We start from the raw sequence: 137,427 nt of genomic DNA, 5'->3' as shown, positions 1-137,427 counted from the left end.
AGAGAGAGATCAGGCAAAGGCCAGAGCAACTCTGGGTATTAGCTTATGCGATTGATGCAGCGGGGCACAGGTTCTATGCAGCGGCATAGCTAGAACAGGAAGCAGGGCTAGCCATCCATGGGGATGGGGCAAGTCACTCACCGGCCGGGGAGAGCCGGGGCAGGGGCCGTCCGCCTCCCGCTCAGCTGGAGGGCGGCTGAGATGGAGCTAACTGTTCCGGCACCTGGAGCGACGCACATGCTGTGCACCCAGGGGTAGGGCTAGCCACCTGTGGGCCGGGGCTAGTGTCCCAGAGGGTGGGATGGCGATGTCACCTCCCCAGGGATGACACCCGGGGCAGACTGCACCCACCGCACCCCCCTTTCTCCACCAATGTGGCTGCAGCCAGGAAGGAGAGGGCAGCTGGAGCACGCTGCAGGCCGCGCGCCACACACATCCCATGCTGCATTTTCAGGCAGCACTGGGCCCATCCACTGGAGGGCGCCCTGTAGCTGCAGTGCTGCCTGTGGCCCCCGCCACCCCTTTTCTCCGCAACTGGTTTTAAGGATGCTTCGCTCCATTCTCCTGAACTTGGTGTATGGATCAGATTGTTCTTAGATGATATGGACAAGTTCTGTACTATTTACCTCAAGGTGAGCTGTTCTAGACAACAAAACATGCACCCATTTCCACAGAGGTGCTCTAAGAAGGCCCATGCGGTGCTTGTCTGAGACCCAGGTGGGAGTTTTGTTAGAATAAAGTTATAAACTCAAACCAAAAAGTAGCTGGTCCCTGACAGCTCCCCGCCCCACACTGGCCAGCTTAGCCCTCTAAGGATTGGGGCAAGTGTACTTGGCTGTCCCCCCGTGCCTGCCCCCTACCTTTGCACAAGCCTGGCCCTAAGTGTGTAAGTTGGAAGGTGGTGGACTCTCCTTCCTTAAGCAGAGACTGGATAGTCATCTGTGATGCTTGCATCGCAGGGAGTTAGACCAGAAGACCCTTGAGGTCCTTTCCAACCCTACAGTTCTGTGATTCTCAGTTCATTCTGGAAAATGGTGTTCAGAATGCCCAGATCCTATTAGCAAAGACATTCCATTCCATTCCCAAATCAGTCGGGCAGCTCTGTGCCAGCTAAAATAGGCAGAGAGGTCAGGAACAACCCAGCAGTAGGCTCTGTTTCCGATTCTCCTGACTAAAGCCTGACCCTGGAGGAAGGTTCAGGATCCGGTGGCCGCACAGCAGCTCCTCTCCCCCTTCTTGGCAGCCTGGCCAGTGCTGTGCAGGAGGGCCTCAGCCCCACGCCAGCCCAGCGCGCGTCACTGGCTCAGGGCATCCCTTCCTTCTGACGACAGTTGGCAAGCAGCTGCATAGATGGGATGGTTGCTGCTTCCGTCCACCCGAGGCCTCCTGGCCAGAGTTCAGCTCTCCCGTCCTGGAATGCAGCTGGAACACGGAGTGCATTCAGCTGGGGCTGGGCAGGGCGCTGCACTTCACCCAGATGTGCAGCAGGCAGGCGATGCCCCCCTGACTGTTCCAGAAAGGAGAGAGGCTCCCAAAGCGATCCCACGCACAGGGCTAGCCAGATGGGTGGCATTTGCCTGTCTGCATCTGGCAAACACAGCTGTCCCTGTGCCAAGGGCAGTGGGCACATTTCAGCAGCCCACTTTAACTACTATTTATTTATTTCATAAAATCTATACGCCACTTGATTGGGGGGGGGGGGGACCAACAATCTCAAAGCGGTTTACAAAAAGGATAAAATTACACAATCACCACTAAGAAGAATTAATAACAATTTATTTGGAAAACCGTTAAAAGGATATGCAATGAAATTCAACCAAGGGGAAGCGAGGAAGTCACTTAACAATATTAATAAGTGTAATTTTCAATAAGGTTATGATTTATGTTTGTTTGTCTTATGTGTTTGTTTGTTTATAATGTTGTGAAAACCAATTTAAAAATTTGGGGGGGGGGAATTAATAACAATTTAAGACTTTCAAAAAGTTAAAATAACAATAGAGTAAAAAGAGATTAAAACTCGCATCCACTTTCTGAATCTGTGAGTAGGCTTGTCTAAGCAAGGATCCTTTTAGCAGGCGTCAAAAAGAGTACAGTGAAGGCACCCGCCTGATATCAATAGACAGGGAGTTCCAAAATGCCAGAGAACCTTTTGGCAGCCATGAACCCTGTGATGGCCTGGACTGAAGGGACCCCTCTTGCCTGGTCCTTCATGCTCCCACCACCTGATGTGGGATGTGACATCACTGTAGCAGTCAAATACACCATTTGCTGTTTGCCCAGAGTGCAGAGTGGACACACAGGGGGATGTTACTCCAGCCAGGAGGACTTCCTGTCACACCTGTCTGGAGCATCCTCCCCCTGCATGTGACCAGGTAGATGGGCATGACCCTGGGAGACCCCATAAAAGGGCTGGTCACGCAGCCATCTTCCCTTCTCCTTTCGCTGTTTCACCTTGTTCCACCTTGTTGTTCTTTTGCTGTCTGCTGGCTCTCAGCCAGCAGCACATGGGCTTAGTCCCCATATGGGATGAACCCACACTCTCTTCTGTAACTGCAAGCTAAAGCCTGCCTTCAGGATCACACTGTGAACTGAATGTAAGTAAACTTCTTATTACTTTTAAGAGAACACTGCTGTGTCTTTATTCTTTTTAAGAGGGAATCAAAGGGGAATTTACCAGGAATAAATCCAATCTGGACAAGCCAGACTGGATTGCTTAACTCAAGAGATTCTAACAAATCTACCAACTAGCTTCTTGCGATATACAGGGGAATGTGCTCTGCTACCAGCTCACTAGCGAGAGTGAGGAAAGATAATATTTAATCAAGATATCCTCTCCTACTATCCTCAACATTCCCACACCTGTCACCCTGATGGGATCTAGGCCAGGCAACTCTGTTAACAAGGCCCTCCATGATCCCAAAGCGGAACACTCTGCCCCTGACCTAGGCAGAAAAAGGGGTGGGGATGTGACTTTTCCAAGAGATGGGAGTGATGGGGTTCTGGCACACCTTGAAGCCCTTTCGAAAGGGTACTTGGCACATGCTCAGAAGCCTCTTTTGGGAAGCAGGTGTTTCCTTTTCAGAGGAGAGCTGCATCCTTTGATCTGGACACTTTGTGCAGGGGGGCTTATTGACTGCTTGAGGGGTGCTGCTGTGCCTGGCTGCTGAGCTGCGCTGCATCCTGCCCTCTGTCATTTCCGGGGGGGGGGGGTGGACTTTCTTATTTTGATCTTCCCTTTCCCATTGACTTCTCTTACTTCAGCCCCAAATGGCCCAAACAGTGCCAGGCCCACAGCCCTCCCCTACTGTTGCCTGCTCTGCTGCAGGAGCTTCTGCCCTCATGGAGCTTCTGCCAGCCATCCCAGGGGAGCTCCACCAGCCCAGCAGCTCATCCCCGCATAGGAACATCGGAAGCTGCCTTATCCATCTTGCTCAGTATTGTCTACATTGAGTGGCTCTCAGTGATTTCAGGTGAAAGTCTCTCCCAAGCCTACCTGGTGATACTGGGGATTGAACCTGGGACCTTCTGTATGCAAGGCAAATGCTCTACCACTGAACCTATGTGATTCCTTGGAGTGGTGGGTTGCAGCCTGATCCAAGAGCAGTTGCAACAGAATAAAAGATTAAGAAACGAGTCCCCCAAATGCATGGTTGGGTTAAAAGTGGATCCTGAATCTGAAAAGGCTGGATATACCTGCTCTATGGGATTGTACCCTGAGTTTGTGGTAATTGGGCCCCTTTAAAATCAAGTTTGCATAGGAAATGAATGGAGCCAGCCCAAGATTCATGGGCAGCAGTGATGAGAGTTTTCACCTTTGGGGGTCGAGACTATGCTCCCAAGAGAGCAAGCGAAAGGCCTGACGCAGGCAGCCACCTCCCTTTGTGTGCATTTATATTATTATATGCATCAAATAGAACATTCTTGCCCAGAAGATGCCCGGGGAGGGGCCAAGCGGCCGCCTGAGCTCCCTTTGTGCAGCCTCAGCCTGCGTGGGCTGAGCCACGGATTGGGGTCCCTCCATGCAGCGAGCACAAGGGCCACCCTGTGAGCAGAGCGGGCCTGGGAGGGTGCCAACAATCCTCGGAAGAATCAAGGCTTGTTTTGGAAGGTCAACCCCCTGGCCCTCATGTAGGTGGGCAGCAGTAGATAAGAAGGAAACATTATCTCTCACCACGCAGGTCTGCAAGGCCCATTTCGCAAGGCTGGCACAGGCCACAGAGCCCTCAAGCCCCCGGGGAACAAAGTCCCCAGTGTGGGCATTCAGCAAAGCCTTTTCTTCTGGGGGGAGGAGCGGAGGGGTCTCAGCATACACTCAGCAAAAGCACACACTGCTGACAAGTCCCCTACAAAGGGCACTTGAGCCTCTGGCAGAGCCCCTCATAAGCACACAATTGTCCGCCTGCTGGGACATTTATTTGCTCGGGCAGCAGAGACACCACTCCAAAAATGTGACTCCTGGAACCACAGTGTTTCCCACCCCCAAGCAGTGGGAGGCTAGAGCCACCTTAGAGGAGGGGGCCGGTCACTTGAGGACATGCACATGCCTCCCACCCACCCCCAACACATTCCTTGGGACTCCACCCAAGGAGTTGAGCGATTAGGAAAGACTTGGGGGCATAAACACAAGCAGGGCTCAATCTGGGCTTCTTCAATGCACTGAACCCCTGCCTGCCAGCCACCCACCCACCATGTGCAGCTGTGTAGACTCCTGTCTCTCTGTTCTGCTGTGGTGGGATAGCCAGCTGGAGCTGGTGACCAGCTGCTGCTGCTGCTGGTGGTGGTGGTCCTCTTTGAGCCAAGGCAACCTTCTGATTTCCCTGTATGGCCAGTAAAACCGTATTCTGTCTTTCACAGGCAGACAGACTCTTTAGATGAGGTGGTGGGCTGGGTGATGACTTCTTCTTCTTCTTCTTCTTCTGAAGTTGGTAGCTCAGTCACCACTGCTACCCCACCAGGCCTTTTACAATGGAAACCCCCAATCCCCCAGATAAATGATGATGCAGAGTTATTTCTGATGCAAGGGGCCTTATTCAGGAGGTGGGGGAGGATTGCTACCCTATGGGCATTGGTGCTACAAACTCCTTGGAAGTAGGGCATAGGTAGGCCTTTTGAGTTACAGTTTCCTGTCTATGGAATACTCTCCCCAGAGAGGTCCGTCTGGCACCTTCATTTACCTCCCTGTCCTAAATGAGATTCCATACCCTGGAAGGTTGAGGTCCACAGTTTAGGAGCACTCTTGGATGTTCAGGGGGCAGCTGTGGCTCCAAGTGGTTTTGCCCAATTTCCAAAATGCATCAATTCCACCTTTCCCTGGAAAAAGAGGTGGCCATTGTCATGCATGCTACCATCCTATCAAGATTAATGCCTGAAAAATGCTCTTTGTGGGGCTGCCTTTGAAACACGTCTGGAAATCAAGAGGCAGTTGCCAGAACTTCACCCAGGCTGTTTCCAGAGTTGTACAATCTGCAAAGACTGCCATTTCATTTCTGGGCCCGATTCAACGCCCTAACAGTTTGAGGCTGGGATTTGTGAAGGGCCATATTACAAGAACTTACTGATATAACATGAACCTGCTGATATCACACTGTGTTTGCCTTGCTCCAGGTCACGTTTCCATTAGAGGTGCACTCAGCTGGGATACAGGAGGCGAGAGTCGTCTTTGCAGTTGCAGTACCCAGGAAACCAAAGGAGCCCATTCATTTAAGACCCTTTGGGCAAACTGTAAAAACATGTTTATTTCACCAAGCCTTGAGTGTTTTCCTCCCTTCCACTGCATTTATTTTAGTTAGCTCCAATTTAACATTTTAAAAAATGTGTAACAAGTTCTGCATTTTATTTTTTACCGATACATTTTTAAAGACTGCAAGCCACCATAGGGCCCATTTGGACCAAAAGAAAGGGAAAGAAAATCCCTGGAGGCTGTGCCTGGAGATGGTGCTGTGCTTGCAGAAGGATGAATCCCTGGAAGTGGAGCTGCCAACAAATAGTGGTCAACATCAAAACAGCTCCCCACCTCCCTGCTTGACTCCCACACCTTTACACACCTCTGCCTCATTTTATCTTCTGTCCCGCTCCCCTGTGACCAGGCCAGGCCTGTCCTGTGCCACTGCAGATGAACTAGATCTCACAGTGGGGTCTCTGAGGAAGCTTCCTTGCTGTGCAGAGGAACCAATGCAGTTTGGAAGGAGGGGGGTGTAGGTTTCCTTCACTGACCATCTTCTCCTCTGCCTCCCTGCAACAGCATGGCATGGATCAGCCACCGCTCTGGGTCCAAACTGGTGAGAAGGTGCTCCTGCTATGCATGGAGGTTAAAACTCACTCAGGTAGTGGGGCAGGCAAGATTCCCTTTGGTCCTCCTTCTCACCTAATTACTACAACAACCCTGTAAGGTAGGTTAGGCTGAGAAGCACTGACTGGCTGCCAAGGTCATCCAAGTGAGTTTCACGACTCAGGTGGGGATTTGAACCCTGGTCTCCCAGATCCTAGTCTAACACTCTAAGCACTACACCACAGTGGCTCTCCAAAGAATATCCTGGTCTTGGTGGACTGGGAGTTTCTTTCAGTCAGAGGCTGGAGAAAGAGCCAGGCCTTGTGGGAGCTCCCCCAAAAGGGCATGGAGGGACTACTTAGACAGTAGGGAGATATTTGGGCAGCTGGGGTGGATGGGTATAGACATTGCATGTACCAGCAGGGCTCAGAGGGTGGGCTGCATGAGGCCAGGAGCATGGAGTGCGTGCTGGGTTTTATGAATGACTGAGAGGGAAGGAGCCTGGGTGCATCTCTCTGATTCTCTCTCTGGACTCAGGTTTGCACGCAGGGTGGGTGTTTGTTTGTTTGCTTGCCTGCCTGCCTTTGCACCTTGGCAAGGCTGCGTCTGTGTCTGTCAAGGGGGCTGGGAGTGGGAGAGCCACGCCTGGAGCTGGGAAGGAAGGAGGCTCCCTCCCTCCGTGTCTTGGCGATAAACTGCCCGCCGTTGCCAAAAATAAATGTTCACGTTCCAAAGGCGCGCTCAGATCGCACCAGCAGCAGCTCATTAGAGATGCATATCGCTTGGCGGAGGTCCCACACCTTCCAGCTCATTATAAATATGCAGTTGCTGCTGGCTCTACCCCAATCATCTCTGCAATCAGAGCTTTTAATTAGGTTAATTAAATTGTATCAAACCTCGCAGGGACACAGTTCCCTGATGCTGATGAGCAGCCAAAACAGACCTCGGCTCCAGCTCTGACTAAGAAGAAAGCCTGCCTGTCCCCCTGCCCCCAGCTCATGACAATGCATGAGGAAACTGCTCGCCCCTCCCAGAAGAGCTGCGGAGAGGGCTGACTGGGGGCTGGAGGGGGGCTCCTGGCAGGGTGTCCAGGGCAGCCCATCCATGGGGCTTTCAAGTGCAGGTGTGTGTGTGTGACTGGTTTGACTGCTTGGTCCTCTCCACCAGCAAAATTATTTCCCCAGAGGGGACCCCATGCCACTTCTTTGGGCTGCTCATTCATTCTGCCCTGAAACTCCACAGAAGCCCCCAGGCTGGATTTGGCTGACCCGTCCTCCTTCTCGCAGCACACAAGTTAAACTATGGAACTCGCTCCCACAGGAGGCAGTGATCGCCACCAACCTGAATGGCTTTAAAAGATTATAGACAAATTCATGGAGGAGGTTATCAATGACTACTAGCTGCAATGGCTATGCTCTGCCTCCACAGTTAGGAGAGGCAGAAATGCTTCTGAATACCAGCTGCTGGAAACCTCAAGAGGGGAGAAACTGCCCTTGTGCTCAGAGTCCTGTTTGCTGGTTTCCCTTTGGGGCATCTGGTTAAGAACCGTGAGAACAGGATGCTGGCCTAGATGGGCCACTGGCCTGATTCAGCAGGCTCTTATGTTCTCCTCCTGCTCCATGCCAGGGACTGGCTTTCAAAGCAGCTGGGGCTGGAAGGGGCTGCAGCAGTGGTTCAAGAGAAGCCTTGTCAATATGTTCCTGGCACACTGTGGCAGCTGTTATTAACTGCCCTGACCCGCCTGGGAAAGAAGCAGAGGCTACCTTGAACCACCTCCTTCTCTGAGGACTCCTCAAGCACAACAAGGCACCAAAGGCCCCTCGCCAAGGACCCAGCGTGGAGCTCCAACCATGCCAATGCTATGACTTCCTGGGACGGAGTGACAGCCCATGTTCAAGCCATGGGAGGCCTCATGTTGACAGCTGTGCCCAAGATGTAGGGCTAGCTGCTCCTAGCAGTGGCAATGGATACGAAAGTGCAATTGGGTTGCTCTTTGTCAGAAGCCACGCTGGAATATATCAAACTACATGCAAAAAGTCCCAAGTTCAAACCCTGACCTCTCCCCTTGCTTTCAGCAAGACACTGCCTGAAACCATGGAGATGCGCAGCCAGCCCCAGTGAAAGCAAGGCTGAGTGAGATGGGCTGGCATGGTGGTCTAGGACAGCTCCCTACGCTATGCAGGGTACAGGCAGGGAGGAAAGCTTCAGCCTGAATGAGCCCAGTGGGATTGCAGCCAAGGTGCTCAGTTGCCTCCTATCTGACAGAGAGAAGGCTGCTGTTGCTGCTCTGGAACAAACTCTTGATCAATCTGCAGGCTTGCAAAGAGATTTAAAAAGAAGCCTGCAGGGCTCTCTTCTCCACAAACACACCTATCCTCACACACCTCTGAGGGAGGCCAAGTTCAGAGAGCAGGGATAGGCAAACACTCTTGGCTTCCCCCGATCAGCCACCCAGAAGCCCAGGCAAGTGGCCCCCAAGCAGCCCGGGCTCAGGGCAGCAAGCGGACAGCTGGCTTTCTGCCCAGCTGTGGCACAAGCAAGTAGGTTATTTCCCAAGAGGGCTCCACCACCCTTTGCCACACACTGAGTCACCTGGAGCCCAGATGCACCATCACCCAGCAAGGAGACGGGGAGGAGGGAGGAAGGAGCTTCCAGCTCCCAGAAACCTGCCTGTTCAGTTCCTGTTACTATAATTATCCCCAGCTGCTTCTCTCCCCCACAGATCCCTCCAGGCAGGCGCTGGGGGCTCAGAGACCCCACCCCATGCTTCCCACTCCAGACTTCACCAGGGTTGAGAAATACAGGAAAGTCCTGCAGCAAAAGAGCTGTATGGGTGCCTCAGCAGTCAGTGGGGCTGAGCATTGTCCCAGGGACACTGGAAGAGAAGAGAGATCTGTACAGCGGCCCTGGTTGCCAAACTAGGCACTTTTCTGGGATTCTGTCTGCAGCGGGAAGGGCCAGGAGGACCTTATGGAAGCCTTTTCCACATTTCAAGCATGAATGATGCCAGAGCTGACCAAGATGACCCCAAATCCAAAGAAACTGGGTTGGGGGGGCTGAGCACCTCTTTTGACGAGGTAAGGAGAACCTGGCCACAAGCCTCCAGCAACCCCTTGGCTCAGGAAGGTCCATGCTGACCTGCTAGAGACAGAGGCATGAGAATCACCTTCCTACAAATGGCTCTTGCAATGCCTACTCAGGGAGGAGGACGTTACCAAATGCTACTGCTCACACTGGCTGCATCATCTCCAGGCTCAGAGATGGGAGCATGTTTCTGAATGCCAATTATTGGGGGGATCAGAAAAGGCAGGGAAGTGCTCTTGCACTCAGCTCCTGCTTGTGGGCTCATTTGGGCCTTGTAAAATAAGAGTGCAAGACTAGACGGGCAGCCTTTGGTTAGATCCAGCCACCAGGCTCTTCTCATGCTCCTCCGCAGCCTTTCACCCTCACAAAACCCTGTAGGGATTGGATGAGGTTGCAGGAAACAATACTGCCCCAGGTGTGAGATGAGCAGGGTGACTCTCTGCAAGATTGAGGGCCGAAAGAGGAAAGGAGGGGCCGACCTTAGCAAAGATTTTGCATGCCTTGTCTAGGAAGCAAACCTCCCTGCACCTAATCCTGGGTTGCTGAGCTACAGCGTTCTTGCTGTAGGTGGGATTGAACACCTGCCACAAGTGGGCAGGCACACTTCCAGGACAGAGTCTGCTGGGATGTCTGCCCCAAAATGCATTTCAGATCCTTCCTTTCCACTTCTGCTTATATGTGGAAGAATGCAGGAGATTCTGATGGTGTGCATCATACCAAGTAAACAGGGCTCTGCGGGATCATCAGCCTGGATCACCAAAGCCTACTGCCTAACATACAACCATCAGGAGCCCAGAGGAAACCAGCAGTGGCCCATCTTGAAAAAATACAGGATGCCCCTCACTCTCTTGCCTCCTCATATGGTTGGAGAACATGGGGGGGGGGGACAACCAGAGGGGCACTCATCGAGGTGAGAGCCTGCAGCCTGTGGTGAGGGTGTCCCAACTGGGCTTCCCTCTCCTGGCTGCAGAAACCCATTTGCAAAGGTCCACCTCAAGAATGCAATTCAGCCACACACATTAAGAACAAAAGTAAACAGAAACCCCAATTGATCTTGCTGGAGATAAAGACCTGAGCCACACCACAGGGGTCTGCATGCTGAAAGCAGCATCAGCATCAACTTCATCAAACAACATTGGCTCAGTTCTTTGGTATATCAGACGGGGGTCAAGGCAAGCAACCTCTGGCTGAGTGGTTAGGAGCACTCCAGCAGCTCCCTTTCTGCTCTGGCTGGGTTTCCCCCAACCAGCACAGTCCTCTGCAGCCACAGAGCAGCACTGCCACCTGCTGGGCATTCCACACTAAGCCTCCACTGCTAGGCAAATCCAAGAAGCTCAGATGGGCAATGCCAGCTGGCTGCTCCTCTGGAAGGCTCTCCCTGCTGCCCTATCAGAGTGGCACAATATATTGTACCTGCGGAGAGCAGAAGGTGGGCAGAATTTTACCCTCTCCACATCCCAGGCGGGGCTCAGCCAAACCCCTTCAGAATCCTTCAGAAGCAAAGCAGCCTACGGCAGGCTAGTCAATCAGCACAGCTCACCGAGTGGGGGAATCTGGGGCTGCCATGACTCCCAGCCAATCCTTCCCCATAGCTCTCTGCCTACACAAGAGGAAACCAAAGTAAGCCCCATCCCAGACAGGGAAAGTCAATATTCTTGTAATCTCAACTGCCAAATAACTTAATACATGGAGTGAAGAAAAGAAGTACCTTCTTTATGCAAGTCTCACTGCTCATTTTGGTTTGAATTTATTATTATTCACCCACTTGCATTACATACCCAGGTGTTCCAGTGCAGAAGTTCAAAATCTGGAGAGGAAGAGACATTTTCTTGCCAGTTCTGATTAGTTGACAAGGCCACCTTAGGGCCCCATCTCTGCATGTTCAATGAGCCCCTTCACACAAGCAATAGAAATCAGAATTGCACCCACTGGATTTGTTTGAAAAGAAGGTATACAAGACAACATTTATTCTGAAAACGAGAAAATAAATTTGTGCAATGAGACGGCTCCACCAAGAAAGGCCACTTGCCGGGGTGGGGGAACCTCCTCTAAGTTATCGTGGAATAAGATGTCCTTCATCATACCCAGCACAGCACACGGCAGTCAGCGCTTCCGCCTGAACTGGAATTTGTAAATAGCTGGCTGGTTGACGGTCTCTTTCTTCAGCTTCACTTTGTGGGCTTTGTCCTGAAATTGGGGAAGAAGAAAGTGGGGCTTCTTAAAGCAACATACCCTTCTCATAAGGCTCAAGAGAGAAAAGCGAGGCATAGGGTTGGGGGCTGGGAAGCAGCAAGGAGTCAAGCAACCCATCTTAGATGTCTCTCAAACTGGTTGTTGAACTGCCCACATAACCCTTGGGAAGCAGGAAGGGCTGACTGATCCTCTCTGAAGACACACATTGACCCCCCCCCCCATGTTCCCTGGAAAAGAAGCAGGAGAAGCCACTGTAAGGCATTAGCAAGATACTGCCACCTCAGCCAAGAGCAAAGGGAAGCAATGGTAGGTGGAAGGCAGAGACACAGTCTGCTCCCTCACCAAAAGGTCCTTCCGGGTCTGGAGCTTCTGAGCGATGACAAACATCTTCCGCTCCCTCTCAATGCGCTGCTTCAGGAGGCTGTACTGACTCTTCCTCTGGCGGGCTAATTTCTTAAGACAAAGAGAGAGAGAGAGAGAGAGAGAGAGAGAGAGAGAGAGAGAGAGAGAGAGAGAGAGAGAGAGAGATTTATTGCTTTTGGCAATGGACAGAAACAAGTCCTCCCTGAAACGCCACGTGTCTCCAACCGATCTTAAGGAGAAGACACCATGCCCAAGGCTGCCTCCAATTCTTTCTCGGTGGGTTAAGTGAAAGTTCCCAGCATGCCCCACTTTCAACCCTGCAGGCAAACCTTCCCTATTCCAATAATCTCCAGATGTTGTTGGACCACAATTCCCATCATCATCCTTGACAAGAAGTCATGCTGGCTGCTGTGAGTTGTAACTGAGGAAGGGCACCTTCACCAGAGCCCATCTCATAGCTAAACATTAAACATGTGAAGAAGCAGGATAATAAGTAGCCTCCTGCAGCCAGATTATTATTATTATTATTAAGAGAAGCCACAGACACCCTGCAGTCAAACTTCTCCCCTGGACTCTCAAAGGGACTTTCCCAAAGGAGCATCTTCCTTTCAACCCAACCCTTCCTAACGATTCACAGCAACAGGCCATGGAAGGACATAAAACATATACCGGGCCAGTGGGATGGGGTGGGTTGACAAAAGCAGGCAGGCTGCTCTGGGAACACTGGAGGTCTCACATTTCACCAGAGCAGGTACAGAGGGAGCTTGGGCCTCTCCTGTGGGCCTGGCTCAATGCCATTTCCAGGGAGCATGTTGCCGATCCCCACGGCACCCAGGCCTCAGGCTGCCAGACCCAGCTTTCCCGAGCAAGGCCATCTCACGGCAGGTGTGAGCTAATTAGCACCATTGAGGACGACGGATCCAGACTTGTCGCACCTTCAGAAGGTGACTCAGTTCTCCTGTAAGAGGAGAGAGCCCACCAGTCTGAACTAGCACAGTGACTTCAGCAATATGCCAACAGGAGGGTGGGGACCTTATCTCCCATCTCCCGCCACAGCTGTCTCTGCCTCAGCAGTTCTGGATGGCCTCTGCATTCCTCTCAGGCTGCCGGGTATTGCCCAATGTTTCTGCTCCTCTAGGCTTCCTCCTCCTCCGTATCCCAGGCAGGAGTCATGTGACCTTCTGCAGAGCTTCCTGATAGGCTGGAGCCACTCAAACTGAAAGGGGAGGAAGAAAGGGGGAATCCCCTTCCCCCACTCTCAAACACACTGAGCAGACGTCTGGCTCCCTCTGGCCCATTTCCCAAATCATGCAATCCTGAGGGCTATAAATAAAATCAGCAGCCGCCAACCCCGGGCTGAGAAATACTTTCCTTCTTATCCGCCTACCTAGATTAACACGTCACCCCTGTATCTGCAGGGAGCTGAGAGAACTCCAGCACCTCTCCGCTAGTCCTCGTGGCACTTGGGGCGATATTTAGCAAAGTACCCAGAGTAAACCCCTTGAAATTAATAGCTGAGATCCATTCATTTAAGTGGGTCCACACGAGCAGAACTCAGCTGGCTACAAGCCGAAGTATGCAACCATGGCTCAGGACGAGAACGTGGGTCCTCCCACTTCGACACTCTCAGTTTAGCTCCCAAGCAGAAGCCTCTGGGGAGCTGATAAGCAGCAGCTGCACAGACCTTCAACTGGGCCTGGGTGGTGGCCCCCCGAACAGCTTCCTTCCGCAGAGTTTCAAGGGTCGGCCGGTTGTACACTCTGCCCACCAGCTCCGGTGCAGTGTTCAGATGGGTGGCAATGTCAAATCGTTGCACTGGAAAAAAGAGGAGACCCTGGGGTTGGCAAAGTCAGCCAAGAAACACCACTCATCCGACACTCAAGAGCCCTAAGGAAGGGTCATGCAGAACAGGAAGCAGCCTGGGGACTTCTGAATACCAGGTGCTGGAGGGCACAGGAGGAGGGAGGCCTCTTGTGCTCAAATCCTGCACTCGCAGGTTTCCCCTAATGGGCATATTGTTGGCCATTGTGAGAGCAAAATGCTGGACTAGATGGGCCCCCTTTGGCATGATCCAGCAGGCTCTTATGCCTCTGGCAGCTCCCTCCCTTTCCCTCTTCCAACTTCCATCCCACAACATTCTTCAGCACAAGCGCATTAGAGTCAAAGGAGAAAGATGAGAAGGAAGGTTCCTCTGAAGGAAAAGTAAACAAGAAAGAGGAAGGTGGGGGGAGAGCAGCCAAGTGCCCCCCACATCCGCCATACATGCCCCCCTTACCTTCCTTCTTTGTGTCAAAAAAGAATGTGTGTTTGTTCGGCTGCTTGCCCTCAGCTTCCAGCAGGTGGAGCTCCGACTTCAGCCTTTCAATTTTCTGAGGGAGAAAAGTGACTCAAGTCTTCATCTTTGAGAGCACAGGCCTTGCACGCAGACTGTGAAAAGCACATTCCCCAACACCTCTGCCTGACAAGCAGAGGCCTTCCTCTGCCTGGGATGAGTTACCACCAGCCAGAGTAAGCAACAGAGAACCAGTGGGACCAATAGGCTGGCCTGATAGAAAGGAGGGTCCCCTGAGGCCATCTGTCTACGGCAGCCTCCCAGCACAAGGCATGACCATCCAGCTGCCAGGCAGCTCTCCATGATCATTCATCCACAAAAACCAGACCAGGGTGCCTCACACAAAACAGAAGCACCTTGGAAAGCTTGACACATGGCTCTTGCAAGCAAGCCAAGCGACATATAGGACAGCCAAACACAAACACTACTCCTTCCCAACTCCACACGTAGTAGACCAGGGAGCAGCATTTACAGGGGTGACTGTTAACCCTTCAATAAGTGCCAGGGAGTAAATTCCATTTAAATCCAGTGGGAATCCCAGAGGGTGAAGGGAATGTGTTCTAACCTTGACTTCAGCTACCCGCTTCATCTCAATGTATTTCAGGTCCTGTGTCTTCATCAGCTTCCGCTGCTCCAGCGTGGTTTCTTCTTCCTGCTTTTTAATTATGTGAACTCCATCCTGCCAGTAAGAAAACATACATACTTTCTGGTCAGACACAGTCAGTGGTGCCATAAGATCTTAGATTGGGCTGGGGCAACAGAAACATAAAATGACAACAGTCTCTGCAACAGATCTGACTGGTTAGACACTGTAGAACAAGCCAGTAACCCCCCTTTTCCCTTTGGCAAACAAACAAGCAAACAGAACAGGAAAATTAAACAGGTATACTCCAAAGACAAAAATAGCAAGGATGGGGTTTCTTGTGCTCCACAAGATGTAGGAAAGATGAAGCGGACAAATATACAGATGCAAACAAGGGCATTTATCCCTACCACCACCCAGTCAGTCAAGCCATGAAGGTCAACAGTAGAATCTACACTGCAACTGTCTCTCCCCCAATGCAGCCCCACATAAGAAGAGCCTGTCCATCTGGATGAGTCCAAAGACTTATCTAATTCTCTTCTTACAGTGGCCAACTAAATGCCCAACAGCAAGCCAATAAGGAGGACTTGAATGCAACAGCACTCTCCCCACTTTTAGTCTGCAGTAACTGGTATTCAGAATCAGACTGTTTCTGACAGTGGAGGTAAAATAGAGCATAATCCTCTATGCATTTGTCTAATCTCTTTTAAAGCTATTCAGAACAGACACACACACACTTCAAAAATAGTCCCATCCTATTCTCTACTCAGGCTAATAAGACTATTTGATCCGCTCTCTGCTTCTTGGAGAAAAAAGCAGGAAACCATGCCCCCCCCCTTATGCAGGGCTGTTTCCCAAGGCAGACTCTCACCTGGAGCTGCACACGGGTCATTTTGTAATAGAATTCATCCGGGTTCTTCTCCTCGGCCTTCCTGCGAAGCGCCTGGAGCGCATTCCGCTTCTTATGGTAGTCACTGAAAGGCAACAAAACATCCACATTAGCACAGCCTTTTCACACAAAGAGTTTCCTCCACAGAGAGGCTACGAGTGAGCTAGAAAAGGGGGACAGGGAAGAGTTGCTCCTTCCTTTACGCTTCTGAATATCAGCTGCCAGGCATCACAAATAAGGAAAGTGCAGTTGCACTCACTTCCTGCTTGGACTCTTCCCACAGGGATTTGTTTTTCCACTATGAGACTAGGATGCTGGACTAAAGAGGCCTTTGGTTTGGTCCAGTGGCAGGGCTTTTCTATTTCATCAGGAATTAATGCAAGCCTCTGCCATGAACACACAAAGTACTACAGATGATTAGGGGAATGTTTTACCCTCCAAATGTTCCAGATTAGTTTACTGTAACACACTCCACATGGTGCTGCTCATGAAGACAACTCAAACCTCAATTCGTTCAAGATGCAGCAGTCACACTGAAGCCTGGAGCTCCATTTAGATGGCACACAACCCATATTTTAAAACAACTACATTGGTTGCCAATTCATTCTTGGGCCCAATTCTAGCTGCTCACAAGAATTGGGCCCAATAAAATTTATTGAATTGATCAATAATAATCAATAAAAATACTTAACTGAGGTTCTGCTCCCCCAACAAAAGCCTAACTCCCAACAAAAAAACCTGCCTACACCCATGGCAGAGACCCCATTTCCTTGCCTGCTGCAAGAAAAGCCTTCCTGTTCATCAACTGTTGAGCAGGGAAGTGCAATAGCAGAGAGCTCCTGCACACCATTTTGGGGTCAGCACATTTAAGGGTCAGACAAACTTGACACAGCCACATTAGTGTGGTGCAGTGGCTAGAGTGCTGGACTAGGGACCTCGGAGACCAGGGGTTGAATCCCCACTTGGCCATGACACTCACTGGGTGACCTTGGGCCAGTCACCGCCTCTAAGCCTAATCTACCTCACAGGATTGTTGTGTAGATAAAATGAGGAGGGGTGGGTATTAAATGAAGAGTGAGAAGAACCATGTACACCACTTGGAGCTCCTTGGAGGAAAAGGTGAGATATAACTACATTAATGATGATGATGATAATCACATTGCTGCAGTGCAAGATACTGGCAGGTCCTAGTGAGCAGCTGCAGGAGGCATATTGTGAGAGTGAGGGACATTACTCACTTGGCACGGAGCTTGTAGTCCTTCTTCTTTTCAAGGATTCCAAGATTCTTTCGGGAAGCTGGCTGGGGGATGGGGAGCAGGGAGAGAGAAAAACAACACACATGGGGACAAGTGCTCAATAAACATATATGTGCAAGGTGCCTTATTTAAAACAAACAAACAAACAAACAGACAGACAGACAGACAGACAGACTACTGAAGTTTAAGCTTGTTTTATAGCACATTTATTAATACCAGGGGAAAGGCCTGTTAGCTCAGCAGCAGGGTGCCTGGTTTCCATGCAGCAGGCCCCAGGTCCAATCCTTGCTAGCATCTCCAGTTAGGCCTGGGAAAGGACCCTGGAGACTGGCCACTACTGCCAGTCAGTGCAGACCATACTGAGCGAACTGGGCCCGGTTGTCTGACACCCAGCTACCTCGGAAGGTGCCGAACTCTCCTCCACTGGAGGTTTTTAAACAGAGGACGGAAGGCCATCTCTCAGCGAGGATTTTGCTGTGATCCCTGCATTGCAGGGGGTTGGAGTAAATGAACCCTTGGGGTGGGGTCCCTTCCAACCGGGCATTTCTACTGAACAACTGGACCGTCCGCAACGACCCAGAGGGCAAAGGGGCCTTTCCGTAGGGGAAGAGGGAGGAAACCTTCGGGTACTTTCCTAATGCAGCTCCTCTTACAACAGGGAGGCGTCGGAAGCGACACCCCCCCAAAGGCGGAGAGAGGAGCTCCAGAGACGCCTCGGCTCTAGAGGGGCAGCCCTGGCCACGACCTCTAACCTCTTCCCCACCCAGCCAGGGCGCAGGGCAGCGGCCTCTAAGCCAGGCGAGGCCCCTGCGGGGGTCACTGGCCCCTCTGCTGCAGGCAGAGCCCAAACCTGGAAGCGACACCAGAGGCGGGCGGGGAGGGGAGGGAGGGAGAAGCCGCCACCGGAGACCGTCCGCCCGTCCCGCTCCCCGCGGCGCCTCTGCCTAGTCCACCCACCTGGCTCCGCTCGCGGTGCTCCCGCTGGCGGGACTTGCCCGCCTTCTTGAACGCCGCCGACATGCTTTCGAGAGCCAGGCACTTCCGCGCCGTCGACTTCCGGTCTCCATCTGGCCCACTTCCGCTCGGCGGAGAGCCGAAGAACTAGGAACGTGCAGAGGAGAGCGCGTGCACGGATAGAAGGAGAAGCGACGCCTCCCGTTGGGATGGAACGAGGGAGAAGCGTCAGCCGCGGGGCGAGCTCAGGAGGCTTCGCCAGAATTCCTTACTCGAGCTCGCCCTGATCCCCGGCGAGGAAATACAGCTGCCTCCTCCCATTCACCCCATACCCTGGATTAGGAATCTCCAACCTTACAAGACCCAGGACCCACTTTTTAATAGAATCATTGAGGCATAGCTGTCAACTTTTCCCTTTTCTTGCGAGGAATAAGGGAAATTCCCTTTAAAAAGGGAAACGTTGACAGCTATGCCTGTAGGGGTCATATAGGGTCCCTAAATACGTAGGTCATCTGGTCCAACCCCCTACAATGCAAACCCAAGCAGGCATTTGGGGACCCATTTTTTACTCTTTTATCATATATTTGCATGATGGAGTGCTCTTCTCGCAAACCACCTTGGATCAGAACCCATTAGTGAGTCCTGACTCCCGACCCATCCAGTGCCCTCCTGGGGGATCCTGTGAGGTTTAAATGTGGCACAAGTCCTGCTGCCACTGAGTTCAGATGTGAGGGAGGAGGGTGTAAGATGAGCCCCCACCCCCAGTTCCTCATTCTCTTCTCATTTGTGGTGCAACAAAGCATATTTGAAGGGTGTTGCTCCCCTGCCCTAGTTTCTTATTCTTTATTTTATATTTCGGCTATAAAGGAAATTTTTATAATAATTACATTCTGTTGTGTTGTATTCGCATTACTGAAATACCCTCAAATGCAAGATTTTAACCTAAATGTTCCGAATGTAGATGCAGGGGCTCAGGAGAGAAGCGCTCTAGGAGACAGGCACACAGTAGCAAGCAGTGGTCAGTGCCTGGAGCGCTAGCAGAGACCTGAGGGCACAGGAGAGGTTTGTAAGGGGCAGAGGGAGGAGAGGGGATGGGTGTCCCCTGAGTACTTGTACCTCAGCCTGGGAGGACCATAGTGCCTTCCCTGGAGGTTTTTAAGCAGAGATTGGATGGTTGGATGGCCATCTGCCAGGGATTATCTGCCAGGTTGGATGGCCATCTGGCAGGGATTATTGAGCAGTGCTTCCTGCATTGTAGGGGGTTGGACTAGATGACCCTGGAGTCCCTTCCAGCTCTACCATTATATTCTATTGCTAAGGCCATGCTTACTCTTTTCCCTGCTCTCTACATCCAGGTTGTGATTCCCAGAGTGATTCTAGGCCTTTGCAAATAGAAAGCTTAACTCCATGTTTGTGCTGAATACTTCCCTTGGATGTGGGGTTAGGGTAGGGTTAGGCTGCTCCCTGCCGTAAGGGAGGAAGCGTCTTACAGCAGTGCAGTGTAGAAAAGTGGTGCAGGGGAGAAAAAGAAGACCTTTAGCAGCAGTTGCACTTTGTAGAAAGCCAGTGTAGTACAGTAGCTAGTGTGTCAGGCCACTACTTGGCCATGAAGCTCACCTTGGGCCGGTCACTGCCTCTCAGTGATGCAGTCCAGAATTCTGCCACCTTCACTTTGCTTTTGAGGTGTAGATCAGCTCTCCGTTTCTGGGTGGCAGTGGCGAGAAAGATGGCAGTGGAGAGGCAGCCCCACAATGGAGCAGAACGTCCCCTCAGCCGAGGAAGAACTCACTGCAGCTGGGGACCCCCCTCCTCACCCATCTATCCCTTCTCCCGTTGACCTGAAACAGCTGCTTCTGGCACTGGCTGGATGAGGAAGCTGCCTAGAAGAGGACCAGGGATGTAGGGACAGGGAATAGAGTCCACTGTTTAGGAAATGCCCTCCACCGCTGCCACCCCGACTTGTGCTGGGACAGCAGAGAGGCCTGTACTGCTGCTGTGGGACATGTGTGTGACGGGGAGGCTGTGTCTATGGGAAAGGCAAGGCTAGCTGCTAGTTTACCATGGGCAGCCATTACAGCAGTGGGAGAGCTGGGAAGCAGAGCTCACTCCATTATCAGTTATGCTGGGACAGGCCAGTCCCATCAGGTCTCTTTTCCCTTCCATGTCATCCTGGGGACAGCCATTGCATCAGTGGCAGAGATGGGAAGCAGAAGGCTCATTTTATCAGCTTTGCTAGAGGGCTAGCTCCATCAGGCACCTCCTGCCCCTGAACTGAGCCAGCTGGCCAATATAGAAACTGTTCAGAAATTGGTGCCTGAATTTGGAATTTGGTTTTCCTCTTCCCTGCCTGTCTCTTTTCCCTTGTGTGTCATGTTTTGAGTTTTCTTTAGATTGTCAGCCTGTGGGTAGGGACTGTCTTGTCTTGATTGTACCTAGGCTGCCCTGAGCCCTTCTTTCCAAATGCTCTAAATAAAATTAATAATAACATGGGCCTGGGGATCTTTGCTCTTGGAACTAGTGAACCAAACCACTGTGGTCTCCGCAACAGCCCCACAGTTGCCACTTAGGCTCCACCTTCCCTGGCTCTTCCTTTGTGCAGACTTGCTGTTGCTGACCTCCTGCGTGCCCATATCCCAAGCGCTTGCCTGTAGCTCCTTGAGCAAGGTGATGGGAGGCCGGCTCTGTTCTAGAGAGCCTTCCCCTGGAGGCTCTGAGCTGAGGCCGTGTTGTGGTTGGGAGGAGATGGCTGAGTCCACCAGGTGGCATGTCAGGGGTTAGAGAATTCAACTCACAGCCTTGGGTCAGGTTGACCCATGAGCTCATCAGTGCCTAGGCCACATACCTTAGGCCAGCACCCACCTTCAGGTTGGGCAGGCTAACCGAGCCCCTTTTGGGAAGAAGCAAAGCCCTTGTTCCTCTTGCTGGGGGTTCCCAGCAGACAGGCAGAATGTGATGCGTGTCTCTATAACTCAGCACACCTTGATTTGCACATCTCTCTACAATCTTGCCATGCTTCCTGTCTCAGCAGAGCCACCTGTGGGGCACAAACCTTAAGCTGTCCATGTTTCCCCTTCCCAACATCAATAGCCTCCTCACAGTGGGAGGCAATTGAGGAGGCACCATGGCTGGCACCCCTGGGTGGAGGCAGTTGCTATTTGCACTCGAGTCCTGCTTGTGGACTTCCAATAGAGGAACATGGTTAGCCATGGTGAGAATGCTGGACCAGATGGGCCCCCTCTGGCCTGATCCAGGAAGCTCTTTTCCCAACACTACAGAATTTATAAGTCCCAGGGCCCAGTTGAGCTCCTTGGAAGTATGACAGTTTTCCCCTCATGGAGAAGGCAGTGGGGTGGGTTTTGCAAGCAGCCCTTGGGGAGAGTCCTAGCCCACCTCCCTCTGAAACTAGATACTGTCCCAGGGAAGACCAGGCTGCTGCTGGTGGGGACTGAGGACCTCAAGCCATAGTCCTGCCCAGGGTGCAAGTGGCTGAACCAGAGGCAGGAGCATAGGAAAACTGCTCTTCCTGTTGTGACATGGGAGAGTGCCAGTGGAAACTGATTTGAGTCTCTGCCCTGGACAGCACTAAAGGGGCATTTTTGGAAAGGAAAGGCATGCAGACTTAGATAAACAGGGCCAGGTGCCGAGGGAGGGAGGGAGCAGGCAATTGCATAGCTGATAAAGGCACATGGGTATGTGTAAGATTCTCCCCCTTTCACTGTTCAAAAGCATTTTCTCACTCCAAGACTGTGAAGCTGGCAAAAGGAAGGGGCCCAAGGAGGAGTGGCTACCCCCCCCCCTGTCCCAGCACGCACAGGTGAAAACAGGTCCAAACAAGCCAGCAAGTGACCAGCTCATCTCTCCTGGAGAGACTTCCCTGGACAGAACAGGCGGTGGGCATCTAGAACTAACCAGCCCAGTGAAGCAAGCCCAGCATGGCCCACAGGGGGCAGCTTCTGCTTGGCAGCACAGGCCTTTGCCTGATCCAGCAAGGCACTTTTTCCAAGGCTTTAAGAACTGCTGAGCATGCACTTTTGCTTTGCAACTTAAACCCTTCAGTGGCCCACACTGGGGTTCCAGGGAAGGAAATGTCAAAGTCAGCATTGAGGAGTGCGCTGCAACTCCTAAAAATGAATGGGTGGGGGAGAGGCACATCTAAGAGCAAAGCAAAGGTCTCAGGCCTCACAGACCTCCTTGCAAACCCTCCTTCCCTGCCTGAGCCACAACGCACGCCCCCCCCCCCATGTCAGCCAGCCCAGCAGTTTCCCTCCCTGTGGTTCCCCAGCCAGAGGAGCCTCCTGCATCCAAGGCCATTTCCACCCCCACCGTCGCCTTCCAGCCTTGCCCCATTACCTCACCACCCTCCCACTCCCTCCCCACAAATAAATCAGGCAGGCAAAGCAAGTCGTGACCCATTCATGTTGGGATGGGATCCAGATGTTGCCGGCCACAGGCAGCTGGGCCATTTCCTTTTTTGGAGAGGAACGCCAGGCCGAGGGGGATCCCAGGGGCCCAGAGGTAACAAAAGCCTGGTAGCTGGATCTGTGGGGGAGGGGGAGGCTTGAGCACCCCCCCTCTCCTGCACTCAGAGCTGGATGGGGGAAGCTGCTTTCAGAAGAAAAAAGACTCTTCCAGAGATGCACAACAGTTCATTGCCCAAGTTTGCAAGAGCGGGAGCGGTTCCACTGCATCAGCCCAGAGATCATCTGCCCTGGGTCCATGTCCCAGCAAGTCCAGGGAGCGGGACAGGGCTGCAATTTCAAGAATATTTTGTCTTCTGTTTACAAGAGTCCAAGGAGCCCCCACCCTGCTGCAAAGAAGGCTGTATGCAGACAGATTTGGATCCCAAAATGTGTGTGTGACCGTCCTTCTGACAAACACAGAAGGGGTGGAATTATCCAATTTTCCTTCCAAGCAGCCACAGGGCAAAGTTTTGCATCTTCTCAGCCTGCTCTGAAAGCCACAAATGGGAGGTGAGGTGGGGGGAGGAGAGACAGGCACCGATTGCCCTGCCGCCTCCCCTCCCCCCCAATGTGAGAAAATCATTGAGAAAATCAAGTGCAAATTCCTGATTGGACAAATGCAATATTTCCCCCCTCCCTCCCACAAGTTGCTAAGAACGACATCCATGGTCCAGTAACATGGTTTATTATATAAAGCCAGAAAGTGGGGGCGGGGGGGGCAGACACTGGCCAGATATGGGCAAGGCTAGGAGGAGTCCCCACCACCACCACCTCCGACAGGCAGAGAGAGGAAAAAACACACACACACACACTGACTCCCCCACTGCAAAATATCCATGGAACTGGCTACACAGTACATGAACAGGATGGGGGCAAAATATTCCCTGGAAGAGGGGAGAGAGAAGGAGCCAGGAAGAAAGTTTAGGATATAGAGAATAGGGGCCGGAAGTGGCTTCCTGCAGCTGGAGAAGATGGGGGGTCACTTTGGTATCATTCTGGAGATCCTGCTAGGCAGAGCAGCTGGCACTGAGCAGGCCACAAAGTCATTGTGGGTGGAGAGAGTGCCAAGGCCCACCCAAAGGGTTGTGAGCACCCTCAGCGCCCACCCTGCAAGGGAGACCCACTGCTGAAGCCTTGCCTGTTTTGACAAGTTTGCTCCTGGGTCCACTCACCCTCCCTGCCTACCACTGCAGACAACACTTGGGGGGGAGAAAGATGGGGGGGCAGGACCCCTGGGGGGCAGGGAGGAGCAGCACCCTCCCTCAGAGGCTCGTAAGAGGTGGATGGGGCGGTGCCCTCCCTCCAGCCTCTGCTTCCACCTCCCTCACTTCAAAAGCAGGGAGAAGGGGGGACTCTTGGCAGGGGGGGAGAGCTTGGAGCTGCTAGGCCCAGAAACTGGAGGCTCAGGGCAGGGGTTGGTGGGAGGTTGGAGAGGCTGCAACCAGTTCAGACATACATCCCCCCTGCATCCCATGCTGGGATGACCTTGCATAGACAGGCTTTGCTGGGCTGCAATAGCAGGAAACAGGGGACAGAGGGAGGGAGCGGTCTCCCACTTCGCAGCACAACCTCTGGGGACAAAGTTATGGGGGCGTGTGGATCCAGCCCCCGAGGCCCAGCCACAGAGAGGCAGGGAAAGGGAAGCAGGGAGGGAGAATCCTCTCTGCCCCACTGTTGCTGCTGCTTCAGGATGCAGGAAGCCTGGAGGACAACCGGCACCAGGCCTGGCCTCAGAGGTCGCTAGCGCAGTCGCGGCAGAGGATCTCCTCGTTCTCCGGGATGAAGCCCTTACCCACGAGGGAGGCGGCACAGCGGGAGCAGCTGAAGCAGTTGTGGTGCCAGTGGCGGTCCTCAAAGGAGACATATTTGCCCCCTCCAAAGCCTGGGGGGAGAAAGAGAGGAGGATGGAGAGTGGGATGTGGGCACGGCTGGGACTTGCAACAGGGCACCCCTCCCTGGCCCCTATCCTCAGGGACCGCAAAAGGCCTCCGTATCTCCACCCACCTCCCAATCTCACCTGTGATGGGCTTGGTGCAGGCACTGCACTTCTTGGCGTAGAGGCTCCCAAAGCACTTGACACAGTAGGGCTGGTCTTCCTGAGAGGTGAACTGCTGCCCGGCCAGGGGGGTCTGGCAGCTCGTGCAGACGAAGCACTCCTTGTGCCAGGGCTCGTCCCGGTAGGTCACGCCTCCCTTGGTCAGCGACTGAGCAGGAGAAGAGAAGAAGAGTCTGGGTGCTGGATTGGGCCAAGGGTTGCCCCTCCAGTCCAGCATCTTGCCCTCACACTGGCCAGTCGGATGCCTCCAGTGCAATGGCAGGAAAACAACAACTACCAGTAATGAAGTTTGGGTCACAACTGTTAGCTTCTTCAATAGGGTTGTCCCAACACCTTTACAATGTCTGTGCTGCTGACTGTCAAACTTTGGGATTGTTGAAATATAGGTAAAGGGACCCCTGACCAATAGGTCCTGTCATGACTGATTCTGGGGTTGTGGCACTCATCTTGCTTTCTTGGCCGAGGGAGCCGGCTTTTGTCCGCAGACTGCTTCCAGGTCATGTGGCCAGCATGACTAAGCTGCTTCTGGCGAACCAGAGCAGCACACGGAAACGCCGTTTACCTTCCCGCCTGAGCAGTACCTATTTATCTACTTGCACTTTGATGTTCTTTCGAACTGCTATGTTGGCAGGAGCAGGGACCAAGCAACGGGAGCTCACCCCAATTTGCATTGTGCCACTCCAGTTGGGTCTACTAGACCCAAAATTGTTAAACAATGTGGACTAAATTGCTTCTGGGGTCCCTCTGGGATTAGGGGCCGTGAAGCTTCAGCTTAATTAGTTTCATAGTAGATCTGCCCCTGCTCCAATGGGAAACCGGCAAGCACAATTCGAGCCTGAGAGCAGCACTCTCTCTTCCAGCTACTGATATCCAGAAGCATTGCTGCCTCTGACTGCACAGGCGAAAGAACAGGAGTAATATGCACAGAGCCCCCTGTCCACCCACCCAACCCAAGCCTGCAGGGTCTGAGATGCCCCCTGCCCAGCTGTCCCCCTCCCCCCGCACACCAATTAAAAAAGCAGGCGGGGCCCCACCTTCTTGCAGTGGGTGCAGCGGGGGGCGAACTTGCTCTCGTAGCACGGGACGCAGTAGTAGTCCTTCTGCTCAGGGATGAAGGAGCGAGCCCCGATGGGCTGCTGGCAGCCGCTGCAGAGGAAGCAGTGCTCGTGCCACGTCTGGCCGTTGTACTCCAACTTCCGGGAGCCTGTGGTGGGGCATTGCAGGGGGTTGGAATGGATGACCTCTGGGGTACCCCCAAATCAACAGCACTATGATTCTAGGGAACCCATGCTAGCCGTGGTGACCCTGGCTACAGAGGTGGCTCCCCTTGCCCCCCTCCCTCGTGGCCATGGGGGGAAGGGGCAAAGCAGCCCACCTGGCATGACCACCTGCTGGCAGGCCACACACTGGGAGGAGAACTCCCGGCAATAGCAGTCGTTGCAGAGCAGCTCCTGGCCCTGGCAGGTGAAGGGCTCGTCGGCTAGGGAGCGGTCGCACCGGAAGCAGCGGAAGCAGCCCTCGTGGTAATGCCGGTCCTCGTAGTAGAGCTCCTGGAGTTGGAACGGAGGAGAGGAGAGGTCAGGGGGCAATTGCAGTGAGAGGCAGCGGGAGGGGGCTTGTCTGAGAAAACAATGCCCTTATGCTATACTCATGGGGGGGAGGGAAGAGGCAAACGCACACCTTTGAGGAGGAGGAATTCGGAGCCCTCTCTTACCTATCTTTCTGTGGAAGAGGCTCTAGGGGTCCAAGAAGCAAAGCGCTGCTGCATCACAGGGGGCTGGACTAAATGGGCCCTGGGGTCCCTCCCAATTCTATGATTCCCCAAAGGTCACCGGTGAGCAAATACAGAAGCAGCCCTAAGCGTGGGCCCATTTCCTCCCATTTTGGGGGTGCAGTCAGGCCAAAGTGGGTCTACCTGCCCCAGCAGCCTCTTCTCAAGATACCCCAATGGGAAGCCCTAAGCAGGGCAGAGGCAGTGGCCCCCCTTTCCCATGCTGCCGGGCAGTCAAAGAGAGCCATTTCCCTTCCCCACGGAGGTCTTGTTCAGCTCACCCTGCTGGCTAGCAAGCGGGGGTGGGGGGGTGGAAGGTCATCTCATTATCCACCGAGCAAAAGGTCCTCCTTTCCTAGCCTGTCCTTTCCTTGTATCACAGCTGGTCCCTTTCAGGAGGCTGCACAGACACCTCCCCCCCCCCTTACTCATGAGCTAGAGAACTTGCTTTAGTTGCCAGAAGGGCCTACCAAGAGGGGACCCCCCCCCATTCCCCTTAGGGGTGCTGCCTGTTGGATCCATTTAGCACATGCTTGGAAAGGGGAGGAAGATCAGCTTCATCAATGGGACTGGTTGTTACTTCTAAAGGTGCCTGACATACAGGAGGGGCGCTGCAAAAATCCCCTGTGCTTGGAGGATCCCAGCTCGTGCCAAAGGCACTAGCAAGACAAGGAGCAGCCACCGCCCCCCAGGGTCAGTTGAGCAGAGGCCTCCCCCCGCCTTGCCCCCTTACCCTGCAGTCGTGCCCGATGGGCTCCTTGCACTCGTCACAGGTGTTGGCAAAGTGGGTATCATAGCAGGGGATGCAGAAGGGCCCCTCGTCCACCTGGATGTATTTGCGCCCGTAGAGGGACTCCTTGCAGCTGGCGCAGTCAAAGCCTTCAGTCATCCTGCTGCGGGCTGGGACTCTGCACAAGGGTCCTGGGGGAAGAGGGAAGAGAGTGGCTGTTAGCCTCCTTGCCCAGGCAGAAAAGGGGGGGGGTAGGAGAGGACTGCTGCCTTGCTGGCTGGCAGACTAGCAAGGTCACCCAAACGCTTGCAGGCAAGACCGAGAGAGACTCAACTCGTTTCTTCCAACCCCTTGTTGCTTTGGGGTGCTGGTACAAAGGACAATTCCAAAAGTACTGAATTGCATGCACCCAAATTTCCAGTGCAGCTCCACACACCTCCCTCAGCAGCTCCTAACCCTGACAAGGGTTAAGTCCCAGTTGGCAGTGACAGAAAGCTGAGCCAAGGCTGTTCCTGAGCATGTGTTCAGCTGGTGGGGAGGGATGGGGAAGCCACTCAACCCTGTAGCAAAGGAGAGTGCTAAGTCCCACTCTGGCTTCACAGATCCAGTCACACCTCTCTCTCTCTCTCTCTCTCTCTCTCTCTCTCTCTCTCTCTCTCTCTCTCTCTCTCTCACACACACACACACACACACACACACACACACACACACACTCTCACACTCTCACACACACCAAAATCTGTAATTTAGGGCCCGCTTATAGCTGCCCCTTTCTAGAAGCAGCAAACGTTCCAGGAGCCCTGGGTTGATACGCTGCAGATCAGGCGCTTAGGAGGACCGAGGTTGCCTCTCCAGCTTTTTGCAGTGGGGGGGCGGGCTCTGCTAACCCTCTTGGCAAAGAGGAGCAAAGTCCCCTTCCGAGGAATCACTGCATTCCCCCAGCCCCGCAACCTGCAGCCCCTTCCTGCTTGTTCCCTGTGCTAGCAAAGAGGTCAAGGAACCTTTGGAAGGCAGGCATCTGCTGCTCTCCAGATTGGAGCTCCTGCCGCCGCGTGCCTGGACTAGCTGGCCTGGAACCAGAGGAGGGTGAGCCATAGTCCTGGCCTCCAGGAAATTCCAACATTTCAATCCTTTCGAAACAAACCAAAGACAAAGGGGAGGAGGAGGAGGAGGAGGAGGAGGAGGAGGCAAATCTCACCGCCCCCCTGCAATGCTGCTTTGAAATGGGAGTCCCTGCCTGAGCTCCCTTCGGGGTGTGGAACGGGGTAGAGGGCAGGGCACACAATGGTTGGTGGTGCAATCCTATGTGAGAGTAAGTGGTGTTCACTTTTTGAGTAAAATACGCATGATTGTGTTAGTACTCGCAACAGATGATTCTATGTAGTGACAGTCTATCATTCTTGTAGAGAAGCCAGCAAGTATTATCTTCGGGGAAAGGGTTACTTGACCACATCTGGCCCAATCCAATGCTGCACGCCCATGAATGCAGCAGGACTTGCTCTCCAGTAAAAGTAGACTGCAATCTTGGATCCTCAACTTCTCCTTTCAGTTTTATTCTATTTGTTTTGTAAAAAAAATTATATACTGCTTGCAGTGAAGAACTTTGGGCTCTCAAATTTCTCAAGACCGCTTCTGCCACTTGATTGTAGAAAAACCTCAAAGCTGTTTACAAAAAAAAAAAATTGGTTCTATTAGCTGCGCCTCTTAATGGCCGCCTGACATGCATAAATTCACCAGGTGAAGCTCTTCATGACATGGCTAGACCAGTGGTGGGAAAAGCAGGTTCCAGCCAGAGATTCTGCACATGTCCTTAGAAGTAAAATGCTTCCCTTCTTAGAGTGGAAACAGCCCAGAACAGGGCAAGAGAACAATGCAAGGCTTTGATCACGGCAAGCTGGGTGACTATTCCCTTCCTGCAATAATACCTGGCATGTATCAACCCAGGTCAGAGAAGCCACGCTGAAGCTTGTGTGCATAGATTGGACATGACTCCTGGGAGGTTGTCTCAAATTTGCCCTAACGTCTTTATGTCGGAAGGACTGCACAGAACCTGGCAATTACTGCTTTAGGTGGTGGTTCTGCCTGCAGCCTCGGCCGTTTTGGAACCTGGTTTTTGGAGAAAAATTACACACCTCCCCACAAACAGGACCCTGCCATTGACTCACGTGAACCTCTTCACAAACCAAAATCTGAGCAAAGCTTTCATGAACTGTCTTCTGATGGCAGCCGCCTGGCTCTGGCAAAGCTCAGGGAAGACCAAAAGGGGTGTATTATCATCGCTAGAGTATTATTGGTATTGTAATTAAGGGCCTCTAGCAGCAATGATTGAGAAATTAATTAATGCAAAAGCTCAAGGTACTAAAAGGCCTCTCAAAATCAGACAAGCTTACTAAAGTGTTTTTATTAGATGTATTAATTAATGCAAAATAGCTTTTTTATAGCATATGATTTTGCACTAACTTTCCTTTAGAGAAATTATCAGACCTATGCATTTATATCTCTTTATCCAAGCCCCACCCCCACCCCCTTTGCAGGGAGATTTGTATGCTTTTCTGTTATTGGTTATCTTTCTGTCTTTATGGTATCTGTCTGAAAATGAAAAATGAAAAACAGTAACTTTTCTTTTTCAAACAAATGCACTCCTGGCCATACATAAAAGTCAAAGAGCACAAATTCTGACATGCTGCTTTAGGAAGCTTCTTGCCCTGGGGCCCTGCCCCAAAGCCAGCCACAATTTTCAAAGAATGGGGAGGAGGAAGAGAATTGACTTCCTGGATACGGGATACAGGAGGAGCAATTCTGTGCCAGAGGAGGCCAGTCCCTTTGCCAGCTGAAACTCTCTCTCTGTAACTGCCAAGGCAACATTAAGCCCAGCCCAGGCAACACCACCGATCTACCTTCCTTTCTGATTTTAGAAGAGCCCCGTCTGTCTCCTCTTGCTCACCTAAGAGGGTTGCCAGTGCTACCCCAAGGCGATCTGCGCAACCAAGGCCCACACTCCGGCTTGTATCAGCTGGACAACTTTGCTTCGGAAACCCCTGAAGTTCAGCTGAGCTCCAGGGTTCAGAATTCCTGCAGGACTTGCGTTTGGCCACCCAAGAAGCAAGAGGCATTGTGGGAAGTGGCCTTTCAGGACAAGGGGAAAGAACAGGACACAAGCTGCAAGGCATTTTACAGAAGGCACAACACAGAAACGGGGGCTTCTCAGGGTCCTGAAGCTCGCTGCCCACAAAGCAACAGAGCCCTCCCAGGGAAACAGAGCCACCCTGTCTCAGCCTTGCACAAAGGGGGAGACACCAGCGGTTGGGTGCTCCCCCAGTAGGCAGGTCTCTCTAGCAAGGGCTCTGCTGCGTTTACTAAGCACCCAAAGGGGAATTGAGTGCCACAACTGTCCCTCGCTGAGCTTCCATCTTTGAGGATCTCCCCCAGGACAGGGCGGCATCCTGCTGCTGCTGCTGCTGCTGTAGGAGCAGCAGAGTTTCCCTGGTGGCAGAAGAGGGGGGGCCGGCAGAGGCAACAGGCTGATATTGCTCAACGACTCAAGGAAAGTTTTCTCCAAATTTGGTCAAAACAGTCCCTCTCGCTGTGGCTCTTTGTTTGGAGAGCTGCAGCTTAGGAGGGAGTTATTTCCAGCGGGAGGGACATAAATCAGGTATCCAAAAGTGAAGGCACAGTGGCAGCTCTTGGGCTGCAGCACAGCCAGCTTTCCCACATTTGTCCTCTTGCGCCCGATATCGCAGCAGTGAGAGTTCAAGGGAAGCCATGGCAGGGAGGGGGAGAGAGTGTGCAGCCGAGACCAATCCTGATCCGTTTTCCAGGCTATTAGACAACCATAGTCCTCCCCCTGCCCCCACCCCCCCAGGCAAACCCTTCAAAATCTGGAATAGCACCAGACCCTAATGAGCAGGAAGTCACTCAGTTTACCATCCCTCATGCAGGCATAGGAATCCAGGCCATCTGCCGTGGGCAGAGATGCAAATGGCAGCCCTTTGGGGATGGGAAAGGGGTCTCCAAGAGTGTGACTTGGGGGGCGGGTGATGCTGCAGGCAGGAGAGGAACACGGAGCACCTTTTCCTCTTCCCCCATCAGAGCAGAGGTGGATTGAATTTCCATCTGCACAGCTGAGATTTTCCAGACCTGGTGAGAGTGGGCGCGCGCACACACATCATCTGGTATCAATTACAGTCCCAGCACAAGCCGGAGCTAACTGCAAATCCGTCTCTGCCATTGCAAAATCTCCCCATGGGGACCAGGGCTCCTTCCTTGCCAACTCCTTCCTCTGAGCAGCCTGCAAAAGGAAAGCAGCTCACAGCTCCAGGCTCTGCTGGCCAGGGCACCAGGTGGTATTAAGGGATCTTGGAGCTGGGAGCAGAGTGTTCTTTCAACAACAGGCACTTCGACTTTTTGGTGCCACAACAAACCGTTGCTTGCTCCGAGATGCCAATTTGAAGCAAAACATTCCATCCTCTTGGGAGATGTCTGGAGGTGCTATGGGATACCTGGCCGCCTTGAGTCCATCCATTTGCTGCCTGTGGAAAACAGCAGGCTCTTGCCCACAAAACCAACTGGACAAGACTGCAGAGAGCAAAAGTCTGGCTTTTCTCGGCCTGAAGGGTCAAGGCTGAGGGAATTCCCTCTGCTTTCTTAGGAGGAGAGTTCAGAAAGTCCAGAAACTGGTGGAAATAGCCTAGAAAAGACAAGATCCCTCCGTGAGGAAGGCTTCCAGAAAAGACAAGCCACCCAGTGGCTGGCCCTCACTGCCTTAAAAAGATGATCCAGAGTTTGCCTTCCCCAGCCGAGGCACGAGAGGGGAAAAGCTACTTTTGCACACCTGACACCCCAAAGCATCCACCTTATCAGCTTGGCCCCCTTTGGGGTTTCTCGTCTGCATTAGTCAAACAGGCCCAGCTTCCTCCCTGGCTTTTTCAAAACCCTGTGAGGATTTCTGCCAAGTTACAGAGCCGGATGGGATCTTGTGCCCCTAAAATGGGCAAGGGTTTCTTGAACTGAGGACCACTGAACACATAAAGAGCCTGGCTGCTGGATCAGGCCAAAGGGGGCCTGTCTAGTCCAGCACTCTGTTCTCACAGGGGCCAGACAGATGCCTCTCTTCTGGAAAGCCACCAAGCAGGTCAATGGCAGGGCTATCCCCACCTGTTAGTCCAAGCAGCCCATGGTACTCAAAGGCCTCCTACCTCTGGCAGGGCAGGTAAGACCATGGCCTGGAGCAACCTGTTCCATCTTCCCACATGAGGGGTAACAAGAAGGTGCAACCCTTCCACCAAAGCCCTGCTTACTGGGATCGTGTAGTGGCAGCTTCTGGCGAGATCCCACATGATCTCTGTAAGATCTTACAGAAAGCCGCCACCACTTCTCCTCACTTCTCTGGTGGTGGCGATGGCGGGCAGGCCCTGACCCTAGCCATCGTGAGCCTGATCACCCTCCATGAACTTGTCCAATTCTCTTTTAAAGCCATCCAGGTCAGCAGCAGGTGGCCATCACTACCTCATGGAGGCCTTCTTCCACTGGAAAAGGGAACGTTTGCTTACAGGCAGGTTAATCTTGGTGGAAAAGGAAGGCTGACACATGCAACACAGAATCTTCCACCCAAGCTCCATGTGTGACATTTTGGGTAGGGTGTGCAATTGATGGAGGCAGATACTGTGAAAGGGCTGACGGAAACAATTGCTAGCAACAGGCAGGTAAGGTAAAAATTCCACCACACACCCACAGGAAGAGCTACAGGGGTGTGGTGGGCATGATCCAAGAGCCTATAAGGGGCCCCCACCCTGCAGTGCCATGAACCAAAGGGCCTACATTCTGCACAGGGGCCTCACAGGCCAGGTGGGTCGAAGAGGCTGGAGGTGAGTCGCTTTGCCTCACCCACCTGCAGAGAGACAAGCCAACGACTGTTTACTCAACTGAGAGGAAACACACACTCAGAGCAGTGGCATCTCCAACCCACCCACACAGGCACAGCTTGCAACACTGGAAGGAAGACGTTTGTCTTCCTACATGCTAAGCTGTTTGGTCACAATTTCCATTCGCTGCGCACACAAGCACTTTTTCTGGCCTGCCAAGGTTAGGCAAATCAGAAGGCCCTGTAAAAATGAAAATAACTGAAAAGGACATGTCGCCCGCTGGCTTCAAAGAGGGCTTCCTTGCTTCCTCCCTAGCGGATGCCCTACTTTTTGCACCAGGTGTTAAGAGGACACAGCACTGGCACCAGCCCTTTTCACAGCACACACAAGCCCCTCGACATGCCCTTGTCACAAGGGCAATGTGGAAGGAGGCATTCCCTGTTGGGGCCCATTGCCAGTGGGGATGGTATTTCCCCTGGGCAACTCAACCCTCCTTTTCTCAAGAGCACTCAATGACACCCCAGACACAGGCAACATCCAAATGGCAGTCAAGCTCATAATAGCGGTGTCTGCTTTCCACTGGAAGGCCTTGACCTTCGCTGTTCCTCTGGCCCACGCAGCTATCAGAAGCAACTTCTCTCCAACTGGAAAGGAGCTCCCGTATTTGGGAGGCAACCCGAGTCAAGCACAGACTCCTGACAGTTGGTGAGTCATTTTCTGGGTTTCCTCTAGCACCTCTCCGAGCAGAAGGCTGAAGCATGAGCCGAGGTCCCTTCGGACTCCCAGCCAAGGAGTCGCTGGCTCACAGTCTCCGCGGCGCTCGAGAAGCTACGAAATTACCCCTTTGCGGAGGCTCTGTAACCTCTGCCGTGGTGCGGTTCAAACAGATACCACCAGCAATTCCTCCCAGCGCAGAAAGTTCAGACAGTTTTCATTTTCTGAGTAACAGAGCATTTTTGTCGGGTGAGGTAAGCATCCTCCAGCTGCCAGGTCCTGCTCTCCGCTAGGATTGCTTAAGAGCATTGCTGCAGGAGGTTTGGGTGGTGCTAGTGAGAGACAGACACACACACACACACACACACACACACACACACACACACAGCAGGCGAGAGGCGGCAGGCAGCAGCCCAAAGCAGAAGCAGAAGAAGCAGAAGCTCCATGCAGCTGGGCAGGAGGACTCCCTGGGGCCTGGATTTCCCCTTTGGCACACAAACAAGGCAAAGCCCATTGTTTTGGGGGAGGGAGACAAGGAGGGACAAGGAACATGGCCCACCCTCTCCAAATGCACGTTCTGAATGCCTTCTCACCTAAACATAAGAAGAGTCTGCTGCTGGATCAGACCAATGGCCCATCTAGTCCAGCATCCTCCTCTCACAGTAGCCAACTAGATGCCCTACTGGAAAACCCACAAACAGGATGTAAGCACAAGAACTCACAGGGCTCCTTTGGTTTCCAGCAAATGGTATTTGGAAGCATGGCTGCCTCCAACTGTGAAGGGAGAGTAGCCATTGTGGCTAGTAGCCATGGATGGCCTTCTCCTCCATGAATCAGCCGAATCCTCTTTTAAAGCCTTGCAAGTTGGTGGCCATCATTGCCTCCTGCAGGAGCAAGTTCCATAATTTTAACTACGCCCTGCTTGAAGGAGGACTTCCTTCTATGTGCCCTGGAAGCCAAGCTAGGGTGTGTGTGTGTGTGCGCGCATGCATGTCTGCATGTGCACACAGTCCCAAGTGTGAACATGTTTGTTTTCCACGGTTTGTTGCTTTTAAGTTATATGCAGCAGGCAATGGGGGAAGCATCAGTCCCACTCATGTATCTTTCCAAGTGCTGAAAAATATGCCCAAGTGCCCTTTGCTGCAGACGGCATTCATATCCAGTAAGTGATGAGATTCAGGCCATCTGAAAACAAAAGGCACTATAAGAAACCCATGAAAAAGGGTCCTGATGGGTTTGTCAAGGGGGAGGTTGCTGCGCCAGAGAATGGTCATCCAGGTAGACAATGTCAGCAGCTCAGCAGGTGAGCAAGCAGCGCCTGAGAGGTACAGGTGACACATCACAAACAAAGCTGGGGGCCAAAGACACCCCCCCACTCCAGAATGGGGTCCCTTGCCTCTCTAACTGTGGCTGAGCCCTACATCAGACCAAACAGAGATGGTCTCCCCCCCACACACCACCCATTTCTCCTGGAGTTTGGCCCCTCATGTCTCCAGACACCATGCAGAGACCTCGGGGCTGGCAGGAGGGGCCTGAAGGTTGACAAGGAAGGCAGATGTGAAAATCCTCCGGTCTATTTTTTGCCCCTGCACGATCCAGGCTCAAAAAAGAATAGGGAGGCATCTCCCGAGGATGGTGAAAGCAGCAGGTGGGAAAGGGCAGGCTCTTAAATTGGGAACGCACCAAGACAGAGGGGGTCAGCTGCCTCTGACATTTTGTGCGGCCACGTGATGGGGCACAAGGGGGACCCCTGTTCAAGAGCTGCCTCTATTCTGGAGTTGTATTTTTAGTCTGGGAGATGCCAAACATTCAATGAAAGTGTGTGTGTGGTGGGGGTGGTGGAGAGAGATTAGAGACCTGGAGGCAGCAACTGCTCTTGGCTCAAGGCTGTAGCTAGAAAGCAGAGTGGCAGGGAGGGTGTCCTGGGAGGGCTAATGCCACCAACACCCACCTGCCAGGCTGCGAAGGTGCTGAGATGGATCAGTCGCCCCAGATAAATGTGGAGCTTGCAGGAGGTGCTGCAGCCCCAGAAGGTTAAGCCACCCAGTTGGGAGGCCAGAAAACTTTCTTTCCTGGGCAGCTTTAGAAGGATGGAGCCCCCAAAAAGCAGCTGCCGACACATTACACTCAAGCTGCATAGAGGCACCCTCTGTGCAGTGGAGAAGCCTCCATTTCTCACCGCAAACCTTCCCATGACATGCTGAGAAATGGGTGCAGAAGACACAGGTCCGAAACGGTATCCGGGCAGGGGTGCTGGGTTGGGTGAAGGAGCCCAAGGGACCAATGCAATGAAAAAGGTCCCTTGAACCTCTCAGTCCAAACATCCAGAAACACTTTGTCAAGAGCAGCATGAAGGTTTTCCAAGCTATACAGAGGTTTTTCCTCTCTTTTTCAGAAGTACAGATTTGGATCTCTTTGAAGCCTCTTAAAACTTTCCTTCTGGGGATACCCAGTTCTACAGAGAGGCTGGAGATTGAGTAAAAACATTCCCAGCACCCTCACACAGCTATGATTCCCAGGGGCTGCTGTGAGAGTCAAAAAGGGTTTTCATGAGATTCAACTCTGTTCTGCAGACATGTGCGCACAAACACTAAAGGGTGTGTCTGATGTCACACGCAGAGAGAAAGAGCACGCCTCACCCAGGGCATCCAGCAGGCCCCTCTGTTGCACAGCATGGAAAACGCCTGGAACAAGTCCAAATTCCAGGCAGGGCCGAACCCCAATTGCCATCAGGGGACCAGGCAATAAAGGCTGGGAGCAGCCCAGAGAGCTATTTGGACTTCCACCGCCAAATCTCTCATGAAGGGGCTCTCTCAGGGGCTTAGGAGCTTCCAAAACTGATGGATGGGTAGAATGGCCTATAGAAACAGGGCAGAGGGCAATGCTTGCAGCTCCTGGCTTGGCTGGAAAAACCCCAAAGCAGCCCCCGTTTCCGGGAGAAAAACAGAGCAGCAACAGCCTTGCTGTACCAGGAAACCCTCTGGGGCCAGATGGGGACCTCCCAACGAGGAACTTTCTTTGGATGAAAGATGCCCCATCCCTGTGAACCCAGGATGTCTCCTGGGAGGAAGGAGGAGTGATGGTTCCCTGGAGGAGAGCTGGAGAAGGAACATTCCAGGCTGCTGAGTCAAACTGCGGGGGGAGAAAGGGGTGGATGTTGTGGCTGCCTCACTAGCCTGAATAATTGCCAGCCAAAGATAACCTAGGGGTCTCAGAGCGGGCCTTGGCATGCACTGGGTGAAGCCAGGAGGGGCTCCCCAAGGGCCATGGGCCTGAGGCTAGGGCCAGCTTGAGGAGCTGTCCAGGGTCACAGACGCTCCAAGCTTTTCAGGCCCTGCAAGAAATCCTGGCCACTATTCCTCTTAGGGACACTGTGAACCCTCCATATGAAATTCAATGGCCAAATAGGAACACTGAAGTCATTTCCCAAAGTGGCTGTTTCAACCCTGAACATAAATTCAGGCAGCCCTTCAGGAGGCACCTTTGACCTTCCCAGGTGCAGAGAAAAACCAGCCAGCATGGCCCCTTACATGACCTCCAGATTGCAGCAGAGCCGCCCATCACTTTGAAAGGCGAGCACAGGGGAGATCCAGCCCCAGTCACCTTACGGAGCCTTGTTCCCCAAAGATAGCAGTATTCTGGGGCAGCACAGCAGACCCGGACAATCCTGAGCTGCCCCAACACGCCCTTTTTCCTCCAGAAGGAGCTGCTCTCAACAGAAGAGCTTCTACCGAAACACACCAGAAGCAGAAACAGAGCCTGTCCTCAGCAAGACTCCTATGGCTCCATCATCACTCAGGTGCAGGCAGGGTGAGCCCAGCCAGACACGTAGCTCCAGAGAGGAAACCCCCCCTCCTGGATCCACCTTCGTTAATGATTTCCTAGTGCTCAGAGACATTTAACCCTTTCGGATGTCTCCCCAATCAGTTACACAAGGAAGGCACCTTCTTCCCACCAAGGCAGGAGCAGCCAATAAAGAAGGAAAGAGCTGCTTTTCTGCCATGGTCAGACCACCCCCTGGAGGCCTGTGTCCATTTCTGGGCACCACAAGGATATTGACAAGGTGGAGTGTTTGCAGAGAGGGCAACCAAGATAATCAAGGGTTTGGAAATAAAGCCTGAAGACGAACAGTTGAGGGAGTTGGGACTGTTTAGCCTGGTGAAGAGAAGACTACCTAGAGTAGGCAGGGCTGGATGTATGTGAGAGAGACAGACCCGAGAAAGGACAATGAGCTCAATTTAGTTCTAGGACTGAAAGCAAATTCCTGGGCTCAGAATGTTCTCCGAGGAATCCAGTGTGTTAATTCGGTGTCTTTGCACCCGGCTCTGGTTGGCAGATCTTGGAGTTCTAGTAAAAAGAACAAGGAGATCTGACAAGTCTGAAGTGTGCCCACTTCCCAGAGGTCCTGCTTAAGTTTTAAAGGAGGTGGGGAGTGCTGTTGGCTCAAGCCAGCCTGCCTATGTCTGGGAATTCCACTACCTATTGGAAATCTGGATTATGTGGGGATTGTTCACGCTACAAGTTATAGAGCGCGATCCAGACAAAGGATGCCCTGCATGCCCACAGGAGCACCCATTTGCAGGCTGGGCCCTGGCACTGAACACAGATGGCACTGAGACTGAGCCCCATGGAAAGAGTGGGCAGTATGGTCATCCCAAGCTCCTGGGGTGGGACACGCTGCCAGATGGCCTTGTAAAGAAGGGCAGGGTGATGGTTAGCAATGAGAGAACTACCATCCTTTCCAGCTATGAGGCATCAACACTCACTCCACCTTCACTGGTTCCTCTTTGCTGCAACTGGACATATTTGCACCTATGAAAGCCAAGAGAGAGGAAAATCCTGGCTGTGCAACAATGGAAGCCCCACTGAATCTGTCATCAGAGGCAGCTGCTTGGCCCCAGCTTGGCAATGAAGGGCACTCCATGGGGAGAGAGGCCAGGATGCTGGGGTGGGGAGGGGAGGTTTTTGCAGATCCCTCTGCTGGGATTCCAAGCTGCTTGCATTTCCTGTGCCACATCCTCTTGCTGGGGGCCTGATTGAGCAAGCAATTTCACCTCTTGCCATAGAAGGGTGGCAGGCAGGCGGGAGAGCTTGTTTGTGGCAAACTGAGTGCAAGCTGGGTTCTGGTTTTCAGAAAACACTGGGCACTGAGAAGAAGCAAGTCTGTCTGGCCGGCCCAAGTGCTGCTGGGCAGAAACACCACTGACCAGAATTCTTTGAGTTCTGGACTGGAAGGGTCCAGTGTCTCCTGCTGCAGGGAATCAAATATGGCATTTTAGTAGAAAAGGAGTGCGCCTGCAAAGATGATAGACAGCTGAGAGATGTTCCTACAGCCAAGTCAAGTCTGTGATGCAGTGGTGAGGGTGTCGGCCTATGATGGGTGACACCAGGGTTCAAATCCCCACTTGGCCATGAAGGTCGCTGGGTGACCTTGGGGACCAGTCACAGGCTCTCAGCCTAGCCTACCTCACAGGGCTGTTGTGGAGATTAAATAAGAACAGGGAGGAGAAGCAGGTAAGCTCAGTGGGGAAAAGGTGGGATATTAATGCAATAATAAAATAATAATAAAGGAATAAATAAAACAAGTCATTCATTTGTCTTTAACATGAGAACACAAAAAAGCCCTGCAGCTGCATCATAACAAAGGCCCCTCTAACAGATCAGCAGGTTCTCTCAGCAGCCAATCAGATGCCCCAATGGGAAGCCCACAAGCAGGATCCAAGACCTGTGATTCCCAGCAATTGGCATTCAGAGGCAGAGCACGGCCATTGTGGCAACTGGGAATCAATAGCCTTTGTCTAATCCTCTTCCAAAGCCATCCATAATGGTGTCCATCACAACAAGTAGGAGTGGATTGCATCCTTTAACTTGGTGCTCTACGTGAAGAGGTCTTTTGCTGCTCTTTGAATGCCTGCAAGCAGCAGCAGCCCAGCAGAGCTTGGACCTTCCTCCCAGTCACCTCTAGCCTCTCTGTAATGAGTCACTGAGCATGAGTCCCTTTAAGAGCTGAACAAATAAATATTAGTAAAAATGAGGAAGCCAACAGAGGCTGGGTCTGCACTCTGCTTCTTCCGCCTCACACATTTCCCACAACAGGAAGCCCCACATCCACTGCCTTATTCCAGCAGACTTGCGGAGGGCTTCCCATGTGGGGAGAAACAGGATGCAGAACCCCAAAACCACCTAAAGCATGTCCCTGCCCCTCAACTGGACAGCCCTCTCCACGTCTTGTGCAGAATTGCTGTGTCCCACTTAAGCAATGCCGTGAAACAAGGTGTTGTGGTCAGAATGTCAGACTAGGCCCTGGGAGCCTAGAGTTCAAATCCCCACTTGGCAATGAAGGTCATTGGGTGACCCTTGGGTCAGTCACTGCCTCTCAGCCTCTATTTATAGGAATCTTTTGAATTCTGGACTGAAAGGGTCCAGTGTCTCCTGCAGGGAATCAAATGTGGTGCTTTAGACAGCCAAGAGATGTTCCTACAGCCAAGTGTATGGTGTATTGGTGAGAGTGTCAGACTACAAGCTGGGTGGGACCAGGGTTTGGATCCCCATTTGGCCATGAAGCTCACTAGGTGACCTTGGGCCAGTCACTCCCTCTCAGCCTCGCCTACTTCACAGGGTTGTTGTGGGAATACCATGAGGAGGGGGAGAACCTTGTACACCACCTTGGGACCCTTGCAACAAAGGTGGGACATAACTGTGATAATAATGAAGCACACGGCTAAGAAATGGTTTTCAATAGGATTCGGAGGCACCAGATTCTGACACTCCAAAGCTAAACAGCAAAATGTGTGCCAATCCCACCACCAAGCCTACATGGCGTTCTGGGAGAACCCCAGAGTTAAGCTGTGCTCCATACCACACAGCACCTCCTTTTTGCTCATACATTACTCTTTCTGTGCTTTCAGTAGTTGTCCAGCAACCAGACTGCCCCACAAGCATGTGTGAAAATCCCAGGATCCTGCCCCCAAGGTCCCTATGAGGCATAAGCACAACCGTGAAGCCCCCAGGAGTTCTGGTACTCAACCCCCTATGAAGAAGGGTTGAGCACTGAAGGAGCTACCCTCGCCAAAATCCAAACCCTGCCTTGGGAAGGGGCATCTCAGCACAGAAACCCTGTGTATCAGGTTCCCCTTTGGGAGCCAGGTGCCTAAACTCAGCAGTTCTTGCCTCCCAGCCTTGGAGAGCTACCAGTTTCAAGACCTTGGGGTTGATCAGCTGCTTTGCATGCAGAAGGTCTCTGGTTCAATCCCCAGTGTCATCTCCAGGGAAGGTTGGGAGAGACCCCTGCCTGAAAGCTTGGAGAGCCACTGCTGCCAGTCAGTGTAGACAATACTGAACTAGCTGGACCAATGGTCTGACCTGGTAACAGGTCGCTTCATATGTTCATATCTCTCATTTCCCTAAGCATCAGGGTGATAGCAATATCTGCAGCTTCACCTTTTTCCAAATGCCTCTCCTTTCAGAGTGCAAATATCTAACTCACAGTTATATGTCTTTGGATAAGTGATACTAGTAAAAAAGAGAGAGAGCATGAAATGCCACTGCCACCACCATCACAAGCTGGATCTCCTGTGGTCAAGGCAGGCTCTGAGTGCCCCAAAGCTCAAAGATGCTCCTTCCAGGAAAGGCAACCACAGCCTTGGCAGCAGAGGAAGAGTCACCAGACGAGGTGCCAGATTGGCATCTCCAATATGATGCTGGCACCGTCTCAAATAGATTAGTCAGTTTATCGTCTGCAGTGGATTCCTTTGTCTGAGGATCTCTTGGCGTGATAAGGCAAGGCTTCCCCCAGAACACTGATGCAACAGCAGCCTTGGAGCCCGGCCTCCAGCCTAGCCCAAAATGACAAGGAGCCCTCCAGCGCAGAAAGCGCAGGCTGGCTGGGTATGGCCAAGGGTTCAGCCCCAGCCGGCCTCCCCTAACTGAAAGAGGAGAGTCAAAATCTAGCTATGATGAGGCATCTATGCAAAGAGACCACGTTGGCTTCCAGCTGCAGGCCTAGCACCCAGCAGGTTGCACAAGCTTGTGGGGGCAGGCCAGGTTTGAGCCAGCAACACCCATGTTTGTCAGCTCCTTAAAACGCCGCCCATTTAGCTAAACAGACCTGTCCCTTATGCTCAGTGCTGCCATAACAAGAGAGGAGTCTGGGGCAAGGTCTCCAGTTCTAGACCAAGAGGAGGGCAACTTAGGTGGCATGCACACCCATTTTACAGTTTGCTTCAGCTGCTTTTAAGCAAACAAGAGATGAGAGTATTCACACATCATAGGAAGATTCCCCTGCCACCCAAGCGTTGAACCAGAGTGAAATCACACTGGGCTCTTTGGAAGCTTATCAGAAGCCCTACAAGAGGAGTTTGGCCAAGCAGCCCAAATGAAAACTTCCTGCCTTACTAAAGTAGATCTTCTCCTGCCATGTTTTGCTGCAGAGCAAGAATGAGATCCTCAAGTAGATTTTGAAAGGCATAGAAAGCATCCCTCGATGGAAGGAGGTCATAATCCACCAAGGAGCATTTGCAAGTGTGAAGCTAAAAGCAGTGGCTTCTCGTGAGAAAGACCCTAAAGATGGATCAGGCTGAAGGCCCAACTAGTCCAGCATCTTGTTCTCATAGCAGCCAACTAGAGAGCCAGTGTGGTGCAAAGTGTTGGACTAGGACCTGGGAGACAGGGGTTCAAATCCCTACTGGGTCATGAAGCTCACAGGTTGACCTTAGGCCAGCCGGTCATGGTCTCACAGCCTAAACCTACCTTGCAAGATTGTGGTGAGGACAAAATGTGGAGAAAGAGTAGTATGAACTACAGCACCTTGAGCTCCTTGGAGGAAAGGTGGGGTTCAAAGTGTTTCTCAAAATTGGGTCTCCAGCTGTTGTAGGACTACAACTCCCATCATCCCTGATCACTGGTCCTGCTAGATAGGAATGATGGGAGTTGTAGTCCAACAACAGCTGGAAACCCAAGTTTGAGAAACACTGCAAACTAACCAGATGCCTATAGGAAGCCTATAAGCAGGACTTGAGTGTAACATCTACTCTCCCCACCTACGATTCCCAACAACTTCAGAGGCAAAGGGAGAACATAGCTTTATCCTCCCTGAACTAATCTAATTACCTTATAAAGCCATCCAAGTTGGTGACCATCACTAGAGCTTGTGGTAGTGAATGCTATAATATAACTATGCACTGAGCAAGGAAGGACTTCCTTTTGTCTGAATCTCCGAACATTTAAAGTCAGGAGGCAGCCCGGTGGCTCAAGGCTTCATATTTCCTATCAGTTTCTTGTTTGTGCAAAGTCAGTTGCTTTTACTGCATTGCATTTGGTATGAATACCTACACACACACACACACACACACACACACACACACACACACACACTAAACTACGTTGGAAGCCATTTGGATGAAATATTTTAATTTAAGAAAACCACGTAGGAAATATATTACTCAGCCACCCTGCTGACTCAAGATGAAAAGGTGTCCCCATGTGCTTCAGAGATGAGCCCAGTCACCTTGGGGCACAACACAAACTCAGAAAAGTGGATTTCCTTGTGAACAACAAGAGCACATCCTTCCTTTCCTCCAGCCCTGAACTGTCCACAGCTGGACAGCCCAGAGACACCCGCAGCAGCAGCAGCAGGAAGAGAGGGCAGGCTTTCCCCTTTCCGCAGGAAAAGCAAACATGGAAGGCAGGGTAAAAGAGCATGGTGGCAGTGGAATGAATCTGGAAATCCTGGAAACTTGATTCCCAGCACACTTTTTCAAAAAACAATGCACAAAGCATCCGTTCACAGGGAGTTCATTTAAGCCAGTAGCCATAAAAACAAAGGAGCTGGAATGAATCCGTTTACAAATGTTGTGGGTGGGTGGGAATGTTAGTTAAGACATTTACAATCAAGAAGCCTGATGCTTCAACTCAATATCTTATGCCAAGTCAACTGTGGGACCCTTGTGGCCACCGCTGGCTCCCCTGCCTGCACAAAACTTATTTGCCATATTCGCTGTGCTGTCTCCTCCGAACCCTGTAATTGGAGCACCTACATTCCCAAGATTGCCAATTAGAGCATGGTCATATTTAGGGCACACCCATTTGGGACAGGGTCTGCACTGGGATGGAAGAGAACCTGACTGAATCATTCTGTCTCATTGACCAAAACTGTCAGCCTATCCAAAACTGAAGGGACATCTGGCTGTGCTCATTTCCCCATATAACCCCCTCTCCAAAAATTCTTTCGAGCGTCCAGAGCTCCCAGTTGAGGGTTCAGCACTCACATGAAGAAAATCCTCTCTTGGGGGAGGAGATTCATAACACACGAAGCAGCAACCTGAACCTGAGGGTATGAGCTCCCCCCACCCTGCAAATCCTGTAACACATCCAAACAACATGGGGCTGGTGTTGAAGATGGACACAGCCACATGCAGCAGCTGGGGGGGGGGTGTAACCCGGACCCCCAAGCTCAGCTCTCAACTGGTCTTTGCCACTCACAAGACACGGAGTGGAAAACAGATCAGAATGGAAGGGGTCTTGCGGGAAGGCAAGGGATTTCTTGTCTTTATAACTTGGTCTTACTCTCAAAACCTTGGAGAATGTTGAAGGTAGGCATACCCTACCGTTAAACAGGGTCAGGCTGCCCCAAGCGGCAGATTTTGGGGAACCTTTGCAGGGCACCCCCAGGCCAGCTGTTTAGCACAAAACTCTTAGTGGTCGTCGGGAGTTTTCTGTGATAACCAACGGCAGGGACGAGTCAGCGCCATTTGGGCTTCCTGCCTCAGGTACTAAACGGGGGGACACCCCCTGCCAAAGCGCCATGGAATCCCCAGGTATTATTCCAACTTTCCGCAAATTCTCCTGCCACGAGATTTCTCCCGCATCCTCTGACCCACACGGCGCTCATTCACACATTTGCTTCCGACGTGAAGAGTGGAGGTGGGAAAAGGCCTTCCGGAGACGTGGAGACCCCTGGGCCTGTTTTGTTGCCCCCCTCCCCGGCGTTGCTGGGCCGGCGCGCTTTGTCTCCGCGCGTCGGAAGCTGCACAGGACGGGGAGGTCCTCCCCACCCCCTCTGCCCTACCTGGGCGAGGCTGCACAGCGCGCTTCTAACCGCGAAGCCGGGGAGGGGACGCCTCCCTCCGCCAAGCTCGGTTTTCAAGCCCCCCGGCAACCGCGTCCGGACGCAGCGGCAGCTCCGCCTTTGCCGTCGGGGGGGGGGGAAGTTCCAAGGCGCGTTCCCCTGCGGGCAAACTTTCGCTGCCTCCCGGGACCGGTGAGGGGACCCGCTTGCCCGGGGGTCAAAAGGGTCTCAGCCCGCGCCCGGCGTGGGGGAGGTAGAAACGGGTCTGAGCTCTTTTTGCGCGCGCGCACCCGAAGAAAAGGACGCCTTCTTCCGTCGCGCAGGCAGCCGAGGAGTCGCGCGCCGGTTCGCCGCGTCCTACTCCGGCTGCTCCCGCTGGCAGGCGCTCGCCACGCGGAGCCGGCCAGGGTGCGAGCGCCGGGAAACAAAGCCGAGGCGGTGCCACCACCCCCTCGCCCCCTGCCTCGCTCCCTCCAGCCGCCGCCGCGCCCACCTGCTGCGCCCTGTCCAGCCGCGGCTTCGCCAGAGGCGCTCGGCTTGTCCCTCTTTCCGCCTGCCCGAGTCGAAGTGGCGGCGCCCCCGCCTGCTTCCCTGGCCTGCCCTCGCGGGGCGGAGCCGGAGCCGCCGCCGCCGCTGCCCACTGGGGAAGGGAGGGGGCCGCCGTCGCCGCCAAAGGGCCCGCCCAGCAGGAGCCCCCTGCCGCCGGCCCAGAGGCCTCCTCGCCGCGGCTTGGCCCGGCTTCTTCCTGGGCGCGGGGCAGGCTGCCCCCGGCCGGCCGGCCGGAGGGGCAACAGCAGCAGTCATCGCCGGGCGTCCGTCCTCTTGATCCTGCCCCGGGACTGGATCAAGGCGGCTCCCCTGGCCCGACGGTGCCTGTCCTGACCTGGAACAGCAGCAAACGCAGCATAGAGTACATCAGCCCCAAGGCGGTGGCGGGTGGCGGCATCGCTGGTCCCGGAGCCCGCAGTTCCACTGCCCCGGTGCGCTAATTCAAAGGCGCAAGAGGCTTCCGCTGTGGGTTTCTTTGGAAATGAGCCCCCCTATACCTCGAATTTAAATGGGGCTCATGTCCAAATAAGCATGCACAGGATTGCGGCATTGATCTTATATTGCTCGTGGTTATACATATTATACTAAAAGTAAAGTTCCATTTAGGACAGCCGTGTCCCGTTTGAGGCCGCCCGATCCACTGGGACGACTCCAGTGGACTCTAACATAAATAGAAGCATTCCCCGCTCCGATGCTCCTGGGTCAACCCTGAATGCGGGCTCTTCCCGGGCTCTGCTGCCTCCCTCCTTGTTGCTCTGGGTTGAATTCCCTCGAGCCGGGCTTTCCTGCTTTACAAAACAAACAAACAAAAACCGTGAAAGATTTAGCAACCCCCAATCCTCGTTGCTCCGATTCAAGTTGGAACTAGAATCGCTGCAACTCCGCTTCCATTTTTCCCAAAGGGCTCGTCCTCTTTTCAATACAAAATGACAAGAATGTTCACAGCATCCCTAGAAACAAAGCATGGCAACCTGGGATGGTCCTGATGATGACGCCAACACACAAACATGAACTTACCACAATAGGGAACACACACCAGCCAGAGAGACCCACCTTGCAGCTGATACCCTGCTACAGCCTGTCTCCACACATAGGGGGAACAGGGGACAAGGGACAGGGATCCCACAGTCCTTCTGGGCCAAGGACTCAAGACCCACCCAGGGAAGGAAAGTCTTTTGACAAGGAGCCAATGGGAGGGACAGGAGACCCTACAACAGCAGCTGTAGCATGCCTCCTGTTGGGCACTTGTCTGGGGAGCTGGGGATGGAGATGGAGCCTCTGCCCCCTACTCACTTTTGGCATATCTTGGGGGGGGGGACCTCGAGTCAGGGGCAAAAGAGAAAGATCAAGGCCACAATACCAGCAGCTCCACAGGACAGGTTCCTAACAGCCACAGCAGCACACAGGAGTCAGGCACTGAAGGAGGCTTTTGCTACTCCACCCCTTGCCCCACTGCCTTAACTCCTGATTATGAAGGGCTGGCACCCTGGAGAGGTAGAAGAGCTCGTGTTTGCCATGCAGGGGTCACAGGTTCCCATGCAGGATATGACCCCACACCAGGACACCCACCCTTCATTCATACGTACCTAAGCACATCAGGGGAGCACTGTATAGACCAACCTTCTGGCTCCTATATTTGGCCCACCACTCTCCCCTCACCCCGTGACCACTTTCTCTTCTGTCCTATTGGCCAGCCCTGCTGGGAGGCATCTCAGCATGACTCTTCATTGCTTCCCACAAGTGATTTGAGAAGCCTGCAGGGAACCTGAGAGGGGAGAGCAGGAAGTAACCCATAGTATTTAAAGGACTGGGGTACAGACCCGTTACACCCACATCTTTGAATATCACCATGGTGCATCTGCAGCAGCACAACTGGTCACCTTCATCTGCCCCAGCTGCAGCAAAACATGTCTCTCCCACATCGGTCTCTGCAGCCACAGCCTCTGGGCAAATTAAGGTGGATGGTTGTGGTTTCACCTGCATTGTGTTTTGCAATTCACCCAGCCACCCTGGAAGAAAACTTGGGTTTTTTAAATGAAGTTTTTAAAAGAGGGGAATAGGTCAAGAGATGGGGTGGGGCGTTCGTCTGCCCCCTAACAGTGCCTGAGCCCTTCAGACTCCAATCCCTCTCTATCATGCCCTATCAACAAATATGCAAGTTCACAGCCCTTATTTAGCAGCATCCAGGATGGAGGTGATTCTGAGCAGCAAAGACACAGGAATGAAGCTGCTGAGCCCCAATCAGGAATCCCAGGAGAGCATCTGAGCCTGGGGCAGTGGATTAATGTGTTCCCACTACAAACAATACTAGGAATGCCTTAACATGTTGCTTTAACTGTCATGGGGCTTGCCAAAGACAGAGCAAAGAGGTAAACCCCATGCAGGAGCATCTCAGCCACTTCTGCAGGTAATGGGGTGAACCTCCCTGCTGGACACACAGAAGGGAGGAATTGCAACCGGAGCACACAGTTCCTGAGCCAGCATACTGTTAAATGTGTGTAAAGTGGGAGAGAAGGGAGATTGTGCCACCTGGGTACAATGCTGTGCTCATGACTTAGCCTCTCCCACTCCCACCCCAAGTTAGGAGGGGAGGGGAGACGGCAGTGACTGTGTGTGTACCCACACCCTGTCCTCTTGCAACTTACAGGGTGGGGGAGTGATCCTTGAAAGGTGTGTTTGGCCAGTCACTCATCCTGAAGACTGGAGGAGAGACCCTCTTAAGAATATTAGGGGGATGGGCAAGGGAAGGACCACACCATGTGAAAAATGAACATAATATTTTAACTGCATTATTCATTTTCAGCTTTGTATTCTTGTTATTAAAAAAAGTGTGCCCATAACCTAGGTTTAAGGTGCCATTCAGCTCCTAGCTTTCTTATCTCAGTTTCTAACACTGTTACTCATATGTAGCAAAGGGAGGGGACAAGAGTAGGTTGTTGGTTTGCTGCAGACGGCACCTTGTTTCAGCAGGAAGTTGGTGAGAGTTACGATTGGGAGTGACTGTGCTTTTTATCATTATAGTGATGGGTGGTTTGGCCTTCATTTCGAAGAGAAGAGAGCATATGCAAAGAGAGTTTCAGTGGAGAGTCCAGGAGCCTCTGAGCCCTCAACGGTGATCTTCCAGCTATTCCCCCACCATAATAATGAAATGTTCAGAAAGTTTATTTTGTAGGGTTTGGATCCCTTTTGAATTTAATAATTAATATTGTACAAATTTACAGCCTGCCCTCACTCAACAACTTTGTCCCCCCCCCCAAGCGTGTGTCCCTATTTATGGGACACAATTTATGTGTCGATCCTATTTATTACTTCCAGGACAAACAAGTGTGGGGTGTGCCCTGGCTCCCTTGAGCCCCCTCTCTATAAACACCCCTGCAGCCCCTTTTTGTCAGAAAAGCAACCTAGTCAGAACATTACCAGGTGGGGGAAGGGACCAATTTGCCATTTTGTGGGGTACAGGGAATGAGCCAGTTCAGCTTCACAGTCAAAATGCCCCCTGCTGCTTTCACACTCATTGAAGAAATATGGGTGAGCAATAAGTGCCCAGGAATGGGGCACTTATATGCAGCTCTCAGACTAAAAATAAAATAAAATAATGTTCCTTGCTATAAGGCAGGGGTGGCCAATTCCCAAGAGACTGCGATCTACTCACAGAGTTAAAAACTTGCAGTGATCTACCCCCTTTTTGGGGGTTCAGGTAAAAGTTTTTTTAGGGAGGAGGAAAGCCCCCTTTTTGGGGGTGCAAGGCAGTAATGTTGAGCTTTTTTTAGGGGAAACAAAGTTGTTGAGCTTCTTTGGGGGGAGCCAGTGATCTACCACAGACGTCTAGTGATCTACCACTAGATCACGATCTACCTGTTGGACGTGCCTGCTATAAGACAAATATCTGACATTTACAAGTTATCAGGAAGAAAAGGCACTGCTACTGTGGCACAAAGTTGGGGGACAACTTTGGGCGATCACTGGTATTGGTCGCGCGCATCCCCGTCCCCGTCCTCCGCCGGGGGTTGCTATACTGGTGGACAGGGCAGCTTCGCCCCACTGCTGGGGACGGGGAAAGTCATGGACCTCCCACTGAAGGCAATAGCCGAATCCAAGACGCTACTTCCCTCTGTGTTCCACCAAGCCCAGGACGGGGCACAGCTTGATTTGAGGCACACCCCATTCCGACCTCATTCCACCTGCTGCAAGGGAAGGTCCTCCGGCAGGGTGGCCCTGAAAGGCTCCTGGCCCGTTGGGCGCCAGCAATCGCCACGCAGCAAGTAGGGGAGTGCGGTGCCCTCACAAAGAGCTTCCTGTCTCATCACTTAATCAGGCGCCCCCAAAACACACACACACACGTGTCTCCTCTATCTCGTCTGGCCCAACGGGGGCTTCTTCCGCGGCCACCAGGAGCTGAAACAGCCATCTCTTTAAAAATGAAAACAATGGGCAACTCTCAGCCTCCAGCCCCACGCCCGCGGGGATACAGTTTGCTCCATTCTCACGAGAAATTAGCGTGTCGGAATGGTCAGAAAACTGGGCACGATCCTCGTCCCCTCACCCCCCGGCTCTGCAAGGGTGAATGTCGCTCGCGGATGAAGGGGCGGTGCGACGGTTCGTCCCCCACCCTCGCCAACCCCGAGCAGCCCCATCCGCCTCTGCACACCCCACGCCGACCCCCATAGCTATAGCCATAATGTTTCCGCCGGAACTCTCCTGCGCCGGAGAAGGAACAGCGAGGGACCGCTGGAAGCGTGGCTTCCGGTTTTGAGGGTTCGCCACTTCCGGTCCCGCCGAGCGGGACTCGAGTCGTAATACCGGCCTCCTCCTCCGCTACTGCTGCCGCCGCCGCCATGGAGACTATCCTGGAGCAGCAGCGCCGCTACCACGAGGAGCGCGAGCGGCTGATGGATGTCATGGTCAAGGAGATGCTCACGCGGAAGTCCACGGTGAGGAGGGGGAAGGGAAGGCTGGTGGCGCCGGCCCCGCATCGCCCCACACCCGCGATTGACCCGCACCCCCTCATCCCTCTTTGTCTCTCTCTCTCCCTCTAAGCAGCTTCGAGACCAGATCAACTCGGACCACCGCACGCGGGCCATGCAGGATGTGAGTAGGCCGGGCCTTGTCTTGTGGGGGGGGGGGCGTTACCTTACTGTTTATTCATATGCCGCCTTTCAACTAAGAAGGCTCCCAAGGCGGCTGCCCAGAACAAACGGGTATATACAAATGCAAGAAAGCAAGTCCAAAACAACGCAAATGCAAATGATAACATATCTGAAGGATTCCCGCAGGATTGAAAACTGAACATATCCACGCTCCTGCCAAAAAGGCAAAGAGCATTCCCTAAAACAAACGTTAAGAAGAGATAAGAATGCTTAAGTCATCATCTTTGCCTTATAAGGGTTCCAGGTGGGGCTGGGAGGGGACAAGGCTGGTGCCTCTTGATGGTTCCAGCAGACTCTCCCCTGTAGCAAATGATGTTACATTGGCATAGGTGGCACTAAGAAAACTTGGAAAGCAAGTAGGAGGCATAATTCAGTGACACAAGATGCAGGAGCAGCAAGTGCCTCAAGACAACCAGAGAGGCAGAAGGGACAGCTGATGGTGCAAGGCTGCCGTTTTACCATGAAGCCCAGCCCCTTCTAGCTTGGGGAGGCTGCTGCCGCTACCAGAGCTGTTATGGCTGACTCCTGGGCCTTGCCCTTCTTTTCCTTCCAGAGATACATGGAGGTGAGCGGCAACTTGAGAGACTTGTACGACGACAAAGACGGGTAAGAAGGGTCTTCCTCCCTGGCAGTTTCTTTGGGGAGGGGGCAGCAGACTTTGAGCTGGCAGGACCTGGTGGGGGCCTCCAGTTGAATGGGTACTGGAAGGGAGGGGGAACACTTAAAATCCAGAAAGCACGGACTGCTGTTGTCCTTGTTCCATGTGCAGCACCAATCAGGCCAGATCCCTTATTTCTTTCTCCTTCTGCAAGCAATCCTGCTAGCCAATCTGAAAAGGCTTCCTCCTCCTGTTTTCTATAGGTTGCGGAAGGAAGAACTCAGTGCCATTTCAGGGCCCAATGAGTTTGCTGAGTTCTACAATCGTTTGAAGCAGATTAAAGAGTTCCATCGGAAACACCCAAATGAGGTGAGGTTGTGTGTGTGTGTGTGTGTGTGTGTGTGTGTAATGAATCCTCAAGAAGTAGCACCACTGACTAGTTGCCCTACCTGGTCTGAAGACCCTGGGATTTCATGGTTGCTTCTGGTATTGTGAAAGTGACTTGACTGCCTGTGCTGTAGCCTATATTCTATATTTTCTAGTTTGAACTTTGCTTCTAGTATGGAAAGATGCATACAGGAAGCAATCTTCACTACCTCTTTTCATGCTGACCTTTTATGCACCAAATACACACTGCTTTTCTTCCCAAAACCTTTTGGCAGTTGTTCAACTTCTCTCCTTATCTGCCTCCCAAAATTTGGTAGTGCAGTGGTTCCCAAACTTTTTCATGCTAATTCCGCCTTGGTTCCATAAATTCACCTCCAGTGCCTCCTTGCCCTACAAAAAGCATTATTCAGAATAGTGGTTTGCACAACTCACTAAAGAAGATAATACCACAATAAAATGCAAAACAGTAACAATTAATTGCATGCTTATTCAAAATCCAATTAAAACTATTTATCTTAATTCAACAGAATTGATGAACTTGATCCAGTAATACTTGCTTTTCAAAGTCTGATAAGTTATTTAGCAAGATTATTAATTACCACATTTAGTAACTACTTTACTATTCAGTAAATTTGTAATGTGATGGACAGACTTGATAAAGTGAAATCTGTTTCCCAATGTCTGGTTTAAAGTCACTTTGCAGGAGCCTTAAATCTCCATGTTTTGTAAGAGTTTATTTCTTTGCTTGGAGAGAAGTTGGATGACTACACCAAAATCACATTCCACCAAATATGATGTTGGAAATGCAACAATGAGTTTTTTAACCATTGTCAATAGTGCAGGATATCAATCAGAAATTGCCTTAAAAGTGATAAGAGTAAAAGAAATAAGCAGTAAGAAGTGAAGGAAGTGTTTCATTCTAGGCTCTATCCTGGTCAATCATAAATAAGCGAAAAACATGCTTCTAGAAGCACATCTGCAGTAACCCCACTCCACCCCAGGAGGTGATAATACCCACTTAGGGAACCACTGTTGTAATGTGTCTGTTCCCTTTGTCTTCTGTTGTCTCTTGCAAACTTATTTCTTTCCTTCGTGTCTTGTCTAACTACCAGCATAAGGTCTAATGTATTTTGGATCAGGTATCACTGCATTTATTACCTGTTCATTATCTGGCCTATTAATCCTAAACACCTGTAGTAATCTGTCCCTTGTAGATTTGTGTGCCAATGTCGGTGGAGTTTGAGGAGCTCTTGAAGGCTCGGGAGAATCCCAGTGAAGAGGCTCAGAGTAAGTTTTAAATCTAACCTGTCTGGCATAACCCCTTACTTGGCCTCCTATTCTGATGCCCATTACACATTCCAGATAGTTGGAACAAATGGGCAGAGGACCTATTGCTGCAAGATTGCTTCTTGCTTGTCTTCATCTGCACTGTAGCCAAGCTAGAGGAAATGCTCTTTGTTCTTGGCCTGGGGATTCAGTTCTCTTCCTCATTATGCCAGTTCTGAGTTGTCTGTCTCTATTTGTTTTCTGCAGACCTTGTGGAGTTCACTGATGAAGAAGGATATGGCCGCTACTTGGACCTGCATGACTGTTATCTCAAGTACATTAACCTCAAGTCCTCAGAGGTGAGATTTCCAACCAGGTTGTCTAGGATTTGGAAGCATCTCTTGTCTTGTCCTCTATTCTATACCCAAATGGCCCTACTCACCAAGTATAGCATGCATTAGAGTGCAAACAGAAGGAAAAAGGAATGGAGAAGGAACAAGCAACAGGTGTTCAAGCACTAATTCTTCATAGCTTCAGAAATATTTAATAACCAGGGAGACAGTTATGGGAAGAGCAAAATGGAGGCAGATGGTCCCAGCTGAACCAATAGAGTTTGCCTTTCTGTCTCCCTTTTCCGCCTAATGGAATGGAGCTAAGGGGGTGAGCAGCAGGGAGTAGGGATTATCCAGGAAACGATTCAGTGCCTGCATTGGGATCTTGCATGAAGTCACAGTTAATTATCTCTTTTTCCCTGTCCTCTGCAGAAATTGGATTATATCACATACCTGTCCACTTTTGACCAGCTTTTTGACATTCCTAAGGAAAGGAAAAATGCTGAATACAGGAGGTGAGAGCTCAGAACTTTTGGGCGGTGGGAGGAAGAGAACAGACATTAAACTCTTCCAAAGCCTCTAATGTATCTTTATCAGTCTGGGCTATTTTTTGTGTTCTGCTCCAAAAGTTTTAAAGCCATTCAAGTTGTTTTATGCCCCCCAAAATCCATTGTGACCAGATTTTCTCTGTCACCCACGTGGGCTTAGTAACAAGCCGAAAGAACCATAAACCTTGTTTGGCATCTTTCTGTGTAGGATCTCTGTTGGCTGGCTCCTCGCAACGGGGTGAGGAGCATTGTTTGATTATGAGGCAGTCACCTCCTCCCTCTCTTCCCTTGGTGATTGTTACAGGTACCTGGAGATGCTCCTGGAATACCTGCAGGATTATACAGACCGAGTGAAGCCATTGCTGGACCAGAACGAGCTGTTTGGCAAAATCCAGGCGGAATTTGAAAAGAAGTGGGAGAACGGCACTTTCCCTGGTTGGCCGGTGAGCAGTGCCCAGGATGGGGTGGGAGCTGGAGGTTTGGCAAGATCATGGTCCCATGGAGCAGGTCTCTGCTGACAGGCTCCTTGAACCACCTTAGGAGCTCTAAGTATTTGGCCACCAAAGCTCTGGACTGTGTTTTGGGGGGGATCTTGAGCCACTAACCCTCTTGTTGTCTCTTGGCAGAAAGAGACCAGCAGCGCCCTCACCCATGCTGGGGCCCACCTGGACCTGTCAGCCTTTTCTTCCTGGGAGGTTAGTTTGCCTGTCTTGTTGGTGCTGGGAAGGGAGCAGGAGGGGAAGGGCTGCAGCTCAGAGGCAGAACACCTACTTTGCATGCAGAAGGTGCCAAGTTTGATCCCCAGTGACATCTCTGTTTAGGGCTGGGAAATACTCTCTGCCTCAAACCCTGGGGAACCATTGCTGCTAGTCAGTGTAGACTATACTGAGCTAGATGGACCAGTGATCTGCCTCTGTATAAGGCAGCTTCCGAGCTTTCCAGAACAGTTGCTGCTGCTGCTGCCGCCGCCGCCGCCGCCTTTGTTTTCTGTGGTGTGCAGGGACTTTGGCTAGGTTCTTGCTACCCATTGCCCGGCCAAACAAGGGAAAGGAGATGGTTAACTTACAGCCAAGTCATGTCAGCTCTGTGCATTTGTGCTTCTTCCACAGGAATTGGCCTCCCTTGGGCTGGACAGGCTGAAATCTGCACTGCTGGCTTTGGGTCTGAAATGTGGTGGGTAAGTAAAGGATTTGTTTGGAGCTGGCTGTGGGGGGTGGGTTGTTGTTGTTGCTGCTGCTGGAGCCTGTGTATGACACCCAATGAAGCTGAATGCAGATAAAAGAAAATATTTCTTCATGCAGCACAGAGTTAAACTAAGGAACTTGCTCCCATAGGAGGCAGTCATGGCCACCAACGTAGGTGGCTTTAAAATAGGGTTAGACAAATTCATGGAGGAGAGGACTGTTGATGGCTACCAGCCCTGCTGGCTATGCTCTGTTTCCACAGTTGGAGGTAGTGATGCTTCTGAGTACCCTTTGCTGGAAACCACAGGAAAAGAGAGTGCTCATGTACTCGATTCCTGCCTGTAATCTTCATACTGGGGCATCTGGTTGACCTCTGTGAGAACAGGATGTTTAACTTGATGGGCCACAGGCCTGATCCAGCAGGCTCTTATGTTCTTACATGAGAGGTCTGGTTGTTTGGATGAGCTCTGGGTTTATCCGGATCTGGAGATGCAAGCACGTAATGCGTTTCTTCTCTTCCTCCTCTCCAGGACGCTAGAGGAACGTGCTCAGAGGCTGTTCAGCACCAAGGGCAAGTCTCTGGAGGCCCTTGACCCTTCTCTCTTTGCCAAGAACCCAAAGACAAAGGGGAGCAAGCGGTGAGGCCCATGGGGGTATGGCTGGGGTGAAGTTGAACATGTCCTGCTCAGATCACCTTCCGGCAGAGGGGCAGTTCCTTGCTTCCTTGCTTCTCTGCCAGTGGCTGGGTGGGAGAGATGCTGTCCTTGGCCTTAGCTTTGACTAGCAACCTGAGCTGTGCAGCCCATGTGGGTCCTCCTGGTGCTGCAAGTGGTGTGGTGTGTGTGTAGCCTTATCCCTTCATCGAGCCGTTTCCTTGACAGGGACACTGAGAGGAACAAGGACTTGGCTTTCCTGGAGGCTCAGATCTACGAGCACGTGGAGATTCTTGGGGTAAGCTCTGTCTCCCATTCTTCTCCCTAGCCGTTGGGGTTCTGTTGTGGTTCAGTAGGCCTCCTACTGTACTCACTGCCTCTGTTTCCCAATCCTTGTAGGAGCAGCGGCAGCTGACTCATGAAAATGTGCAGCGCAAGCAGGCACGGACTGGTGAGGAACGCGAGGAGGAGGAGGAGGAACAGATCAGTGAGAGTGAGAGTGAAGACGAAGAGAACGAAATCATCTACAACCCCAAGAACCTGCCCCTTGGGTGGGATGGCAAAGTAAGCCCGGCTCATTGTGGGGCTCACAGCACACCCCGGGGGATGGGAGGAAGCGACTGCTTTGTGTGCTCACTCTCTTTCTCTTCCTCCCCCCCCCTTGCCTTCCAGCCCATCCCTTATTGGCTGTATAAGCTCCACGGCCTGAACATCAACTACAATTGTGAGATCTGTGGGAACTACACCTACCGTGGGCCCAAAGCTTTCCAACGACACTTTGCGGTAGGACACTGGAAAGTGCCAAAATATTTATTTGGGGGGGGGGTGTTTGAACAAATTATCAGCTTGCATGAGGTTCAGGGCTCTTGCTAGGCAGTAGTCCTTGAATCTTAACACTTGCAGAGCCCCCCCCCCCCGTGCAGTGGGGGGGGGGGCCCTTCCCAACTGGCTGCTTTTTAGCTTAGCCTTCTTTTCGAGACCCAGGTTGTGTGGCAGTTCTGCATGGACGGCAGTGGCACAGGCCAGCCTCTTCTCTGCCCTCCTTCCCCCTCCCTCTGAAGCACTTTGGCTCCATCATGGCCAAGCCTTGATGCTCCTCTGTGTTCCATAGGAATGGCGCCACGCCCATGGAATGCGATGCCTGGGAATCCCCAACACAGCTCACTTTGCCAACGTCACGCAGATTGAAGATGCTGTTTCATGTAAGTAGCCACAAGTTGCCTTCCTGGCCCTGGGCTTGCCTGTGGCTGCCAGTTTCACATTGTGGGGGGTGGGGGCCATCCTGTCAGAGTGATGGGCCTGCTCTGTCAGCTGCTGGCTTGTTGTGTGATTTATTTACCTCTTTGCTGATGTGCCAGGATCAGCAGAGTGACTGGGTGGGTGGAGCTTCTCGGAGGGGCAACTTGTGTGGCAGGAGCCTGATCCTTTACCCCTGGTTGGGCAGGGGTGCAGGGCTTCTGGTGCTTCCCCAAGCAGAGTAGCAGCTATCCCTCCACCTGGGTATCTTGGGTTGTGACTGGGAGCTAGCAGTTGACAGTCACCTCTGACAGTTTGTGCATGTGTGTTTACAGTGTGGGCAAAGCTGAAGCAACAGAAGGCTTCGGAGAGGTGGCAGCCGGACACAGAAGTAAGCTGGGTTGGGACATCCCTTGCAGTTGTCTGTTGGGAATGGGACTGGGAGGACCAGGCCGGGGGTTAGTGGTGTGTGTGCCTTCAGCTCCGGTCCCCATGGCAAATTCTAACCAGGTCCCCAATGTTTAGCAAAGGGAATGCAAAGGCTGGCGCTGGCTAGCAAAGCCCACTGAAGTCATGGGGGATAAGAACTATTGGTTGTTACCGGTCACGTGACCAGGGGAGCCTGCCCTGAAATGTCCCGGGGTGGAGAGGAGCTCCTCCCATGTCCACATTGGCTGTTTCCTCCATAACTGTCCACCCTATTTCCCCTCCTACACAAGCATCTGTTGTGTGTCCCCACCCCACTCCCAGCATGTAGTTAACTGGCTGCGGGGTTTCATTGGTCTAAACATGTTTCCATGCATTGGCTTCTCCTTGGGCTACTGATTCTTCCCTTTTGTGCTTGGGTGAGGGTGTTTCGGCCGCATAAGCAATAGCACTCAGGGCTGAATGTCAGAAACAGGGCATGACAGCTCAGTGGAGCCTCCATATTCAGATGCAGCATAGAGGGGTGCTGGAATGCTCTCTGTTGTTCTCCTGCCTTGCTTCAGGGATTCCCAGAAGCACCTGATTGGCCAAAGGAGGCTGAACTAGATTGGCTCCTCAGAGAGTCTCAGCAGAGGCAGTGCATCCCATTTTGCCGCTTGAGGCTGATGCCGCTCCACTTCTCCCCCAGTGGCAGGGTTGGCAGGGTGTCTGCAGAGGCTTCTGTCGCCTGTGGCAGCAGCTTCTGGGTTTCAGTGCTTTGCTGTCTCCATGGTGGTGGGGAGACCTTCACCTTGGGGCCCTGGTACTGCTTTCCTGGTTTTCCCCACACCTGGGCTTCTCTGTCAACCTAGGAGGAATACGAGGATTCCAGTGGGAACGTGGTCAACAAGAAGACCTACGAAGATCTGAAGCGCCAAGGCCTGCTGTGATCAGAAGAGACGTTGGCCCGACACACCCCACCCCAGACCTCCCATGTTGCGTGTGTGCCTGTTCTTCCCTCCTCCATGGGAGCGGGTGCTTCAAGGACACTTACAGCTCACAGGGTGATGATTACTGTAACATTTTTTTCATAAAAAATAAACCTTAGTTTTAAAGGCAGAAGGAATGGGCACCTGGTGTGGTCTGCAGCTTTATTTGATAGACACGTTCAGGCTTCCTCCCAGCTTCTTTCACACATAATGCATCCTTGTTCACTAGAAGTGGGACACAAGGCACAGATTCAGTCCCTCACTGAGAACTAAGCCAGAGCTGAACTTTCCCTTCCCAAAATACTCCCATCAGAAGCTGGTGGACTCTTTCATTGGATATATTTAAGAAGAGATTGGATGGCCATCTTCCAGGGATTATTTAGCTGCGATTCCTGCATTGCGGGGGTTGAACTCAAGCCTTTGGGGCCCCTTCCAACTCCACTGGTCTATCATTTTAGGGTTGTTCCTTTGTCCCTCCTTGTAGTTCACTAGGCCCGTTTCTGTTTCAGTTGAGCAGGAAGGAAAAGAAGAAAGTGCCTTTGTTTGCAGCTACTCAAGGCCTGGCTGTGACAGGCAATTGTGTTCACTAGGTTTCCCCAAACCCACCCGCTTCTTCAGCAGCTGCTGGTAAATATCCTGCTACTGCTTCCAGCTCTTGGATCCTAATGCCTACAGGCACCTTTACACTTGTCTTAAGGGCTATTTGCGTTGGAAAACAGCTATTGTGGCTCTGAGGCAGGGAGTTGCTGGGTGGAAAAGACAGGCATGCCCTTGCAGGTCTCACATGTGTATGGGACAAGGGGGTTGCAATCTAGTTGGAAAAGGAAATCATCCAAGGTTGCTGCAGCGGTGGTGGTGGTGGCAACAGCTGCTCTGGCAAGCCACAAGGCAAGACCATAACATGACCCACCGCATGTAACACCTGTGTCTTGTGAAGTCTCTGGGGAAGGACCATACCTCAGTGCTAGAGCATCTCCCTTGCAAGCAGATGATCCCAGTTTCGGTCTCCTGCAGCACCTCCCAGTTGTGTTGGGAGAGACTCCCACTTGAAATCCTGGAGAGCTGCTGCCAGTCAGTGCAGACAGTACTGAGCTAGATGGAGTAATGGTTTTGATTCAGTATAAGGCAGCTTTCTGTGTTTCTCTTCTCCCTGGGTTTAGTTCCTCTTTTTCTTGTTATTTCTCTGCTGCTACCCAAGGACCCAGAGACCTGCTGGGAACAGAGAGTGTGGCTAATTACCCTAATTGGGATGGATTTGTTGCTGTAATTGCCTGAGGAAGGCGAGGCTCTGATGGGCACCTGGGGGTGGCTGCAGCCTGATTGGAAGTGGGAGAAGGGCAATTTGACTAAGCTGTGTTCTTGGGTGCCCTGGTTGGGGGAGATTTGGGGTGTTCTGCCACGGGGAGGGGGGGGGGGGCTAAGTTCAGAACCTATTCCATCTCACTTGAGGAACAACCCTAGACTTGTAATGGAGCAGTAGCATTTATATACAGTCACAGACTCCCTTTCTTGATAAACTGTATTGGCAGCATTTGGCCACACACCCAGACTCTCTTCTTTGAGAAACTCCCTCTCGATCCTCCCCAAAGTGGCCACTACACTTTGTCTGGCAAGGTCTTTGTTTCTGCCAAGTTTCTGCAATGCATCACCCAGGTGAGGAGGTCTCTAGGAAAGGGTGGGATGTAGGTTTTGCCTCCTAGCTGTGCCTTTCAGCAAGGCAGCTGCTCCATCCTCAAAGCTGGCAGTCTCTCCCCGCTTCCATCCCAAAGACTCCTTCCCTGGCCATTTCTCTCAGAACAATATAAAATCCTCCTATTTACTCTTCCAAGCTTTGCCAACTCTAAAGACTGAATTTTTTAAAAAAGAAAGGGTAACCCCCCCTCTCCCCAGGGGTAGTATGAGGGGGGTGGTCCCAAATACCCCAGGTCTCCTGCCCCTTCACTCCACCCCATCCTTTTCGTTTTGTTGCATTACTGGTGAGACCCCCACCCCACCCCCCACCTTAATTTATTTCTGTACACCTACAGCAGTCTATTGCAATCAGTATTGTGGACCTGCCCCCCCAAGTAGTGCCCCTCTCCACAGCAGCCTAACCTTTTGTCCCATTGAAAGATGTTTCGTAGGTGGAGAGGAACTTCCAGCTGTTGAGCGGCACATGCAGATCTTTCTGATACCAGAGGTCTGCCTGAAAAGCTTGAATCGTCAGATCCTTATTGTAAACAGCATACAGTCTTTGTTGGGGGGAAGGATGGAACTCCTTTCCCCATCTTTTATGAGGATTATCTTAAGTGCTCTGATGCCTTTACTCAAAGACTCCCTGAAGCCAGCCTTGGTGATTGTGCCTCATCCTGCCATGTGTTCTGGGCCCCATGTGGGGAGAGCAGCCTCGGTTGCCCAGAGCATCATGGAAGCAAACCCCTCCTTTCTCCCACCACTCCACTCTACCTGCTGGTTGGTGCCATCTCTGCCTGGGCGGGGAGGAGGGCTCCCCAAGGGGACCTCTTCTGCCAGCACAGGAGGAAGACATTGCTCAGACAGGCTTCTAGGGCGAGGTAAGTGAGCGCAGCTGGTGGGTTCCTTTGGGGGACTAGCTAAGGAAGGCGGGAGGGGGGGTGCATGTTTGAGAGTGTGTATGTATGAGAGACCTGCCTGCTACAGAGGGGACTGGTCCTCTAAATGTATTGAGTTGGGCTTCTGAGTGAGACAATCCATCCCCGGATGAAGCAGAGTTGGCTCCTCAACTTGCATCCTTAACGTACGATGGGATCCTGAACAATCAGGTGGGGTGGAGGCCCTCTGAAAGAAAAGACATTCCCCAAACCCTACCAAGCTCCAGCTCCTTAGCTGGAAGGATGGTCTGTGGATTATATATTTTTCTGGATTAGAACTTGAATGCTTTGGTTCCTGAGGACTCCTCTGAATTTGCAGCGCTTCCTTGAGGTTCTAAGAGGGTTGAAACCAAGCAAAGGAACAGAGCATCGTGGCGTGAGCTTTGGTGTTCAGTTCCTTTCTGGCAGATCTCTGTTTTGGGAAAGTGAATGGGCTGCACTTCATCATCCAAACTGGTATCTTTCTCAGATATGCAGTGCCTTTAGGGAAGAGCCCAGGCCCTGCTTTTTCAACTAATGGCTCAGCTGGTCCCCCAAGCTTCCAAAGTGGTTGTCAAGAGTGGTGGGGATGACCCAGGGCTGAGATGATGAGGTTTTTTGCTGACTGTTGAGTGTAGCTTGGCTGGCCAGAGGTGCTGGTAGGATATAGGCTTCTGTTCTTGAGGGTTTCTGTCCTTGATATCTGTCTACAGCTTTCCCATTTTTCCTCTGGGGCTCAACCAAACACAGGGTTGCTGGGCCAACAGCACATGTCATTAGCGAGGAGCCCTGGGCCTCTGGGTGTGTCATTTTCCAGTCTCCATGGCAGCCACTGCTTGGGGACCTGCAGGGGTTCCTGGAACTCAGCCCACAGCCTTCATAGGTCTTTGTACTTGTTGCTGCAAGTGCTCTTACCCCTTTGACCGCTTCACCAGCAGCTGCTTTAATGGCCTTAACGAAGCACCACAAGAGATCAAGGCCTTGGAGGGTTATCAGGCTAAAGGCTAAGCAGATTTGACCAGGGAATGAGACACAGAGCAGCCAAATGCTCAGTGCGAGAGCCGTTGTTGCTGGTGGGAACAGATAATAGAATCATAGAATTGTAGAGTTGGAAGGGACCTCAAGGGTCATCTCATCCAACCTCCTGCAATGCGGGAATGTAGGAATCTTCTGCAGGATGTTGACTGGTGGTCATTCTTCTTGGTGGCACAAGTCAAGGCCCCACAGTGGACCAGTGAAGCTTCAGATGGTTTGGACTCCTTGAATTTATCCTGCGCAAACCTGCCAATATGCCCAGCACAGATAATGGGGGTGCCCCAGAGGTGAGGCAGGGGCAACTTCTGGTTACAGGAATGTGCTCGCTGGAGGAGGTTTGCCCGTGGCTGACTGGTGTGTTTTCTTTTTTTATATATATAAAATTTTTTATTGGTTTTACAAAATTTTTGAAACAATACAAACACGTATAGTTTCATAAACTTTTTTTCATGAACCTTGTTTCTCAGACTCCCCCATACCTCCCCTTTCTGCATCCCAATGTCCAAGATTTTTAGCAACTTCTAAATATTTCTGTCAAGCCTCTGTCCTCTTAATCTTTCCTTCAGTCTAATCTTATATCGCTGTAACCCTTTCTTTCTCAAGACCTCGACATTCTAACATTCATCAAGTTTATAATAGTCCTTAAGATAGATTTTAAATTTCTTCCATTCTTCTTCCGCCGTCTCCTTTCCCTGATCACGGATTCTGCCAGTCATCTCAGCCAATGTCATGTAGTCCATTACTTTCATCTGCCATTCTTCCAGGGTGGGTAGATCTTGTGTCTTCCAATACTTTGCGATAAGTATTCTTGCTGCTGTTGTAGCATACATAAAGAAAGTTCTGTCCTTCTTTGACACCAATTGGCCGACAATGCCCAAGAGAAAGGCCTCTGGTTTCTTAGGGAAAGTACATTTAAGTACCTTTTTCATTTCATTATATATCATTTCCCAGAAAGCCTTAATCTTCGGGCATGTCCACCAAAGGTGATAGAAAGTACCTTCAGTTTCTTTACATTTCCAACACTTATTATCAGGCAAATGGTAAATTTTTGCTAGCTTGACTGGGGTCATGTACCACCTGTAAATCATTTTCATGATATTTTCCTTTAAGGCATTACATGCCGTGAATTTAATACCGGTGTTCCACAACCATTCCCAGTCAGCAAACATAATGTTATGGCCATGACTGGTGTGTTTTCTGCACCAGTCAGAGACTTTCTCATTCTGCCTTTGACTTACTGACTCTGCTTGTTAGATTTTTCTATGTTCCTGCATTAAGTATGTATTCTGTCCTGCTGGTCCCCCCCTATTTTACTTGGGGTTTACTTGTTAAATCCTTTGTATTTGTTGCTAAGCCCCCTGGGAATAGTCATGCTATGTGTTTTCGAAACAAAATAAGTATTGAATAGAGACATAAAATGATTACCCTTTAATGAAAGTGTTACCAATAAACATTACCCCGTTTAGCGTAGTTTATAAAGCTGATGAGCATATATTAACTGTTTTAATGACTTGCTTTAATTAAGAAGACATTGCAAGATTTCCCAAAGAGGAGGTTGGGGGGGTGTCTTCCATCACTGCAGGGAAAGGCTATACCAGCAACTACCCATAATGGCACTTCCTGTCCTCTAGGAATCCAGAATAAGTTTCACATGGAATAAGATGCATGAGGCTAATTGTAGGAGACACAAGAGAATCATATTATCATAGAACTATATAATTGTAGGGTTGGAAGGACTTCAAGGGTCACCTAATCCAACCCCCTGCAATAGATAAAGTGATCCAGAGCTGCAGCTGCTCACCCCACCCCAATCCATCAGTTCGCAATCAAAAGCAGCCAGACTTTCTCTAAGACTTGCTCAGTGTTAGGTTTTGCTGAGTCTCTGAGCAAAGAAAGCTTGGCAGTTACTAAAAATGCACCTCACTGTGCACAACTTGATGCTCCAAATTGGCACTCACTTTCTTTTGTCAAGAAAGCTCCTAAGGTTGAGCTTGGCTTGGTCTTCTCTCTTTGCTGCTCTCATATACCTAAAGGCCTCTCTCTGCCTGTGACCTTCTTTCCACAGCCTTCAGCCATCCCAAGGTCTCCTCCCTCCAGCAGCTCCTCTTGCATGCCTGGAGCTGCCTCCCAGGATGCCTGCCTGTGAAACCCCCTCCCTGGCTTTCTGCAATGAAGCCCAAGGCCATGCAGCCAAAATGGAGGCACATCCAGCTTGCTTGCTTGCTTCCTCTCCTCTTTCTCTGTGATCATATTTAAGACTGGAAGCTCATCAAGGGAAGGTGCTGCCCTCCTGTAAAAGCATCAGGCACACAGGCGGTACCACACAGAAATAATGGGGAGGGGGATGGTCTTCCCTGCAGGTCGTCTCCTTTTGCTGGGTTTGTTTAGCACTTCATGGCTCAAAATTGGCAGCATCTGTTCCGGGAGGTGCTGCAGGGCTGGGATCTAGCAACAGCCTGAGGCAGTGAAGCTGTTGTGGGGGACGGGGGACAGCAGCCTGTGCATAATCACTCTCATAGAGAAAGACCCAGCTGACTTTCCCCAGGAAGGCAGGTGTAATGTCTTCTGTTCTGACTCCCTCCAGTGGATGTTACAGTACTTGGGGCAGCTCAAGTTCTGTCCTTGCAGACTGTGACCAGATCCAGATGCTCAGGTGGCTCCAACTATACTGGCCAGGTGGAGAAATGGCTTGATGGTTCAAAGCATCTCCTTCTGCCTTTTCTCCTTGAGTGAGCCACTTTTCAAGGGCCCACTGTCCTGACTATTGTGGGCACACCTGATGCTCTGATCAGATTCCTAGCCAGTGACTGCACAGCCTCATTACCTGGATGAGAAGACCAAAACACAGGAATGTGCAAAGGACCCTGCTTCATTCGACCCATTGCTCCTAGTGAACTGAGATAGGTCCTGCCAAGACCCTGTTTAAGATCCTTTCTACAGCTTTGTCTTGAGTTTAGGGGTTGCTTGCATCGCCTCCTTGTGCTCGGGGTGTGCGTGCTGAGAAATCTGAGAAATACATACATATGTTTCTTCCCTGTTGCCCTCTCTGCAGGGTCCTACAGGATTAGATCCCCTTGGCTAGAGATGGCAAGTCCCAACAAAAACCGGATTCTCCCAGCCCAGGGTAAGAGGCTTCATTGTGGTGGAATTTCTGGCAGAGGTGACAGCCTGACATGTGACTCGCTCCTTGGCGAAGGTGATATATGGAAGATACAGAGTGTCTCCTGAGCAAGTCAGAGGAACCGGGGTAGTATTGGGGAGTGGCTGTTTGTTGGATTTCTGCTTGCCCAACCATCTGGTAAAAGAACAAGAGCCCCACCCTAAAGCACTGACGGAGGAAGAGGGGGCAGGGGGAGTGCACCACCCCCGACACCACGATCCTGGTGGGGTGCCATTGTGGCTGTCCCCCCCCCCCTGCACTGGCTGCCACACCCCCACAGGCGATGCGCCACGCCCCCGGGACCCGTGCCAGCCACGCCCCCGCCTGCTCTCTGCCCCTGGTGCCAGAGCATGAAGCTCCGCCACTGCCCTAAAGAACAGTGGTCTGCAATGGGATCCATCAATGCCTTGATGTGACATTGTCTGATGGTCCCCTACAGTGAGCTGTGGGTGACAGAGGTGCCTTTTCTCTCTGCCTTTCAAGAAACAAACATGGTCTTTCTTTTTTCCATCTGCAGGCATCTTTCTCCTCTGGGTTGCTCTGCACTTCAGTACTTGGACCTCTTGTATACTGGCAGGTGAGAGGGCTGGCTGGCTATGTGCTGGGAAGGGGAAGGTTCTGTGTAGGGAGGCCCCTGGGGCACAGGCTGAGGAAGAGGTGGACCCTTGGAACTTCCTGCCACTTTCCTCTATGCACCTTCTGAAACATAAGCATGGCTTCGGTTGCAGTCAAGGCTTCTGCTCCACTCAGGAAACCATTAGCAGGAGGAGAGACTTCCTTGGCTCACACCCCAAGGCATTTACTAACCTCTTGCTTCCTCTTTCAGAGCCTGGGCCCATTTCAGGAGCACCCCTCATCCCCAGCAGCTCAGCGAACAGCACAGGCATGATGAACGTAAGAAACTGACCCAGTATGATGCTGCTGTGTGTTGGGGGGGGACGTGTTGGGCACTTCCCAGTTGGAGATGATGGGATGGGAATGTCTGGGTGTGGGGCAGACATGGACTGTCTGCTCCTGGCTGGCTGCAGCCCTTTGGTGAGAAGGAATGTCCTGCAGATGGAAGTATTCATTGGGTAGGTTTGTATGTCAGAGATATGAACCAGGAAATGATTCAGTTGGGAGGCCCAAGTGGAGGTGGCAGGTCAGGTCCAGGTTGCAGGTGAGAGGTGCTACTAGGGTAGAGGATGCTTGGCCTGGGGAGGCCAGGGCAGCTGCCTAGTTTTCTTGCCATGAAGGTTCAGCTCCATCTCCCTCTGCAGCTCACATGCCAGAGCTTCCAGTGTTCCGGGGAGCGATGCTACCATGACGAAGCTCATGGGAACAGCACAGAGACCTGCCACAATGCAACACACTGCGAGGTAGGGAGCCCGGAGGTGTTATTTGAGTGGGGTTGTTTTAAACAGTTTTAAAGTGTTATACGTCAATCTGTATTTTGTATTTGTATTTTTTTTGGTTTTATAAAGTTGATTAATACTCTACAGCCTTTTAAAATGGGTTTGGGAGGTATTCTTCTGATCTTTTTGTTTTAACTATTGACTTGTGTTTTTACCTTGTATTTTTATCCTGTGAACCACCATAAGATCTTGAAGAGTGGTACAGTATATAAACCAATAATAATAATAATAATAATAATAATAATAATAATAATAATAACAACAACAACCCCCCGAAGAGGCTGCAAAGGACTGTGGGTGGCCTTGGCCTCTGTCCTGGACTGTGTTCTTACAAGTGTGGGGGGGATCAGCTAAGGTGAGGCTGTGGGGTCCAGCCACTCCTGCTTCTCTGCATGGATCATAATGCAGCGATGGTCAGTTGTCAGCCTTGCCCTGCTAACTCTTTGGTGGGTCTTGCAGCTCTTCCGCCTCAACACTACCAGCTACACAGCCCGGTGCAGCAGTGAGTGTGGGGGAATCAACGGCACCGACATGTGCATGCAGAATGGCACCATCAGAATGAACTTGTGTTCAATGGAGTGCTGCAGCTCCCCAAACTGCCTGCTCCTCAACGCTACAGCCTATGGTAAGCTCCCCCAATTGGAGGCCTCTTAAGATGCTCGGCTTGGCAGGATTACTTCTCCCTGGGAAGGCTGAGCTGACCTATGGGGCATCTGGGCAGAGCTGCCTTCTCAGAGGCCTTTCTTGGCTCTGGGGACTCAGTCCCTGGAGCAGCTGAAGGGCATGATTTCAGCCCACAGCCAGCCTCTCTCTGACCTGCCAGTCTGGCATGACAGCTTCTCCCGTCGGTCAAGAGGTCATGGGGGCCTCAGCCAGCTCCTCCATCTCTCGTGTCTGTTCTAGGTGATCTGCCGCCCACCACCACGCCGGCGCCCACCACTACCACCACCAAAGCACCCCCCAAAAATGTAGGTGTCACTTCATGTTCTGGAAGGGATGGCTTGTTTGCTGGCAGGGCAAGTGGGCAGGTGGCATCCTCAGAGTGGGTGGGTGGGTGGATGAGTGGGAAATGGGATCCTGGTTCTTTTCCTATGTCCTCCCTCCTGCCCAACACCAGGGATGCACCCCCCACCCCACCCCACATCGGATCAATCATTTAATTGAAGAGCTGTTGAGCAGAGGGGGAGATCCCTGGGGGCAGGAAAGAAGTTGGGCCCACTTCCTCCCAGAAGCGTCTGGGCTTTTTTGTGGGGTTTGTCTGCCTTGCCTGCCTCTCCTTCCTTCCTGACAGCCATGGATGGCTCTGGGCCATCCAGTCCAACCTGCAGAGATGTGTGACTGTCTGAACCCAACTTGACAAATGCCTGCGTCCTTCTGAACAGCCCTGATTTGTCTGGGGATTTGGCTGAATCCAGTGCACAGCCCTGGTGTCCACAATTCAATGGCCTGCCTCTCTTTCCTCCCTCTGTAGGGGAAAGTGTGCTCAAGCTTCACCTGCCACGGAGAAGGATGCTACAAGGGACAGAAGCACGCAGCCAGCTGCATCGTGGGCTTTAATTTTTGCGAGGTACCGTTCCTGTAATGTTAACACCCCCCTCCAAACGCCCACGCTCTTGTTCTGCCCTCTGAATGAAGCCCTTCCACAGGGAAGGGGCCTGAAGTGTTGCTGCAGTGCCTTAGAATGCAGCTTGAGCCTTGTAAGCTCCTTACAAACCAGCAGGAGCTGTGTGCCTCAAGAGAGCAATGTGGAAAGGGGTGGGCAGTGGCCACTCTGATGGCTGTCGTGAGGATTCTGAAATGAGAATAGTTAGCTAAATGGATGCTGGAGCATGCAATGGAAGTCTGCTTTTTAGGACGAGAGATCTGAAGTCTGAGGAAGAAAGTGGGAGGCCCACCAAATCCCCATCAGCAGCCCTGAGTGCCAGCTACCCTCTGCAGGCACCCTGCTTGATTCTGGGCACCCCACCCCCCCACAGTACCAGTGCCTGAAACAGCAGCCAAGCTGGTCCCTGCATCTGCTACTTGTGTGGGCCAATGCCTGCTCCTTTCTCTCCTTCCAGATGAAGAAAACCGGCCCCCACTTTGTGGCTGGATGCAGCAAAGTCTGCAAAACGGCTGGCCCTCCCTGCTCCGCGGGGTCCAAGGTGCCCTGCTACCAGGAGTGCTGCCCAGCGATGCCTAAGACCAGCTGCCTGAAGCTGGATGGCAAAGTGCATTTCAATGGAGCCAAGCAAGTGGTAGCCCTCACTCCCCTGCTCCAACTGCTGGTGTGTGCAGCCGTCCTCAGCCTGAACTATGCTCTCCTGTTCTAGGCTGGGCACAACTGAAGCTGTTCGGGTCCTTAGGTGGTGGCAAAAAAACAACTCTTCCTTCTCTGCCTCTCTCTCTCTCTCTCTATGCCTTGGGGAATCCACTTGGTTTGGCCTTTCTCACGAGGCCAGCAAATGCCTTCCCCCCTTCTCTCCTTTTTCTTCCAGGGCCAAGTGATTTATGAACCTTTGGGCTGTGTGAGCTTGCAATAAAGGGTGATATATAAATCGAATAAATAATAATAATAATTTAGCTCAGACCTACATAATCAAGAGCCACTTTCCTTCCCTCTGCCCTGGTCTGAAAGATGGCAGGAGATCTGAGCTGGAGCCAGCAGGTCACAAGCCTGATCCTGGGGGCAAGTGACAGAAGCGACAGGAATTTGCTTTTGGATTAAATAGGGACGAGTGTCCTATCTATCCAGGAGCAGCTATTTAACTGTTTGGAGACTGTTCCAGGTTTGCAGAAAGCTAAAGGTTGCCTTCTGTTATTTGGCAGAGTTCCAAGAGCTGTACAGGAAGCCTCTTATCAGGGTAGAGAGATGAAGGAAAGGGGGAGAGCCCCCCCACCTTGTTCTTTAAACTAGAGTGGCCCTGCTCTCTCCTGGCTTCCTGCTAGCTGGCTCTGTGAACCCCCTTCTGGCTCTGCAGGGGTGATGGGCCAAGGGAGAACCTGGGGGGGTTGCTTATTCCCCCTAAAGGGCCTTGCTGCTATGGCTGATCTTAGCTGCTGCCTTAAATGAGGGACCCACTTTCTCGCTGAGCTGCCTGTCGTTCCCCACCCACCGCCCCACTTCTAGTATCAGAAATGTTTCTCTTGCCTAAAAATTGCAAATAAATCTATTTAACTAGATGAGCAGTGTATGTGTGTGTTTAAAGTCCATTTCTCTGCCCTGGGCCCGCACCGTGTCTCCTCCACAGAGGCAGAAAACCCACCCAAGGTTTGCAATCACTGCAACAGGTAACTGCCAAGATCAGCGGCTGTTGACCCAAGGGGGTCTGGCCCTGGGCGCCTCCTTGCTTTTCCGAGGTCGCCTGCCGTCCTGGGCCTTCTCAGGCGGCCACACTACGTCCTGAGGGGGGGGGGCTGCATCTTCCAGGGGGAGCTGGCAGCATCATTTTATGGAAGAGGCAGCCTGGCAAGCTGCGCTGCCTTGCTCAACTGGCAGCAGGGTGGGTGTCTAGCTTCGGCGTGGCTGTCGAGCAAGGAAAGGGTTTGCAGCCCGGGCAGTAGCCGCTCCGTGGGGGGAAGGCCGGTGGCAGGAGCCCGGAGCCGCCCTTCCCGCGCCTCGTCGGGGCCTGGGAGAGCCCATGCGTCGGCGGCCTCCTCCTCTCGCCTTCCTGCACCCGCCCGGGAGGCCGGAGCCGCCAAGGCAGCCGCGGCCAGGCCGGAGGCGGGACCCGTCTACTCCCCCCGCCCCGCCGTGCTCAAGGAAAGAGGCCTGCAGGCTCCAGCGCCGCCGCTTCCTCCTCGGCTCGGTTCCTGACGCTCCCCGGTTGCGGCGGGGGCTGCCGGCCGGGTCCGGGTGACCCTCTCTCTCCTGCAGCAGCAGCAGGGAGTGCTGCCTGCTCCGCAGTCCGCGCAGGATGGATCAGTCGGTGCCCATCCAGGAAGCGCTCTCGGCAGGGGAGACCTGCCTGGTCGTATCCTTTGGGGGCCGCCCCGGGAAGGACCCAGCGGGAGAACGGGCAGGGTGGGGCGGGGGTCGCTCGCCACTCCGGCACTTTCCGGCCCCTTCCTTGACCTCCGGCTGCAGGCGGTGCAGGGGCTCCTGGCTGGCGGGGAGAGTCGGCTGCTGGGCCTGGTGGAGAGCCACGGCAAAGCCATGTAAGTCCGCCGCGCCCGGCAGGTGGGACAGGTGAGACAGGTGAGGGCAGGAGCCGGGCGTGGAATGGAGGAGGCGGGTCTCTTCCTTCCTCCCCGCCCCTCCGTGCGGCTGCGGCTGCGGCTGCTGCTCCTCCTTTCCCAGCTCCTCCGTCTCGCGCGGCCCCGGAGAGGAGCAGGTTCCCGGGAGCGAGCCGAAGGGGGCGCTGGGGATCCCAGAAGGGGGCCGGGGGAAGTGGGCTGCGGAGAGCACGGAGGGAGGAGCGGGCTTGGGACAGCAGCGTCTCCGGGGTGCTGAGACGTGGTGGGCGAGGTGCTGGGGCCACGATCCTGGTCTCTGATGGGGTGGGCGCGGGGTCTCCCGGCTCTGTCTCCGCAGGATCTGCCTGTACAGCCACCGGCGCATGGCCATCACCGCCGACGACGTGCGCCTGGACAAGGTCCTGCTCCTGCAGGAAGGCTTTGCCGTGGAAGAAGGTGAGGGCTAGCTCTCCTTTCTGGCTTATTGACTTCGTTGCCACATTCCTCTGCAGGAAAGGCTCCGCTGCCTCCTCTCTCCCCCCCCCCCCCGCGCGACTCGGGGCACTTGAAATGATTCTCGTTGAACCACTTGAGTAGGAGGAATCCAAGACAAATGACCCCCAAAAGAATCAGGTGGTGGGGGTGGGGGTACTGTTTGGGGAAGGTTGTCACCCGTGTTTCTGTCCCTTGGCTACCCCCACCCCCAGATAATGATCATTGACCAGGCCTTTGTAGCATGGTCGGTGTGGGTAGGGAGAGCTTAGGGTAACCTCTTTGGTGGCATTTGCACCAGCCACCAGCCAGGCAGCTTTTAAACTATTGTTTGTATGTTTTTAGCTTTCTGTATTTTATCTGTGTTGCTTTAATTTGTGCAAGCCACCTTGAGTCCTGGGCTAGGAAGAAGGCAGGATACAAATAAATAACTAAAATAATAAAAATAATTTCTCCTTTGACAGTCGCCGGGGAGAATGACCTGCACATTGTAGGTAAGCATCTGCTGTGGTTTTTGTAAACAATGATTCCCCAGAAGTGTGATGGTGCCTGCCCTTCACTTCTTGGATTGCTTCACTCCCTCCCTGGCAAGCAGAGCTGTGAGCAGCACCAACGGGGCCATGGATTGTTCTCCACACTACACAAATAACCAAACTGTTGTACCTGGGAAATGCTACAGCATTCACTGACTGGGCAAAACACAGGCCCAAGCCAGCCAGTTCCCACTGAGATGAGCTCCTCTGCTTGCTTCGTTCTGCTTCCACTAAGTCTTTGTGTCTTATTTAATTTCTCTCTCCCTTCCCGCCTCCTGCCACCCTCCCAGAGCAGCTCCTGCAGCCCACAGAGCAAATCTTGGGTGCCCAGCCCCACTCTCTCTGAATTCTGAAACTTCACCAACCACACACTTCAAAGCCAAAGCTGAAATATTGCTTTTTGAAAGATTAAAACTTGCCTTGTTTTTGTGTACTAGGCACACATGTGGAGCTTTGCCTGAAGGTGCTGCCACAGATCCCCACTGCTGCGTCCATATGTATATTGTTCATTTTATAAGTGTGCATGGTGCCCTTCAATACAGATATTTCCATGGTCGCTTATGGAGAACGAGAATGATGCAGCCATTGGCTTCTGGGTAGCTTTAGCTGTGCCCAGGTTTGTCCATGCTGCTGCAAGGTAGGGCAGCAATAGGAGTGCTCCTGAAGCTTATTCTCCAGAAATGCTTCTCCCAAGGTCAGCCCACAAAGTTGTTCATGCTGCTCTCCTCTCTCCTTCTCCTATAGGCTCTGATGTCACTGTCCAGATCATCTCAAGCGATGCCAACTTGCTAGTGCAGCTGCCTTTTGGTTCCCAGACACAGACTTTCTTGACAGAGGTCAGGAAGCGCTGCAGCCCAGCAGGTACGATACTCTGTTACTCATGGGAAGGCCTCGAAGTTTGGGCTACATTTAATTTTGCAAAGGACTGGAGTGGGGGTCAGTGTTGAAGTCCTGAGGTTTGTATGGGAGCTTGCCACAGTGACCAATTCTTTAAAAGGCTTCAAACCACCATATACTTGATTGTCACTGATGCGGTTCAGTGCAGCATTTCATGATAAGAAATATGGTCTGGGCTTCCAAGCCCTGGGCTTCCCTTGGTCACAGAGTTTGGCAAGGTTAGAGGAGCCTACGTTGTGCAAGTAGTCTAACAACCCACTGAGGAACAGACAGAAGTATCCTGGTCCCTGATGCTGGCAAGGACGTAGCTTGGATCCTCCTTGTTACAACAGCTCCACTGTTGTTACAAGGCTGCCTGGTTGTTTGCAGTTCAAAATGCTGGTTGTGACCATAAAACCTTATATGTCCAGACTATCTGGAGGATTGAATCTCCCCAAATTAGCCTGCCTGGGCTTTGAGATCTCCTAGGAAGGCCTTTCTCTCAGTCTCACAACTTTCACAGGCATGCTTGGTGAGGACACGAGAAAGGGCCTTCTTCGTGGTTGCTCCCAGATGGTGGAACTCCCTTCCACAAGAGGTTAGCTTTCCTTTAGCCAGCAGTCAAAAACTTTTTTGTTTTGACAGGCCTTTGGCCATTAACTGGCTGTTGTGGTAGGGTTTCCGAGAGGTGGTGGTGCGTGTTTGTGCAGTTTTAAATGGTTTCAGTGCTGTTTGTAATAGGATTAGTTTTTAATGTTTGTAGTGATTGTTTGTGCTTAGTTATACCATATATGTTTTAATTTATGCTGTGAGCCGCCATGGGTCCTGCACTGGGAGTATAAATCAGAATATAAAATAAACAATTAAATTCTCTGCCTGTGAGAGGATGACCTGGAGAGAGCAAGTGAGCAAGATGCATTTGTTATGGTGGGACAGATCCGGTGCTTGCTTGCTAGTGCAATGGGGCCTCCACCAGATGCAAGACCCCCTCTCCGGTGCCACTCTAGGGCAGGATGGCAACAAGACAGCAGCAGACAGTTAAGACAACAAGAAGGAAGAATCCAAATTCTGCCTATGTGCTCTTGTAGTTGAGTGGAAAGACTAACCAGAAAGAGAGCCTCCGAAATATATCTCAGTGCAGCACAGTGGGTCATTCTACCCCCCCTTCAATTAGTGGGGCCCTCCTTCTACCTAATTTATTAATTTCATAAAATTTACACACTGCTTGATTGCAAACAACCTAAAAGCCGTTTACAAAAAAAAAAAAACACCAACCCTGGATAATATTATAAATAGGAAGCAATAACAACAATAATTTAAGACTTAATAGAAGTAAAAATAACTATAAACAAAAACATATTCAAACTCACACCAGCTTCATAAATATCTGGGTAGGCTAGTCTAAATAGAAATGTTTTTAGTAGGTGCTGAAAATAGTAGGGTGAAGGCGCCTGCCTGATATCCATAGGCAGCGAGTTCCAGAGTGTAGGTGCTGCCAAACTAAAATGTTGAATTCTTACAGATGTGGAATGGGTATTATTATGAGGCATCTGTAATAGTGCCAGTTCTGCAGATTGGAGCGGTTGAGTGGGTGAACAGGAGGTAAGGCAATCTCATAGGTAAACTGGTCCCAATGTGTTAAGGGCCTTATATCCTAATAATAACCCATAGAACTTAACCTTGAACTTAAGTGACTGCCACCTTTCCTGCCCAGAAGTCCAAGGGGCTGCCACTTTCCTCTCCCACATCCATCAATCTCTCTCCCCCACCCCTACTTTCCCAAAAACCTTAGCCTTGTCACTCCCAACTGCGGTGAAGCTCAAGCGCACTTGATCGGACTCTTTTAGCCTTTCTCCCCTCGCCCCTTAATGTTCTGCCAGCGGGATAGACGCGGGAGTAGAGCTGCTGGCACGACCAGTATTATGTATGGCGGGTCGTCAGCGCACACGGAGCTTCCCAAAGCATGAGGGGCCCGGTCCGCCTGCAATGCGAGAAAATGCTCATTGTGATGGTCATGACCATCAACGATGAATCAAGGTATTTTTAGCCGCGGTAGCGCGCGGCGAGGGAGTCCGCATCTTGCCATCCCTCCTGTGGGGGCGCTGCTGAGCTCCGCTGGGCTGATCTGGATCCGCTCCACCCTCGGGCGGGGGCGTTTCTGGAGGCGAACCCCACTGTGATTGGCTGAGCCGAGCGAAGGGTGTGGCCTGGTGGGCAGCTGCTCCTGGGATTCAGACCGGGCGATGTGCGCTTCTTGGCGGCGGCGCGCAGGTAGGAAGAGGCGCGCGCTGAGGACTAGGCGCTTGATCGCGACTCGGGAGGAAAAGATGACCCGCCGTTGCCTGTGGTGCCCGGCCGGTCGGCCGGCTGGCTAGCCTACTGGCGGGAAGCTCCTTGGAGCGGGGGGTTCTCCAGACTGTGCCCTACCTCGCAGGGCCGTTGTGAGGGAAGCAGGGCCGCCGCCACTTGCATCGCCTGGAGAGGCGGCAGCAGGTCCCGCCCATACTAGAGCCCGGTTAAGGGAAGGAAGATGCTGGGCTCCTTCCCCGACGCGCGCTGCAGCCCTAGGCCAGCCTTGCAGGTGCTGGCTGGGCGGGGGCAGCCCCGAGGCGCGCCCTCTTCCTGCTGCTCCGAGCTACCCGCCTTTTCCTCGGCTGGCGCTTCTTCCGCGCAGGCAGGAAGGAGGAGGAGGAGGATTTCGCCCTTGTACTTTGGCTGCATTTTCCACACACCCAAAGCGGCTTTTGCCCTGCCTGGAGGGATGGAGAGAGCCGGGCTCCTCTGCAGGGAGGAGTCGGGAGAGATCCGTTGGCCCGGCGGCAGGAAATCCTTTGGCGGCAGGCAGCCGCCCGCTCGTCTCGGGTCCCTGGTTGCTCCTGCAGCAGCAGCAGCAGCACCTGCTGGTTCCTGGCTGGGAGCCCATTCTGACTGCGGGGAAAATGCTCTCTGGGCGCGGTGGGCTTCAGGGCTAAGGGATCCCCCCTCCAACACTTTCCTTCTCTGCCCAAGCAGCCCCCACCTGCTGCCTGGCGATGCTCCATGTGGAGGCAGGAAGCTCTGTAATGTTGCAATTTCAAGGCTCTTTTCCCCAGTCCCAGGCACGGCTGGCTTCAGGCTTTCCTGGTGGGTGGGGGTGGTGCAATCCCCCACCCCATCCGATGCTCTTGCCTGGCCTGGACTTGTCTGCGAGGGCAGCAGCGGTTGGGCTGCTTCTGGCCTCAGAGAAGTTCGGCTGGTTTCTCTCCCTCCACCCCAGTGCCTCTTCCTTTCGTCATCCTGCAAAAAGTGGATTACCAAGAGGAGCGGATGTTGCCGTTTTCAGCCAAAAGAATATAGAGATGTTGAAAGTGGAGCTTACTCACAAACACTTGACTCGTAGTCTACCGAAAGAAAATTCTTTGCAGACAGTATTCCTCATTTTGAACACTGGGATGTTGGGCTTTAGGAGGGAGCTTAACCTGCTGTTTAAAAATGTCCAGGGTTCCTAAAGTATTAATCAGAACTCAGTTTCAAATATTCAAACTTTTGAAGTTTGAAGGTTTGCTAAATTGTGACTGTGGTTGCACTTCTTTTTCAGTACCCTGGAAGACCCCCCCTCCCCAGTATGTGGATCCATTGGTTCCTTGAGCTTTGAAATGTGACTTAAAACAAAAATACAGCACCATCAAAAGCTCAGTATCTAGGAATGTAAGAGATTGTGAGTGATTGGTGTGTCCGTGTGCTATTTGTGGACTCAACCTCCCCCGCTCCATGCTGCTGAATCACTTTAGATGTTTCTGGCTTTGCTCAGGCAGGCTTATCTGGTGCAGAGAGGGTTGCAAAATGGGCAGCTTTGCCTGCACCCCGTGATTTTAATACTCTACTTCTGGCCTGGAAGAAACATAATGTGAAAAACTGCTAATAACACCATTGGCATTCGGATAATCTGCTAATAACACCGTTGGCAGCTGTCTGTCTCAGGAGCTGATGGAGGGGTGTGCTTTTGCAGGTGAAGTCAAAGACCACTTGTAATTAAGTAGTCTAAAAAAACAGTAACGTGAAGCGCAGATGACATTGTTGTTCCTCTGGGGCACGTGATTGTCCTGCTACCTGCTTTTCAGACTAGTAAGGGGTGGCAGAGAAAAGGTGGCGTTTGTGTAGGACCAGAACATTAATCCCTTGGAGAAGGCAGGAGCGGGAATTTGGATCTGGGAGGCTGCCATTGGCTATGCTGAATCCTCTTCCCTAGCCCACAGGGCTCGCTTCTTCTGCTCTCATTGTGGCCTGTGGCTCTGATCTGTGCTAAAAGGCAGCTTGCTCGCTTTCCTCCCAAGTTCTCCCTCTTGCTATGTTCATCTTTTTCCGCTTGGCCATCCCTGAGACCAACTGTGAGGAGCGCAGCATTCTGGCAGCCTGCCCTTCCCCCCACCCCAAGGAATGGTGAAGCCGAGATAAGGAGGAGCCTCCTCCTTCTCTGAGAGTCAGCCTTGGGCAGGCTGAGATTTCCCAGGCACTGGTCAGAGACAGACAGCTTTCATGGGCTTCCTTTTGCTTCTAGGAGTTGCTGGGAATGAGGACCCAAAGCAGAAAGGGAAACAGCCACCAGCTATGAACCAGATGGGCAGCACAAGTGGTGCCAGTCCTGCTGCTGCTGTTCCCAAGTAAGTTGAACATGACAGCCACAGCCAGCCTTGGAAACATGTAACGTAATGGGGTCAGAGTGCCTCTGTGCCTTTTGCTTCTGGGGTTGACAGGCTTGGATTGCGGTTCAGAGGGTGTCTTTTTCTCAGGCAGACTTCCAAAAGTTAACAGGAGCAGAACCTCCCTGAAATTTCTTTTACTATCCCTTCCCTCTCTCTTTATAGCAGTGGTTCCCAAACCTTATCTGGCCACTGGGCCCTTGGTTCTATAAAAGGCATTATTCAGAATAGTGGTTTGCATGACCCACTAAGGAAGATAATAACATAATAATAGCACACAGTAACAATTGCATATTTATTCATAATCCAATTACAGTGGTACCTCGGGTTACATATGCTTCAAGTTACAGACTCTGCTGACCCAGAAATATTACCTTGGGTTAAGAACTTTGCTTCAGGATGAGAACAGAAATCGTGCTCTGGCGGCGCGGCAGCAGCAGGAGGCCCCATTAGCTAAAGTGGTGCTTCAGGTTAAGAACAGTTTCAGTTTAAGAACGGACCTCCGGAACGAATTAAGTACTTAACCCGAGGTAACACTGTAGAACTAATTGGTTTAATTCAACAAAATGAATGAACTTTATCTAGTGTTACCAACTTTTCTAAGTCTGATAGTCATTTGCACCTGCAGCACTTCCCCCTGCCTCTTTTTTTTATAATGATATTTATTGAAAAAAGAATTTTTTAAAATTACAAAGAAAAAAGACAAAATTACAAAGAAAAAAGACAGAAAAAGAAAAAGAAAAAATAAAACCATCATTTTCAAATTCTCCACTTTCATTACCTTCTGTCCATGACCTCCTCCTCTTGTATCTCTTGTATCTTGATTATTGTCACAGCAAATCCTTTCCATAATTCATAATATTCTGTCATTACATTACCTTACTCTATTTTCATCTTATCTTATAAAAAACCTTGAAACTTAAGACTTAAATCTTATTTTTACCAGCTTCTCATAACCATTACCTTTTTACCTAATTCTTTAAACATTTTTACAAGAGCCAAGTAATTTCATTTCAACATTTTTCCAACGTTCATAAAACATTTCTGATGATAAAAAAAGAGAATAAAAGCAATCCAATCTTCTTCCAGCGTCCCCTCCCCCCGGTCCCGGGATTGTCAGTCCTTTTTATCCCATTAGTCTGGCACATTAACCTGGTGATCTTATATCCGAGGCCTTCAAATCTCTCCCCCCCCCGCCTCTTAGCACCCCCTACGCAGGGAATCCCACAGCCCCTCAGAGGGCACCACTTTGGGAACCACTGTTTTAAAGAGTAACCTGCCTGACGTGTACTATAGCAATTTGGAAGCAAAGGACAACCCCTACCGTGTGCTTGTGCAAGGCTCCCAAATTGGATTGGGCCCACAGCTGGGCCACTCCAAAGTGCCAGATAAGACCCTGTATCTAAGGGGGGGGCAGTCCTCGCCTTTCCTCTTGCAGGCCTGTAAGGGGGGCAGTGGTCCTGAGGATGCAACACTTGTAAGTGTAGAACAAAGTGGGTTTTTCCTCCTGGCACTGACTCAAGGCAGTGAGGGGGAGGCATGTGGGGTGGTGTTGCAGCCCCACCTTGGCCCTCCTTGTGCCAGCGTGGGGCTCCTGGCTCCGCTTTGCTTTCTGCCGATAGCAACAACACCTGAAATAAACCAACCCCTGCCCCCCTCCCCAATCTTCCTCCCTCCCTCTGCCCTTTCCTCTCATTTCCAGGCCCAACAAGCCCAAGAATGACATCACCAGCGAGATGGTCCGGTCCTCCAGTGTGCTGGTGTCAGAGGAGATGCGGGGCTTGTCCATGCAGACCTTTGGGCTGAGAGACACCATCATCAAGTCTCAGCTCCTGCAGAAGGAGGACGAGTACACATACCTCCAGGACTTCAAGTAAGGGTGATTCTGAGAGAGCAATGCCGGGTGTCTGTGTGGCAAAGGCAGCTTCACACTTCCCCCAGGGGGAATGACCCTGAGCCTTTTCCACCACAAATGCACAAGCCCCTTGGCTATTTGCCTACTAATTTTATTTATTTATTGCATTCATATTCCACCTTTTTCTCCGGTGAGTTCAAGGTGGCATAGGTGCATGTTTCTCCCCTTCCTCATTTAACCCCCACAACGACCTTGTGAGGTAGGGTTTGCTGAGAAGCAGTGACTGGCCCCCAAGGGCTCAGTTTCATAGCTGAGAGGCGATTCAAACCCTGGTTTCCCAGGTCCTAGACCAACACTTTAATCATTGCACTACGCTGGCTCTCACTCGGGTGCCAGGGCAGCTGGGCCTGGGTGTAGAAATGGCAGTGGGGTTCCTCCTCCTCCTGTGCTGGTGGGGCAGAGGTTGTTGGCAAGATCTGGAGCAAGATTTTGTGTGTTTCTTGACAGGTTTTTCGTGGGCACATACAACGTGAACGGCCAGTCGCCCAAGGAGACTCTCCAGCCCTGGCTGAGCCACGATGCTGAGCCCCCAGACATTTACTGTGTGGGGTACGTTTTTCTTATCCATTTATTGTTATGTTTCTCGTCCACCTTTTATCTCCTCCAGGAGCGAAAGTAACATGCATGGGTCATCCCCTCCTCATTCTGTCTATACATCAGCCATGTGAGGTAGGCGAGCCTGAAAGGCAGTGACTCACTCTCAGGTCACCTGGTGAGCTAGGTGGGAGGGATTTGCACCTGCCATCCCCTCCTGCCCTAGTCTTCCTCCTCCTCCTCCTCCACTTGATGAGCATTGCCCACTTGGATACACGTGTGTGAGCACTTAACACTTGGATGCCATCTGGTTTAATTGACCCTTCATCTTTCTGCTTCACTAGGTAGAGGAGGTCTCTTGCTCCTGCAGTGCCTCGTGGCCACAGGAGGCAGTGTTGGCCACCAACTAGACTGCTTTAAAAGAGGATTGGACAAATTCATGGATGGCTATTAGCTTACAATGGCTAGGCTCTGCCTCCACAGTCAGATGCAGCAGTACTTCTGAATACCATTTGCTGGAAACCACAGGAGGAGAGAGGGCTGTTCTTGTGCTCTATTCCTGCTTGAGGACTTTCCATGAGGGCATCTGGTTGGCCACTGTGAAAAGAGGATGCGGGACTCTATGGGCCATTGACCTGATCCAGCAGGTTCTTCTTGGGTTTTTCTCCATGGAGGGAGGGTATGCCCCTAGCTCATGGTTTGCTCTCTCGAATGCAGCTTCCAGGAGCTTGACCTGAGCAAAGAGGCCTTTTTCTTCAATGACACGCCAAAAGAAGAGGAATGGTTCAAAGCTGTGACCGAGAGCCTTCACCCGGAGGCCAAGTATGCCAAGGTGAGCTGGCTTCAGCTGCTGAGAGGGCCCAGTGACCCCCTCTTTCTCCCTGAGGCTCCTCTGCCCCTTCATGCAGCCCTCTGTGTGTGTGTTTGGGGGCGGGATGTTCTGCAGAAGAGGTTAATGGCAGGGGTTGGGGACAAGGGGACGTGCTTCCCTGTGAAGGACTGTAAAAGAGGCTCATGCCTTTTCCAAGTCCACAGGTGATGGGGAAGGCAAAAAGGGGCCTTCTGCAAGGACGGGGGGCGGGGAATTCCATTTTCCTTCCAGGGCAATGTGAGCAGCAGCCAGTGAGGTCACACCTGGCATATTGGCAAGCTGGAACGTTAGCAAAGGGCAACCAATAAAGGGCATGGAAAACAAGCCTGATGAGGAACAGTTGAGAGAGTTGAGGATGTTTAACCTGGAGAAGAGGAGACTGGGAGGTGATATAAGAGCCATCTTCAAATATCTGGAGGGCTGTCACATGGAGAAAACTTGTTTTCTGCTGCTCCAGGGGGTAGGACACGAACCAGTGGACTCAAATGACAACAAAGGAGGTTTCGACTAAACATTAGGAAGGACTTTGATAGTAAGGTGGTGGAGTCTCCTTCACTGGAGGTTTTTAAGCAGAAGTTGGATGGCCATCTGTTGGGGATTGCTGAGCTGTGATTCCTGCATTGCAGGGGTGTGAACTAAATGGCCCCAAGAGGTCATTTCTCTACAGACCTGTTATTCTATAGCCTCTGTGTCTTTGTTTCCCTGGTTAACATGCAGGTAAAGCTTATCCGGCTTGTTGGGATCCTGATGCTATTCTACGTCAGGACTGAGCTCGCTGTGCATGTTTCTGAGGTGGAGGCCGAGACGGTTGGCACGGGCATCATGGGGAGGATGGTGAGTATTCATCAGGGGAAGGGTCTGCTGTTGCCATTCTGGGGCCACCCAGACCTCTCTCTGTGAGAGCCTTGTAGGGTGGTGCCCCCTTATCTATCTCATCTACTCTTGCAGGAGATGGACATGAGGGGGCCTCTGGGCTTTGTTTGGCCTGGGTACCAGGCTCCCCTGCAGAACGTGGGCTGCATCTGGACCCTCAAAAGGTTTTGAGGGGTCCCAACTCAACCCCACCCCCACAATTTGCCAACCTTTTTTAAAAAACTTTTTTTAAAAGGTTGTTACTATTATTGCATTTATATACCATTCTTTTGCAAAGAGTTCAGTGTGGTGCGCACACTTCTCCTTTGCATTTTATCTTCACAACAGCCCTGTGAGGTAGGTGAGGCTGCGAGGCAGTGACTGGCCCAAAGTCATCCAATAGAATTCATGGCTGAGCGGGGATTCAAATCCTGGTTTCTCCCGGATCCTAGTCTGACACTATAACCACTCTGACTTTGCACTATCTGCTCCTGTGGGTCCTCCGCAATGATTCTGTGATGCCCAAAAGTTTTTGTCAGTCACCAAAATTTCTCCTTTAATTAATACTTGGCCATGCCCACTTCTACATAGTTTGTTTTTTTTTAGCCCCTTGGCCCCCAAAAGGTTAGCCACCCCCTGCTTTCTAGGCCCTCTCTTTGCACCTTCCTGCTTGCTTCAGAGAGGTCTTGGCTGGTTGCTTTGGAGTCTGTTCTGCCTGCTCCTTCCATAGCAGGCAGGGAATAGAGTCGCCACCTTCACTCTCTCTCCCGGCTTCTCTTCTGCTGCGAATGAAGGGCAACAAGGGGGGAGTGGCCATCCGCTTCCGGTTCCACAACACCACCGTCTGCTTCGTGAACGCCCACCTGGCAGCCCACACTGAGGAGTACGAGCGGCGGAACCAGGACTTCCGTGATATCTGTGGACGCATGCAGTTCTGCCCGCCAGAGCCAGGCCTCCCACCCCTCACCATTGGCAAGCACGAGTAAGTGGGGGCAGGGGGAGGGAAGCAAGTGGGAAAGGATCCAGCCTCTTCTGTGAAGTTGTGGAGCAAATATAGAAACTTGGCTTTATGGGTTGGGGAATAATAATAATAATTTTATTATTTGTACCCCACCCATCTGAACTGTGTTTTTTGTTGTCTTCTTATGGTATGTCTCCTCAGGGCCTTGTTTCTCTTCACCCCCCACCTCACCCCATTTCCCTAATTTTTAAATATTTGTTTGGCTTCACGTAAATTTGATTCTATTACCTACCGTTTCTTTCTTTTTAAAAAATGAAAAGCAGTTTGGGGAGTGGCTGCTTAACCCCATTCCTTCCTGCCGTTTTCCCTTTCAAAGTACAACCCCACCCCATCTTGCACGGTGTCTTTCTCCCATGAAGGAGGGCGTTTTGGATGGAGAAACAGCTGGAAGGAAAGGAATTCAGCAACAGCAGCTCTCCCTCCTTGTGCTCATAGACTTCTATAGTTGCTTTTCATTTGCTTTTGGAAAAAGCCTCTCCCAGGAGACAGTTGCATGTATCTGCTGTGTAATCTATAGTTTGGTTGTGCTGCTTATTTCATCAGCCAAGACAGTGATGGGAGTCCTCTGGACTACAGTTCCCATCATCCCTGGCCTTGGCTGTACTATTGGGATTTGGAATCCAACTGGAGGACTGCATATTTATTTGGGGAAATCACCACCAGTCTCAAAGCAGCTCTCTTTGCCAGCACTGTAGTCTGCTGCCTGTCTTCCGCCTCCTAGCTATGTGAGGTGGCTTCAAGTCTAGGACTTGTGTGAAGGGTCATCTATTTCCCAGACCTTCTGGTGGTCACTGATTTGCTTCCAAGTTAGTAGGAGGAACTAGGAAGGTTGTGGGTGGGCAAGGAGCTGGGAACATCTCTTCATTTGCTGGGTTGACACTGTGCATCTTGGGGCTACTTGGCTGGGAATGGGAGCTATGAAGAGCCTCAAGGGTACTGGAGCCATTTCCTTACACCAGCGCCTCCCTTGCAGTGTGGTCTTGTGGCTGGGAGACTTGAACTACAGGCTGGAGGAGCAGGACGTGGAGCGGGTGAAGAAGCTGGTGGAGGCCCACGATTTCGCCACCCTTTATCAGCATGACCAAGTATGTGAGGGAGCTTTCGGTAGGCAGGCGAGATCTGCCTTCCAACAAGGGTCAACCTTCCAAAGAGAGAGTGCAGAGCTCTTGTGGCATTCATGGGGCCAGGGCAGGTGTTGGGGAATGCTGCTCTGTTGCTGCAGCTGGTTCCAGAAAGTGGCTAGGAATGGCTGGGGAATCTTTCAGCTACAAGAGTCCCTTTACTTCTCCTTTGAATAAATGTTTTCATTCAATTTTTGAGAAATCTGTAAGCAAATTTAACAAAACACAACTGGACTGTTATTCCATCAAGACTGAAAACAGTCCCGGTGAGTTCCAAAGGAGCCTTAAGACACGTAGCATAACCAATCAACTATTTTGCTCTACAAAGTCAGGAGTTTTAATGGATGTGGTTGGCCTGTATCAGGAGGCAGGATTTGCTGCAAGAAAGCGGGAAGGGAGGCGTGGACAATCCCGAGGGAGGCTTGGGTTCAAAAGATGCTTTGCTGCTCAGTTTCACCTCTCCGCTCTCTTTCCTTCTCAGCTGAAAAAGCAGATGGAGGCCAAGGCGGTCTTTGAAGGCTTCCTGGAGGGAGAGATTTCCTTCCAGCCAACGTACAAATACAACACTGGGTCTGATGACTGGGACACCAGGTAGGCTTGTCAGGAGCACCACAGCCATTTTGGGTGCTCTGTTCTTTGCATGTCACCAACTCTAACAGGGAAGTGGTGATGGTCCAGAACAGCCAGAGGCTTCTCTTGTGCAGATGCTTCTCTGTAGCATCTGCACAAGACTAGACCAAAAAAACCACACGCATGCAAAGCCATTTTAACCTGTGAGCTTATGTTTTGTTTTTTGTTTTTTAACCCAGTTAATAGCTCTTAGAATGCTGCTTTGGAGAAAATACCCTGAAATACACAAGCTAGTGATGGCCCCACCTCAGAGGGCTTACAAACTGGGGGAAGCAAAAGCAAAATGTTCCCCTTGGCTTAAGGCCGGCAAGGGGATGTGGCAGCCCTTCCCAGCATTTTGAAAGCTGCCACTTTTGGTCAGTACAGTGGTACCTCGGGTTACAGACGCTTCAGGTTACAGACTCCGCTAACCCAGACATAGTACCTCAGGTTAAGAACTTTGCTTCAGGATGAGAACAGAAATCGCGCTCCGGCGGTGTGACGGCAGCTGGAGGCCCCATTAGCTAAAGTTGTACTTCAGGTTAAGAACAGTTTCAGGTTAAGAACAGACCTCCAGAACGAATTAAGTTCTTAACGCAAGGTACCACTGTAGTTGGACTTTAAAATGGCATGAAAGGGTGTATTTTACTGGATGTATCCCACGACATGGGAAAAGTCATCTCTGTTTAGAAAGAGGCCTTGGAGATTTCTAGTGCAGAAAGACTGCAGATCTAAAAATAAGCAACTATGAACTTTTGGTTACTTTTTATTACATGTTACTGTTATTTTTATGAGATGTTATTTTTTGTGGTTGCATTTTTAAACTAAGTTGGTTTTTTAAAAAAAAGTTTTTAATGTTGTATTTTAAATTGTTGCAGTCCGCACTGAGATCTTGGAGTGAAGGGTGGGTAATAAATTAAACAACAACAACAATGTCCCTGGACTTAGGAAGCTAACCTCTCCTGATGTAGTTTACAGCAGCCTTGTAATTTTATTTGGCAGTTACATAATTCCCTTTTGGGAGGTTTCCGGTGGGGTGCACTGTTCTCTTTCCAGGCTCATCCCATGTGGCTCTTAAGCCTGGGGCCAGTCCACTCATACTTTCCAGAGCAGCTGAATTAATAGAACAGCAACATCCGTGTGGAGTATGGGGAAGCTAATGGGGCAATGCGGACCCCCATTCCTAGGACATCTCTAGAAACCGTCCCTGCAGACTTCAATTGTGGGCTGCCAGTGACTCCTACATCTCAGAAGATGGCAAGGCTTTGTTCTTGGGTTGAAAACAGCTGGTACACCCAGAGCAAAATGTTCCTCCACACAATAGATCCCCACTCCATAGAAAACTAGCGTATTGAGGAGAGGACTAAGCTGGAACCAGCATGTCTGATATGCTAGTTTTCTTCTGGCAGGGACTCCTTTCATTTTGGGTATGGAGTGACTGAGGTCTCCCATCTCTCAGGGTATTGCAGACGCTGTCTGCTGTTTCCACAGTCTTCATGTGCTCTCCTCCTGACAGAGCAACAGCAGAATGGACGGAGCCAAGTCTGGTGGCCGAAATGACCGTTCTTCTCCTTGCTTTGTCTCCCATGCAGTGAGAAATGCCGCACGCCAGCCTGGTGTGACCGGATCCTGTGGAGAGGGAAGAATATCTCTCAGCTGAGCTACCGGAGCCACATGGCCTTGAGGGGCAGCGACCACAAGCCAGTCAGTGCCATCTTTGACATTGGGGTAGGCATCCGCCTCCCGCAAGCCCAGCTGGTGTGAGAGCCTGGGGCGGGCTTCCATCACTCTGGCTTCCTCCGTTTTGCCACCCTCTCCTTCTCTTCCACAGAATCATAGAGTTGGAAGGGCACCCCCAAGGGTCATCTAGTCCAACCCAGAATCCCAGCAACCTTGGCTAGCTCTGAAGCTGGCCAGCCACTGTGCTGCACAAGCAAATTCTGCATCTTCCACCTTCACACCCCCCGCCTTGCAAAAAATCAAATCAAATCTTGGGCCTCCTTTCTGTAGGTCTTTCCTGGGCACCTACCACATGGTGACATCTTTCCTTATCAGCTGAGCTTATACAGTCCAGGGGTGAAAGGGCTGGGACAACGATTATGGCTGGTGTAAGCCAGAGGAGTGGGATTGCAGGACCCTTTAACACTTTGGGGGGTGCCCCATGGGATGCGTTTGACAGCCAGCTTCTTCTGGAGCTTGGGTGTTGGGTGCTTAGTTAATATGGCAGGTGATGCTGAGGACTCCCGGGAGGGGGAACCTCCTCCCCTCTGTCCCTCCCCCCTTCTCCCCCCAGTGACCCTTCTGCTGCTGCATGTTCCATTCAGGTGAAGGTGGTGGACAAGGAGCTCTACCGCAGATCCTTTGAAGACATAGTGCGCTCCTTGGACAAGATGGAGAACGCCAGCATCCCGTCGGTCACCCTCTCCAAGAGGGAGGTAGGATATGTTGCTGCTGCTGCCCTGGCCAGTGGGCAGCATCAAGAGGCTTGCTTCTGGAGATACAGCCCCACTGGGCCTGCTGGCTCAAGGCCACGTTTGGGGCACGGCAAGTTCATGGCATTCCACAGAACGAGCCTCCCAGCGGACCTCTTTCCCAAGCTTGCCGCGGGGACCTGGATGTTCAGTGGAGCTTGGGGTCAAGCCCTTAGTTCATAGAATTGTAAAGTTTGAAGGGACCTCAAGGGTAATTTAGGGTCCAACCTCTGGCATGCAGGAATCGCAGCTACAGAATCCCTGACAGCTGTCTGTCTGACCTCTGTTGGAAGCCCTCCAATGAAGGAGAATGCACCACCTTCCGAGGGACTCTGTTGCACTGCTGAATGGCTCTTACCCTCAGAAACTTCTTCCTAACCTTTAATTGGAATCCCCTTCCTTGTCCCTTGTCCCTTCCACTGGTTCAGGTCCTCCCCTCTGGAGCAGGAGAAAACAAGCTTGCTCCATCTTCTATGGAGACAGCTCTTCAGTTATTTGAAGATGGCTTTCCTGTCTCCTCTTAGTCTCTTCTCCAGGCTACATAAGCACAAGTCCCCTTTTCTTTCCCACCCTTCTCCTCCGTGTTTGTGGTTCTTTCCCCACCCTCAGTTCCTCTTCAAGGATGTGAAGTACATGCAGCTCCAGATGGCGTCCTTCACCATCCACAATGGGCCCGTTCCTTGCCAGTTTGAGTTCATCAACAAGCTGGACGAAGAGGCCTACTGCAAGCCATGGCTGATGGCAAACCCCAACAAGGGCTTCCTGTTACCTGGTGAGCTGGGGGGTCTCTGTCTTTTCATGGTGTTTTACCACCCTTCCTACCTGATCCTCCCCCCAGGTGACAGCCACAGATTGCTCTTGGCCAGCCCAACCTGATTCAGCATCCTGTGGCTGTGTGCACCTGATCCATCCAAGGCCCTCCAAATATGCTCAGTTTGATTCAAGCTTCGGACAAATCTGGTTCAGAGCCCCAATAGCCACAGTTGCTCACAAATTGAAATATCACTTCATTGATCTGGAGAATAGCCGTGTTTGTAGCAAGAACAGCAAAAGTCCAGCAAAAAATTAAAGACAGATTTATTGCGACATGAAGTACCTTTTGCATTTCACCAGCTGTCAGGGCAGGGAGGGCTCTGCGTATCCATGAGCAGACTCTGTCAATGCCTCATCCAGGGACCCAGACAGTCTTCTGCCTGCAGCTCTTTGGACTCACAAAGCAGCCACCCCTCCCCTTTTCTTGGAGATGTTGTCAGGTGAGCAGCTCCAGGCCCCTCAGTTTGTATTTATTTATTTGTATTTATACCCCACCTTTTTCTCCAAGGAGCTCTAGAGTGGTGTACATGGTTTTTCCCCCTTCCTCATTTAATCCCCACAGCAGCAACCCTGTGAGGTGGGTTGGGCTGATTGGCCCAAGGTCGCCGGGTGAACTTGGTGGCCAAGTGGAGATTCAAACCTTGGTCTCTCCCAAGTCCTAGTCCAGCGTTCTAACCATTACACCACACTAGCTCTCAGTTTATCCTTTGAGGCCTTTGACGCCGTGGATCCTGGTGTGTGTTGACAGTGGGGCTGGGTGAGCATTTTGTGGGTTTGCTCTGGAATGTTTCTTTCAGCAGGAGCTTGCTCATCTTCCATCAGGGACCTTCCTTGTAGGGATCCATCTTTCCTCCTCTTTCTCCCCACCCCACAAACTACATGTGGTTGTGTGATGCTTTGAGGCTTGGTGTTGTCAAACTGTCCATCTTCCTTCTCCCTGAAGATGCCGAGGTGACGGTCGAGTTGGAACTGTTTGTGAACAAGTCAACAGCAACGCACTTGAACTCTGGAGAGGACCAGCTGGAGGACATCCTGGTGCTGCACCTTGACCGGGGCAAAGATTACTTCTTGCCCGTGTCAGGGAACTACCTGCCCAGCTGCTTCGGGTGCCCCCTGCAGACCCTGTGCCACATGAGGGAGCCCATCCAAGAGATGTCGCCAGAGGCCATCAGGAAGCTAGTGAGTTCTTATGGCCAACCAAGTCTGCTGCCCTTCATCCCAAAGACATTTGGGGGGAGTTGGCTTGGGAGGAGGATTGCAGACTAGGTGTCTCTTTGGGGAACTTCCAACTCTGCTTCATGTGCAATGCTGCTTTGCAGAGGATGCTGCCTCAGACTACACAGTCCTTCCAGTCCAGGACTGTTCACACTGACTGGCTATGGCTCTTCAGGCGGCGGGGGGTGTGTGCATTCCCTGTCCTACCTGGAGATGCCATAGGGAATTGAGCTTTGGAGTCTTCTGCATGTAGAGCAGGTGCTCTACCACTGAGATTATGGCCTTTCGCCAACCCTGTTGCTCCCTTCCAGGTTCTGCTGCCATTGTGGTCAAGTGACAATGATGCCTCCTGGCCCGAGAAGCCCTTGGACATTCCTAAGGAGTTGTGGATGATGGTTGACCACCTGTACCGCAATGCTTGCCAGCAGGTTTGAAGGATGCCCCTGGACCTGAACTTCCTTTTGTGTGCTTGGCCTTGTTATGGGAAGAGGGAAGGATAGGAGCTTAGCTTTGGCAAAGCCCAGCAGGGGCAGGAGCGCTCATTAAATGCTGGGGAATGAACAGTATCTATGGTGCTTGCTAACTGACAAGGGGGCTTCTACACTGTTTGTGCCCTGGAGTTTGGCTGCATTGGGTTCATTGTGCCCTTGGGATGTGTGATTGTATTCATGGGTGCAGCTTCACAGGAAGGCACTTCCAGCAGATCTAGCAAAGTGAAACTGATCTTTTTTTGCCTTCCTTGCCTTTCACTGTGGCTGCTCATGTTTGCAGGAGGACCTCTTCCAGCAGCCGGGCCTGAGGGTCGAGTTTGAACAGATCCGTGATTGCCTGGACACAGGGATGATGGATACGCTCAGTATCCTTGGAGGAAGTGTGTTTGAAAGAGGGACTGGCATTATCTTTCTCTCTCCCACCCCTTGTAATTCAGTACAGTACAATTGCATATTATGCACGATTTCAACCATATGTGGTTGAAGGCAGGCTGGTTGAAATTCTACAAGTTAAATGCAAGCAAGGCAGAGGGCTTAAATGCTCTTGCCACACTGGGAAAGCCTTCTGGTGTTTCTGGAACGTAACCCCTGCATAAGATGCAATTCTACTTCATTACCGTGGAGTCTGCTGATCCTCTCTGCAAAGTACATGTTTATCCCCTCCCTCCCTTAGCAGTTCAGTCAACCCGATCCCCATCCCAGCTACCTATGAGCTGGGTTTCTGCGCCAGATGAGGCAAACATTTCTCCCCCTGTGAATACCTTATTGTCATCTTGCATTTTTTTACTGCCTCTGTGGTTGTGCGGCCCCCTACGCTGGGGCTTCCATATGGTTGAGTGGGCTTTCCCAGTGTCTCAGCATTGCAGCTGGCACTGGCCTCATCTTGGCGACTGCCTGTTCCTTAAACATCACTGGCCAGATGGCAGCAACCACTCGGTGGCGGAAGCTTTGCTGCTCTTCTTGGAGAGTCTTCCTGAGCCGGTCATCTGCTACACGCTGTACGACAAGTGCTTGGAGGCTGCTGATAGCCATGTGCTGAGCAATCAGGTGAGCCAGTAGAGGCCGGCTGCCAAAATGGGAGACATGTAATGCCCTGGTCCCTTAGTGGGGGAAGTGTGTTTGCATGCGTGCAACAGCTTCCTTCTCTGTTGTTCCCAGGTGGTTTCCACGCTGCCCAAGTGTCATAAAAACGTCTTCAGTTATCTGATAGCATTTCTGCGGGAACTACTGCAGCACTCTGTGAAAAACCACTTGGATGTGAATATTCTTGGTGAGAACTGATCCTGGCTTTGGTGGATGATCCTAGGATGAGTGAACTGGGATAAACGGGGTCGTGACCTATTTGATTTAAATGTTTTGGCATGTCACACACCTGACAGGAATGCAGCTCATTTAACTATGCCCTGGAGCAGCTTGTTTCAAAACATAGGTTGAGCCAAGTGGAGGTGGTGAGCTGGCATCTCAACTCCTGTGCATTTAATTATTCGGGACACTGCCAAAAAACCATCAGCTGGTGCAGTGGGCCTTGAGAAGGGCAGGCATCCCCCTTGATAGCTCCTTACATGGAACTCAGATGCCACTTTTGTATGCAAACACTAATGGATTTTTTTTTTATCTTGTTTCCTGTGCAGGTAGCATATTCGGGGGGCTACTGCTCCGTCCCCCTCCTGGTCACACCAAGCCAGGCATTGCCGAGAAGCGGAAAGCTCAGCAATTCATCCAGCAGTTCCTCTTGCGGGAAGAGATCACACTGTGAAGGCCGAGGACTAGTAACTATAGGCAGGGCTTGTGTAAAAATAGTTTTGTATATTCAGAAAATTAGATTTTGCAGTAATTGTGTTTTTTTTAAAAAATGTAAAGACATGTACATACTTTTTAATTCTGGAGCACAGGTCAGGTGGGGAGAAGCAGCTGCTACTGTGTTAGCAGCACTATAAAGCACAGTGAGTTTTTATATTAAAAATCCAGTCTGCCCACTGGATCTTGACTGTGGTATGTCATGTTTTGTGACAAAACAATGTCCTCCTTTATCTGCCATTGCCTTAATGCTTAATCTTTGATAACCTAAATCAGCTACTTTTATAAGCAAAGAATGTAACATAAATATAATTAAACATTTTAACTTATTAACGTCCATGCTGCTTGCTCTCATTTTTAATCCAAGGAGGTGTCTGGCTTGGCAGCAGCAACACCTGAAGGTCGCCTTTGGGATCTTAACATAAGAGCATAGAATCTGCTGCATCAGGCAATGGCCCATCATGAGCATAGCCATCATGGCTAGTAGGCTTAAGCGAAATCTCTGGCCATTCAAATGCCACACTGGCTTCATGTCTAGTTCATGGCACTTGCTGGGAGCCTGGTTCACTCTTTTTGACTGGAGGGAGTCTGTTGATTCTCTGAATGGGGTTGGAGGCCCAGGACTGTGATCACATTTTGTGTTCTTACAAGGTATGAAGGCATCACAGCCAGGATTTGCTGCCCTGACTAGCAACAATGTTTGATGCTGTAACTGCAGGGGAAGTTCTCACTTCCTCCTTTTCAGTCCTGCCTTCCTCCTCTTAGTGGGCTTACCCTCTGGCCCTCCTAGCCTAGAAAGTTTCCTGTGCCCCTCTAACAACCACAGTGGAGGGTTAATGGAACACACAACCCTTCATAAATTGAAAGGAAGTGTGTGGTGGGGCTCTGAGGATGTGTGCGCAAGCCCCGTAAGAAGTGAGAGAAACATTTCTCTCCATTTCCTACACACTAAGCTATTGTGTCCCTTTCATTACCTCTTTCTTAAGTCTTCAATTGTTGCAAGCCTACTGCTTGATTATTTTGGCTGCCTGTTTCTGCCCTGCTCCCCTGGTGTGGTGATGGGGCACCTGCCAGGTTCTTTCAAGCAAAGAGCAGCCTTGATTGACTGGGTTACCACCTACACTGAGACTGGAGTGATAGGGAGTCGAGTAGGCAGGCAGGAGACCCCCCCCTCTTGTGCTCACTTGGGGCCCCTCCAGGCAACCTGCTCATTAACGAGCCTTTTAATTAGCAAGCCTCTAAATTATCGAGCCTTCTCCCTGACTTCAATAGTACCTGCTCATCCTGGGGTGCTTTTATAAACTGCTTTGGCATTATTATTGTTTTCAAATGAAATAGAGGTCTATAAAATAGATATGCCAAGGAGCGAATCGTCCTGCGTTCTTCAGGCTTTTAAAGCACCTCTCAATCATTCATCCACGCCACTCTTTTCCAGTGCATTCCCTCGCCCGCTTTCCAAGCTGCTCGAGCCTTTTTCGGGTGGGCAAAAAAACCGTTTCAACTCCAGCTGCGCGCCGCGTCCTGCCTCCCGCCCCGGCATCTTCCCGTCCACTTCCCGCAAAACAGATGCAGCCTGGACTCGGTGCCAGAAGAGGCTTTTCGCTCTCCATAAGGGGAGGGAGGCTGCAAGGTCGGCCTTGCCAGGGTCTCGGATGATTCACAACAGCCCTGCAATGAAGACGCGCCTCGCCGACGCTCCAACTCCTCGCGGATTTGAAGGCATCCGTCCCTCCCGAGTAGACACCGCCGACGCACCGCTCTAGCCTCTCTCCATCTGTGGTAGGAGGGGGCGTGGCCGGAAGAGGTGCTTTCCCGGCCTGCCCCGCGCTGCTCGGAAGCGGAAGCGCGAATGTCTGAGGAAACCTCGGGCGGACGGACTGAGCGAGCCGAGCGGACTGACGGGCGGGCGAGCGAGCGAGCGAGTGCTGGCGCTCGGGCTGCGCGTGGCAGCCGGGCAGGTGCCATGGCACTGACACGGGCCGGGCTGGGCCTGGAGCTGGACGCGGCCGGTGAGATGCGCGCGGGGCGGACAGGCGGCCCTGGAGCGAAGCGAGCCTGGAGCTCGGGCTGCCCCGAGGCTGGCCCTGTCCTCCTCCCTGTCAGAGAGCCGCCCTCACGCGGCGACTCGTGGGTCACTGTCGGGGGTGGCGGCGAAGCGGGGCCGCGAATTCCCCCACCGGGCGCGGCGGCAGCTCCTTGGGATTGTCGAAGCGGAGCTTGTTGGGGCGACAGAGCCCTCCTTCGGCTGAGTCTCTTTTCAGCCGCCGCCTCCTCCTCCTCCTGCTGCGACTCTTTCAGTATTAAGCGGGGAGGGGCAATTAGTCAGCCAGCCTGGTGACCGAAAGAGTGACCCACATAATGTAGCCTTTCGGCTAGGACATTTGCAGAATTTTACAAGCAGTCGATGTATATACACGCATATCGTTGGCTTGTCTTCTTCAAAAGCCAGAAGGCGCCATGCAAAACCCAGCAAGTCTCCAATGCTAGGGCGGGGGGGGGGGCGGGAAAAGAGGGAGAAGTAAGACTTTAAAGATGCATGTTTTTTGTAACATTAGCACGACACATTTTGACTCAAGTGGGCCTTCTGCAGGGAGTTATCTGTAGAAAATATAAGGGTGCTGGCTTCACTGCACTTTAAAAACCTTGTAAAGCACGAAGAACTGAAGCAACTATGTGCAATAAAGGAATCCTAAGACAGTAAATTGGGTGTCATGTTCATGAGTTCTGACTGCTCTGTTCTACGTGATCTTTTTACAGGTGAGCTGTCTTATGTTCATTCTGTGACCCTTCTGGAATGCCACTAAACCATGGGGGAAAACAGTCCTGAGAATGTCATCTATTACAAAGTGGAGGAAGATGACTTGGCCCAGGATGATAAACTGTTGTGGTTTGTGGACAAGAATGGCCTTGTCCCATCCTCATCCAGGACAGTGTATGACAGAACAACAGTCCTCATTGAACAAGACCGAGGGCCATTGGAGGACGAGGAGGATGAAGGGCAGTGTGGGGATCACTTGCCTTTTCTGCCTGATGGTCACGAGGACAGATTTCCTTTGATAGCTGACCATGAAGGAATGTCCCAGGGTTATGTTCAGCACATTATTTCTCCGGATCAGATTCATCTGACGATCAATCCTGGCTCAACTCCTATGCCACGAAACATTGAAGGAGCCACCCTTACTTTGCAGTCAGAGTGCCCTGAGACGAAACTGAAAGAAGTAAGTAGCAGACTCTAATCTAATCCTGCTCCTCTATCGGGAGGCCTGTCATATGACTGTATGGAAGCCTGTATTGCTTTTTGTGTTGCATTTAAAACTCACGGGGTCAGTTCTGGAAAAGTCATCATCCAAAAATGCCTAAGAAAACAAATTTCCTGATTCTGTAGTGTTTGGCCTTTTCCCATACTTGTGTAAGAGAGGCCATGCCTAAGCTGATCCTGGATGTTTTCACATGTTGCTTTTCAAGTCAGGTTTATATAATACAAAAATGCACTGTTACACTTCCAAGTATCTTTAGGAAAAGGGTGAGCAGAGCTTCTCAGATTTTGGGGGTGAGAGAGAGCAGTGGTTTCCCTTATATAGCCTACTTGCCTACTTTCCATACTAAGCAGTGCATGGTTGAAGGGAAGCTTTTGCTACTTTTTCATGCTATACACCCTGCCTTGGGAGTTTTCACAATAGTAGAACATTATCGCTAGGGCTGTGTGTGCCATGTGTGATTTTTTAAATAAACGTTTCTGCACTGGGATAGAAAAACAAAAATCTATGACCAATATACATTATTCAGGTTTGCGCTGAGTGCCACATCCTGTAATAATGCATAGTCAACACTGTGCATAGGTGAGACAGAACAGACAATAACGGAGAGAAGCTCCAAACTGTCTGAGTTTTGATTTATGGATTAGCAGGAGGGTGTATGCTTTAGAGAGGCAGCTAAGAGATACTTCTTGACTTAAATCTTGGAATCACTCACAAAATAATGAAGAGGGCCTTTAGTTTTTGGAGTGATGATAATGAACAAAATTCCTCAAGCTTTATTTTTTATGAATTAATCTATCTTGAATTTAAGGGTGTTTTATTTGTATTTGTTCAATTTATAAACAAGCAAGCACATACATTGAAACTGGCTTAAGATTTAAAAAACAGAAAAATCCTATTTTTAAAAGGCAGGATTTAAACGTTACACCCACTCAAAGCCACAGATAATTAAGAGCCAAAGTCCTAGCGAAAAAGAATTGTTTTTGCCTGACATTTAAATCAGTTATCATACATCCAGTTAAGGGAACCACCCATTAATGGTGCGTCAGTCTTATCTGAATTGTGCTTCGGTTTATTGGCTCTCATCAAGACCATTACCAAGGCAAGACATTGGTTCAGCACATCCACTGCTGTACCCACAAATGTAAAGGAGAAGTAGAACTTCTCTTATAAGGAAGTAGATTGAAACTTTGCACAAACAGAATCCTGAGAAAGTGGGCTTAGCAGATTGTTTCTGGCCCTTTGAAATCATAGGTTGCAGTTTTAAGTCTGCAGATCTTAAAGCTGCTCTTTTGGTTTCAATATGACTGCCACAGTTTGGTTTGACGACTTCAGCCGTATATAAGCCCAGTACTTTTGCAGATTTAGAGAAGGGCTGAAAGTTCATTTGATATACCTTTTGCCTTCTCAAAAAAAATTAGGAATATTGAGACTGACTTAACTTCAGGTATAATAGATTAACTATCTCTTTCTGCTGCTCTTATGGAGAACAAAATCCGCCAGGAGCTTCTAGTCTATTGCCTTATGTTCAGATGATTATTGAAAGCAGCTGCTTGGGAAAAGATTGAAGAAGAATACATATTTGTGTATGTCTGATAATTACAGAAGGGGGCAGCATTTAATAACTTATTCTGAAGGAAAACTACTGTTCACATATGATTATGACAGGGCATTATCCATGCTGGTAGACTCCCAACTCCCATGTCACCCCTGGCCATTGAGCAGGCTGGCTGCTGGAAATTATAGTCCAGCACACAGGTGTTCTCCACCCACCCCGGTGTGAATAATACTTTGTTTAGTTGTAAATTAACATAACTTAGAAGTCACTGTTTGGGAAATATATGAATTAGTATCAATGGGAAACTTCATTTGATGCATATGCTCCTCATATGTCCCATGTGCTCCCATGTGGCACAGAAGAGTCGTGTGCACAATTAATTGCACATTCTGTTGCCAACCAACTCAGACCTGCACATGGAGAACAAGCGCACCCTGTGCCAAAGGGAGCTTCCTTTGCAAGTTGTGCTGCTCACTGCTTTGGGAACCTGGCCAGAACTACAAAGTCTGGTCATCAACCCCACAGCTGGCAATGGGAGTACAGAAGCAGCACATGGCAACCTTGGCAAAAAACTAAGTTAAGCCACTGAAATTAGTAATGTTGCATCAGTTGCCAAAAAAGGTCTCTGACCCTTCAGGTATCCAGAAAGATTACATTCTGCGGTTGTGCCTGTTTGTAAGTGGCACCAAACTGGGCAAAGTCTGAAGAGCTGAATAAAATATCTGAGCCTAAAGCACCGGCGACAATCCAGGGTCCATTGAGAAAGGGACAACAGTGGCAGCAGCAGGGTCTTTTCTCCTTGGAAACAGCACAGTCCACAAGGGAGTGATAGCAGCTCAACCAGAAGGAGTAGCAGCAACATCTGTGAAGAGGGAGTTGGGGAGTGCTTTGCAGGGAATTGTGGGGATACACTTATCTGCGTTAGGCCTCTCAAAACTAGGCAGGAATCTCTAGTCTCTCTTGTAATAATTTTAACCATCTGCAACCATTTCAGGAGTCTTTTTAGGTTCCAAAATTTTGCATGTGCAAACCCACAGGCTACATAATCCCTTATGTTCATTTGTTTTCTTCTTATAACTAGCTTTCCTTTTCTTTCTTATTTTTGATACATTTTGCATGCTTTCTTTTTTTACCTGTAGAGGGAACATCTTTAAAACCTTCCCCTACCTACAGGGTCTTTTTTTTTTTTGCAGCCAGTATTCATGATGGGCCTTTGGCCTGATCTAGCAGAGCTGTTTTTATGGCAACTCTTGAAGTTAACAGTGGAACCCTTTATGATTCTTTGATCAAGAATGGAGACTTAAAGTACATCATGTTTCTGGCAGGTGAAGCGTTACCAGTGCACATTTGAGGGCTGCCCTCGGACCTACAGCACCGCAGGTAACCTGCGCACCCACCAGAAGACACACCGCGGGGAGTACACTTTTGTGTGCAACCAAGAGGGGTGTGGAAAGGCCTTCCTAACATCCTATAGTCTCAAAATCCATGTTCGAGTCCACACCAAGGAGAAACCTTTTGAGTGTGATGTCCAGGGTTGTGAAAAAGCCTTCAATACACTGTACAGGTAAGAGCAGGAGCATTTCCTCCTCTGTCTCTCAAGACAGTGCCTTATTATACACACACAAATGAAATGTCAAAGATGTAACCACAATGTTAAGCCCAAGGGCAACTAAGTTGTGGCTCTCCCAATGTTGTTGGACCTCCAACTCCAAGTAAACCACAGCATGGCCAAAGTTCAGGGATGATGAGAGTTGTAGCCTAGCAACATCCAGAGAGGGACCTACAGGTTAGCCACCCATGCATTAAGTGAAACATCTTTCCTGGGGGAAATACTATTTTCCTTGCAGAAATCTCTCTCTCACACACACACCAGTTCTTGTTAGCTCCTCCGAAGTTTATTTCTCAAAGTCTAGTTTCCAATTGAGAGGCTGCTGTTCTAAGCTGCCTGCAAGGGTTTTGGAGAGGAGCCTACTTGACTGCTAGGAAGGTGCTTGGACTACTGCAATGCACTCTATGTGGGGCTACCTTTGAAGGTGACCTGGAAACTGCAATTAATCCAGAATGTGGCAGCTAGAATGGTGACTGGGAGTGGCCGCCAGGAACACATAACACTGGTCCTGAGAGATCTGCATTGGTTCCCAGTACGTTTCTCAGCACAATTCAAAGTGTTGGTGCTGACCTTTAAAGCCCTAAACGGCTTCAGTCCTGTATACCTGAAGGAGTGTCTTCACCCCCATCGTTCAGCCCAGACACTGAGGTCCAATGCCGAGGGCCTTCTGGTGGTTCCCTCATTGCGAGAAGTGAGGTTACAGGGAACCAGGCAGAGGGCCTTCTCGGTAGTGGCACCCGCCCTGTGGAACACCCTCCCATCAGATGTCAAGGAAATAAGCAGCTATCCTGTTTTTAAAAGACATCTGAAGGCAGCCCTGTTTAGGGAAGTTTTTAATATTTAATGCTGTATTGCTTTTAACACTCAATTGGGAGCCGCCCAGAGTGGCTGGGGAAACTCAGCCAGATGGGCGGGGCATTAATAATAATAATAATAATAATAATAATAATAATAATAATAATTATTATTATTATTATTATTATTATTATTATTATTATTATTATTATTATTAGCCGATTTTGCTTCTCAGATAGAAGCTGCTGTTTCCCTGTGCCTCCCTTGTTGGTGAGGCTCAGTTCAGAAGAAAGAGGCCTGTGGTAATGGAGCCCACTTCTTTCCTTGTAGGTTAAAAGCCCATCAGAGGCTTCACACGGGAAAAACATTTAACTGTGAATCAGAGGGTTGCAGCAAGTACTTCACCACACTCAGTGACCTGCGGAAACACATTCGGACCCACACCGGAGAGAAGCCATTCAGGTGAGCCACCTGGCTGGAGGCCCTGATGAATCCTGGGTCCTTTGTCAAGCCTTTTCTGTAGAACAGGCCTGGTTTCTCCTAGCTTCCTGTCTGGCCCTACATGGGGGGTTTGGACTCTTACTCTTGAGCCATATGGCTTTTGACTCCTCTCTGGCCTGCAAAGTGTTGGTATTGAGGCTTTCTTGCCCTGGGTCCACCTCTAGTGAATGTCCTGTGTGTCTGGCAGGACCCATATAGCCTTTCAAATACATCATCATTCACCTAGTATTTTTGTTGCCCTGTGGTTGTAATCCACATGTGGAGAACTGGTGGCCCTCTAGATGTTGTTGGACTCCCACTTCCACCAGTCCCAGCTTGTGTTGCCAAGGTCAGGTGATGAGAGTTGTAATGTAATGTAGCAGCACCTGGGGGTCCCCACCACTTTGCTGCTTAGGAGGGAGAATTTCAGCAGCAGTCCCAGTACTGCAGTAGTGGGAGACGTCACCGGTGCAGGGTTTTCTCTCATTGCAGGTCCTCAAAGGCCCAGGAGCCCTGCCCCATGCTGATGGTGCCCTGGTCAACTACTGAGCTCCATCTCAGTGGGATTGTGAGACTGCATTGGCGGATGTTCTGCTTGCTCTCTTTAAGTCTTCCCTAAGTTATAATACCATGTTCAAGAGCAGGGCTTCCCTTCTGCAGAACTTTCCACTACCCTGTGTGCAGATTAATGCATGGCCTGAGGCTGCTGGGAAGCAAGAGGTGTGATTGGAACTGGTTTCTGCATGAAGCTCCTTGCTGATTTCTCCATCCCTCTCCTGTAGGTGTGATCATGATGGCTGTGGAAAAGCCTTTGCTGCAAGCCACCACCTGAAGACGCATGTCAGGACCCACACCGGTAAGGCTGGGTCTATTGAATCTCTTTCCTGCTTCCTTAATGCTAAGCAGCTGCAGGCTAGATGTGGCCTCGTGGAGAAGATGTTTGGCGCAGCTTGCCTGATAGGTCTGAGTGGTTAGATGATGCTGACTCAAAATAAAAGGCCAGTTAAAAGTTTAATAAACTCAACCTTGCTGAAAGCAGCCCAGGATATCTTGGGAAGGAGAAGGGAGCACTTTATGAGGTGACAGTCAGGCCACATTATTTTGTGTTGAAGCCTGCTACATCAGGATCTTGTACAGTGGGCTCCTGGGCACCCCTTACCCCTTACACTGAGCATGGGAGTGTGATTTAGTCTCTGGCTCAGTATTAGCGATCCTGGAGCTGCTGAGCAACAAGGAACCCAGAGGGTGTTGGATGTGTACAAATCCATAGATTTTTGCCATTGTAGGTGAAAGACCTTTCTTCTGTCCCAGTGATGGCTGCGAGAAGACTTTCAGCACACAATATAGCCTCAAGAGTCACATGAAGGGACATGAGAAGGGGCCCTCCTATACTATGCTGTCCAACAACAGCATCTCTGAGGTGGGTGCCTTTTTCTCAGAGAAAATGTCATTATTGGTGCACTAGATAGCATGGTGTGCCTTGGTGAGTGCCTGTCAGTATCCAGAACTCTTGTGGAAATCCAGCTCCTTTGGGACCTTTGCAGATGAAATTACACATGCATGCAGAAAGGTAATCTGCTTTTTCACACAGTGCATCGTGCTGTGGAACTCTCTGCCACTCAAAGAGATTGATGGCTCGATATGAGCAACACTGTCTGTATCTGTAAAATATGTTTATATGCTAATGCTATAATTGTAATGCTGGTGTTCTTGTTCTTATGGAAAGCTAAAGATGAGCCTAGTTAGATGTGTAATGGATTTCAGGAATGCTGATTTATTAGGTTCAGAGAAATGCTAGATAGGGAAACTGAATATAAATGCAGACTAGAGAAACTGATGGGGGGAAGTAGCCCAAGAAGGGTTAGAATTCCTGAAAAAGGAGCGGAATCACAAAAAATCCCAGTGAGACAGAGAAATGGGAAACCTCTAAGAAAATGAATGCTTCTGCACAACAATCTTTGTAAGGAGTTCAAAAAAATGAAAAGGCATGTCTAAGAAATCGGAGGGGCAGGTCATCAAAGATGGGCACAGATAAGTAGCTCAGACTTGTAGGGACAGTGTCTGTGATCCCAGAGAGTCACTGTTAGCCACATAGACAGTGCTATTGATCAAGGGCCTGGCTCAGTACAAGGCAGTTTCCTCTTTTCCTGTGTCATCCCAACAGCCATAGGGAGGGCCTTTGTGAATCCTTGGAGATAAATGGCATTTGTTGTAGTTTCCTTCTGCTACCAGCTGCCTTTCTCAGTTAGTGATCTGTGACATTTCACATAAAATTTTTAAAGAAAGAGATAGAAAATGTATTTGGGCCTAAGTCTCTGATCACCCTCATGTTGATAAGTCAAGGACTGGTGCTCTTGAAGAGACTGGCATTGTGGGGCTATAACCAAGCTCATAGTTGCAACTGCTGCATTGCTTAATGTAGGCTTCCTCTCCACCTCTGCAGGATACAAACCACTCACTCTGTCTCAGTGACTTGAGCCTCATGTCCACAGATTCAGAACTGCGGGATAATTCAAATCCAGTAAGTATCACTTCTGACAGCACAGTGGACAATGTGGGTCATAGAAGCAGCCTTCTGCCATTTTTTAAAGAGCTCACCTTCCGCCATTCCTGTGGTGGACTTCTGTGGTGTGGCTGGAAGCAAGCAGGCTTCTTGTATCTCCCTGAGCCAGGTGCTTCAGGGATGTCTGTTCTGAGCAATGCAGCCTGAGTGTATTGGTGGCCTCGCCACCAGGCTCAACCACAGACCAGCTGACTTTGCATGCCTCACTGCTCCCTCCTTTCCCCAGATGCATGGACAAGACCTGAGTACAATCTCACCAGCAAGCATTTTTGAGTCCATGTTCCAGAGTCCGGAGCCTCCTGTAAATCAGGAAGACGCTCAGCACACAGGTACAAGTCTGCATCTTCTCTTTCATTTGTTCCATAGATCATTATTAATCTTGGACAGCACAGAGAATTTAGTGAACTGCCCCAAAAGCTTAACAAGTGGAGGCCTTGGTAGGCTTTTGGTGTCAGGTGTGCAGGGGTGTTTGGTTGGTGGGAATTATACGTGCTGCATCATACTATAATTCACAGAGCAAAGCTAATGAAGAAAAATACTCTCTGGTAGCCCTGTGTGGGAGAAGAAAGGCCCAAAGGGGATTAGCCTGTTTGAGGAAGCCTGAGATGGACTGCATTGAATAAAAATGCAGTGACTACATAACGTTTGCTGTCTGTGGCTTCCATGAGTCTCACCAGAGCTCAGACAGCAAGAGCAGTGTATGGCCAGTGAGGCCTTCCTTTTGCAAATGCCATGGGCCTTCTTGATATAAAAGCTGGTGCTGTTTCTGCCTGGGCTACCATCCAGACATGTCATGGCCACAGCTGGGATCCTGCATGAAGTGCTTTTCAGGATTCTACTAAAGCTTTCTCACCATATGCTTCTCTTTTGGCAGACGCCTTGGTTAAAGATTTTGGTGGTGATGCAGATCCAGCCCCTGCTGCCCAGCCACCCCTTGGAGAAGCTGCTCCTTTGTCTCTGCCACTTGTTCTTCAGCTTGGCATCTCTGAGCCTTCTCCCCCAGCACTGCTTCCTGCCTCCACTGGCACTCAGCAAGCAGCCTACGGAACCCCTGCCGCTGTCCTCCAGTCTCCAGAAGTGCCTGCTCCTAATAGCACACTCTTTGCACCCAACCCCCAGGACTTCCTACAGCACATTCAGGCATCTCCACAGCCTGTTGGGAATCCCCCTGTCCCAGCAGCAGCACCGAGTGTTGCTGAGGTCCTCCCCAGTGGGGTTCAGACTGTGCCTGTTGGAGGGAACTCTGTGCTGGGTGGCAGCCCAACCATCACCATCACCCCATCACAAAGTGCAGCCATTCTGCAGTCCAGCATTGTCATGGGAGAGCAAAACCTCCAGTGGATTTTGAATGGTGCCAGCAGGACCTCCCAGAACCAAGAACAAATGGTGAGTGACCTGAATCCCATGCTTCAGCCCAGAACGTGTTATGAAGAGGGATTGAGGGCTCCAGCAGGTGGGGTAGAGCTGGCACTGCCCTGTTTCCAGAGTGGGCTGGGGTACTAATATACTGTTTGTTGATTTCTGGACTTGGCCCTTGCATTCAAAAGTCTTTTTTCTTTCCTTATGCTAAAGCCACAGGCTCCAGTGCTGGAGAAGGTCTTCTTTACCACTGCCCTTCCTGTTGCTGGTAATGCAGGTAAGTGACACATCCAGGGATGACAGTCTTCCCTTTCATCACTGACACTCACAAGGGCAGATGCTGAATGGGCTGGAGCTTGTGTAATGTCAGGCAGGCAAGGTGGGCTGGGAGGGGGCCGTTGAGGAACTTGTCATTAGCTTTCTTCTTTGGGGTGTATTAGCACTCAGTGAGGGATAAATCCTCATCCCAGGGCATTTGCTTCCCTCCGCTTCTCTCAGTGAGTGAAATCAAAGGAAATACATCACCTTCCCATGCATTTGACCTGTGTGCGTCCCTCTGTCATATTATTTCAAATTTATTTATTCTTCATGAATAAATTGTATAAATTCCAAAGGGAGCCCAGCCCAGCTCACAAGAATAAAATGGCATAAAAACATTGTTAGCATTGTTGAAATATTACAGAAAGCAAATAAAACCAGCCATGTACAGTGGTGCCTCGCAAGACGAAATTAATTCGTTCCGCAAGTCTCTTCGTCTTGCGGTTTTTTCGTCTTGCGATGCACGGTTTCCCATAGGAATGCATTGAAAATCAATTAATGCGTTCCTAGGGAAACCGCCTTCAGACCAGGTCCGGGGACAGTCTGTCCCCGGACCTCTTCTGAAGGCTGGGGGGGGGGGGGACAAGGGCTTTTCTTCCCACCGCCAGCATTTTAAAAAACCCTGGGACAGCGGAGGACTTCTCCGCTGTGCGGGGCTATCTTAAAATGCTGGCGGGCGGCATTTTAAAATCGCCCCGGACAGCGGAGGACTTCTCCGCTGTCCGGGGCGATTTAAAAGCCCCTGGGAAGGCAGGCAGGGGGGACAAAGACTTTCGCCCCCTGCCCGCCTTCAGAAGGTGTCCCCGCCCCCCCGCCCCACTTCGGAACAGCTTTCCGAAGTGGGGCGGATGGGACAGGTGTCCCCGCCCCACTTCGGAAAGCTGTTCCGAAGTGGGGCGGCGGCGGCAGGTGTCCCCGCCCCCCCCGCCCCACTTCGGAACAGCTTTCCGAAGTGGGGCGGATGGGACAGGTGTCCCCGCCCCCCCGCCCCACTTCGGAAAGCTGTTCCGAAGTGGGGCGGCGGCGGCAGGTGTCCCCGCCCCCACGCCCCACTTCTGAAAGCTGTTCCGAAGTGGGGCGGCGGCGGCAGGTGTCCCCGCCCCCCCGCCCCACTTCGGAACAGCGTTCCGAAGTGGGGCGGCTGGGGCAGGTGTTCCCCCGAGCGCTTCTAAAGGCGGGCGGCGGTGAGGGAATCCCTTGGACCCCCGCCGGACTTCAAAAGTGCTTCGGGAAGTCCCGCGGGGGGCCAAGGGATTCCCTCCCAGCCGCCCGCATTTAAAAGCACTCTGGGCAAAGCAGCGAAGTGCGCTGCTTTGCCCAGAGTGCTTTTAAAAGGGGGTGGCTGGGAAGGAATCCCTTGGCCCCCCGCCGGACTTAAAAAGAGCTTCGGGAAGTCCCGCGGGGGGCCAAGGGATTCCCTCCCAGCCGCCCGCATTTAAAAGCACTCTGGGCAAAGCAGCGAAGTGCGCTGCTTTGCCCAGAGTGCTTTTAAACGCAGGCGGCTGGGAAGGAATCCCTTGGCCCCCCGCCGGACTTAAAAAGAGCTTCGGGAAGTCCCGCGGGGGGCCAAGGGATTCCCTCCCAGCCGCCCGCATTTAAAAGCACTCTGGGCAAAGCAGCGAAGTGCGCTGCTTTGCCCAGAGTGCTTTTAAAAGCGGGTGGCTGGGAAGGAATCCCTTGGCCCCCCGCCGGACTTAAAAAGAGCTTCGGGAAGTCCCGCGGGGGGCCAAGGGATTCCCTCCCAGCCGCCCGCATTTAAAAGCACTCTGGGCAAAGCAGCGAAGTGCGCTGCTTTGCCCAGAGTGCTTTTAAAAGCGGGCGGCTGGGAAGGAATCCCTTGGCCCCCCGCCGGACTTAAAAAGAGCTTCAGGAAGTCCCGCGGGGGGCCAAGGGATTCCTTCCCAGCCGCCCGCATTTAAAAGCACTCCGGGGAAAGCAGCGAAGTGCGCTGCTTTGCCCAGAGTGCTTTTAAAAGCGGGCGGCTGGGAAGGAATCCCTTGGCCCCCCGCCGGACTTAAAAAGAGCTTCGGGAAGTCCCGCGGGGGGCCAAGGGATTCCCTCCCAGCCGCCCGCATTTAAAAGCACTCCGGGGAAAGCAGCGAAGTGCGCTGCTTTCCCCGAGCGCTTCTAAATGCGCTGCGCTTCCCCGCTGTCCCAGAGATTTCCCTATGGGCTTTCGTCTTGCGAAGCAAGCCCATAGGGAAATTCGTTTTGCGAAGCGCCTCCAAAACGGAAAACCCTTTCGTCTAGCGGGTTTTCCGTCTTGCGAGGCGTTCGTCTTGCGGGGCACCACTGTACAAGCTTCATAAAACTATTGGCCAAATGCCTGGATAAATAAAACAATTCTATGTTTCCTGAATGCAAGTAAAGGGGTGGGGGGGGGGCTTCCTGATTTCCCTTGGTAGGGAGTTCCATAGCTGTGGAGGTGCCACCAAAAATTCCCTGTGTCTCAGGTGCCTGTCCTTTGCACTGCTACTCCTAGTGAGGGGCCTCTTAAAGTTACTTGGTTCTATATATTCATATTAACCCCTTCAATTGGGCCTAGTGGCTTATGCAGTGGCCTGAGGAGTGAGATGATACAATCTCTTGCCATACTGTACAATAGCTAGGTGGCACAGCAGTCAGTCAACCTGGAAGAAAAATTGTGAGAGCACCTTTTAGCTATGAGTGACTGGGCCATGTGAACTTTAACCCCAGGTTATGGACTAACAGTTGAGCCAGAGAGAATGATTCATTCCTCTCTGAGCAGAAAATGGTTACTGGGTGACACAACCCTGCAGCCAGGTCGGCTGCTAGAGAGTCTGTGTCACCCTGTTTGGTTTCTGATTCCTCCAGTTTTGTTCCATCACCTGAGCTACTTCCTGTTGCCTCAGCCTCAGGCCAGGAATAGGCATACTTGATCCCAGCAACCCAAGCTTTGCACCTGGTGTCAGGCATGCAGAGGGAGAAAGGGAATATGGGGGAATCATGTCATGAGAACAGGCTGGCAGCAGTGGTGGGTGGCAAAACGTGCATTTCTTCCCATTAGCATTTCTGTTGGGAAGCCCTGAGAGGTACAGATGGACAGGCGCAGGGGAGTGCTGGTGCCTCTGAACTGACTGTTGTTTGTCCCCAGGGAGCTCTGTGCAGCAGATTGGCCTGAGTGTGCCCGTGATCATCATCAAGCAGGAGGAAGCCTGTCAGTGCCAGTGTGCCTGCCGGGACTCAGCCAAGGACAAAGCCAGCAGCAAGAAGCAGAACTGCTCCTCACAGGGCTCCAAGGCATCAGGGGAGCCTCCTGCGGCAGCACCAGCGCCTCCACCTCAACCCTTTCCCATCAACTTGGCTGCCAGCACCTCCTCTGCTGCTGCTGCTGTTGGTGCCGCCACCACCCTCTCTTCCACGTTGCCTCCTTGCGAGCAAAGCACTCTGGCAGGGAACCCCTCAGACTCACAGAACCACTCCCTAAGTGCCATGGATGTCTCAGACTTCCTCTCTCTCCAGAGCCCCGAGGCTTCCGCCTCCGCCTCCTCCCCACTGATTCCAATTGAAGCCCTGCTACAAGGGGAGGAGGAGCTTGCCCTGGGCGGAGGCCGTGGTGGCAGCTTCCTCAAGTGAAAAGGCGAAGGCAGTCCTGTCTCTTTATTACGTTGGCTTGTTGTGACATGAACCCAAGCATCACTCTGAGCGAGTTTTGAGGGCCGGCTGCTCTCTGGTTGCACCTTGCCAGGGGCACGGGAGGTTCTAGTTACAGCTCCTTGGGGGTGCCTTTACTACTAAGTGTGCACTATTATGGGGGGAGGGGGAGAGAGAAGAAATGTTTGTTTGTTTGTGAGGGAGGGAGGAGCAAGACTGTGAGGCAATCTCTTGTTGTAGAGGCAGCTGCACTTTGGCAAAGTGGTGGACGGGGAGACTCGAGTGCTGAAATGCAGGTCAGGCACATCATCATCTTCATCATCTCTCCAGAGTTTGCACATGTAACTCAGTCGGCTTGCTCCAGAGTAGGGGCCCTGTGGTTCCCACATCTTTTGACAGATTACCTGCTTGGAAGGGCGAGTGCTGCTGCCTCTTTCCAGGTGGGCTGCTTGGGGGTTTGCACAAGTTCAGGGGCTGAGAGGATTTGCACTGATGCAGCTTGATCAGAAACAGTCACCCAGCACAGCAGCTTCTGGGGCTGAAAACGCCCCTGTGGAAGCTTGTCAGGCCTTTGCAAAGGTGGATTGGCAGAGGTGCCTGTAGAAGACTCAGCTAGTGAGGAGGGGCTGCTTCTGCCACTTAGGACCCACCCAGCTAGTTCTGGCAAAGCCCATTCCCTGAATCTCTCATGGCTGCGTCATGTCACGAAAGTGCTGGTGCTAAGCTGGCCAGTCCTCCCAACCCTCCAGTCCCCAACCCCCCCCCCCAGGTTTCCTCTTCGCTGTTCAGCCTTCCCAGTCCCGCCCTCAGCCTGTGCATTGGAAGGGGCATCCTTTCTTCTAACTTACTCAGGGTAAAATCCTAACACAGACTGCCCCTCCCTGTCCAAAAGCCTCTAAGGTTTCAATGTCGCCTCGGAAATGTTTTATTTATATGCCATTGTTACTTTTAAAAAATAGATGCCATTCATAGTGTTCTGTTTGGTAGCCAGCCTCCTTGTGTTCTAAGGGAGACTTCATTCATCATGTAGGCAGAATATTTGCCTGGCAGACAGCGGCTGTGGGGTGATGGCAGGCTGGACAGGAACACCAACAGGAGTTGCGGAGGAGAAGGGACTTGAGTGTGTGTTTGTCTAGCTTCAGTGACAAGCTACCTCTGCTAAAATCCCCTCTTCTCCACAACTGTTGAAAGTGTGTGAGCAGCCCACCTGGCCACCCAGTCTGAAGGGCAGGCTTAGGTGTGTTGATGGGTAGCAGAAGGATCATCTGCTCTCAAGCATCCCCTAGGCAGTAGCAGGGCCGAGACTGTCCTTGGGCTGGAGATCTTTTGGCTGCAACAGTTGGTTGGCCTGCTGCCTCTTGGCCATAGGGCATAAGCGATTGCTTGTCCTAGAACTCCAGGTGTGGCAGGATTTGGTACTCTTTGCAGGGCTTCTCACTTTAGCAAACAGCTGGGGACTTGGGTGAGCAGAGCCTGGAGAGCTGCCTGTGACAGCAGCCTGTCCTGTCTTGCAGGCCGCTTTAGGCAAACTTTGTCTGGCACTGCTGCCCTGCTTGGGTGTCTCTGGGAGGGCTGCACACGGTGGTGGAGAACAGGACAGCCCTTGGGGTTCTGTTCCTTTATTTATTTATTGTGTTGTTGTTGTTGTTGTCGTTGTTGTTAAATTGACCATACAGACTGGAGCCTTTTGAATCCCTCTCCTCCTCTTCCTGTGCTGATGAGGGTTGCAGAGCCCAAGGTACCCTATATTCAGGCGTGGGGAGGGTGCCAGGCTGGGCAGTCAAGAACTGGGCTTTGCACAGTTCAACCCCTGGGCTGCTGACCGTCTGTGACTTCCAGGCCTGCAGGGAGGCTCAGGGTTGGGTGGCTTGGTCAGGCGAAGGACCAGGGGGCAACTGAGGACTTATTTCTGACCCCTATAAAGACCCTACTGGGGGTGGAGTCTGCTGCATTTGCTGGAAGCTGCTGCTGCTGCTGGAGTCTAGAGAAGGAAACATTTTGCTGGGGCTCCTCCAATGACACTAACATGCTGGGCTCTAAAATGCACTTTAGTTCTCTTTAAACTGACTGCTGCAATTTTCTTTTGTAAATAACTTTTCACAAAGTTATTAGGGTTCTTTCCCTCCTTTACCCCCTCTGAGTAAAAGTTAAATGTGGTTACGCAAAAAGAGCACTTAACCTCTGTGCAATATGTGTAGCTAGGCATGGCGTCCTCGTACGCTCTGTGTGTGCGTCCAATGCGTGTCCATGTGCGTGCGTGTGAGATTAACAGAATTGATGTGGGAACTGGCTAAGCTGTGTGCTCTGCCTTCTTCAGACTTATGCATGTTTTAAGCAAATGTCCAGTCTATGCAAAACTTCCACTAGGAGCCTGAACTGAATGGAATCAGGTTGGGTCACTCACTCATTCCGAGGTGACTTTGGTTACAGTTGGATACATTCATAGGGTCGCAGCTGCCATCCTTGTCTTCTGAATGCCCCAGAGAGGGAAGTGGAGGGCAGGGAGGCAGATGCAAGCCGTCCTTACATTGGCATGCAGCACCTTCTAGGGTGGATGTCACATTCCTGCCTTACTGCAAGGGTCTCTACTGCAAAACTGGAAAAACCCTTCATTTCCCCAAAAGGAGTAGTATTTTCCTCTGGCACCTTCTCCAAGCACATTGCTAGTGATTGATCTGTAGAAGTGAGCTATTCAAAATGCTAAAGGTGCCAACGAGAGAACCTACTCTTGAGAAATAAGAGACACAGAAGGAGGCAGCTGCATTGCCTACTAGCTACCCTCTGCAAAACCACAAAAGGAAAAGCTTATTCTTTTTAACATTACACACTCTGGATTTTTCTTTTTTATCAGAGTATTATTTCTCCTTTATGTCTTTTAGAAATTGTGTCTCCAGTTTTGGGTTTTTGTTGTTTAAATAAGCATCCCGTGTAGCTGGGTTGAGGGCTGACCTTTCAGCTTTTTCCATCTTACATTGTTTCATTTGGAGGTTTGGACTCTGGTTCTGCACTGAGAAATGCCAAGGAAACTGGATATTTATGTAGGGTGTGTGTGTGTGTGTGTGTGGTGTGTGTGTGTGTGTGTGTGTGTGTGTTTCTGTTTGTGGAAACGGTGTGTAGCCCACACTGTCTTCTTAGTCGTATGCATGCTGGCCAAAAATGGTTTCTATGCAGTGGACACTTTCAAGGAAATGCAGTTTTCCCACACTTTCCTTAACAAATGAGTGTTTTGGCTTTTTGTTCCCCTCATATGAACTTCACTGGTAAAGCCCAGGGAGATATTTTAATTTTTCTTCTTCTGCAATCTGTTCATAGAAATGGCTCATTCCTTTGCTCTGCAGTGTTGTGTCTTTCCAAATGCTCTTTTTTGTGGGGAAATGGGAAGGAGCTGCCATTCATTCTGGCAGAGACAGAAGTTAAGGTTCCTGGGGTACCTGAGAGAGGGTTTAGGCTGCCTCTTTCCCAGTCACTGCGGGTAGGGAGATGTGACCATCTGTTAACACTGCATGTATGAGATAGAGGTGGGTGGGGGGAGAGAAAAACCTTGCACAAGGGGGAATTTCAATCCCCTTTCCCATAACTGCCACCTTCCCACATGGTGTGTGGGCTTGTGCCCTAGAGTGGTGTAATTGGAGGCCCCCAAAGGCTCTCGGGTAACTTTTGCAAAGTGCCTTTCTGGGTGTCCCCTCCTAGCCCGGATTTCCTCCACAACAACACATGGCATTGCTATGGCTCCATTCCAGAGCTATGCAAGGAGTGAAGCGGAGATCATTTGAAGTTGCCAGTTTCTCTCAGGAGTATGTGTTTTGTGTTTAAACAAATTTAATTTAACTGAAACATGGGAACAAATGTCCTTGCATTGAGTGATGTGAAGATGTTAGTTACAGGTACAGTACTTCCAAAGGAAGAGCCTCTCCAAAACCCCAGAAGCATAAACATGAATTTGTATTTTTGAAGAATGTAAAATGTGAAATAACCGTGTTTGCTTCACTGCTCCATTTTGTATAAAATTAATATTGTACTTTGAAATACCTGCAAGGAAGTGGAAATTAATTTTTTAATTGAAAGCAATATTAATACCACTGGGATCCTAATTAAATGCTTATTTAAATCTGGTGCTTTTGGAGGAATTATTTCTGGAGGTGATGGGAATTATTTTCAACAGGTTTTAGCTTAGTGACAGAGCACACACTTTGTATGCAGAAGGTCCCTGGTGTTCCCCGAGATTCTGAAGGCTTCCCCGAGATTCTGAAGACCTACTTAGACAATATTGAGCTAAATGGACCAAAAGTATGAATTGGGATAATGCAGCTGCTTGTGTTTCAATGTACTGGAGAAGGCAAGAATGCAGTGCTCCAGTCTGCCTGAGCTGAAGTTTAGGAGGAAGTGGTAGCTGGAGATTTAATCCAATAATTAGCTGACCCAAGACCCAGAAGAGTGACATTGCCCCAAGTGAGGTATTCCATCTTTAGTTTGTGGACAGGGTTAGTGCATCCACAATGCCCCATGCCCTGGAAAGCTGCTGACTGGGCTACTGTAATGCATTGTAGAGGGCTTCTCCCACAGGCACCTGGCAATTGTGGGAAGAGGATGCTGGACTAGATGGGCTCTTAATTTTCACTGTGTGTCCTGCGAGGGAAAACCTGATCAGTCGATGAGACAGGGTGGAGCCTTCTCTGTGGTGGTGCCCCATTGAGAGAATGCTGCCTCTCCCTCCTGGTTGACTAGTGCTGAGGAGGAACCTGGGGGGCGGGGGCGCTTTGCCCAAGCACTAGGATGAGCCCAAGGGGGCAAACGCTTCTCGCATCTGCCTCGGTTGCTGCTTGTTTATGGTGCTTGGCTGCTCTCTCCTTTGGACACTTCTAATTATATTAATAACTTTGTATTAATATTATTAATAATAAATAATAGTACTTATATTATTAGCACCTATTAATAATAATAGTTAATAATCACAACTGCAAATGTTGGGGTGTTAGGCTGCGACCAAGCATCCTCCACCTTTTATTCATAGCAACTATTATGTTACTAATTACAACGGCCGCTTGCGGCGCGTGTGTCTCAGACGGTTCCACGTCTCCTCCCCCCCCCCCGTCCAGGATGGCGCGTGTGGGGAGGGGTCGTGCCTCCGCCGCCCCCCAACCCAGTCCGGTTCTCGGCGCTCCCCCCGGCTAGCAGGGGAAGAAAGCAACTGCGCAGCCGCGGAGTGGCGAGCCTCTTAGCACGCCTCGGGCAACGAGACACACAGGCGGAGTCGGCCCCCTGGGAAAGCCAAGGCGAGGTCGGTCTACCACTTCATATGTCTATGGTCTGCAATTGGCGTCCGGGGGCTCACGCAGAGCCTAAACTTCCTGTAAGGAGCGGAAGCAGTGATTGCTCGGGACTCTCTAGGGCTATCGCCTCTCTCGGCTTTGTACTGGGCGGCGCCGCCACTCCTTCCGCCCCAATAGCCGGCGCCGGGCAGAAGTTGCGTCATGGCAGCGGCTTGCGGCACAGGAAATGTCGTCCCCGTGCGAGGCGCGGATGTAGGGTATCGGCGAAGCGTAGAGCGTCGTAGTGTTCGTTTGACTGGCTGAGCCGCTGGCCGGAGAGGGGCTCCTTCGCCTTTCCTTCTGCGCATGTACAGAGCGCCTCTGCTGCTCGGTCTGAGGCTCCGGCGTTGCTCCTTCTCCTCGTCCTTCCCGGTCAGACCTTGGCGCGGCGGCGGGGCTGCTGCTTCTGAGGAGGGCGCACCTTGCGCTCCTGGACTGCCGGCCATGGCGAGGGTCCCCCTGCCGATACCTCTGCCGGCTTCCGGGCCGGACCGTCAGTCGGCGCTGTTGGCGGCGGCGTCCGCGCTGCGCGAGGGCGGCCTGGTGGCGCTGCCCACCGACACGGTCTACGGCGTGGCCTGCCTGGCGCAGGACTCGCGGGCGCTGGGGGCCGTTTACCGCCTGAAGGGCCGCGCCGCCAGTAAGCCCCTCGCTATCTGCCTCGCCGACGTCGAGCACGTCTACAGGTGCGGCGGGGTCGGCGAAGGAGGTGGGGGTCTTGCAATGGGGTGGCGGCCCTCCCTCCGCCTCTCCTCCTCATCCTTCGGCGAAGCAGGGAGTCGGTGGATAGGGCCCCCGGCCGCTTCTGCCCCTTCCAGTAAGGCAGAAACCCAGCAAGCCTTTGGCATTGAGGTGTATCAGCTGATTAATCCTTTTATTTCCAGTGGCGTTTGAAGTTAAAAAACACAGGCGCTGATTTTATTTCCTTCAGAGTAAATAAGGAGCGCCTCCAGTCAAGTATTAGTCTGATAGCCCACCCCTTTGTTTTGCTGCTTGCCTTTGGCTGCGTGGCAGAAGTTGGGCTTACCTTGTGCATACTTTCTCCTTCCCCTTTTGTAGGTACTGTAACGTTTGCGTGCCTGACAAGCTGCTGCAGGAACTCCTTCCTGGGCCAGTGACGCTGGTCCTGGAGCGCTCAGACACCCTCAACAAAGACTTGAACCCCTTCACCCCAGTGAGTCTTGGCTAGCAAGTTCTATAGAGACCCTTTTACCTTTTGGAGAGCTCCCAGTTTCCCAATAGGGTGCTTACCAGTTGGGTGTTGGGTGTGCTCTTAGGTTGACATCAGAGTGGACCTTCCTCCATTCCAGGCTAAAAGGCAAATCTGATTGATTGGGAATATTAGTGGAGATTTTAATTTTCCTCGGGATTATTTTTTTAAAAGCTATTGCCGGACTGCAAGTCTCAAGCTAAGCATGGCTACTTCTTTTCCTGTTTTAGTTTCACTTAGTTATGTGGCCTGGGAGGGGTGGCTGCATTCTGAGATGGGTGGGATAAAGGTGCAACAGATTCCTACTTCCTGTCCTATTCAAATGAGCAGGGGTGTATGTGGGTTGTTCTCACAGTGCAGAGTGGGGAAATCTCCATACCAACCTGCCCACAATATCTGCCAGGGATGCTCTTCATGACCTGGTGGTAGTAGTGGAGGCCTGACTACTTAGGATTTTCTCTGTGTCTGTGCATTAGGAAATTTGTTGATCCCCCTTTCTGTTGTCTAGCCTTTTTATATTCTTATTCCAGCAGGCATTTAATTTAGTGTGTTAAGGGGTTTCCTGTGTTTTGGTAGATGAACTTATTTGCTACACCTGCCCTCTTAGGTTTTTTTTTTTTTTACTGAATTTAACTTGTGTTGGACTTCACTGTAAGCTATCCTGAATGCTGTTGTGCAGTGGAAAGTGGGGCATATACTGTATATGTATGCATGCTTTCATATACATGCATGTATAAATATCCTGCCTTTTAAAATTATATATACATAAAAGCTAAAAGTAAGTAGTGGTACTCATTCCTTCCTCTTCCTCTCCCCCACCCCGCTTTTGTCACAGTTAGTTGGTGTCCGCATCCCCAGTCACTGGTTCATCAGGGAGCTGGCCAGGGAGTGTGCTGGCCCTCTGGCCTTAACAAGCGCAAACATCAGTCAGGGGGCGAGCTCCCTCACAGTCACGGTAAGGGCTGCTTGAAACCTGTAGGACGGGATGATAATGGAAGCCTGGGTGGCTCTACAAGTCCCCAGGGAAGGGCATTATGTTCCATTTTGTTTTAATTGGCTTGCTCCTCTCAGAGGGTAAAGCCACTGTGTGTTTAAGCAGGAGCTTATGGTACCCTTTTCTCTGTGGTTGTTGGCTATTAGCATCTTGTGGTGCACACTGGCTCAGGAGCCTGCTGAGCTCTTATGCTCTTCTTCTTTTATATTTCAGGAGTTCCAAGAGCTCTGGCCTCACCTGTCACTTGTAATTGATGGGGGCCCCACTGGGGACATCCATAGACCAGAGTCCCGTCTAGGCTCTACCGTGATTGACCTTTCTGTTCCTGGCAAGTTCAAGATTATCCGGGGAGGATGGTAAGCCTCACACAGCCTCCTCTCCACCTGAGTGGCATTTGTAGGCTGCAGAGTTGTCTTCCTCTGAATAGGATGGAACTATTTAGCCCCAGGACAGTGGTCCTTGGGGTGTGTGTGGTGGTGGTCCTAAAGGAGGCAGGCTCCTCCTGCAGATGATTCCCAGAAGCACACCTGCTTACTCCTGCAGGTGGAGTGCCTTGTGAATTGGGTCAAACCCACGGATGATGCTAAATTAGCCTTCAAGAATATTAAGCTGCAAACAATGCAGATTTTGTCCCTGGCATCTTACTCCTTCTTTTCTTTTCTGCAGTGCACTTATTCAGACCGTTGAGATCCTGGCAGTCAAGTATGGCCTGACAGCTGAGCTGCCTATATGTGGTCAACTCACACAGTCTCTGGGCAAGTAGATGGTGTGTGACATATCAGGAAGCTGTTTGCAAGAGCCTTGTCCTGGAAAGTATAACTCTGCCCTTCTTGGGTGCAAAGGGAGCCTCCCCTCCTTTCCCAGTTGACTTCTGTGAATCCAGAAGGATCTGGCCCTGCTGGGGGCGAAGTATTTTGTCCTTCCTGGCATTTCCTTTCGGATTTAGGGAGGGGCACACACTTATGTGCCTAAGTATCCCTCCCTTTTAGGAAGTCTGTCCTCTCTATCTCTTGAACACTTGGCCTGGAGGGGTTGAAGCATTTGAACAAGACAGTGCAGCTGACAATCATGGAGTGTATAGAAAAGCAGGAAGATGCATTTTGAGGGGGCCTGGTAGGTGGAGCTTGCCTGTGACCAGCGGGGACCAAACTGCCTTGAACCCAGCTCTACTGAAAACAGAGACCAGACCAGCCACTGACGGGCAAGCAACAGGCTGCGTTTTTGACCAATATCATTAAAATGGAAACCTAGTGTATGTTGGCCTCCATGTTCTTTAGTATGCGGAGGGTGGGGAATTCTAAGACTGGGGGGAAATTACCTATTGAAGGGTGACATGCAGTATTGATAATCCTAGTGGTGTAGGATTAATGGTAAAATGAGAATCTAGCTCATTTTCCCCATGCAACCACTGTAGAGTTCACTTAGTAACTTTGCCTGAACTGCAGGCATGGGGCCCAAACAGCACACTTGCTCGTCTTTCCAGCCCAGCCCCCAAACTATTCATAGGTTGGAGTACAGTACAACTCACTCCGCAAAGTCTGCAACAAGCTATTAAGGAGCAGTCTCCATTTGAAGCAAGCGACAAAACTCCACACCCCATTAGGTCACTGGGGCATCACCTTTTCTGTTCTTGCTGCCTGTCTTGAAGGAATAAATGCCAACACCAGTGAGGTTCTTGTTTTATTGCAAGACTGGGTGCATTTCTGATCATTGGAATTCCAAAGACATAATACAGCATGTGGTTTCTGAGAACTTTCCTGCATACACAAATTGTCTAGGTTTTGTTTGCTGGGAGCAGCAACAGGGTAGAGGTCTAAGTAGCAGTGGCAGCAGAGAAGGAATAAATATCCCTGGAACTGAATAGCAACAGGGATGTGCTGTTTAGTTTAGCACCTCCTGCAGAACTCAGATTTGAAATGAATTGTCCTCTTGGCTTGCAGCAGGCAGAGATTTATTCTTTTAAGGAAAGCTGAGGGCTTGGAGTGAGGAGGATTGCAAGAGCGCTAGCCCAACTATATCTGGGGAGTTTTGCACAGTCATATATCGGCGTGCTGCCCTGCAGGAGCACAGCAAACCTCTCAAGAGGTATTTCAACATGAAACGCAGCTCACCCCTCTTCACCCAGGTTCCAGAAACTTACAGCTCTGAGAGCAGCTTCTTCCACCTGAATGGCTACCAGCTTCTCTCTGGGTCTCTTCGTGCCCAGAAGAATCAACCCTTCACAGCTTGCTCACATGAGCCACTGCTCTTTCTCTTTGCTGTAGTGCTCTGCCCACCTACGGGTTAGTTCCAGGTACATGTCCGGCTGGTGGGGCAAGTAGTCCAAGTAGAGCCGGGTCAGGGTCTTCTTGGGTGTGGCTTTCTCGATCTGGGTGCCTTCGTGCCATTCATTGAAGGACGTGATGGAGACTATCTCTGGGCGCACCATGAGGGCGGCCTGCAGGGCCGTCTCGTAGTACTTGCCGTTTACCCTGTTCCGTGTGTTGTGGTTGTTCCAGGGGCGGATGCTGGTGTCGATGTAACCAGGGCCCACACTGGGGATGAAGAGGAGGTTGTTGGAGTCACAGAAGGCCTTGATGGCTTTCCAGTTCTGGTGTGAGGAGCCGTAGGAGAAGCCGTTTGAGGCAAAGTAGGTGTAGAGCCCATCGTAGCCGGCGGAGAGGATGTCGTGCTTGTGCCCCTCCTCCACCAGCAGGGCGATGAAGACAGCGTCATATGGGGTGTTGCGGAGAGAGTGGGAGCCGGAAGGGGTGAGCAGGTTTGCCCATGCTTCAGGTGGCGTAAGGTATGAGTCATAAATATAAAATAAAGGCAGCCTCCGGCCCGTGCTGGTCTTGTATCTGTAGAAAGCATCATGTGTTCCATACCTGCCAAGATAATAGGCTGTTTAATGCCCCACATTTTGCCTTATAAGTCCACAAGCAGCCTAGAGAAACTTGGTCCTGCTCTTAGCAGAGAAGGCAAGTTGCCTGGTTTCCCCCCGCTCTGAATGTTGCATCAGTACCCTCTTCGCTTCCAGTTTCTCTGATTCTCTGTCTGCCAACAGATACCCAGTGAAAGCTGAGCTCCAGCACTGGGGTCCTTTGACAGGGAGACTGAGCAAAGAGCCCCCTTCTCCCCCTTCCAGCCAGCCCAGCAGCCTGACCACATCACCAGTATCTGAAGGTTTTTAGGTTTTCTTATGAGGGCCATTTTTCTCCAACCAAAAGAGCAGATTGCCACAAATTCAATAAGTAGCATTTAAAACTTACAGTTTAAACACTCTTTATTTATTAAATAAGCAACGCTCATCTTTAGCCCTGAGTTCTTGGGTTTCACACAAGCAAAAGTGGCCCTTTGTTTTACGCAAGTCTCTCAAGGGTAGGAATGGCCTCTCCTATCTTTTTAACCCTTTGCTTTCTGAGTACTGTACTTACTTGTCTATGATATATTTCACATTGCTGTGCAGAGTGTTGTCGTCGCGCCCTTTATATGGCTGTATGTGGAAGGTGACCTGCAGAAAAGGAACACGGGGCAGCAGCAGTTGTGCAGCACCCCCAGCCACACAGTCAGTGGACAGCAGCAACTGCAGGAGTAATCTCCCATCCCTGCTCCCACCCACATTAGTCCTATCCCTTCACCACAACAGTTAAAAGTTGTTAAAGGAAGGTGGTGGACTCTCCTTCACTGGAGGTTTTTAAACAGAAGTTGGACAGCCACCTGCCATGTAAGATTCATTCTTTCCCTCCATTTTTGCTCCTTCTTATGTATCAAAATCAGTTTTGGGGGTGGAGAGAGAAGAGACTGAACTGTCACAGGCAGGCATGGCTCTGTAATACTATTTTTATTCCCTGAACTTCCAGATTTCCCCACCCCATTACAAGGCTTCAAGCAGGGAGAAGCTAACCAATTAACAGGGACCCCCTGTAGTTCCCCTTTGCACTGTGGATGGCTGCTCATGAGTGGAACCCCCACCAACCCTGGCTGCCACGTAGTTGGAAGCAGCTGTCATAAAACTTGCCTAATAGCCCCAAGCAGTGGTAACAACAGGCACCTGGATTGCGTATCTGTGTGCGGCGTCCAATATGAAGGGCACCAGGCTCTCAGAGGGCTCACCGTTGTCATCTGCTAGGCCAGGGGGGTACCAGGACAGAACCATGACTCCTGCAGAGACAGAGAGGATTGTGCCCACCCGCAGGAGCTAAGACTGCCTTCAACATCTGGCCACTTTACAATCTGAAGATGATGATGCCCCCCTTAAATATGGATGCTGAAAGCCTGCTAGGCCAAAAAGATAGTCAAAACCATTGCACCTACCACCCCTCAGAGAACTAACCTGCCCCTTCTTCACTTGATGCATAGAAACTATGGAACTCCCTCCCACAGGATGCAGTGATGGCCACCAGCTTGAATGGCTTTAAAAGAGGTTGAGACAAATTCAGGGAGAAGGTTATTGATTGCTAACCATGGAGACTATGCTCTGCCATCACAGCTGGAGGCAAAGCAATGTTTGCGTATAGCGGTTGACCTGTATAGCAGTTGCCCCCGAATCCTGCTTGCAGTTTCCCACAGGCATATGATTGGCTCTTGTGAGAACAGGATGTTTGGCTCTGACTCGGTAGGCTCTCTTTCCTGACCCCTTGTTCCGTGCCTGCCAATAGCAAGACATCTGGCCTCTGCAGCAAAAGTGGTGATGGGGGAGGAGCTGTCCAGGACAAGGCAGTGCTGAAATTTCATCTGAGGTCCAGATGCTGAAATTTCAGACTTTAGCCTCTCGGGGTTGCCTGGAAACCCCAGAGGAAAAAAAAGAAAGGTCTTTGGCTTTGGATGCCGCTAGCGCAGATGTGGCATTTCCAACCCCCCACCTCCCACCCGCCAAAGCTAGACGAGTTGCTGGCAGGGGAGGCTGTTATCCTTTGAGGAGCATCTCTGGGCTTCCCCTCTGTGATATGAGGGATATTTTGCGGCCTTGGATGCTCCCAGAGACTTCAGCAGCCGCTGATTCAAGAGGCGACGAGGGGCTTTATGGGGCAGCTTCTGAGCGGGGGTCGGGGTCTCGATCGCCCTCGCCAGCACGGCCAGTCTGTCACCCCTCCCCCGGCCTCCTTCCTCTCCGCACCCCTACCCCGCGGTGGGTTGGGGACGCGCCCTCACTGACCGATGGCGGCGGCGCGGAGCTGGCGCATGTGCTCCTCCAGGACTGCCGGGTCGCGGGAGCTGTAGGGCCCGAGGGCCGGGTAGAAGCTGGCTCCGATGTCCTCGGGGGGGCTGTGGCGGCCTTTCGGGTAGCTGGCCGAGATTTTGGGGTCCCAGTGGGGCACCATCACGTGGTCCCAGTGGAGGTAACGGCTGTCGAAGCGCGGCGTCCCGTACCACGTGTAGTAGAAGACGTGCAGCGAGGAGGAGACGGACGGGGCGTCCCGGTCGGGTGGGTGCTGCGCCCCGTCCGGGGGCGCGGGGGAGTCGGCTGGGGCGGGGGCCTCCTTGGCCTCTTTCTCCTCGGGCCAGGGCCCCGGGAAGCGGCGGCGCCGGGGGTCGTCGGGTGGGGGCTTGAGGGTGCGCAGCGCCAGGAGGGCGCCCAGGACGAAGAGCGCGCAGAGGAAGAGCGCCAGGCAGGCGCGGCGGCGCAGGCGCACCATCCCGGCCCCGAGCCCCAGCTGATGCCGGCCCGGGCGGGCAGCCTCCCCGCTAACGGCCCAGGCGAGGCGCCGGCGCGGCACTTGGGCCCGTCTGCCTCCCGCCCTGCCCTCCCAGGCGGAAGAGCCCAACGGGCGGCAGGCTGGGCGACGCGCACTCTTCCCCCCGCTCCCGGCCGTTGGATGGTACGGTCCATGCATAGGAGCGGGGGGAGGAGGCCGGCATTAACCTCTCATTGTCCAGCCAGACTGCGCTGAGCCTGGGTCAAGGCACGGAAGCTCCTATTCCAGGCACGGGCGTCTTTTCTCATGAAAGGATGGGCAGGGAGCTGAGGGAGAGGACCGGGCAGGCGGCGAGCCACGAAAAGAAGGGCTGATGGCAGTTATTGTAGCGATGACCGAAATGCTGAACAGAGAGCTCCCCAGCACCAGGAAGGGTACCCATTAGAACTGTATAAGCTATATTCGGCTGCTGTGCCAAGCCCTAAGTCGCCAGAGGAGCCCAGCAAGCCTCTTTCTGCCGTTGAGCCATCTAGCTCAGTCTTGGTGGTGCTGGCTGACAGGTGCTCCCTATCCCTACCTGGGCCTTCTGCATTCACGTGGGTGCGCTGCTTGAGAGAGAGAGAGAGAGGTGCAGCCTTCTCTTCTCAAGAACAGCAGGCGGTACATGCTTAAAAAATAAAAATAAGCGGGGAAATGATAGCCCTAAGACTAGAGATTCTAAGAGGGCAAAACACAAGTGCAGGATTGCCAGTCAATTCTGCTCCTGGAGAGCTCCTCTGCCTTGGACAATGCATTGACAGACCGCAGGATAGCAAATCTCTTGTTTCCAGAGGCGTAGCGTGGGGGAAGGGGGAGCCGTGGGAGCCGTGGCCCCAGGCGCAATTTTGAATGGGGAAGCAAACAGTCGCCCCCACAGCAGGCTCCTTCATTGGAGCCTGGCTCCGTGCCAGAAGGAGCTGCGCCTTGGCTGCGGCGCTTGTGCCTGGTGCAGCTCCGCCCCCCCAGGCCTGACCTGGGGGAGGAGAGTAGGAGAGTCGGCGACAATGCTGCCGTCCACCCACCTTGGCAGCTCCCCGCCCCACTCCTAATCCTGAACTGTGGCGCGTGGAGGGTGCCCTCCGCGCCCCTCTGGGGCGCGCCCCGCACACACACTCTGGGTTGTGCCGGCATACGGTCCTACGCTGCCTGTTCCTTCTGGCACCAGCTGGAGTCTGGTCCTAAAGCTCTAGCTGGTGCAGAATGCAGTGGCTGGATTGCTGGTGGGCAGCCAACCGACAGCAGGTGTGATCCCTCTGCAAAAATATCAACACTGTCTGCCCATAGGTTCCAATTCTTTGCATGGTTATTCTTCAGCTTAGAGTAACTTGAGGACCACTGGAACCTTTATATCCCAGTTCAATCACTGAGGAGTGCTGCTAGTCCCCCCCCCCCCATGTTAGTGGCCCCTACAAGAGACTAGAAGGGAGTGTCTTCATATAAGGAGGAGTTCCCTGTACTCCAGGGGTGATGAGATCATCTGAAGAAATATGAATTGCTTGGGCTGAGGAGGAGCGTCTTTCCAGGGATGAATTACTGGGTGTGGTGCTTGGGCTCAGCTGAATGAGTGCCCTGGCAGCCTTGCATTGCATGCAAAGAACTGGAAATGCCAGAAGAGGAAAGCCAGCTGGAGTTGGACTGCTGGGGGGCACACACCCTATTGGTTTCCCTGCATGATATTGGAGAGAGCATCATCTGCCAGATCTTGTGATACAGGTCTGCTGTAGTGGGAATCTTCTGCACAGGTCTCTCTCACTGGCCACCCTCTTTGAGGCTGGTGGCCAGGGAAACCTGGGCCTTACCACTGCCATTCTGTATGCGGTGGGGCTCTGTTCTGTTCTCACAAGGGAGTCCCTGCCAGATGAATGCCTGCTGGGTGGCGCTGTTGCACATCCTCTGCCTACTCCATTGTTCTTCTAGTTCTGGACCTCAGTTTACATGATAAGCAGAGTTCACCGGATTAGTGGTTCCCAAACATTTCCAGGCCATTGCTTCCTTGGTTCCATAATTTCCCCTCAGTACCTGTTACCCTACCCTATAAAAAGCATTCAGAATAGTGGTTTGCACAAGCACAACCTACTGAAGAAATCAACAATGGGATCAAAGTTTAAAGCTGTAACAATTAATTGCACATTTATTCAAAATCCAATTAAAACTATTTAGTTTAAATAATTCAATGAAGTTGATGAACTTGATCCAGTGATACCAGCTTTTCAAAGTCTGGTAGTCTTTAATATCCCCAGTGTTCCCTTCTTCTTAAAAGCCCCTTAGGCAGCCCACTTTGCCACTGCACTAGACAAAAGACAGTAGATGCTGGTGGAGGCTTATCTTACTGTTGGCTGCAGTTTGGTAGATGGGCAGCAGATGGCACTTTACCACTGTGGGGAGAGAAGACAGGAAATAGCAAGCGCCTCCCCCCCCCCCCAGTGCCAGGGATTCTTCTTGCCTCATGGAATGCCTTGCTGCCCCTCCATCCAGAGTGCTGTCCCGCAAGAGGCTCATCAAGAAGATGTCTAACTCTTTCTAGAAGTGGAATATGGCCTTTCCATTTGCTGCATAATGAGAAGCAGGAAGGGGGCGAGCCTGAGACTCTCCTGACTAGTGAGAAACTCGTTAGCTCAGTTGGTTAGAGCATGGTGCTGATAATGCCAAGGTTGCAGGTTCGAGCCCCATATGGGCCACCTGCATATTCCTGCATTGCAGGGGGTTGGGACTACCTTCCAACTCTACAATTCTATGGTTCCCCAAAGATGCACAGATTAATGAATCACTGCATCCTCCAACTGGTACTGGGCCATTCTGCAAATACTAGCTTTCACGGTGCCTCAATGCAGGTGCATTGCTTCTTCAGCTTAGCTTAGCTCGCCTCATGCTCGCCTCACAGAGTGAGTGAAATGTCAGCTGCCACCCAGGCACCCTCCTCTCCTCAAGAAAGTACTTGTCAAATTGTGATTGTGTAGAGTATGGGGGAGCACAAATGTGTGTGTATTGTGTGTGTGATTATGCACTCCCAACTTAACAACTTTTAACCATCAGCTACAGGAAAATTAATCTAGATTCATGCTTGCTATCCTAAATGCAACTAGCCCACAACTCTTCTCTGACACTTTGCTGGGCCCATGGAGCAAAGGTGGGGAGCTAGCAGCCCAAGTGTGGCTTGTGGGATCTCCTCCCCCCAGCACTACATTTAATTGATGGATCGATTAAGACATGTATAGATCCTCCTTTCTCAAAAGGCTACTGGGCACTTTACATTGCAACATAATAGTCGTGCAACATGAGCATTTACATGCAATAATTCATATATGTATATGTATATATATATGTATGTGTGTGTGTGTGTGTGTGTGTGTGTGTGTCAAACTGTCCACAGATCACTACACTTGCCTTTCCCCTCACCTCAAAGCTCCCAAATGCCTTCATTTGGAGGTACCAAGCCCCTAACCCCAATGGCTTGCTCTCTCTGCAGTGATTGTAGACAGATGCAGGAGAGGGTGGGAGAGAAGGAGGCTTCTCTTGCTTGGGCTTCTGCCTTCTTTAAGGTAAGGAAGAGCAGGGCAGGTTCGCATCTGGCTGACTTCTGGGAACCTGACCTCCTCAACAACTTGGAAATTCTGCAACTTTTGTTTGGTGAAAGTAGGAAAAATAAAGTACTAACTTTATTATTTACTAACTATTAAAAGTGGCTTATGTGAATTAGAGCTTTGGAATCACACAGAACACTTTGTCAGACTGGTTAGGGTTTCTTTTCATTTTGTTTAAAGTGAAGGAATGGGAGGAAGACCTTGGAGGAGCCTACGACTCCAGGAAATTATTATTTATTCATTTGTTGCATTTATACCCTCCTCTCCCACCCTCAAGAAGCTCAAGGTGGTGTATGTGGATCTCTGTCTCCCCATTTAATCCCTACAACAACCCTGTGAAGTAGGTTAGGGCAAAAGGCAGAGACTGGTCCAAGGTTACCCAGTGAGCTTCATGGCTGAGTGGAATTTTCAACCCTGGTCTCCCAGGTCCTAGTCTGACACTCTAACCACTGCACCACACTGCCCACCCCCCCAAATGCCTCCACTCCTTTGTCATCTTTCATTCTCTGCAGGCTGGACTGCCCCACCTGATAGGGATGGAATAAAAGGCTGTGGGCAAGCAAAGTGGGCTGTGTGGACTGCTTGTTGTGCTTCCAGGGACTGCTGGTGTCTGTGGGGTCCAGATTCTGTAAGCAAGCAGCTGGGTGCAGCTCAAGGAAGGAGGAGTAATCCTGGGAATCACTTTGCTTTGATCCCTTGCAATGGCAGGGATGGAGTGCCTTGAGGCTGGAGGCAGAGGCGGCTCTGCTCCCTTTGGAAATGACTCCTCTTAACTAAGCTGGCTGCTCAGCCATCCCGCTGTCAGCATCAATCTGAGGTTAATTGTCAGGAGGCACCTCCAAGGTGGCCTTTGCTAGTTAGTGCAGGACAGGAAAGGAGATCACATTGATGGGAGCTGGAGAGAAACCAGCACTTCCCTGCTCATTTTCTCTTTTCTGTGGAGGGAAAGAGAAGCCAAGGCAACTTAGCAGCATTTACATTTTAATGGGAAATGTCTTGCCTGCCTGCTCCTCGAGGGCTCACAAATTGCTTTCCAATCCTGGGCAGCTGCCTCATATGACATCAAAGAGCCCCCCCCCCAACTGTAGCTCAGCTACAGTAGGGGGGGACATTTTCCCACTTATGGTGGGAGTGCCCCCTGGCATCCAAATTTTGGACTGATGTTTTTGAAGCGACTTTAAATGCTCCATCCAAGCCTGCCCCACAACTTGCCCTTCTGAACTTCAATTCCAGTCTCAACCCTTGATCAGCATATAGACAAAATCCTGAAAGGTTCGGTACAATAAAACCACGCAATCAAAACCTGCATTTAACAATTGAAATACTGTTGTACTGTTTATAACATTCACAAATCCTCATTGTGTGTTGTAGAAACCTAGCTACTATCCTCATCTTATCCCCATCCTGGTTAAACATTAGAAAGGCCACCTTACATTCACCTGACTGTCACTCCCTGCTAACAATGAACCGATCAATGAGCTTAATCGAATTGTCTGATACAAGGGGCAGTGCAAAAGAACCTGCTAGAGTCAGACTGATTCTATATGGCTCTCTCCACAGGGGCATAGTCTCTCTGCGAATGGAATCTTCCCTGTAGTATCGCCAATGGTAGCTTTCTAAGAAGAATCCACACTAAAATGCTGAATAATTTTCATGAGGATCTTTTTAAAAACTGCAAATACTTGCTGAATTTAAGAGATCCACAAATGACAGATCCTTACCTCCCTAGTGTGGACCGTTAGGTCCAGTCGCAGACGACTCTGGGGTTGCACGCTCATCTCGCTCTATAGGCCGAGGGAGCCGTAGTTTGTCCGCAGACAGCTTCCGAGTCATGTGGCCAGCATGACTAAGCCGCTTCTGGCGAACCAGAGCAGTGCACGGAAACGCTGTTTACCTTCCCACTGGAGCGGTACCTATTTATCTACTTGCACTTTGACGTGCTTTCGAACTGCTAGGTTGGCAGGAGCAGGGACTGAATAATGGGCGCTTACCCCATCGCGGGGATTCGAACCGCTGACCTTCTGACCGGCAAGCCCTAGGCTCTGTGGTTTAGACCACAGTGCCACCCGCGTCCCTGCCTCTCTAGTCTAGAGGGCTCCTAAGAGGGAAGGGACCAGCCACCCAGCTGGAGGCTGCTCCTGCATTGAACAGTGAGCTGCATTGCTCTCTATCTGGCCTACAAGTTACCCTCCAGCTCTGTGTGGGACTGATCCAGGATTGATGTTGTGGCAAAGGCCCCATCACCAGAGGAGGAGGGCAGGGACGCGGACTTATAAAAAATATTGGGGGGGGCCCGGGAAAGCTCATGAATAATAAATAAGCTCATGAATATGCAAATAAAGTGGCTCCAGCCCTAAATAGGGCAAGCCACGCCCCCCCAGCCAGCCGATTGGCTGGCTGGGAGGTGTGGCCAGTCGGGATTCCCCTGTTCTCGCGGGGGCTGAAACCGCCAGGAGGAAGGAAATTCCCCCCCGGCAGTGCCTTGGCAGTGGCGGTGGTGCTGCGAAGCAGCGAGGCAGGAGGCCCCGCCCCCGGCGCTCTGCTGGAAGGGCGCCCGAGATTATTGGGGGGGCTGAGCCCCCCAAAAAAATTTTTGAGGGGGCTCGAGCCCCCTCAAGCCCCATGGAGTCGGCGCCTATGGAGGAGGGTATGGAATATCTTTTTCTCTGTGTGCTGCTTCCCCCTCCCTGAATTTGGCCAGGCTGCTTCCCCCTCCTCTCTCTGCTCAGTGGCTCAAACAAGCTCTCTAAGGATGCTCACTTCCAACATGGGGATCAAAGCTATTAGCCAAGTGATAAGAATGAGCACGGGCACAATGGAAGTGTAATTACACTGAAGTTAATTGAGTTTCATTTGTCAGATGTTCTTCTAAAGGCACATCAGAGATGAATGAAGCTTTCCGCAGTGATCTATATTAAGAACATAAGAAACAGGTCAAAGGGGCCCATCTAGTCCAGCCTCCTGGTCTCACAGTGGCCAGGCAGATGCTCCAAAGAGAAGCCGGTGAGCAGGACCTCAGTGCATCTCTTAGAGCTCCCAGCAACTGAAATTTAATAAATAACCGATATTCAGAGGCACCATGACAATGGAGGAAGAATGTAGCCATCCTGGCTAGTGGCCTTCACGAATTTGTCTAATCCTCTTTTAAAGCCACCCAAGTTGGTGGCCATCACTGCCTCGTGTGGGAGAGAGTTCCATTGCTGTGGGAATAAGTTCTTTCTTTTGTCCTAGATCTGCCAACATACAGCTTCATTGCATGGTCCCAAGTTCCAGCATTGTGAAAAGACAAGGGAAAACTTCTCTCGGTCCAGTGTCTCCACATAATCTATAGTTTAATATGCCTCCATCATGTTCTCTAACTTCTCATTCCCTTTCCCCCCCCCTAAACTAAAAACTCCCCCAAATGTTGTTCCTCTCCTTTTAAGGGGACTTGCACCAACTACCTGATCATTTTAGTTGCTGAACCTTTTCCAGCTCTTTCAGAGGCAACCAGAACCGTACACAGTATTCCATGTGTGGTCACACCACAGATTTCTATAATGCCATTAGATGTTGTTGTTTAGTCGTGTCCGACTCTTCGTGGCCCCATGGACCAGAGCATGCCAGGCACTCCTGTCTTCCACTGCCTCCCGCAGTTTGGTCAAACTCATGCTGGTAGCTTCGAGAACACTATCCAACCATCTCGTCCTCTGTCGTCCCCTTCTCCTTGTGCCCTCCATCTTTCCCAACATCAGGGTCTTTTCCAGGGAGTCTTCTCTTCTCATGAGGTGGCCAAAGTATTGGAGTCTCAGCTTCAGGATCTGTCCTTCCAGTGACTACTCAGGGCTGATTTCCTTCAGAATGGATATGTTTGATCTTCTTGCAGTCCATGGGACTCTCAAGAGTCTCCTCCAGCACCATAATTCAAAAGCATCAATTCTTCGGCGATCAGCCTTCTTTATGGTCCAGCTTTCACTTCCATACATCACCATTGGGAAAACCATAGCTTTTACTATACGGACCTTAGATTTACTATATGGCATTAGATACCAGCAGTTTAATTTTCAACCCCTTTCCTAATGATCCCTAGCATGGAATCTGCCTTTGGCACAGCTGCCGCACACTGGCTCAACATCTTTTATCAAGCTACCCGCTACAGCCCCAATGCCTTGTTTCTGATCTACCACCACCAGTTCAGATTTCATGAGGGTATATGGGAATTATTATTATTATTATTATTATTATTATTATTATTATTATTATTATTACTTGCCCCAACATGCATCACCTTCATACTTGTTTCTGTTGAGGCTCATTTGCCATTTTACCACCCATTCACTCAGTTCAGAGAGGCCACAGCCAAAGGCCTTATGAAAACCCCTTCCTGGGTTCCTGGGCCCACATTTTGGCATGTTGCATGGTTGGAAGCATCACTTCCCATGCAGCGGAGGCCTCTGTCTTCATCTACCTATCACAGCCTGTAGCTAATTGACTGTTGACCACGTGAGGCCCTTGTGAGCTCCAGGCTAAGTTGCCGCAGGAACTTTCTTTCAAAAGAAACTTGGAGAAATTGCTTGATTAGCAATTAGTAGTGCAAAACCAGCAGGTTAGGACTTTCGCCAAAGGTGGACAAGCATCAAAACGGGCTTGTGGGCTCGGCTGCTGCTGATTGTGCCTGGCAGGTCTGTCATCTAATTTTTAGAAGCTGGTGGGGGGTAGGAGCACCTAATCTAATTGTGTTGGTCATATTTTGCATCTTTTAATTACTTGCCCTAGAATTAATTAATGTTTATACGCCTGGTTCAACAGAGGACAGTTCTGGAAATCTCAGTTTGGAGATGCTAGGAACAGGCATTTTTGCCCAGGTGGCTCTTCAGAGCCGTGCAAGGGCCGCACTCCCAGGTAAAGGAAAATGGGGTTTCTTTTTCACAGCACCTAGAGCTCACATCTGAAGGAGGCCTGCTCTGGGGCCAAGGTGAGGGCTGGCTTCATGGCTTCCCAACATCTGTGCATGCAGGTTAGGGCTCTCAACAGCCATGACCCATGAGGACCACATGGGACCCCTTGTTCAGAGGCACTTCTGATTTTGCATCTCTGGAGGCAAGCACCAGAGAATGGCTCTGCTCTTCTAGGAGACGCCATAGGAGCACCTGGCAGCCCATTACAGTGGTACCTCGGTTCTCAAACTTAATCCATTCCTGAAGTCCGTTCCCAAACCAAAGTGTTCCCAATCCAAGGCTTGCTTTCCCATAGAAAGTAATGCAAAAGCTAACCTGATCCGAAACACCCACCCACCTCACTCACACACGAAAACAAAGATCACCACAGCCAATCACAAGCAAACAATCACACCCTAGGCCAACCCCAACCTCTCTCACCACCAAAGGAACACAAGTGAACAACACAAGCAACGCTGACACCAAACTCTACATACATTAAACATAATAGAAACACCGCCACCCGACCCCACCCCTATCCATCTTCCCTCTCTCCACCCCCCTTTTCTTTTTTCTTTTTTCTTTTCTTCTCCCCCTAATGCCTCAACAAATGAAACGGATTTGTAAAAATGTTACATGGAAAAAAAAAATACGAGGCACTACACTTCTGTAAAACAAGAAAATCCTGAATAAAATATATATATAAAAAAAGAAAGTAATGCAAAATGGATTAATCCGTTCCAAACTTTTAAAAACAACCCCTAAAACAGCAATTTAACATGAATTTTAGTAACGAGACCAATGATCCATAAAATCAAAGCAATAAACAATGTACTGCAGTCATACAATCAAGCAATCAGTAGCTGAACTGGGTTCCACACAGTGACAAAAACAAAACAAGCCGCAAAAACAAAAACGCAAGATAAATAGCAAAAATAGACAGACCTCAGTGTAACACTCAAAATGGAGCATGTTCAGTTTCTCAAAAAAGTTCGCAAACCGGAACACTTACTTCCAGGTTTGCAGCATTTGGGTTTGAGTACCAAGACGTTTGAGAATCAAGGTACCAATGTACTGACAAAGGGCTCAGTTTAATGCAGCATGAAGGCATAATTTATGCCCTCACTATAACCCTGGAGTTCCAGATACAGTTGGACAATAGGCCAGAGGGCTGTTAAGCTCTACACCCAAGCCTTGGACACCTCTAAAAGCAACCTGGAGATGGAGGATCAGTATTGGGCTTTTCGGCTTGTTCATAAACCATTTGGAGTAAGGAATGAGCAATGAGGCAGCCAAGTTTGCTGGTGGTAGTAAATTGCCCAGCCTGGCAGCTGTTGTGTCCTTTTGAGGTGGCAGGTAGTGGGGTCCGCTGGTGCTGGGAGGTGGGCTGCGAGCCCACCATTTGTCTCTGTGCTCTGCACTCTGCCTAGTTTCCCCAGCCTCCATATGAATCCAGAAGTCTGCTGCAATCCTCTGAGGGCTGTTGATCATTCTTAAAAGTCTGTCAGCATCGCAGAGATGTGATTTATACTTGGCAATTTAGATCATGAATTGCTTCTGAAACATCAAGCTGTTCTATCCCAAGCCCGTTGCACAGTTTTCAAGGTATTAGGAATTAACGATTCATATAATACTCCCAACCAGTCAGGAGAGATGATGAGTCTAAAGGAGGGTAAGGGGGCTTCTCCTTCTCCCTTATGGAGCCCCTGAAAACTGAAGGCTCTTGTCCTACGTATGGGTGTGAGTGATTGCATGCTTGCCCCATGTTTTCTAGGCATGGGTCTGAGCAGTTTTGCCTTTGCTCTCAATGCTTTCCTCTGGAAAAGCCATTATTTAGTACTAAATAGGAGCAAACATAAATCTAGAGAAAATCCAATTGACGTCTGCTCTGATTCAGTGAAAAACAGTGTGTTTTCTTAGGTGAAAGTGATGGGGCAACAGAAGGGTGGGTGAGCCCTCGCAGGAGGCCGTGCTCACCAGTTCTCAGGCTGTGCATGGTTAAACTATGGAACTTGTTCCCAGAGGAGGCCATGATAGCCACCAGCTGGGTGGCTTGCAATGACAAATTCATGGAGAAGAGGGCTATCGATGGCTGCTAGCCATTATGGTGGTGCTCTGCTTTGACAGTTAGAAGCAGCAATGCTTCTGAATACCAGTTGATGGAAATCCTGCTGGTGGACATCCCTTTGGGGGATCTTGTGGCGGGAGCAGGATGCTAGTCTAGATGGGTCATTGGCCTGTCCCAGCAGACTCTTCCTCTGTTCTTATGTAATGCACTGTGTAGGTTGCGACTGCGTCTCTTAAGTCTGGGTGGTGAAGATATAGGGCAGGCATTGTGCTGGCAAGTGGATTATTCAGACTTCCAGAAGAGACATGCAGCAAAATGGCAACAGGTGCTGAACGGACGAAGCAGGTTTTGCATAACTTAATGAATGAATCATGAAGTCCTCAGTGAAGATCTTCAAAGGTCTACATCCGACTGACCTGGTTGTCCAAATTGCCAGCTCAGCACATTTCCAGGGCTTCCTGTTGCTATCAGAATTATCACATGAGTGTGTGCGAGCAATAGCACTTTTTGCAGAAGCACAGAGCAACCACATCACCTGTATGAGCCTGCCCAAGCGCTAAGATAAGCCACAGAAGTTCTACTTGAGTGACCACCAGGTGGGATTATAATATATCAACTATAAGTAAAGAAGTTACATAGTTTGAAGAGTTCCCTCTGGAGTTCCTCACAATCTCCTTTTGTGTTTACCACTCTGAATATATCCCAAATATTAGCTAGATTATGACATTCATTAATGTATTGGGTTCAAAACAGTAAGATCTTTGTGGTGCAGCAATAAAACTGCTAGCATGTTTAAGCTAGCTAGGGTTTCAAATTGAGTGGGGAAGGTTGGACTTGGGGTCCCTTCCAATTCTGTGATTCTAAGGAAGAGATGGCTCTTCCAATTGGCTGCAGCATTTCTGTTTAAATGTAACAGAAAAGCAGAATGTACTGTGCAGCATTATTGTCTCTGGGAAGCAATTATATCCCCTAATGGAAATTAATTGAAATCTAAAGCGATCAGCTGAGCAGTTAATTGCAGCTCTCTTTAATAAAGGTGGAACAAGTGTGTGTGTGAGAGAGAGAGGGGGGGGAGGGAGGGAGAGAGTGTGTCATCATGGAGGCATTCCAGATCCAGTCTGGCATATCAGGTGGGATATTGTCAGTCAATACCCTATTAAAATCCCTGCTCCCCAAAGCCCCTTTCGGAGCTGTTCTTATACAATAATAATTCTTGCCAGCCTCACTTTTAGCTGTTGCCTGTTAATGGATTATTGCAGAAGGGAAGTCAATTCATTAGTAACACAAGACAGGCATTAGAGGGGTGAAGGAAGAGGATGTATGAAGCACCAAGGGACCAATTCTGCTGAGCCTTCATGCCTTTGGGTAGAGGGTGTTTGAGCTCTGAACTGTCATGATCTGGAGCACAGGAATCAGGATCAGGGCCTTGAATGCTGGGCCTAGCACCTCCTGAGATCAGGTTGGCTTCTTCCCATGCATTGCCAAAAAAAGAGGACATAAATTTACATAACATTTGCATATGCTGAATAAAATAGTATAGCTGCAGATTTAGGCAGAAATGCCAGGGAGACAAGGAACATCTCCAAATGCTACGGTCTGGAACTGACGCTACAGGTAGGACTGGAACCACTGTGAAACAGGACCCGACATCTGAAAATGAGCCATTCCTGGAGGACTCCCTGACCATGGAGAGATCAAGCAGAAGCAGCAAAGTCACCCCTCCCCCTGTCCCTCTCCCAATAAAGATCCCCCAAAGGCTGATTTAGTCCACAAACTACATCTGAACCCAAACTGAAATGGGTCTATGTAATGTTTTATTAGGCTGAGTTGTTTTCTATAATGACTAGATGTTGTTGTTGCAGGTGTGTGTGAGTATGTGTGTTTTAATGGTAACCTGTCAGAATAGTCCTCTGGGTTGAAAACGCAGTGTGAAAAAATAATTTAAAGAAAATCTGAGTGATGATAAAAAAAGAGAAGCAGGAATTCCACAGTGGCTGTTTCCTCCTCTTTCTGCATCTCATAAAATCATAGAATTGTATAGTTGGAAAGGACCTTCAAGATTCATCTAGCCCAATTCCTTGCAGTACAGGAATTGCAGCTGAAGAATCCCTGGCCAATAGCCATTCAAACACTGCTTAAAAACCTCCATTCTCGCAATGAGGGAACTGCCAGAAGGCCCTCGGCGCTGGATCTCAGTGTCCAGTATGATGGCTCTCATATCATATTGGCATGTGTGGAAAAGCTTTCCTCCCTGGATTTGGCTATATTCTGCTTCTGATGATGCCCCCCTCCCGGGTCCCCTGCAAAAGCTGGCTATGAAGGGCCTTCCCTCTCTCCCTCTCCTCTCTCTCTCTCTCTCTCTCTCTCTCTCTCTCTCTCTCTCTCTGTCTCCCTTTTGCTTCAGCTCCCCTATCTGGCAGCTGCTCTGAAGTGGGGATCACGAGGCAGAATCATAGAATCATAGAATCATAGAGTTGGAAGAGACCACAAGGGCCATCGAGTCCAACCCCCTGCCAAGCAGGAAACACCATCAGAGCACTCCTGACATATGGTTGTCAAGCCTCTGCTTAAAGACCTCCAAAGTAGGAGACTCCACCACACTCCTTGGCAGCAAATTCCACTGTCGAACAGCTCTTACAGTCAGGAAGTTCTTCCTAATGTTTAGGTGGAATCTTCTTTCTTGTAGTTTGGCTCCATTGCTCCGTGTCCGCTTCTCTGGAGCAGCAGAAAACAACCTTTCTCCCTCCTCTATGTGACATCCTTTTATATATTTGAACATGGCTATCATATCACCCCTTAACCTCCTCTTCTCCAGGCTAAACATGCCGAGCTCCCTTAGCCGTTCCTCATAAGGCATCGTTTCCAGGCCTTTGACCATTTTGGTTGCCCTCCTCTGGACACGTTCCAGTTTGTCAGTGTCCTTCTTGAACTGTGGTGCCCAGAACTGGACACAGTACTCCAGGTGAGGTCTGACCAGAGCAGAATACAGTGGCACTATTACTTCCCTTGATCTAGATGCTATACTCCTATTGATGAGGCCCAGAATTGCATTGGCTTTTTTAGCTGCCACGTCACACTGTTGGCTCATGTCAAGTTTGTGGTCAACCAAGACTCCTAGATCCTTTTCACATGTACTGCTCTCAAGCCAGGTGTCACCCATCTTGTATTTGTGCCTCTCATTTTTTTTGCCCAAGTGCAATACTTTACATTTCTCCCTGTTAAAATTCATCTTGTTTGTTTTGGCCCAGTTTTCTAATCTGTCAAGGTCGTTTTGAAGTGTGATCCTGTCCTCTGGGGTGTTAGCCACCCCTCCCAGTTTGGTGTCATCTGCAAATTTGATCAGGATGCCCTTGAGTCCATCATCCAAGTCGTTGATAAAGATGTTAAATAAGACCGGGCCCAAGACAGAACCCTGTGGCACCCCACTAGTCACTCTTCTCCAGGATGAAGAGGAACCATTGATGAGCACCCTTTGGGTTCGGTCAGTCAGCCAGTTACAAATCCACTGAGTGGTAGCATAGTCAAGACCGCATTTTACCAGCTTCTTTACAAGAATATCATGGGGCACCTTGTCAAATGCCTTACTGAAATCAAGGTAGGCTATATCCACTGAGTTCCCTTCATCTACCAGGCTTGTAATTCTGTCAAAAAACGAGATCAGGTTAGTCTGACATGACTTATTTTTCAGAAATCCATGCTGACTATTGGTGATCACAGCATTCCTTTCTAGGTGCTCACAGACTGTTTGCTTAATGATCTGCTCCAGAATCTTCCCTGGTATTGATGTCAGACTGACTGGGCGGTAATTATTTGGGTCCTCTCTTTCCCCCTTTTTGAAAATAGGGACAACATTTGCCCTCCTCCAGTCTGCCGGGACTTCGCCTGTTCTCCAGGAATTCTCAAAGATGACTGCCAGTGGTTCTGAGATCACATCTGCCAGTTCTTTTAATACTCTTGGATGCAGTTCATCTGGCCCTGGAGACTTGAATACATCTAAACTAGCCAAGTATTCTTGTACTATCTCCTTAGTTATTCTGGGCTGTGTTTCCTTTGCTGAATCATTTGCTCCAAATTCTTCAGGTCGGGCATTGTTTTCTTTATCGGAGAAGACTGAGGCAAAGAAGGCATTGAGGAGTTCAGCCCTTTCTGTGTCCCCTGTTTGCATTTCACCATCTTCTCCTCTGAGTGACCCCACTGTTTCTTTGTTCTTCCTTTTGCTACGAACATACCCATAAAAGCCTTTTTTGTTGCTTTTAACCTCTCTAGCAAGCCTGAGTTCATTCTGTGCTTTAGCTTTTCGGACTTTGTGTCTACACGTGCTGGCTATTTGTTTGAATTCCTCTTTGGTGGTTTCCCCCCTTTTCCATCAGAGGCTGCCTGATGTCTCCTTCAGCAGAAGGGAAAGGACTGGCGGACCCTCCCTCTCCGGGCTGGTGCTGCTGGGTTTGCCAGCTTCAGTCTGGAAGGATATCCAAAGGGCCTGGCGAGCCATTGCATCTAATCCCCTCCAAGTGGCAGGAGATTCAAAGGGCAAAGCAACCAGTGCTGGCTTAGGCAGGGATCCCAAGAGGGGAGTGACTTTCCATCATCTTGGCATCTTGAGCAGCTATCAGAGGTAGCAGAGCCAGGGAAGGGATTAAGAGCTTAGCAAAGGAAAGGAAAGGAAAGGGAGCAGAGGAAAATGGATTAACATGCCCCCACCCCACACCACAACCTGGTCCTATTGCCCTGCGCCAAGAAGAAAGAGCCCCCTGGGTCAAGGCAAATGAGTGGAGAAGGGCCGCAGGACAAATTAGTTAAACCCACATTTTGGCATTGATTTGGGGTGTTCTGGCACCCCAAAGGCTGCCTGGAACAAAGCCATTCCTTCTTATTTGTTTTCTCAATTGGGGGAGGAGATTGATGATGCTCTTTTCTTTTTGGCACCACAAAATAATGTTCTGTGTTATGGCGAGAGAAAGAGACAGAGAAGGAGCTAAGTGCAAGGCTTTCAGTTTTGTCTTTCCCGTGACAACCCCTCTTTTCCTTTCCATATGTTTTTTGCTCTGTTGCTACTGAGAGGGAGGAACTTTGTCTGCCATAAGTGAAATATGGGCTAGGTGTGGGAATGTTAAGGAAGGTAGGAGAGGATATATTGGTTTGATATTATCCCTCCTCACTCATGCCAGTGAGTAAACAGCAGAGCACATTCCCTTTGCAACTTATTGGAAGCAAGTTGATGATTTGTAATTAAAGCAATCCAGTCTGGCTTGTCCAGTCTGGCTTGTTCCTGGTAAGTTTCCCCTTTATTTCCCTCTGAAAATAATACAGTGGTACCTCGGGTTAAGTACTTAATTCGTTCCGGAGGTCCGTTCTTAACCTGAAACTGTTCTTAACCTGAAGCACCACTTTAGCTAATGGGGCCTCCAGCTGCCGCCGCGCCGCCAGAGCACGATTTCTGTTCTCATCCGGAAGCAAAGTTCTTGACCCGAGGTACTATTTCTGGGTTAGCAGAGTCTGTAACCTGAAGCGTATGTAACCCGAGGTACCACTGTAACAGCACATCACAGTCTTCTTTAAAAGTAAGAATAAAGTTATAAAAATTTTACTCGCATTCAGTTCACAGCAGTAATCTGAAGGCAGGCTTTATCTTGTGGTTACAGTGAAAAGAAGTCTGAGCTACATCTCAGATTTTTTGAAAAGATATTTATTGGAAAAAATTTTGAATATAAGAAAAAATAAAAAATAAACATACAAAATAATAATCAGTTAAAAACACACATTAATTTTCAATAACATAACTTCCATACCCTTATTTCCTCCGACCTCCTCATACTTCCCTTCTTTATATTCCATTTCAGTTTGTTAGTTCAGCAAATCCTTACCATTAAACTTTTACCCATTTATAATCCTTTTTTATATCTCCTAAAGCTTTACAGCTGGAAACCGCTTAGTTTCTATCCAACATCTTTCTAACATTCATTAATTTTACAGTATTTCTTTAAGTAGTCTTTAAATTTCTTCCAGTCTTCTTTCACCGACTCTTCTCCCTGGTCTCGGATTCTGCCAGTCATCTCAGCCAATTCCATGTAGTCGATCACCTTCATCTGCCATTCTTCCAGGGTGGGTAGATCTTGTGTCTTCCAATACTTAGCGATGAGTATTCTTGCTGCTGTTGTAGCATACATAAAAAAAATTCTGTCCTTCTTTTGCACCAATTAGCCGACAATGCCCAGGAGAAAGGCCTCTGGTTTCTTCAGGAAGGTATATTTAAATACCTTTTTCAATTCATTATATATCATTTCCCAGAAAGCCTTAATCCTAGGGCACGTCCACCAAAGGTGAAAGAATGTACCTTCAGTTTCCTTACATTTCCAACATTTATTATCAGGCAAATGATAGATTTTTGCAAGCTTGACTGGGGTCATGTACCACCTGTATATCATTTTCATAATATTCTCTCTTAGGGCATTACATGCCGTAAACTTCATACCTGTGGTCCATAACTGTTCCCAGTCAGCAAACATAATATTATGTCCAACATCTTGTGCCCATTTAATCATAGCAGATTTCACCGTTTCATCCTGAGTATTCCATTTCAACAGCAAGTTATACATTCTTGACAGATTCTTAGTTTTGGGTTCTAACAGTTCTGTTTCTAATTTTGACTTTTCCACCTGAAAGCCAGTTTTCTTATCCAAATTGTATACCTCCATTATCTGATAATAATGGAGCCAGTCTCTCACTTTATCCTTTAATTTTTCAAAACTCTGAGATGTGCTGGTGGGCTACATCCTATGTGAAGGTTGAGCCATGCACTGGCTAAGAGCCAGGAGAGCAAGAGTCCAAGACCAGGAGAGAGATGGTTGCATGGCTACTCCTTCTATTTGGTCAGCTAGGGTCATGCCCATCTACCAGGTCCCCAAAAGGGGAGGAAGCTCCAGAGCAGGTATGACAGGAAGTCCTCCCTGTCTGGAGCCACATACCCCTGTGTGTCCATTCTAGGCAACAGGAAAATTATGTACTTGACTGCTCTAGTAATACATCCTCCAGTAGGAACAGTTGCCAAACCCATGGGGTTGTTTAATCTATTTCAATTCGCGCAATCCTTTTTGTTGTTACCTGAGTATTTGGTTAAATTGGAAATATTATTTTTTGCTGCAGTAGTTTTGCTTGCTTAGCATATGATAGAATCATTTTGCTGTTTCTTAATCCTGTTTATACAATTTTGTAATTTTTGTACATTCTCTGTTTGTTTGTTTATCTTTTTATTTTCCTCCCCACCCTGGGATTGAAAACATACAATTAAGAGTGGGCCATAAATACTGTTACTAACTAACTAACTAAGTAAATGTTACAGGACCTCTTTTTATAGTAAAAATAAATAACTCAGGCATTGCTTTCCAATTCACTGCTGTAAACAACTAAGTTTCTCAGAACTGAGTGGATTCCTGAAAAGGAAGCTGAAAGGCCAAGTCAAGAGGGTCAAATCACTCAAAAGCGCTTGGGAGTTGGTTTTTTAAAAATACACACACACACACACACACACACACACACACACACACACACACACAATATTACAATCTCAGCTGGAATGTAAACCTCAGATCAGGAAGGGGACAACCAGAGCCATGAGGATACCAGTCAAAGAAGTCATTAGAGGC

At 50.8% G+C, this 137,427-nt stretch overlaps 8 protein-coding genes and 1 long non-coding RNA gene across 12 annotated transcripts; 6 read left to right on the top strand and 3 right to left on the bottom strand.

Moving 5' to 3' along the window:
* The first annotated feature begins 1,773 nt into the window (after positions 1–1,773).
* On the top strand, positions 1,774–11,540 carry LOC308591742. The gene is made up of 2 exons (XR_014010235.1): positions 1,774–2,594; positions 5,605–11,540. It is a non-coding gene; the product is annotated as an uncharacterized lncRNA (long non-coding RNA).
* On the bottom strand, positions 11,286–18,041 carry UTP11 (UTP11 small subunit processome component). The gene is made up of 8 exons (XM_081202643.1): positions 17,926–18,041; positions 16,951–17,012; positions 15,695–15,797; positions 14,806–14,919; positions 14,184–14,277; positions 13,593–13,723; positions 11,888–11,998; positions 11,286–11,539 (listed from the first exon to the last, which is right to left on the bottom strand). Exons 1-8 carry the CDS (start codon positions 17,986–17,988, stop codon positions 11,456–11,458), a joined length of 762 nt encoding a protein of 253 aa, XP_081058769.1. The 5' UTR covers positions 17,989–18,041; the 3' UTR covers positions 11,286–11,455.
* Positions 18,042–23,051: 5,010 nt separating this feature from the next.
* On the bottom strand, positions 23,052–45,203 carry FHL3 (four and a half LIM domains 3). Of its 3 annotated transcripts, none has more exons than XM_081203714.1 (6): positions 45,073–45,203; positions 26,943–27,130; positions 25,814–25,988; positions 25,473–25,642; positions 24,400–24,586; positions 23,052–24,264 (listed from the first exon to the last, which is right to left on the bottom strand). In XM_081203714.1, exons 2-6 carry the CDS (start codon positions 27,096–27,098, stop codon positions 24,113–24,115), a joined length of 840 nt encoding a protein of 279 aa, XP_081059840.1. In that variant the 5' UTR covers positions 27,099–27,130; positions 45,073–45,203; the 3' UTR covers positions 23,052–24,112. The 3 variants fall into 3 exon arrangements, with proteins under 3 accessions (XP_081059840.1, XP_081059842.1, XP_081059841.1); XM_081203716.1 differs by lacking the exon at positions 45,073–45,203 and adding an exon at positions 44,870–44,892; XM_081203715.1 differs by lacking the exon at positions 45,073–45,203 and adding an exon at positions 34,237–34,398.
* A 4,674-nt stretch (positions 45,204–49,877) lies between these two features.
* Positions 49,878–58,014, top strand: SF3A3 (splicing factor 3a subunit 3). Its single transcript, XM_081199949.1, has 17 exons — positions 49,878–50,059; positions 50,169–50,216; positions 50,829–50,881; positions 51,137–51,242; positions 52,475–52,547; positions 52,794–52,885; positions 53,291–53,373; positions 53,711–53,849; positions 54,033–54,101; positions 54,516–54,583; positions 55,121–55,228; positions 55,472–55,541; positions 55,643–55,807; positions 55,916–56,026; positions 56,355–56,445; positions 56,815–56,870; positions 57,757–58,014. The coding sequence occupies exons 1-17, from the start codon at positions 49,964–49,966 to the stop codon at positions 57,832–57,834; spliced, it is 1,506 nt and encodes a 501-aa protein (XP_081056075.1). The 5' UTR covers positions 49,878–49,963; the 3' UTR covers positions 57,835–58,014.
* Positions 58,015–60,028: 2,014 nt separating this feature from the next.
* Positions 60,029–68,101, top strand: LOC308592367 (uncharacterized protein; the record flags this gene model as incomplete). The annotated part of the gene is made up of 7 exons (XM_081203749.1): positions 60,029–60,425; positions 64,549–64,620; positions 65,174–65,550; positions 65,916–66,014; positions 66,510–66,675; positions 66,954–67,018; positions 67,522–68,101. 7 exons carry the CDS (start codon positions 60,029–60,031, stop codon positions 67,630–67,632), a joined length of 1,287 nt encoding a protein of 428 aa, XP_081059875.1. The 3' UTR covers positions 67,633–68,101.
* A 276-nt stretch (positions 68,102–68,377) lies between these two features.
* INPP5B (inositol polyphosphate-5-phosphatase B) lies at positions 68,378–90,832 on the top strand. Of its 2 annotated transcripts, XM_081203747.1 has the most exons (22): positions 69,466–70,003; positions 70,117–70,187; positions 70,564–70,661; positions 71,162–71,191; positions 71,975–72,091; positions 76,644–76,746; positions 78,488–78,658; positions 79,148–79,249; positions 79,952–80,066; positions 80,823–80,939; positions 81,752–81,939; positions 82,952–83,063; positions 83,581–83,690; positions 85,301–85,436; positions 86,033–86,143; positions 86,789–86,951; positions 87,936–88,171; positions 88,519–88,635; positions 88,979–89,063; positions 89,618–89,745; positions 89,857–89,968; positions 90,330–90,832. In XM_081203747.1, the coding sequence occupies exons 1-22, from the start codon at positions 69,947–69,949 to the stop codon at positions 90,452–90,454; spliced, it is 2,604 nt and encodes an 867-aa protein (XP_081059873.1). In that variant the 5' UTR covers positions 69,466–69,946; the 3' UTR covers positions 90,455–90,832. The 2 variants fall into 2 exon arrangements, with proteins under 2 accessions (XP_081059872.1, XP_081059873.1); XM_081203746.1 differs by having other exon boundaries at positions 68,378–70,218.
* A 1,521-nt stretch (positions 90,833–92,353) lies between these two features.
* MTF1 (metal regulatory transcription factor 1) lies at positions 92,354–110,162 on the top strand. Its single transcript, XM_081203748.1, has 11 exons — positions 92,354–92,504; positions 93,253–93,713; positions 96,636–96,874; positions 98,045–98,176; positions 98,977–99,050; positions 99,481–99,614; positions 100,638–100,715; positions 100,984–101,086; positions 101,632–102,143; positions 102,330–102,393; positions 105,550–110,162. Exons 2-11 carry the CDS (start codon positions 93,303–93,305, stop codon positions 106,029–106,031), a joined length of 2,229 nt encoding a protein of 742 aa, XP_081059874.1. The 5' UTR covers positions 92,354–92,504; positions 93,253–93,302; the 3' UTR covers positions 106,032–110,162.
* A 1,326-nt stretch (positions 110,163–111,488) lies between these two features.
* On the top strand, positions 111,489–114,815 carry YRDC (yrdC N6-threonylcarbamoyltransferase domain containing). The gene is made up of 5 exons (XM_081202642.1): positions 111,489–112,044; positions 112,418–112,532; positions 113,404–113,523; positions 113,776–113,918; positions 114,229–114,815. Exons 1-5 carry the CDS (start codon positions 111,665–111,667, stop codon positions 114,323–114,325), a joined length of 855 nt encoding a protein of 284 aa, XP_081058768.1. The 5' UTR covers positions 111,489–111,664; the 3' UTR covers positions 114,326–114,815.
* A 529-nt stretch (positions 114,816–115,344) lies between these two features.
* Positions 115,345–119,180, bottom strand: MANEAL (mannosidase endo-alpha like; the record flags this gene model as incomplete). Its single annotated transcript, XM_081202641.1, has 4 exons — positions 115,345–116,429; positions 116,979–117,055; positions 117,596–117,705; positions 118,700–119,180. 4 exons carry the CDS (start codon positions 119,178–119,180, stop codon positions 115,793–115,795), a joined length of 1,305 nt encoding a protein of 434 aa, XP_081058767.1. The 3' UTR covers positions 115,345–115,792.
* Positions 119,181–137,427: the final 18,247 nt, after the last annotated feature.

The sequence above is a fragment of the Podarcis bocagei genome (assembly GCF_964188305.1).
Source record: "Podarcis bocagei genome assembly, chromosome: 7".
NCBI lineage: Eukaryota > Metazoa > Chordata > Lepidosauria > Squamata > Lacertidae > Podarcis > Podarcis bocagei.
The sequence above is the reverse complement of the archived record's forward strand: the minus strand, read 5'-3'. Positions and strand labels throughout refer to the sequence as shown.

Coding starts and splice junctions, on each gene's coding strand:
- UTP11 (XM_081202643.1), bottom strand. CDS start 17,988: ATGTCGGCGGCGTTCAAGAAGGCGGGCAAGTCCCGCCAGCGGGAGCAC. Junction 17,013..17,925: donor AGCACCGCGAGCGGAGCCAG/GTGGGTGGACTA, acceptor CCCATCCCCCAG/CCAGCTTCCCGAAAGAATCT. Junction 14,278..14,805: donor AGCGGGTAGCTGAAGTCAAG/GTTAGAACACAT, acceptor TTTCTCCCTCAG/AAAATTGAAAGGCTGAAGTC.
- FHL3 (XM_081203714.1), bottom strand. CDS start 27,098: ATGACTGAAGGCTTTGACTGCGCCAGCTGCAAGGAGTCCCTCTACGGG. Junction 25,989..26,942: donor CCATCGGGCACGACTGCAGG/GTAAGGGGGCAA, acceptor TTCCAACTCCAG/GAGCTCTACTACGAGGACCG. Junction 25,643..25,813: donor CCAGCAGGTGGTCATGCCAG/GTGGGCTGCTTT, acceptor GCCCCACCACAG/GCTCCCGGAAGTTGGAGTAC.
- SF3A3 (XM_081199949.1), top strand. CDS start 49,964: ATGGAGACTATCCTGGAGCAGCAGCGCCGCTACCACGAGGAGCGCGAG. Junction 52,548..52,793: donor TCCCAGTGAAGAGGCTCAGA/GTAAGTTTTAAA, acceptor TGTTTTCTGCAG/ACCTTGTGGAGTTCACTGAT. Junction 53,374..53,710: donor AAAAATGCTGAATACAGGAG/GTGAGAGCTCAG, acceptor TGATTGTTACAG/GTACCTGGAGATGCTCCTGG.
- INPP5B (XM_081203746.1), top strand. CDS start 69,947: ATGGATCAGTCGGTGCCCATCCAGGAAGCGCTCTCGGCAGGGGAGACC. Junction 80,067..80,822: donor CGGAGGCCAAGTATGCCAAG/GTGAGCTGGCTT, acceptor GTTAACATGCAG/GTAAAGCTTATCCGGCTTGT. Junction 80,940..81,751: donor CGGGCATCATGGGGAGGATG/GTGAGTATTCAT, acceptor CTGCGAATGAAG/GGCAACAAGGGGGGAGTGGC.
- MTF1 (XM_081203748.1), top strand. CDS start 93,303: ATGGGGGAAAACAGTCCTGAGAATGTCATCTATTACAAAGTGGAGGAA. Junction 93,714..96,635: donor CTGAGACGAAACTGAAAGAA/GTAAGTAGCAGA, acceptor TGTTTCTGGCAG/GTGAAGCGTTACCAGTGCAC. Junction 101,087..101,631: donor GGAAGACGCTCAGCACACAG/GTACAAGTCTGC, acceptor CTCTTTTGGCAG/ACGCCTTGGTTAAAGATTTT.
- YRDC (XM_081202642.1), top strand. CDS start 111,665: ATGTACAGAGCGCCTCTGCTGCTCGGTCTGAGGCTCCGGCGTTGCTCC. Junction 113,524..113,775: donor CGAGCTCCCTCACAGTCACG/GTAAGGGCTGCT, acceptor TTTATATTTCAG/GAGTTCCAAGAGCTCTGGCC. Junction 113,919..114,228: donor AAGATTATCCGGGGAGGATG/GTAAGCCTCACA, acceptor TCTTTTCTGCAG/TGCACTTATTCAGACCGTTG.